The 144,179-nt window shown below is 41.1% G+C and overlaps 6 protein-coding genes across 8 annotated transcripts; 2 read left to right on the forward strand and 4 right to left on the reverse strand.

Annotated features, from left to right (window-relative positions):
• Nucleotides 1–28,923: 28,923 nt before the first annotated feature.
• On the reverse strand, nucleotides 28,924–30,286 carry LOC122004333 (probable serine/threonine-protein kinase PBL15). Its single transcript, XM_042559241.1, has 5 exons — nucleotides 30,272–30,286; nucleotides 29,950–30,155; nucleotides 29,240–29,352; nucleotides 29,115–29,143; nucleotides 28,924–28,989 (listed from the first exon to the last, which is right to left on the reverse strand). Exons 1-5 carry the CDS (start codon nucleotides 30,284–30,286, stop codon nucleotides 28,924–28,926), a joined length of 429 nt encoding a protein of 142 aa, XP_042415175.1.
• Nucleotides 30,287–50,518: 20,232 nt separating this feature from the next.
• LOC122010623 (auxin-responsive protein IAA27-like) lies at nucleotides 50,519–51,189 on the reverse strand. The gene is made up of 2 exons (XM_042567141.1): nucleotides 51,115–51,189; nucleotides 50,519–51,011 (listed from the first exon to the last, which is right to left on the reverse strand). The coding sequence occupies exon 2, from the start codon at nucleotides 51,003–51,005 to the stop codon at nucleotides 50,541–50,543; it is 465 nt and encodes a 154-aa protein (XP_042423075.1). The 5' UTR covers nucleotides 51,006–51,011; nucleotides 51,115–51,189; the 3' UTR covers nucleotides 50,519–50,540.
• A 16,397-nt stretch (nucleotides 51,190–67,586) lies between these two features.
• On the forward strand, nucleotides 67,587–68,453 carry LOC122010644 (36.4 kDa proline-rich protein-like). 2 transcript variants are annotated; one of them, XM_042567162.1, is made up of 2 exons: nucleotides 67,587–68,116; nucleotides 68,231–68,453. In XM_042567162.1, the coding sequence occupies exon 1, from the start codon at nucleotides 67,632–67,634 to the stop codon at nucleotides 68,103–68,105; it is 474 nt and encodes a 157-aa protein (XP_042423096.1). In that variant the 5' UTR covers nucleotides 67,587–67,631; the 3' UTR covers nucleotides 68,106–68,116; nucleotides 68,231–68,453. The 2 variants fall into 2 exon arrangements, with proteins under 2 accessions (XP_042423096.1, XP_042423092.1); XM_042567158.1 differs by having other exon boundaries at nucleotides 67,588–68,134.
• Nucleotides 68,454–68,697: 244 nt separating this feature from the next.
• On the reverse strand, nucleotides 68,698–69,837 carry LOC122010633 (NADPH-dependent aldehyde reductase 1, chloroplastic-like). Its single transcript, XM_042567149.1, has 4 exons — nucleotides 69,709–69,837; nucleotides 69,243–69,619; nucleotides 68,793–69,151; nucleotides 68,698–68,720 (listed from the first exon to the last, which is right to left on the reverse strand). The coding sequence occupies exons 1-4, from the start codon at nucleotides 69,835–69,837 to the stop codon at nucleotides 68,698–68,700; spliced, it is 888 nt and encodes a 295-aa protein (XP_042423083.1).
• Nucleotides 69,838–70,378: 541 nt separating this feature from the next.
• LOC122036789 (Golgi SNAP receptor complex member 1-2-like) lies at nucleotides 70,379–73,482 on the forward strand. The gene is made up of 6 exons (XM_042596207.1): nucleotides 70,379–70,617; nucleotides 70,703–70,893; nucleotides 71,686–71,775; nucleotides 71,852–71,923; nucleotides 72,037–72,166; nucleotides 73,155–73,482. Exons 1-6 carry the CDS (start codon nucleotides 70,509–70,511, stop codon nucleotides 73,250–73,252), a joined length of 690 nt encoding a protein of 229 aa, XP_042452141.1. The 5' UTR covers nucleotides 70,379–70,508; the 3' UTR covers nucleotides 73,253–73,482.
• Nucleotides 73,483–73,531: 49 nt separating this feature from the next.
• LOC122036777 (kinesin-like protein KIN-7C) lies at nucleotides 73,532–81,687 on the reverse strand. 2 transcript variants are annotated; one of them, XM_042596186.1, is made up of 14 exons: nucleotides 81,532–81,687; nucleotides 80,822–81,072; nucleotides 80,364–80,453; nucleotides 80,184–80,284; nucleotides 79,976–80,089; nucleotides 79,821–79,902; nucleotides 79,680–79,747; nucleotides 79,522–79,587; nucleotides 79,304–79,428; nucleotides 76,680–77,007; nucleotides 76,160–76,261; nucleotides 75,229–76,086; nucleotides 74,120–74,448; nucleotides 73,532–74,023 (listed from the first exon to the last, which is right to left on the reverse strand). In XM_042596186.1, the coding sequence occupies exons 2-14, from the start codon at nucleotides 81,054–81,056 to the stop codon at nucleotides 73,702–73,704; spliced, it is 2,820 nt and encodes a 939-aa protein (XP_042452120.1). In that variant the 5' UTR covers nucleotides 81,057–81,072; nucleotides 81,532–81,687; the 3' UTR covers nucleotides 73,532–73,701. The 2 variants fall into 2 exon arrangements, with proteins under 2 accessions (XP_042452120.1, XP_042452129.1); XM_042596195.1 differs by having other exon boundaries at nucleotides 80,822–81,377.
• Nucleotides 81,688–144,179: the final 62,492 nt, after the last annotated feature.

Below are 144,179 nucleotides of genomic sequence, written 5' to 3' on the forward strand. Positions count from 1 at the left end.
GAAACGTGAATTTGGGGTCGGCTATTCACACCCCCCCTCTCTAGCCATCCGAAGGTCCTAACAGTTACTTGTTAATGAATGTCATTAGTCCTTAGTTATAAGGAAATTAATCGAATGCATAATGATGTTATGACATACATCAAAGATAGATATCTTTCAAAGGAAAATTTTCCTAGAACTACATGATGTATGTATGACATGACATGGTATTTTTGTATTTTTCATATTTAAACCATGAATGCAAAATTTGATGTCATGGCATATGATGGGCAAACAAAGCATGGTAAAATAGCATAAATAAAATATATCTAGATTATCTATCTAAGTATCCTAAAACCTTAGCTAACTTAACTTAAATCCTAGATTGCCTATGATTTCCCAAGAAGATGCCAAAATCCAATTTGACATTTCTTTTACTTTTATAAATTTTGTGACAATTTAAATTAAGCATATTTCTCAAATTTTGGCACAATTTACTCTTTTAATAGTAACCAAAAAATAAGGCTTAGATTTGCCTTTAACTTCCTAAGAACATACCACAATCCCAACTTGGTAGTTCTTATGATTTCCCCAAATGTGCCAATTTTATTTTAAAATCAAACTTCTCACATTATGGCACATCTTACTCTTTCCAAGAGTAAACCAATAATCCTTATCATTTTCAAAGGTTAACAATAACCTTGAAAATGCTCTTAGAGTGCCAACTTTATCATGATTGGGTTAACTACCCTTTCAATTAGAGTTGACACTCTCTAACCAATCTAAGGGGTAGAGAAAATGCTCCTAGGAACCCAAAACCTATTGGTGCTCCTTGGATGCTCTTGGTACTTACTAGGGATAGCCTCCCTAGATACTTTCCTAGTAACCTTATTAGACTTCTTAGAAGCCTTGGTCACATTTCCTAAGTCAACTCTAGGAATTTCTTCCCTTCTGACCTTCTTTGTGACTTTCTTGGATTTCTTAGAAGTCTTAGTCACGTTTGTTACAAAAATACTTTTAGGGATAACCTCCCTAGTATTTTTGACTTAACCATTTGACCTAGGGTTGGTTTCATAATTATATGGAACCATATGGTAAGAAGGCACATCCTTTTTGGTTTTAGGTTTGTATCCCAAACCCCTATGGCCCTTGGATGACCTTTGTTGTGCTAAACCTAGGTTTTGCTCACTTTGCCCTTTTAGGATACTTTCCATCTTTTTTAGGGTCTTTTCAATTTTATCAAGCCTTGACCTCAAGACTTGATTTTCTTCCCATAAATCCCTATATTTTGATTTTCCCTTAAATCCTTGAGCATTTTTATTTCTAGGCTTATAACTATGGTCCTTAGTGTTATTGCCTAAACTTTTACCTACCTTCCTAACCCTAGTGTGATAGTCTTAGCATGGAGTGTCATATATTTTTCTTTAATGCTATCATGCTTCCTATTTTTATGGTAAATAACATTAAAATGATAAAAATTGGAATTATCATGATTTTTACCATTATTTAAAGGGGTAGGCTCAATAAATGATACCTTTCGTTTTACCTTGGAGACTCCCCCTTGACTCATGCTTCCTCCCTTAGGCTTGACAGCCTTCTTCCCCTTAGGACATTGACTTTTATAATGTCCTTTTTGGTTGCACAAGAAGCACGCAATGTGCTCCTTGTTCTTCTTGGTTGTGGAGGCGGTCTCCTTAGGCTTCTCCTTGCCCTTTGGTGCCACTTGGCCCTTCTTCTTGGCCAATTTAGGGCACTTGCTCTTGTAGTGCACATGTTCCCTACACTCAAAATATATAATGTGATTTTTATTTTTAATTGAACTAGTTATACCTTCATGTGTAGGGATGACACTTGATCCTCCTTTTGATCCGAAGGTAGATGCTTCCTCTTGATCTGACAATGATGCTCCTTCAATAGATTTGACTTGACTTGTGGAGGATGCATTTTCTTCTTCTCCATTTGACCCGGATGTAGAAACTCCTCCTTCTTCTTGATCCGATGTCAACAAAGGTCTCTCCCCCTCAAACCTAGAGGTGGAGACTTCATCATCTTCATCTTGTACATGGAACAAAGAGTATGCTCCCTCTTTGCTCTTTTCATTGCATTCCTTTGAAGATGAGGCTTCTTGGACTTCTTCTTCGGAAGTTGAGCATCTCTCAACTTCGGAATCCTCTTCCTCTTGATCTTGACCCACGAAGTCGCCCTCTTTCGATTCTTCTTGAGTTGGTACAGTGGAGGGGATCTCATGAATCGTTGCCAATTTGCTCCAAAGCTCCTTGTCATCTTTGAATTCTCCAACTTGAGCCAAAATATTTCTTGGCAATAAATTGACCAATAGCTTGGTAACTGATCCTGTCCGAACGCTGAATCAATGGACGCTGGGCACGTGGTGCTCTCCGAAATGATGACGTGGATCTCCGACCGGTCGTAGGGATCTCCGGCGAACCTGCAAGGAAGTCAGGCCGAGAAGGGGTTCCCGGCGACGACCCTCCGACACTCAAGTCAGGCAAGAGGAAACTATGAAGTGGCTTCGAATCTCAGAGAATACGTACCTCCGGCGAAGTGTGAGGACCCTTATATAGAGCTGTGAAGAGGCTTATGCACACATATCGAGGTGAATACGTGTCCTCTTACCATACCTCAGTATGAGCTTGTCAGAGGAGCTTGCCTGACACCATACTGCTACAGTCCGAGCACCTCTCTGATGGGACGGCAAAACCTTTTGTCGTAAGGTTCAAGTCAGCGTATGGCTTGGTCGTTGGACATGCCTGTTGTCAGAAGATGTTTCCCTTGTCCTTTTGTCTCTCCTGTTCCCGCGTCGAGCGTCTGGCCGCTCGGCAGTCCCATCACGTCCGACCGGACGTAGGTACTGATCCGCTCGGGAGATTCCAGGTTGTGTGCTCGGATAAAACTGTTCACAACATTACTGCTTTATGCCTCGGCCGAGCGGGCTACCCGCTCGGCCCAGCGACCCTGTTCACCATGAGCGTCGGAGACCCGACTCCCCGTCGGGTTCTTTGCTTCTGCTTAGTCCCCGTTCGGCTGGTCCGCCCCCCTTTTCCGGTCGGCCGTTTGACCTTTGACCTCCACGTGGCGTTGACTTCCCTCAAAGGGGGTCCCCCGTCCTTACTGCCAGATCAGTAACTTTGTCATTTGCCTCGCTCCTTTGAATTTACTCTTGGTTCCACTTACTCCTCTTGAGAGTTTTTCCCTTTGAATTTGTTGGAGTCTCAAAACCTTCCATGAGAGCAAACCATTGCTCTATCTTGATCCGACGGTTAAAACAGGGGACCCCCATTCTGAGGGGTCCATGCCACGCTGGAGTCAAAAGGCCAAGTGGCCGACCGGATAGGCAGACCGACCGGCCTAGGCAGACCGACCGATGAATAGCTGAGGCAATAGGCGCCCCGACTAAAGTTGGGGTTCCGACGCTCAATGGAACAGTAGCAAAGAGCTGAGCGGAAGGCCTAAGAGAAGGTGATGTACTGTTAACAGTTCTTACATAGCACCCTACCGAAATTCTCCCCAGCATATCGCTGCAAACGGCAGTCCGGATGTGAGGAGAGTGCCGCCCGGACTGCGCATGAGATGAGATCCGTCCGGCCAGCGCGTGAACTCCCCATTCAGCCGGACGGACAGACGTCCCAACCTGTGGTGGGTAAAGAAGGAAGAACCTCTTCTGACAGCCGTCAAGTCCTAGGGCTAGGCCATACTCCTAGTCTGACAGCTAGGTGTTCTCTTGTCCCATCGAAGACATACTTGGACTGTAGCAGTATGGTGTCAGGTAAGCTCTCTGACAGGTGCATACCGAGGTATGGGCTGCGGACACGTATGCGCCTCGATGGACGTGCATTAGCTCTTTCATCGCTCTATATAAAGAGCCGCAGACTTCGCCGGAGGTACGCGAAAAATACCTTTGGAGCTACTTTTTCCACCATCTGCTTACCTGACTTGAGCGCCGGAGGGTCGCCGCCGGGAGGCCCTTCTAGGCCCGACTTCTGTGCAGGTTCGCCGGAGGTTCGTGCGACCAGTCGAAAATCCACGCCAGCAGCCGGAAGCGCCACGTGCCCAGCGTCCGTTGATTCGGCATTCGGACAGGATCAATTTGGCGCCGTCTGTGGGAACGTTCCTGTATCCGAGCGGAAACAATGGACGAGGCTAGACGACAACACATGGTGACGCTTTCGAATGAGGAACTCGACGCTCTGATCGAGATAAGGGCCGCCAAGCTTGTGGAGCAAAAACAGAAAGCCATAGCCGAGCGGCCGGAGCAGCAAGCAACGTCAGCATCTGGCGGTCGAGCGGAAGCACCGCCGGCCACCGTTGCATTTCATCGGGCCCTATTCCGCACTCCTGAAGCCGCAGCAGCTCATAGAGATCGGGGATCTTCTTCGGACGAAATGCCTAGACGAGATGACCGAAAAGGGAAAGCCCCCCGAGCGGACGCATCGCCCGAGAGGATTAATCGCCAATTTTCAGAGGCTATTCTACGAGATCCTCTGCCGAAGCACTACGTGCCTCCGACGATCGGCAAGTATAATGGGACAACCGACCCAGATGATTATCTGGGTAAGTTTGATAACACGGCAACCCTGCATCAATACACAGATGGGGTGAAGTGTCGGGTTTTCCTCACCACCCTCTCGGGATCGGCTCAACGGTGGTTTCGGAGGTTGCCGGACGGATCCATCACCAGCTTCAAGGACTTCCGAACGGCCTTCCTCCACCATTTTACGAGCAGTCGACGCTACCAGAAAACGAGCGTGAGCCTGTTCGCCATCAAGCAAGAAGCCTGTGAATCGCTTCGAGCTTACATCCAGCGGTTCAACAAAGTGGCGATGGACATTCCAACGACCACCTCGGAAGCCGTGATGAATGCCTTCACACAAGGGCTAGTGGATGGGGATTTCTTCCGATCGCTCATCCGAAAGCCGCCCCGAGACTATGATCACATGCTACACCGGGCGAACGAATACATCAACGTGGAAGAAGCGCAAGCGGCTAGGAAAAAAGAAACTCCAACCGAGCGGGCTCCTCCTGCCGAGCGGAAACAGCACGCCGCTCATCAGCCGCCCAGAGGACCAAGGGCCGAAGCAATCCGATCCCCCCACGCCAGGTCCCATGTGCAAGAGGTAGCTGCCGCCCGGCCCAAGCCAAGGAAGAAATGGACCCCGATGTTCTGCTCCTTCCACCGGACGGATACACACAATACAAGGGATTGCGGAAGTCTTCCCTTCGTGACTCATCCCGTGCCCCGGAATGCCGGACGACGGTCTCCCTCGATCGGCGACGGAGAACTAATGAAGCCGATCGGACGGTGATAGGCGACCTGAACTCCCAATCGACATCGTTCTCCAAGGCAAGAGAATCGCCGAAGGCGTCCAGAGAACGGTCCCGGCCGTCCGCTCGGGAAAGGAAAATAGAAGCAATACTTTCCGAGGCGAGATCAACATCATAGCGGTGGTCCGACATGAGGAGACTCAACCGAGCTAAAGGTGAGCGTCCGGCAGCCTCGGATCCATGCAATCGGTGTGGCGAGCGAGCGGAAGGACCGAAATCGGTTTGGGCCGGGGACTGGAAGGAGTTGAAGTGCCCCACACGCTCCGCTCATCAAAGCGGTAATAGCCAACTACACTATTCATTGCGTATTTATTGACACGAGGCTCGGTCAACATCATATTTAAAGGCGTTCGATCAACTACAAATTGGAGGCCAATGGCGCGATGACATTCCGGCGGTGAGAGCGGATCGAGACGGCGGCGGAGCGGCGGAGCTAGGATCGGGGAGGAGCCGCTCGGGAGGGCGAGAGAGGGGGAGAGAGCGAAGGGGCCGGAAGAGAAGGGCGCTCAGCGAGTTCCGGGCGGCCGTCTCCACCTTCCACCAGAAGATCAAATTCCCCGTCGAAGACAAAGTGGGAGAGGTACGGGGAGACCAACTGGCAGCTCGGCGATGCTACATTGAAATGGTCCGAGTAGAAGCAAGTTCCGCTCGGAAATCGCCCCGGATCGAGGTAAACGCCATAACTGAAAGGCCTCCCTCTTTAGTTTATGAAGAAAAAGAGGAAGTGCAGATACACCCGACCCGATCGGAGGCCACGACCTTCATCGCGTCCGATCTGGAGGAGAAGCAGAAAGAAGAGCTGATCCAATGCCTCCGAAGAAATCATGATGTCTTCGTCTGGTCGACACATGAGCTGCCCGGAATTTCGCCGAGCATAGCGCAGCACGAGTTACATGTCCGACCGGACGCTCGGCCGGTAAAGCAGAGAAAAAGAGATTTCAGCGCCGAGCAGAATGCCATCATCCGGGCGGAGGTGGAGAAGCTTCTGGAAGCCGGCTATATACGCGAGGTCCATGAGCTGGTCGCGAACGTAGTATTGGTCTCAAGCCGGCAACAAATGGAGTATGCATAGATTTCGGGATCTCAACAAAGCTTGCCGAAAGATCCCCGCCCGGATAGATCAGCTGGTGGACTCTACGGCCGGCTGCGAATTAATATGTATGCTCGACACTTACCAAGGCTATCATCAAGTGCCGCTCGCCCGTGAAGATCAAGAAAAAGTCAGCTTCGTCACGACCGACGGCACCTACTGCTATAATGTGATGCCATTCGGGTTGAAGAATGCGGGAGCCACATATCAGCGCTTGATGAATAAAGTATTCAGAGAGCAGATTGGGCGAAATCTGGAAGTATATGTGGACGACATTCTCATCAAATCCGTCCGAGCGGCCAATCTCTTCAAAGACATGGAAGAAACCTTCCGAACGCTGCGCAAATATGGAGTTAAGCTAAATCCCCAAAAGTGCATGTTCGGAGCAAAAGGAGGGCGTTTTCTGGGGTACATAGTGACCGAACGGGGAATCGAAGCAAATCCCAGCAAGGTGAAAGCTCTACAAGACATGCCGCCTCCAAGAAATACAAGGGAAGTGCAGCGTCTGACCGGTCGGATAACTGCTTTGTCCCGATTCATCTCCAAAACGGCCGACCGGAGCCTCCCTTTCTTCAAAATCTTGCGCAAGGCCACTAAGTTTTACTGGGATGAAGAATGCGATCGGGCGTTCGAAGACTTGAAGGCATATCTGAACTCTCTCCCAGTATTAGCCAAGCCGACTGCGGGTGAGCCACTTTATATGCACTTGTCTTCAACTGAGCATGCAATCGGCTCAGCCTTAGTGAGGGCGAGCGGAGAAGAGCCTGTGTATTTCCTTAGTCACATTTTAAAAGATGCTGAATCTCGCTACACTGGGCTCGAGAAGCTGGCTTTCGCTCTGGTCCTCGCCGCTCGGCGCCTTCGTCCATACTTCCTGGCGCATACGATCATTGTCAAAACCAATAGCCCGCTCGGACGTGTTCTACTAAATCCAGAGGCATCCGAACGGCTCATCAAATGGACGACGGAGTTAAGTGAATTTGATATCCAATACCAGCCCCGCTCGGCGATCAAAGCGCAATCCTTGGCCGATTTTGTGACTGAGGTGCAAAGGCCGGAGCCGGAAGCTATGTGGAGAATATATGTGGATGGGTCGTCCACTCGGCTCGGAAGCGGGATTGGAATATTGTTTCTCTCCCCTCAAGAAGAGAAGATGCACTTATCCGTCCGGCTGGATTATAAAGCTACCAACAATGAAGCAGAGTATGAGGCCCTCATAGCCGGCTTGCAGGCAGCTCGGTATGTGGGAGCCGGTCGGGTAATGCTTCACTCGGATTCGCAGTTGGCAGCTCAGTAGCTCTCTGGTACCTTCGAAATCAATAGTGCTCGGCTCAAGCTCTACGCTGAAGCCTTCGAGAAGCTCAAAGCCGATTTTAGAGAAGTTATTGTCCAGAAGATACCCAGAGCAGAAAATCAAGCAGCCGGTGAGTTAGCCAAACTCGCGAGCTCAATAACGTCGGTCGCCATTCAGCAGCCAATTGAAAAAGTACTGTTGGTGGCGCACGTCGACCGGATGGAAGGCCTCACATTTCCAAGCGACTGGCGGACACCCATTATAGAGTTCCTCCGCTCGGGCGCCACACCATCCAATGAGTATGAAGCCCAGCTGCTAAGGAGGAGAGCCAGTCGGTTCACACTCATCGGCGATCAGCTTTACAAAAATGCTTTCTCACGCCCGCTGTTGAAATGCGTGAGCTCGGAGGACTCAGCTTACATCCTCCAAGAAGTACATCAAGGATCGTGCGGGGGGCATCCGGGCGGACGATCGTTGGCCAAGAAGATCCTCTTGGCCGGGTACTTTTGGCTAACCTTACAAGCAGACACCGCTCGGACAGTATCTACTTGCCTTTCGTGCCAGAAGTATCACAACTTCTCCCACCGATCGGTAGAGGAAATGAAGGCATCAACCGTTTCATGTCCGTTCGATCAATGGGGAATGGATATTGTTGGTCCATTTCCGATGGCGACCGGGCAGAGGAAATTTTTGCTAGTGGCGGTCGACTATTTTTCCAAGTGGGTGGAGGCTCAGCCTCTAGCAAAGATCACCGAACAGATGGTCAAAAAATTCATCTGGCAACACATCATCTGTCGGTTCGGCATCCCCCGTCGACTTATCTCCGATAATGGGCGGCAATTCACGGGAAAGTTGCTCGAAGATTGGTGCAAAAGCTATGGCATCGAGCAACACTTCACGTCCGTAGCATACCCCCAAAGCAATGGTCAAGCTGAAGTAGCTAATCGGGAAATTCTTCATATTCTGCGCGCTCGGCTCGACCATTTGGGAGGAAGTTGGCCGGATGAAGTGCCGGGCGTCTTATGGGCCATCCGAATGACGCCGAAGGAAGGGACGGGCGTCACGCCGTTCCATTTGGTGTATGGCGGCGAGGCGGTCATTCCGGTTGAAGTCGGCGTTGAGTCCGTCCGGATCCAGAGCTATGATGATGGCAACACCGAACGGAGGAACATGGAGCTGGATTTGGTCGACGAGGAGCGAGCCAAGGCGTCCGTTCGGTTGATGGCGTACCGGCAGCGGATGAAGCAAAATTACAACTGCCGCGTAATCCCCAGATCATTCCAGGTTGGCGATCTTGTCTGGAAGAAAGTCAAGCTGGTCGGCGACGTCGGCAAGCTAGAGGCTCCTTGGGCGGGTCCCTTCAAGGTTATTGAAAAGCTCCGCTCGGGCGCTTACTACTTGGAGGATGAAGACGGGCGGTAGCTGGATCGACCGTGGAGTGCAAATCATCTCCAGCCTTATCGAGCTGGATGAAAGGTGCATGAATGTAACTCATTTTTGTGTATATGCTAGTCGCCCGTGTCCTTGTAATGCAGAAAGCAAAATTAATTCAAACGATGGCCAAGGGTTCCGCCGATCGGCAGTGCCGAAGTTAGCCGTAAAGGCCGTCGAGCTCCGACGCTAAATATCGAGAGACGAGCCGGCGTCTATAAACGTCCGAGCGGAAGACCGTCGAGCTCCGACGTTATAATGAACATAATCGGCTCCACTGTTGCAAGCCCCAACAGTAGCTCTCATGCAACCCCCTGAGTAATATCCAGCATTCGACTGACTGAAAGTTCTGGGCACAAACCCTCTGAGGCATTGGCACGAACGGCTAGTGGGCTGACTGCCATCGCACACGCCGTTAGGTCCGCACTGGTTGTAGAACTCGCAGGGCCTGCTCGGGAGGTTGGAGACGGCTCCTTCTATGACCCAGCTACCAGAGCTCGCGTTCCAACTCAAGAGCTGGGAGAAGCCCGATTCCTGTATCACAACTCTGGAGACCGTCGAGCTCGGCGTGGCGGTGAACCACCAGGAGACCCTATCCCCTTCGACGGCGATCGAGTAGACGTACGCGTTGGTGCTTTTCGTGGTGACGATGCGAGTGGAGTTGATCTCCGACCCCGGCGAGCTCCGCAGGTTAGATCTCCAGTAGGGCTCGATCCGCGCCAGATGAACCCATAAGCGTCGGCGGAAGACCGTCGAGCTCCGACGTTAAATATCGAGAGACGAGCCGGCGTCTATAAACGTCCAAGCGGAAGACCGTCGAGCTCCGACGTTAAATATCGAGAGACGAGCCGACGTCTATAAACGTCCGAGCGGCTCGCATTGCGAAAATCTAGCGAAAACCCCTTTGAGGTAAGGCGCGAAGCAAAAGATGGTTAATTAAAAATGAGTGACGTTCGCGCGCCGAGCGACTGCTTAATTGCGTGGCGAAAGACGTTATTGAAGGCAGGCGGCTTGGGTCCATGTTAGAGCGTGAAGCCGAGCGGAGGAGTTTTAAAGAACACTTCACACATGACGAAAGAAAATTTTCTTCCCAAAACAAAGGTGACAAGAATAGAAAGATGGTCTATTTACGCCAAATACTAGGCAAACAAAAGAAGTTACAGCGAAAATCAGTCTTGCCGAACGGCGAAGATACAAAAAAGTGGATAAAATACACTCCTCATGTGTCAAAATCAAAAAGGGCATCAGGAATGGCGGCCATCACATTAGCCAGATCATCTGGGGGGATGGTCAGCTCGGCGGGAAGGTGGCCTTTAGTCTTTAAATAATCTACCGCCGCCTTAATCGCTTCTTCGAAGGTGAGGGAAATCTTGTCGGTGAACTTCTCCCCGAAGTCGTCCGAGCGGACAAATGCCTGCCTCACTTCGTCAGAACGAGCCGACTCCCCATCCTGATATTCTTTAAGCGCGGCTTGGGAAGCATCGTTGGCGGCCTGGAGATCCTTTAAATCCCCTTAAAATTTGAGTAAATCGGCCGAGCGGCCCTCCTTCTCGGTGGCCAGAAGGGCATCCAGATCCTTGATGCGTTGCTCTAGCCCTCTGATCTCCACCTTCATTCGGTCCATGCCATCGATGGCCTGGCGCTTCCGGGTGGTCACCGTCTTGATCTCCTTATCTCGTTGTTTGACCACCGCTTCAAGCCGAGCGACCTCGCTCGCCAGATCGGAAGCTCGTTTCCGTTCGGCTTCCAGTAATTTTTTGGCCTTCTCCAGAGCGGCCGTCGACTGTCGGTTGTCCCCTGCGGCTTTAAGTTTTTTCAATTCATCCTCCAGCTCGGCCAACCGATTGCTAACAGCAATCTGCTCCACCCAGTTCTATGAGCAAAAGTGAACAGGTTAAAAACTTAATTCAAATACACGAACAAAGAAAAAGAGCATACCCCGGTGGCCTGTTGAAGGTTGCTGTCGCCGAGCTGCCCGGGAGTCATCGCTTTTATTCGGCGCCGAGAGTCCTCCCAAGCTTTTGCAAGAGGGCCCGTCAAGGTGATCTGCTGCTCGGGGACCACTGGCCGATCAGACCATGTATTCCTCCGAGGGAGGCGGGACGGTTTAATTAAATTGGCGCTCGGCTCGCTCACGAAGCATCGGCCTTCTGGATGGCCGGTGGACGAGGAGGAAGCTTTAACGGCGCAGAGTTCTTGAAGAAGGGCGTGCACCTCATAGCTTGCCCTCGGAGAGCCATGTGGGGGTACTCTTTAGAGAAATGGTCCCCGATATCATCGGAGCATCCAGCCCGCACTCGGTGGCTCATCCAAGGCGGTTGATCACGGATCTGGCTACGGTTGTCTGCGCAGGGTGGCGGGGAACATCATCGGCCGAACGGCCTTCCACCTCGGCTTGGGTAGAAGGTCCTGTGCCGCCCACTGCCTCGTCGTGGGAGGTAGTAGCTGCTAAGGCTTCAGGGGCATCCTGAGTCCCCTCACCTAATTCGCCGGTCGGATCGGCTGGATCAAGGCCCCGCTCGGCGACCTCCTTGTTCTTCACCGCCTCAATCTGAGCGGCTTTCAATTTGAGCTTCTCGGTCGCCTTAGCGCGCCACATAACTTCAGCTGCAGAAACAAAGATTAAATCAATTAGAACAAAAGAAAAAGGAGGGATGAGAATCGCTTACTCATGCTGCAGGGCAGATCGGCTGGGGTAGAAGATAGGCCAAATATATACATTACTCCCGGAAGGAGCAGCTTGTCAATGTGATACCGCTGACCCACCAACTGCTCGGCCGCATGAAGGTAGGCCGCATCGCCTCTAAATTTGCCGAGCTCCGGTTGCGCCGGCATCGCCGTCTGCCACTTGGTACGAAAAGTTGGCAGCTCGGGAAAACGCACATAGAAAAAGTGCTCCTTCCAATGTTTGTTGGAGCTCGGCATACTATCAAAAAGGACGAAACCTATCCTAGACTGGAAAATAAAGGTACCCCACTCGGCTTGCTTGGGATAAAAAAATTAGTGAAAAATCTTAGGGTCAAGGGGGATGTTGTTTAGTTTAAAAAGGACTATCACTCCGCTCAACAACCTAATGGAGTTAGGGACTACTTGGCCGAGCGGAATGCGAAAATAATTGCAGACTTGTAAGAAGAACTTGTGGGGTGGAAAACGCAGCCCGACCAAAAATTGGTCTCGGAAAAAAAGAACTGTGCCGGACGGCGGTTCATGAGGCCGATCGGCCGGTGTGGCTAATACTATTTGGTGGTCGGAAGGAATGTCGTAAGTCCGAGCGAGACGCAACGCGTCCTCCTCGTCGAACCGGCTTTCCATGGTCGAATACCAAAGACCCGGAGCATCGCCGGTCGGCTGTGAGGTGTTGGTTATGGTATAAGGCTAGGGATGGACGCGCGATGGAAGGAGGGAGAAATAAAAACAGGGAAAGAATGCGAGATGATGAAAGAAATAGCTAATAGAGAGAAAAAAGGAGAGGCAGCAAGGAAAAGGAATCCTTACGGGCAAAGAAGATGATCGAAGGGGGCTGTAGAGTCGTCGGAGAGCTGAAACGCAAGGTCGTCGGAAAAAAAAGGAACAGAGGGATGGCTGGAGACGATAAGGTCGAAATGCGGCGAAGAGCTGGGGTCGGGAGCTTTATAAGGGCGGCCGCGATCAATTTCCACCGTCCGATCCAGGTCATCGATAACGAGGTCATCATCCAGCCGTTCATTTCAAACGGCGGATGTCCCATCGGAAGTGACGTCACTGCCATACTCTGACAAACACACAATCGCCACGTGTCAGCAGAAGACTGGTCGCATTTAATGAGCGCCCCTTACTGTGCGCAGCACACTTGATGGGCAGTAGGGGAGAGCATTGGTCATGGAGTCCAGAAGAATACAAGGCACAGACAAGATACAGCCGAACGGATGAGCACTCCTAAACCTGGCCGAGCAGACTAATGTAGCGGTCGTTACTCAATCAGATCGGCGGTCCAGTCACGCTGAGGGGGAGGCAAGTGATCCGGCGGTTAGAACAGGGGACCCCCATTCTGAGGGGTCCATGCCACGCTAGAGTCAAAAGGCCAAGTGGCCGACCGGATAGGCAGACCGACCGGCCTAGGCAGACCGACCGGTGAATAGCTGAGGCAATAGGCGCCCCGACTAAAGTTGGGGTTCCGACGCTCAATGGAACAGTAGCAAAGAGCCAAGCGGAAGGCCTAAGAGAAGGTGATGTACTGCTAACAGTTCTTACATAGCATCCTACCGAAATTCTCCCCAGCATATCGCTGCAAACGACAGTCCGGACGTGAGGAGAGTGTCGCCCGGACTGCGCATGAGATGAGATCCGTTCGGCCGGCGCGTGAGCTCCCCGTTCAGCCGGACGGATAGACGTCCCGACCTGTGGTGGGTAAAGAAGGAAGAACCTCTTCTGACAGCCGTCAAGTCCTAGGGCTAGGCCATACTCCTAGTCTGACGGCTAGGTGTTCTCTTGTCCCATCGAAGACATGCTTGGACTGTAGCAGTATGGTGTCAGGTAAGCTCTCTGACAGGTGCATACCGAGGTATGGGCTGCGGACACGTATGCGCCTCGGTGGACGTGCATTAGCTCTTTCACCGCTCTATATAAAGAGCCGTAGACTTCGCCGGAGGTACGCGAAAAATACCTTTGGAGCTACTTTTTTCCACCATCTGCTTACCTGACTTGAGCGCCGGAGGGTCGCCGCCAGGAGCCCCTTCCCGGCCCGACTTCTGTGCAGGTTCGCCGGAGGTTCGTGCGACCAGTCGAAAATCCACGCCAGCAGCCGGAAGATCCACGTGCCCAGCGTCCGTTGATTCGGCATTCGGACAGGATCATCCACCATCAAGAAATTATCGATCCTTGATCTCCAAAGATCGAAGCTCATCATTGTGAATGGTAGAGGCACCCTTGTATCGAACCCAAGATCGTCTTGGAATTCCATGTTGAAGTTGAGCCTTTGATGAAGTCTTTGACTTGTAGAATTGCTCCAACTTCTTCACCCTCTAGCTTGTTGCCCCTTCCGGTGATGATTTCGGTGAAGAACAACCTCGCTCTGATACCACTTGTTGGGACCGAAAATGTAGCTAGAGGGGGGAGGTGAATAGCTCGGCGCGATCTCGTGCTCGTCGTTGCTTGTTTCTTCAAGATGATAGCAGTGGAAAATACAAGAAACAACACAACAACGCTAACTCTAGGGATTTACTTGGTATCCACCTCAAGAAGAGGTGACTAGTCCAAGGATCCACACACTCACGCACCCTCCACTATATAAACACTCCTTTTCGGTAACTACCGAAGGCGGAGAAGCCTTACAAGCTCTCAGTACAAGAAGAAAGGAAAGGGAAACAAAATACAATAAGATCTTACAAGTTTGCACAAGAAACCCTTACCCTAACTTCTTCCTCGCCTCTTGACTTGGACGTGCACCAGCACAAGCCTCCAAGAATCTTCAAGAACTAGCGGTGAGAACTTTATTTGTCCTCAACTCAGCATGCTGTCGACTCAGCGCTGGTGCGGCCGAACGGTGAGGAACAACCAATGTACTTCCTGAGCCATATTTTAAAAGATGTTGAATCCCGCTACACTGGTCTCAAGAAACTTGTTTTTGCGCTGGTGCTCGCCGCTTGGAGGCTTCGACCATACTTCCTCGTGTATACAATGATTATAATGACAAACAACCATCTGGGTCGAGTCCTCCTCAATCCAGAAGCATCCGGACGGCTGATCAAATGGACAACAGAACTTAGCGAATTCTATATACAGTATCAACTCCGAACGGCCATCAAGGCACAATCCTTGGCAGACTTTATCACAGAAGTTCAGAATCTCAAGCCAGAAGCCATTTGGAGGATATATGTGGATGAATCATCCACTCGGCAAGGGAGCGGGTCGGTATACTACTGATCTCCCCTTAGGAAGAATGGATGCATCTGTCTGTTCGACTAGAATATCGGGCAAGTAATAACGAGGCTGAATACGAGGCACTCATAGCAGGCCTGCAGGCCGCTCGGCACGTCGGAGCGATTTGGATATTGATTCACTCAGATTCCCAGTTAGCTGCTCAGCAACTCGCTGGAACATTTGAGATAAGCAACACCCAACTCAAGTTCTACGCCGAAGCCTTTGAAAGGTTAAAAGCCAACTTTCGGGAAGTGACTATTCATAAGATACCCCAAGCGGAGAATCAAGCGGTAGACGGGTTGGCCAAGCTAGCTAGCTCCATATCGCCTGTTGTCATATTGCAGCCGATAGAGCAGGTATCTCTGGTGGCATACGTTGATCGGATGGAAGGACTCGCCTTCCCAAACGATTGGAGAACGACGCTGATAGAGTTCCTGCGATCGGGAATTACGCTGTCCGATCGGGAGGAAACCCATATGTTGAGAAGGAGAGTGAGAAGATTCACGCTGATTGGGGATCAACTATACAAGAAAGCTTTCTCCCGACCCCTACTCAAGTGCCTCGGGCCAGAAGACATCGAGTACATTCTACAAGAGGTGCATCAAGGAACTTGTGGAGGACACCCGGGCGGTCGGTTGTTGGCCAGGAAGATACTGCTGGCCGGATATTTTTGGCCAACCCTCCAGGCGGATGCCGCTCGGACAGTGTCTGCATGCCTGTCCTGCCAAAGGTATCACAATCTCTCACACCGACCCACAGAAGAAATGATGACATCCACAGTATCATGCCCGTTCGACCATTTTGGCATGGATATAGTGGGGTCCTTCCCCATGGCGACCGACCAACGGAAGTTCTTGCTCGTCGCGGTAGACTACTTCTCCAAATGGGTCGAAGCTGAGCCGATTACAAGAATAACCGAGCAGATGGTTCAGAAATTCATCTGTCAACACATCATATATCGGTTCAGAATTCCGCATCGACTCGTCTCCGACAATGGGAGACAGTTCCCCGGGCAACGTCTCAAAGAATGGTGCGAAGGCTACAGGATTCAGCAGGCCTTCACTGCCGTGGCGTATCCCCAAAGCAACGGACAAGCTGAAGTAGCTAATCGGGAGATTCTGTGAATTCTTCGAGTTTGGCTCGACCACGTCGGAGGCAGCTGGGTGGATGAGCTTCCAGGCGTGCTATGGGCAATCCACACGACCCCAAAGGAGGGGACGGGAGTGACACCATTCCATTTGGTTTATGGAGGCGAAGCAGTCGTCCCTGTTGAAGTTGGAATTGAGTCTGATCGTCTACAGCAATATAGTGAGGGGAATGCCGAGCGGAGACTCCTGGAGCTGGACCTGGTGGACGAAGCACGCGCCAAAGCAGCCATCCGGTTAATGTCCTACCGATAGAGGATGCGCCAAAACTACAACAGGAGGGTAATACCTAGATCTTTTCAGGTCGGCGACTTCGTATGGAAGAAGGTGAAGCTGGTCGGAGATGTCACCAAGCTGGAGGCTCCTTGGGACGGACCCTTCAAGGTCGTGGGAAAACTCCGATCGAGTGCTTATTACCTAGAGGACGAAGAGGGGCGGAGGCTCGAACGTCCATGGAGCGCAAACCACCTCCAGTTGTACCGAGCTGGATGAAAGGTGCGCTGATGTAATTTATACCATGTAATCTTCGTTTCTTCTACGTCCTTCGGCTGCAGGATTAAAATCAGAATCAAAGGTTTATAAAGTTATCGCCGAGTGGCTGGCCCATCTAGAAGACCATCGAGCGGCGATGTTAAACCCTAGAGTCGGAGCGGCGACTATAAATACCCCGCCTTGAAGACCGTTGAGTGACGACGTTAAACCCTAGAGTCGGAGCGGCGACTATAAATATCCCGCCTTGAAGACCGTCGAGCGACGACGTTAAACCCTAGAGTTGGAGCGGCGACTATAAATACCCTACCTTGAAGACCGTCGAGCGGCGACGTTAAACCTTAGAGTCGGAGCGGCGACTTTAAATACTCCGCCTTGAAGACCGTCGAGCGGCGACGTTAAACCCTAGAGTCGGAGCGGCAACTATAAATACCCCGCCTGGAAGATCGTCGAGCGACGATGTTAAATCCTAGAGTCGGAGTGGTGACTATAAATACCCCGTCTTGAAGATCGTCGAGCGACGCCGTTAAACCCTAGAGTTGGAGCGGCGACTATAAATACCCCACCTTGAAGACCGTCGAGCGGCGACATTAAACTCGAACCTTAGAAAGTCGTCTAACGTGTACGTTGAAATTGAAGTCGAGCAGCGACTCTAAACTCCAAAGGTACAATCCTAAGCGATTATCCTAATGATAGTATGGGCGCCATAGTCGATCGGAATCGCACAACCGAACATTTGGCAAACAGAGGAGGGGTGCCATAGCTGATCAGAAGGGCAAACAAACAGCATATGAGAAAGACGCGAAAAGGGTTCATTGATAAGACACTGCCGAGTGGCAGGAATACAGTTAAAACTTACAAAAAAAACACTACTGGCCTCACTCACTCGATGCAGTCGAAGGCCTCGTCAGGAATACCCTCCAGAAGCTGGACTCGGTCGACATCCTTGTCGAGGAAGACTTCAGGGAGGTGGTCGTTTGCCTTCAGCTGGGCGAGCGTGGCGTCGATGGCCAGCTCGAACGAATGAACGATACGGTTGGTTGCCTTCTCTAAAAATGGCTTCGAGCGGAGGTATTGATGTTTCAGGGCAGCAAATCGACTCGGCTCAGCCTCCTGGTAGGTCTTCAAAGCAGCAAGCGAAGCCTCCAGTTCCTCTTCAAGGCGCTTAACATGGCCTTGAAGCTCAGTCTCCTTTGCCGAACGGCTCTCTCGCTCGGCCGGTAGGGTGTCCTTGGCTTTCTTTAGATCTTCGGCTAACCGGCGGGCTTCTTTGTTCTTGTCCTCCAGATCGGCGACGGCGCGTTGTTTCCTTGTAGTGACCAGATCGAGTTTCCGGTCGTAAGTCTTCAATTGGGCCTCAATCTGACTCAGCCTACTGGCCTTCTCGGCCTATTTCTGCTGCTCCTTCGTCAGAAGTTGTTAGGCCCTCTCCAGCTCGACCTTCAGCTGGGCGGACGATGGTCCCCGGGAGGAAGAGCCTTCTCCAGAAATTTTGAGCTTCTTCAGCTCATCTTCCACCTGTGCCAACCACTGCCACATGGCGATGCTCTCCACCCAGTACTATGAACAAATATTAGTACCAATCGAAGGTAATTTATAAAGTGATAGCTAAGAAAACTAACCCCGGTGGATATTTCCAAATGACTGTCAGCTAGCACACCCGGGGACTTCATGGCTGCTCGCGCCCTCGCCTCCTCCTACACGTGGCCGAACTGACCCCGGATGTAGACTTGATGTTGGGGAGATTTGGCCTGGTCACCCGGGGCACGAAGATCCTCGGTTGGTAGACGAAGGGTGGCAGTGACGAATCGTCTCTCGCCCGCGCCAATTGGGCAGAGGCAAACGGACCGGAGGATCGGGCAGGATGAACGGGATGAATAGTCGAGCGGGTTATCTTCTGCCCGGCCGGAGGAAGGGAGGTGAGTGGCTGAATGACTAGGGGCTCTTGTAGTTCAGCCATGGATGGAGTCTGATCGGAGGAAGTAGCCTCCACTGTTACAGGGGCGGGGGACGGGACGCCTCCCTCTGCAGAGGCTTGAATGGCTGAAGTTGCGGATCGGGATGACACCTCCATTCGGCACCTCTTGCAGGAGAGCGGAACTTCATCGCTCGAGGATCCCGATCCCTCAGCAGGAATGACGGGCAGCACACCGCAAACCGAGCCTGGTTCGATTGCCGCTCCCACGCTGGGCGTCCGTTCGGCGGTCCCATCGCCCGCAGTTGTATTTTCTCCAGCAGTTGTTGTTTCCCCAATCGTGCCCTCTTGCGAGCCGACCGGGGTCAAGCCGAGCCGCTCCATCTCCTTGGCAACAGCCGCCTCAATCTCGACCTGCTTGGCCTTCATTATCCCGACAGCTTGGGCACGCATCATAATGTCAGTTGCAAAAGAAAAACAGAATCAGTTAGACTCAAAGGAAGCAGGTTTAAGGCATTTTATACCTAGGCTGCTCAGGAGCTGCACTCGGCTCAGACTCAGCCTGAGATATACATTGCGCCCTCTGGAAGCAATTTGTGAATATCGAACTGTAGGACCGTTGGGCCGGCTAGGAGGGTTAGTGAATAGCCTGTCAATAAAACACAAAAGCCCTTTCTCGAACGATTAAGCTAACACTTGTAAAATGAATTAAGCAGATAAATAAAGGCATAAAAGAAAAGACGAGGCACCAGATGTTTACTTGGTTACAACCGATGTGGTTGTTAATCCAAGGAAGATTAATCTTAAAAACTCCTTCAGGCGGAGAAGCCTCTTACAGCGTTTAGGCACAGAAAACAGAAGCTTAACTACAACTAAAGCATACAAGTGTTTGGAAATAGAATGATCGTGATTGTTGAAAAGCTTCTGGACCAAGGCTATATTTATAGCCTTGGTCGGGGCGCCTGGATGGGTTCCAGGCGCCCTGGGGGGATAAAATTTATCCCCCAACGGTTGGATCGAGTCAAAGCTCGATCCTGTGAAAAAGTCCCTTCCGGGCGCCTCGGATGGTTCCGGGCGCCTCGGATGGTTTCGGGCGCCCCGGAGCCAAAAGTCAACCCAGTTGACTTTTGGTCCGTGCTCTCTTCTCTGGTTCAGCTCGCCTCTGGTCCGGGTCTTTCTGCTCCGGCTCCGCTTGCTTGGGTGATCTTTGACATCCGAAATAGGGCTCACCCGAACCCATCTTCCGGTCTTCTCGAGCGTGCTTCCCTCCGGCTTCTCGTCCCTCGGAATTACCGCGTGTCCCTTCTCGTCCACCAGCGTACTCATCCGCAGACTTCGTCCCTCAGTCGCACCTCGTGCCGACCTTCGCGCTAGCTGCGTCTCTTGCTCCCCGAGCAATCTTCCGCTCCGGCTTTCGTACCTCGGAACCACCGCGCGCACTTCCTTCTCGTTCGCCGGTGTACTCTTCCGCAGCACCTCGTCCCTCGGACGCACCGCGTGCCGTCCTTCTCGCTAGCTACGTCTTCCGCTTGAGTACCTGTGCTCCTAAGCTCCTGCACACTTAGACACAAGGTTAAATACAATGCAGGACCTAACTTAACTTGTTGATCACACCAAAACAACCTTGGGGTTCCAACACGAACTTCAGCCCGACCAACATGTTAGCAGCATGGAGGTAATCTGGCTGAGTCTTGTATCTCTTCAGCTCAGCCGGATGTGGTAGAGCGGTCTGCCATTGAGTACGGAAGCTTGGTCGCTTGGGGAGTCTGATGTAGAAGAAATACTCCTTCCAGTGCTTGTTGGAGGAGGACATCCTATCGAAGAAAACTAAGCCGATGCGGGACTGGAATAGGTAGGTGCCCAACTTGGACTGTTTGGGGTAGTAGAAGTAATGGAAGACCCGAGGGGTCAGCGGGATGTTGTGCACTTTGAATAGCACGACTACCCCACATAACAAAATCTCGTGGTCGGATGGGAGGTCAAAGGCATTTATAAGATGTGCCGCGTCGCTCGCATCAAACCTAGTCTGCATGGTGGTATACCAGGGACCAGGGGCGAGGTTGACCGGCTAGGAAGAACTAGCCACGGTGGGGAAGCAAAGAGGCTGAGGGGTCGCTAAAGAAAATCGTCGGGAAAGCAAGAAAGCAAGAGGAACAGGGAAAAGCTCACCAAGCGAAATGGTGAAAAGAAACAGAGGACAAGAAACCACAGCAAATGCGGAGACGATAGGTCAAGAAGCTTACTGGACAGGGAAGCGCTGAGGGAGAGGAGAAGCTGGAGATTGGAGCACTAAACGAAGGATCGCCGGAGCGCTAAACGCAAAGTCTCCAGAGCACGCGAACACGAGAGTGGCAGCAATGAAACAAAAGTCAGTGTGGAGACTTTATAAAGACCTAGCTCGGCCGAGCGGAATCGTCCGATCTAGGGCGTAGGAATCGGGGCGCACATCCGACTGTTGAATTTGAACCGCCAAACGTCACATCAGGGGCTGCCACCTCGGACGTGCGGCGACTGCGCCAATGACACATGGCGTCGTCCCACAGGATGACATTTAATGAGCGCGTGCTGGGCCTTAATGGAAAGGATTTGTATGCATCACGAGGAGATGCGGACGACGTCAGCATTAGCTGACCGGCTCGCATCCCTTCGAAATCGGTGGGGAAAAGTATCCAAGATACTAAGTATGAAGACACGAAGCACCGACCGAGGAAGAAAAAGCAATCCTACGGGGACCAAGCGGGATCTAATCCATCTATCAGCCGACCAGCCAACTACTCGCTAGGTTATTCGTCTAGTCAATCAGACTTTTAGCCTCCTTCGACTAGACTTGAAGGGAGGACATGTGATCCGGTGGTAAGGGGGAGGACCCGCCCGGCAGGAGGTCAAAGTGGTCAACACGCGGCAAGCCGTTCAACCGAGCGGATTACCTTCCTGATTAGCAAGAGGAATGGCCGATCCGACATTTTGATAGCTCGGCCTGACGCTGAGTTTATGACGCTCACAAGGCAAAGCAGGAAGAAACGGAAGTCTAGCGGCCATCCCGCTCAGCTAACAGTAGACACGGCATTCGGCCGAGCGAGCATCCGCCTGAAGGCCGTCAGCCGACGGGCCTTCGCTCGACCCGAGAAAGGTACTAGACGAGCGGTTCCCCCGCTTGGCCCAGGAAAGGTGCTAGCCGAGCGGTTCCTCCGCTCGGCCCAGTAAAGGACAAAGGGAGCATGTGGTGAGATCTTCCTGGGAACCAATGTCGCTGACAAGAGGCATGGCCAGTGGCCTGGTCGGACAGAGAATCGTATGGTAGAAGCTTCCACTATCACGTCAGAGATATACTCGTGCTATTAAGGTAGGGTGTCGGACATGTTTTTCTGACACATCCATTCCATGTATGCTTTGAGGAGCGTGCACACCACTGGGAGCATGCACGCGCCTCTGGGGAGCCTTATTAAGGACCCCCAGACTTCGACAGAGGTATGCTCACTTCATTACTGTAGCTACAGTTCTTGCTTCTTTGCTCTACATCTTTCTGCCAGAGATTTGACTTGAGCGTAGGAGGGCCGTCGTCGGGAACCCCTCCCCGGCTCGACGTTGTGTTTGCAGGTTCACGGCGGTAAAGGAGCTATGTCTTGGGAGTCTTCGACCAATCAACAGGAGCACCACATCCCCAGCGTCCATCGACTCAACACTCGGACAGGATCAATGGAGAACCTTATTTACATAAACCAATTGTGTCTTCTGGTGGTTCGTCATCTGACATAACTTTTATTGCGCCTGAATCATCAACTAATGTTATTGTAATATAATCAATGGTTCACGATGCAATGAATACTGCGGTTGATTATTCCAATATAGATGAAATACCAACACCTGAATATCAGTAACTATATGAAATGTTAAAGGCTAGTGAAAGATAAGTGTGGAAAGACACTCCCTCTGGTCATTCCCAACTATCAGCTACTGCAAGGTTATTGAATATGAAAGTGGAACATCATTTTTTAGAAAGATGTTATGATGACATATGTCAATTGATGTTAGAGTTGCATCCTGATGATAATATAATAATTGATAATTTTTACAGTACAAAGAAATTAGTTAAAGGTTTAGGTTTGTGTGTAGAGAAGATTGATTATTGTATAAATAATTGTATGATATTTTGGAACGAAGATAGCGATATGAGTGAATGCAAAATCTATACACACCATTGTTATAAGCATGGTACTCACATACTAGGGAAGAAGAAAAAATTTGCTTGGAAAGTAATGTATCATTTTTCGTTAACTGCTAGACTTCAACGCCTGTATACATCTCCTGCTAAAGCTTGCCACATGATGTGACATCATGAGCATGAGCACGAAGGAGGTATAATGTGTCATCCTTGTGATTCCCTTGCATGGAAACATCTTGATATTGTATTTTCCTCTTTTACAATGGAACCATGTAATATGAGATTGAGACTTACCACAGATGGATTTCAACCATTTGATCAGCCGGGGCAACAATATTCATCTTGGCTAGTTATGTTAACATTGTATAATTTACCGCCATGGATATGGATGAAAGATAAATTTATATTCCTTATTGTGCTAATTCCTGGCCCAACTAATCCTAAAGAGAAGATAGATATTTTCTTGTAACCTCTGATTGTTGAGTTGAATGAATTATAGAATATAGGGTCGGTGACTTATGATGTTACAAGTAAAACTAATTTTAGATTGCATGCTGCATTATTATGGACGATCAGTAATTTTCCAGCATACTTAATATTGTTGAGATGGAGCACGACTGATAAATTAGCATGCCCACACTGCATAACAGATTCTGATGCATTTGCATTACCTTAAAGTGGGAAAGTATCTTAGTTTGATAATCACTGTAAAATTTTACCAATTGATCACCCTTTTAGGTGAAATAAAAGAAATTTTCTAAAAAATATTGTAGTTAGAAAACTTCCTCGCCAATTCATGCTTTAGGTGAACAAATCATTGAGAAAATAAACAGTTATAGATTTCTACTAGTATCTCAATTTGACTTTAATGAGATAAATAAATATATTGCTAGGATGTGCAAATGTGGTTGGAAGAAAATGAGTTTTTTTTTAGAGTTGCCATATTGAAAGTATTTACTTATTGGACATAATTTAGATGTCATACATATTGAGAAAAATTTCTTCAATAATATCTTCAATACTGTGATGAACGTGTCTGGAAGAACTAAAGACATTACAAAATCATATGAGGAATTAAAAGAACTAGTTAACAGACCAGAGTTGCATCAGGATGAAACAACAAATAGATTTTCAAAGGCTTGTTATACATTGGACAAAGATAGTAAGCAAACTTTATGTAATTAGTTGAAAGAAATCAAATTTCCAGATGGGTATGCCTCAAATATGGCTCGATGCATGAATATGAACAAGTTAAAGATGTTTGGAATGAAAAGTCATGACTTTCATGTATTCATGCAAAGACTTATTCCAGTAGCTTTCCATAACTTACTTCTTTAAAATGTTTGACAAACACTCACAGAATTGAGTTTATTTTTAAAAATTTGACAACGAAGTGTATTATGATGGATTATATGCTTCAGCTAGAAATATACATTCCTCTTATATCATGTAAGTTGGAGAGCATATTTCCATCCAGTTTCTTTGATTTAATGGAAATCTATCAGTACATTTACCATATGAGGCATAAATAATAGGTCCTATCCAGTACAGATGAATGTATCGATTCAAACAGTTTTTGAGAAAATCAAAGAATAATGTTTGTAACAAAGCAAGAGATGAGGGGTCAATATGTAATGCTTATTTTGTTGAAGAAGCATCTGTTAGGACCTTCGGATGGCTAGAGAGAGGGGTGTGAATAGCCTCCTTTAAAAACTTAAACAATCTTCTCACAAAAGTTTGTTAGCACAGCGGAAATAAGCAAAAGAACAACTAATACAAGGAGAAGAAACAACCCACAACTAACACAAGTATGTATGAGGTTCGGGGATAACTTGTCAAACCTCTCTTCTTCCTTCTTCTTATTCTGTTTTCTCACTGTCTTCAGCCAGAGCTGAATCACTGTCACCTGTATCGAATCACTGCGACCAACTCAGGCATCGCCAATCACTCTTCCTCCTCATCTGGTTCTCTGAACTCACACCAATACCATCCATGGTCTTCACTGGTGTCTCTGAGCTCGAACCAATAAGCAAGAGTCAAGCTGTTGCCAACTGATCGCAGCCAATGAACGTTGATGCTCCAATTGCATCATTTGCAGCGAAACACAGCAGAAAGAGCACTTGGTCTTATTCTTCTGATGGAGCTTAATTTGAAATTGAGCATTGGCACGACACCTGCAACCTGCAACTCAAAAATCTCACAGCAGATGATTTGAACAGGTGAATCAGAAATCGCAGAGAAACAGTAGAAGACAAACGACATCATTGTGGATCGGTCATCAGACCGATCCATAGCCCTCTGGACCGATCAGGACATCTCCTGATCGGTCTGGGATGATTCTGATTGGTCTGTGGACCGATCAGCCTATAGGTGGATCGGTCCACAAACCGATCCCCCCTATCGCTCTGAATCCCATCGCATCCCATCTCTTCTTACTGATCGGTCATCAGACCGATCAGATAACCTCACAGATTGCTTCTGTGTGGTTACTGATCGGTCACGAGACCGATCAAATAATCCACAGATTGCTCCTGTGTGGTTACTGATCGGTCACGAGACCAATCAGATGACTAATGTATCACTGGATCGGTCTACAGACCGATCCAGACAACCAAAGTATCACTGGATCGGTCAACAGACCGATCCAATGCTTCTGTTGGTTTTAGAGCTTCCCAGCCCTAAACCCTAACGTCTTCCTGGTTCAGAAAACGAGCTACCGAGCCCTCTCTGACTTCCACATCCGGTCCAGAGAACGAACTACCGAGCCCTCTCTGATCTAGTCCGGAGAACGAGTTGCCGAGTCCTCTCCGACTTCCTCTGGTTCAGAGAACGAGCTACCGAGCCCTCTCTGACCTAGTCCAGAGAACGAGCTACCGAGCCCTCTCCGACTTTGTCCGATCCAGAGAACGAGCTACCGAGCCCTCTCTAACCTAGTCCGGAGAACGAGCTGCCGAGCCCTCTCCGACTTCGCGTGCCAAGTATCCGTACTTGGACTTTTCCTCTCCACATGATCAACCTTGATCATTAATCAGTCTGAGTTTAATTAATATCTGATACAAACTTAAATCAGTGTCAACATCAAAACAACAGCCAGGTCAGACTGTATTAACAATCTCCCCCTTTTTGTTATTTGACAACACGATTTATGTTTAGATAAGAAATGTTCATATTTCCCTAATTTTAGGGGAATCAAGATTCTCCCCTTAAGACAGATACAACACCATATAAGGATGGGGAAATCAAGATACTCTCCCTAAAGCCAAACTTTCATTTATCTCTAAACTTAGTTATCTTCTCCCCCTTTGTCAAACACCGAAAAGGTGCAAATTAGGTAAGAAAACGATAAAGGACTCCCCCTTAACTCATACTGTCTTTTTCTTAATCCACTTAGAATGCCCTCTAAGTGTAAAGTAATAAAGAAATAAGAGACATACAAGACATGACATATGAATAGCAAATTAATAGCCAATAGGAAGTGAAACATAAAGAAAAACAAGAAAATGAGCAGCATAAATATATGAAATTAGCAAGTATCCAGGTCAGACATAAGTATCCAACAAACAGCATCCAAAACATAGATAATCAAAATGACATCATAGAGCAATGTGTATCAATCAGCCTCCTCATCATGAGGAGCATCAACATCATCAATGGGAGGAGTGGGTCCCTGAGGTGGCATGCCACTGCTCGAGAATGGATAGCCCGGGAAATCCTGCGGAGGTGGGTATCTGGCCATCCATCCCATAATCGCCTGATGTGTCGCCAACTGCTGACTGCGTAGATCATCGTAGCGCTGGTCAATCCGAACGCGCAGCCCGTGGAGCTCAGCAACCAGCAGCTCATCGTACCGATCAATGCGACTCTCCAGCTCGGCGATCTGCCAGCGCAGATCAGGATCTGGCTCTCCATCGTCAACAGTAGCAGCAGGAGGAGCATCAACAGGCGCAGCAGCAACCTGTCGTGGAGGTCCCCGTGGTAACTCACCTAGAGCTCTCCCATCCTTCCACCGAACATCCCCATCCTGTCCTATGATGCCAGACTTGGAAAATGGCCATTTCCCAAGTCTGCAGTCCTGTCTGACCATCTTGACTATTCTACCCTTGGAGATATCAATCTGAAGGGTCTCGAGCCAATCTGTAATGATATGCCCATAAGGCATATAAACAGTGAAGCTGTTTGGCTCACTATAGGAGATGATCGAAGAGTAGATGTTGGACATGATGTCAAAGTCGAGACGCCGACGCAATCCATAAAGCATCAGGCAATGATATGGTCGGATTTCAGACAAGGGTTTAGATGTGATTGGCAGAAGGCAGTTTGTGACAATCTTAAAGAGGATGTAATCTTGGGCAGATAATCTCAAGGCTGCAAAAGGAGCAAAATCAACATCTAATTCATCTAGCCCACCCGGTCTAGGATGTCTGTAGAAATACTCATAAATAGAGTCAGATGTGACATCAAAAGGTGAAGGTAAGGGGTCTGGTAAGTCAGGATATATCAAAAAAATATTTCCGGAACACCTCCGACAACCTAGATAGTCAAAGAAGGCTGAGAAACTGAAATCAAGAGTCTGCTTAGCAACTTTTGTTTTATAACTTACATCATTAGTTTGATGAAGATTGTTATAAAACTCAGAAACTAAGTCATAATTGATATCTCGTTTTAAATAGACAAGTGAATCAAGTTTGTAGTAGGCAATGATTTCTGACACAGTTGGAAAAAATTCGTCCATGAATTTACGATCCACAGACCTACAAGGGAGTAATTTAAAGGTTCTTTGTTTAAAGGCTTCCTCAAAATGATGGTTTGGAAATCTCTCGGAGACAGATGGTTGAGGTCGGGAGGGAGCCTTAGACTTCGACTTCTCAGGTGACTTAGACTTAGAGGTTCCTTCACCCACTAGTTTCTTCCTAAGGGTTAACAATGTGATACAATGGGGCAAGTAAGTGAGCACCGGAGCCACCAACACCCGAAACAAAAAGCACAGATACGGTGAGAAATGAAACCGAAATGCAAAGTGAGTAGTTCTAGGGAAGTATGGAGTTACCTTGGTGCCATTGAAGTGTCTTTTGGCTAGGGCTTTGGCTAGGGCTTTAGCGGGCAAAGAGAAGAGAAGAGTGGAGATGTAGGAAAGAGTCGGCTAGGGCTTCCGCGTGACAGGAGAAAAGAAAGGATCGGGAAGATTTAAGGGAGATGGGTGTTAGGTGTTGAAATGATCGGACGGCTGTCCGATCAGGAGATATCAGGAGCCTCCTGATCGGTCCCTGGACCGATCCAGGAACATTTTGATCGGTCCGTAGACCGATCAGGGAACGATCAGTAGCCTGCTGATCGGTCCCTGGACCGATCAGTGAACCTTCTGATCGGTCTGTAGACCGATCCACTACAACAAAAATCCTCATAGACATCGGTTTTCCACCGGTGTCTATTTCATTTTCGACCGATGTCTATGAAGCCGATGTTAAAAGTCTGCCATTTTAGACATCGGGTTAAAATCGGTGTAGTATCACTTAACAACACCGGTCTTCGAATCGGTTATTAACCGGTGTAGTATCACTTAACAACACCGTTTCATCAATGGTGTAAAACCGATGTAATATTGTATGTTAATAACACCAGTTTTGGCAGCGGTAAATGACCGATGTAATATTAGTTAATAACATCGGTTTTGCAGCGGTGGAAAACCGATGTAATATGTATATTTTTAACAGCACAAATTTGATTTCCGAAACAATGAAAAACCGACAATAATAAAAAAAATACACAAATATTCACAAATTATACAAATATTCTTCATTCAACAATATCCATAAAATACACAAATATACACAAATTATATAAATAATCTTCTTACAACAGTATCCATAAAATACTCAAACATTCTTTTTACATCAAAAGCTAGCTAATAGATATCAAAATCAAGGTAGAACATTCCTTTAACACATCAAGGTAGAACCACACTTCAAATGTAATCTAGCATGCATTCAACCCACTCGAACCGCACTTCATCAATTTCAACTCTAGAGTACTTGAGATTTGTAAACTGTAAAAACACATAAATAATATATTAGTAAACCAAGACCAAAGATCATAGTTGAAAATGCAATAAGAGCACCAGGTAACAAGATGACTAATTGGAATGCTTAAAAAGATAAACATTCATCAATTATCTCAACCACATCATATAGTGATAGATCTATGAATAACAAGTTCAAATCTAACCCTTGCATCCTTTTGGGAGGCAATCTAATTTGATAAACGAGCAAAAAGATGATTAACTCAAAATTAGTTTGCATTTGTAAAAAACAATATCACTTCTGATACTTTATTTTATACATTTTATCAGTTAAAAGGAAAAAAAATACACTTACCACATTGAACACAACAGGGGCCTCTTTACCTGGAGACAAATTCATGTTCAGAAATAGATACTGAGACAAATCAAATTAATAGATGTGTAAATATTAGTGGAACTGTTTCTTTCGTTTTCGGTTACCTATCTCAAGATCATGCCAAGGATGGGCAGCCACTGATCTCTTGGACAATGACGACAATATCCTTTCATTCAACTTTGGAGCTGCAACGTTCTCCTGTTGTCCGCTCATATTTCTACATACATAACAACATAATAAGGAGTATTTGAGGAGATTGCAAGAGTTTATTGATAACAAAAGTCCAAGGTAACTCATGATCCATGAAAAAAATATATAGAGAGAAAACAAAAAACTAGCAATCTGGAAGTTTTGTGCCTTGGCATTATCAGAATGAAAATTTAGTAATATGATAGCTGACGTCAAATAGAATTGCAAATCCAAAAGATGGCCATTTGTTCCCCTATTATGGAAGTTAATTAACAATTGAACTTGTATCCAACAAATTAAAGAATGAAAAATTACTGGACAAGTTGGAAAATATGTTATTGTTTCATTTTTATGCTCGCATAATCATTGTGGTACTAATGAACCGTATACAAATTACAGGGCACTAATTGGATAATCAACCAACTGCTTGCATTTAAAGCAATGTAGAAGGTTTCATCACTTAAAAAGACCTCATAAAAACAAGTCCTTCATCAAGTTCACCAGCATTACTACAGCAGATCGATAATTCACGAATAGTTTAATGATTTTAATGCAAGTAAATGATCAAAATCAAGACTAAAAGAGATTAAAGCAGGAACCGGAACCGAGAGTGCGATGCTTTTACCTTGACGAAGGAATCGGAAGCGATGAGACAAAACCAACAATTGAGTTATTGGAGATGGATACCAGCCATTCCCTATGACCTTGATGACTGTTATCACCATCATGGACTTTCACTGCTACTTGAAGGGGTTGCAGCCCATCCCTGAGATCTTCACTGATCAAACCTTTGTAAACTCTACCAAATCCTCCAACACCCAAAACATGATCCTGCCTAAAATTCCCAACTTATTACTGAAAATGCCATACTAATTAACTCATGCCATACTAATTAATATCTATAACATGCCATACTAATTAACTCATGTATCTTGACATCTACATACTGAAAATGGCTCCATATCATATCTATAAATGGGATGTCCCTTGCTGTCAGATTCTAATTGCTTTCTCTCATAATTCCTTGGTCGAATTACTTCTTCTTCAAGTAGTTTCCACCTTTCAGAAAACGACAACTACACCACCCAGAAAAAGCAACATGAGATAACTCTTGACACACTTAGCATATACAGTGGAAATTCATGACACAGACATGTATTGAAATTGTAATCACTAGAAAAGAATAGGATTTGAGCTGGTAGAGAAGGATAAAAATGAAAACTGTATGGCACGAGACTAGATGATAACTAAATAGGTCATAGGCTAGAACAGTAAGGTCATAGCGAAATATAGTAATACATAAAGTTACAGACATTTGGAGATGTTTTAAAATACATCTTTTACATCAATGTTTCAAAGGGAAGGAATGATAAAAGCTTTTGGTTGCTCATTCTAAAATGCAAACCAGTCAAAACATGGTTACATGGGAATTTAAGATGGAAACACAATATTAGATGGAAACACAATATATGTAAACCAATAGATTGTTTGTTCCAAAAATCCAAATATACATTCATAATTTTGCAGATTTGAACATTGAAACACAATGAACTACTAGCTGTCTTTCACGTCAGGCTAAAGATGTTAAATAAATAAGGTATGTATATACACACACACACACACACACACACACACACACACACACACACACACACACACACACACACATATATATATGTATTGACAAGGATAAAGACACACCTGTTAAGAGAAATTGGATGTGAACCAGGAAATTGTGGGTTTGTTCTTCCCTAATAACCTAGAATAAGAAACATAGAACTAATAAGAAATAAAATATAAATGAGTTAATACGATCAAATAAAACCACAGCAAATAAGACCAAATTGCATTGTGAAAATGTGACTGTTAATTGAAAATTTTAGTAGGGCTGGATCTAAAGTATAACTATATTAGTTACCAAAATAACAGGTACTTGTGAATCAATAAATAACAGAGGCTCCCTGACTGATTATGTATAACAGATTCATAAAGGTTTGAAAAATAAAATTCATAAAGAAAGACCATAAAAGAAAAGTGGCAAACTGAGAAAAAACTGAATCATAAATCAAGAGGTGCTAGAAGAAGGAAAAAAAAGTAGAGCTTATGATCTAAAATTCCAGTGTAATTGCAGCAACTTCCTATTACAGATGTAGTATTATTTAATGACCATTTAATGTGGATAATATAATTGAAAGAAATAACAACTATTACAAGGTGAAGTATCCATACCGTAGGCGGCATTAAATCAAGGAATTGGTAATAGAGGTGGCGCATTGCATCTTGCTGATCATAAGGTATTGCATCACCTAGAACATCATCATTTGTTAAAATTTTAATATCCACATTCTCCTGAAAAAGAAAGCAGGTGTAAACTTCAACATTCACCAAAATTGAAAAGATTATTGATAGTACAGTGCCTCTACTGACTGCTAAACCCACACAAAGAATAATAAAAATAGAGTCTTGTGTAAAGGATATCCATGACATATATACATACATTTTATAGCTGACACGATATGATGTCAATACCTCATCAAAGGTCTAATTATCCATGTAACAATTAACATTATAGAGTAGATAACAAATACTAAAACCATATAAAATGTGAAATAAATCTTCAAGAAGAATGAGACCTTTTGAGAAAAAAAAACAGAAAGGCATATTTTCTGATACCATTAAAGAATTTTGTCATTTACCGTCAAAGAAATCATCTAATATCAAATTATCAATTAATGGTGATAATGAACTTTAATTGTTCTTGTATTCCAATACACTACTGTACTTCCAGCAGAATCAAATTGCTTATTTCCAGATGAATAGGCGCAAACATAAAAATTAGTAAAATTAAAATTAAAAAATGGACTTACCTTAGCTGTAACGCCCGAAAATTCTCAAAACTATTTTAGAAATATTCTATGATTTTTCTGGAATTTTAGAATATTTTTATTGAATTTTTAGAGTAGCGGAAGTAGCAAAAATAAATAGGACCGTAAAATAGCCTACGCGGGAATTGAACCCGAGACCTATGGGTCCTATGACTTATAGATAACTTTAGTAACCGGATGAACCCAGTAGGGCCGTGCTAAAAGGAAAGGGAATCAATAATATTTATATTAGAGTTGGGCCGAAATACCCACTTAATATAAATAGAAAACTTGAGTGGGTTTGGTTTATTTCTTTGGTTCGGGAATTCTCCACCGAGACCACACCTTACACGCCGCCCCCTCTCCTTCTCCTTCTTCTTCTCGGCGCCAACCCTAGGGTTCTCTCCCTAGGGCCCTAAGAGCACCTTCCGGCAGCGATTCCAGCACAAGGACGTTCCCCTCCGCGAGAAGAACGCGTTGGAGCTAGGAGATTGTCGAAAGGATCGTCTCCACCGGAATTCTAACGAATAGGGTTGTAAGAAAATTAGCGTACGAAGTAAGAAACCCCTCACCTGCAGTATAAGTAGCTTTTCGTACGATTGAATGCTTTTAATTTAGCCATATGTAGATTTTTCGACGCATAGGGTGTATTTAACCCTCCTCGCAGATTTAGGGATCTAGTTGAGCACCTCTAGATGGGCCAGACATGTTTTCTCCTTTCAGTTGGAGATTCTAGATGATGTCGGGTGCCTAGAGGTGATCTCCCTAATAGAGAGGAGAGTTGGAGCACACTAAATGTTCGATAAAATGCTTAGCTCAGTAAAGTGCTACAGTAGGCATTTTTAATAGCTCAGTAAATGCAATAGAAGCATTTAAAATAGCTTAGTTAGTCTTGCTACAACATATATGGGACTACGGTCCAATGGGTGGGCACCCATAGTCACCTCTAGGTTCAGATAACCTAGTAAAAGCAAGATAAATTAGTTAGCTATGATCCAGTATTTTACTTTCAGTAGGGGCACTGTACAGGATTAGATATCCATTGGGCTGGGCTCCCATAGTCGGTCCCTAGGTTTAGATAACCTAGTAAACCTTACTAAATTCGGGACTTGCAACCCCGGGTCTAGTTAAGGATGCGCGCATAGCATGTACAGTTGCCGGGCCCATTAGCAGTATGATTATGTATTTTGATCTATTATGGTAATAGCTTTCCAAACTCACAATCAGTTATATGATTATGTTTTGAAATCAGTTTTAGTTCAGCTTTAGTTAACTCAGTTATGTTTTAGTTTAGTTCTTCTTGTTGATACTTCAGTTATTGCCATGAGTAGCTCTTGGTTTTTATGTCTTGTATGATAGTATGTCATGCCTAGCACTCTCCATCATGTTTTCATTCAGCATCTTTCAAAGCATGAATTTATCATATGCATGTTTTTGTGAGTAGATGGTTTCTTACTAAGCGAAAGCTTATAGATACTTTCTTTTCCTTATACTGCAGATAAAGGTAAAGAAAAGATGGATTAGCGGAGGCTGGAGGGCAATGCTACGAAGATGTGTGTGGGCAGGAACTTGGAATAGAGATCTTAGGGAACCTTAACAAGCTTTGTTTCAAACATTAGAACTTTTCAGTGTTTTTATCATTTGCACTTTAGTATGTTAGTTGTCATGAATTAGGTAACTATGCACTCTATTATGCTTAGAACACTTCCTTTATGATGTTAGGATGTTATTTGTTATTGGTAGAGTGTTTCCTAGTCATTTTAGAACTGGTAATGTGGTTGAGGCACGAAACAGTGCTGAAATCAGACATTTGGCACGAAATCAGTAACTCGAATCGATCAGTTGATCGATTCGAGGGTTCCCAATCGATAAGCTGATCGATTGAGCAATCTGTTCCACGAACAGTAGGCCTCTAGATCGATCAGCCGATCGATCTAGCCATTTCCGTCGCGAACAGAGAGCTCTGGGATCGATCACTGGATCGATTGACCAGCCTGGATCGATCAGCCGATCGATCCAAATTATTGCCCCGAGCACAGTAGTGTGCTGGATCGATCGCTGGATCGATCCAACCTATGTCCTGCCTACAGTAGCCTTCTGAATCGATCACTGGATCGATCCGACGTTCCAATCGATCAATGGATCGATTGGGAGGTCTGATATCAGCGGGAAAATGTCTAAGTTCAGTTCCTTGACCATGGGAAAGGTAGAACATGTCATGAATAATTAGTTTACCTACCTTAGCATGTATAGAACCAAGAAATGATAACAGCTTAGCAAAATTTTAATTAGTACAGCTTCCGCATCTAGATTTAGTGATGGTCAGGGAATAGTTAGTACAGATTAATGTGACGATCAGCCTTACAGCCTAGTTAGTAGAAGGCGGGTCGTTACATTAGCTAATGAGATGCTAAACGACACAAAAAAAAGTTATGCTTAAATGTCTTGCTTTAGTAATGTCATACCTTTAAGAGTCTGGTTCAATAATAGTTTACAAGTAGGAACAAGAAAAAAAGTAAGCATTCATATACATCTGACTATTAAATGAATGCTTTAGTTTAAAGTAATTGATTAAATTACTTTATGATTTCAGTATCAAAACACTCAAGTCTAGAAACCCAGAAGTAGACAAAACTTGAATACATATGTTAACGTCCAAGGGAAGATCTTAGTCTCTCAAAAGCATACATAATATTTTACATAAAGTAATTGATTAAATTCCTTGCTTAGTAATGTCATTTCATGGAAACAAAGATCTTGGCGCCGAGAAAAAAATCGATTCTTCCTATTAAATGAATGGCAGAGTTTATACCATTGCAAACCCTTGTTGAACCACAAACCACCAAACGGATGTCACCCAGATTCTACGTTTGTGCACCCAAAAAAGACCCTATTTTCACCGAACGTAAGGAAGAAGGGGAAAAACAGCGAAGAGCAAACAAGAAAAAGAAAAAAATCAGTGAAACGGCGAGGGAAATTATAACAAATTCGATTAAAAGATCCAAGCTATGCCAAAAGGGGGAAAAAAAGAAACAAAAAATAGAAACCAGAACGCATGAAGATTTATGAATCTATGAAAGAAAAATCTAGGATCATTTTTATCACACTTACTTCGCTGCAGGAGCTACCGGACTATCATTCCCAACAGAACCACAGCCCTTCGGGGTGACCTTCCGCTCCTGCCCAGCCGCTTTCACCGCTAGGTCCTTCCCCACATTCCCTTGCCCAGAAAGCTGCTCTGCACTGCCACCGGACGCAACCTCCCCTCTCCCCGAAAACAAGCCGCCACCTTTTACCGAGTTCACTTCAGATCCGCCACCTTCGGAGGCAAATTCCCACGTCCCGCCCCCATCGTTGGCGTCGGAGAACCCCCTCTTGGCACCGGAGACGAAGCTCTTGGGGAGCAAATCCAGGGTGAGCCCGATCTTCTCCACGCGGTGGGGCGACTCCGACCCAGGCAGCCCCAACCTGAGTTCCGTGGCCTTGAGGTTCAGAACCCCTCCCTCGACTCCGTCGCCGGAGGAGTTCCGCTCCGACAGACCTATGTAATCATGCTCCACCGTCGACGACATCAACCTCTGCATAGAGAACAGGAGATCATCAAACTACTGAAGATTCAAAGGAAGTCGAACAAACAATCGCAAAGGGCAGAGGAGTAAAAACAAAAAAAAATGGAGACACCTTTGCGTCTGGTTTTGCTGATCGTTAGCAGCTTCCTCTTCCTCCTACATTAGACACTTTGGGCTTATCGTTAGCCCATATCTGTCGAAGAGGGAGGCGACGACGACCGACAAGAGATCAAGGGACGACGCCTTCTCGGAACCTATCTGCATCTTGGCGGATCGAGCGGTGAATTGGAAGCACAGATCTCCGATCTCTATTTCTGTCTGCTTCGAATTGGGAGAATAAAGGAGGTCGAGATTGGGTCGGCGATGGGAGGGGAGGAGAAGATAGAGGCGGAGAAGGTGAGTCGCCTGAAGACGGCTCTCTCTCTCTGCCTCCCGTGGACGACATCATATAGGGTTAGGTTAGAGGGAAGAGTTGAAAATTTTAGCTAAGTATTGGTGGGAAAATTATCATAGACATCAGATTTTAAAAATCGATGTTAAAATCGGTGTCTATTAACAAAAAAACGGACGCTTATAGACATCGCCTAAAAAACCGATGTCTATGAGCGAAAATCTGTGCTCATAGACATCGGTTTTTGGAAAAACCGGTGTAAAATACTCAAAGACATCGGCTTTTGCTTAAAACCGTTGTTGTTCCACTGATGTCTATGAGGGTTTTTGTTGTAGTGATCAGAAGACGATCAGTGGCCTTCCCTTACCAGACTGACCTGATCGGTCCCCGAACCGATCAGGGATCCTTCTGATCGGTCTGTAGACCGATCAGTGTCTGATACTGAAGTTTCTCCAGGAATTTCAGTAACTGAAATTCGTAGAGGTGTTCGATAGAAGTTTTTCCAGTAAAACTTCCAAGTCCAGTACCTAGACCCTGAAGAATCTACAAGCAAAACTATTTCCTAAAGATTATGGTCTAAGATTGTTTATAGCCCGAGAGTTTCAGACATTTCGAAAAACAGACAACTCAAGCCTTGAGAATTGAAATTTTCCGACTTTGTTATGTACAGTTTCAAATTTATCAAAATATATTCAAATTACTATCATTACATCAATAGCTTGTCTTATTTTCAATCAGAATCATGAACGGTATCGATCAAAAATATCAATCAACTCATTAACCAAGGTTAGATAAAATCTAGGTAAAAGCCCAACCAAGTTTCCTTGGTTGGAATATATGAGTAAGATCTAGGAACCAAATATACATGAATTATGTAATGGTCTTCCCCATACTCAATTTATGTCTCTTCAACCTAATTATTCAAGGGATGCATGATACATTTTGAATAATTCGGCTGATCCTAGCATCTCATCCCATTTCTAGCAAACAAAAATCATTTGTTAACCTTATAGTTTGTGTGAGATGTTCTCAAGTTGCCCAAATTAATTTCCCCTTTTTTTCTTACCGTTTTAATTGTCCTTATTGATCATAATGGGGTCCTAATGGCCTATTGAGCCAAACACATTCCCAATTCTCTCCTCAAATGACTAAATTCATTTTCCGGAAGAGGTTTGGTAAAAATATCGGCTAGGTTTGACTTTGACTCAACATATGTGAGTGCAATGTGTCCCCTAGCTACGTGATCTCTAATGAAGTGATGACGCACTTCAATATGTTTGGTCCTTGAATGATGGACTAGATTTTTTATTAGGTTTATTGTGCTAATGTTGTCACACAACACTTGCACTCCCTTATACGAAAGCCCATAATCTTCTAGGGTGTGGATCATCCACAACAATTGTGATACACTCTCTCCCATAGCAATGTATTCAGCCTCGGTTGTGGAGAGAGCAACGCAATGTTGCTTCCGACTTGACCAACTAACCAATGATGAACCTAAAAATTGGCAACCCCCACTGGTGCTTTTCCGATCCAATTTGCACCCAGCATAATCAGAGTCGGTATAACCTATCAAGTCAAAAGATTCCGTACGAGGGTACCATAGACCTACTCTAATTGTGCCCTTAAGGTATCTTAGAATTCTCTTAACTGTAATTAAATGAGATTCCTTGGCACATACTTGATATCTAGCGCACATGCCCACAGCAAAAAGTATGTCCGGTCGACTAGCTGTGAGATATAGAAGACTACCGATCATGCTTCTATATTGCGTTAGATCAACTGGTTTTCCATTCTCATCATTGTCAAGGCGAGTGTTCGTCGTCATTGGAGTGGATACTTCCTTAGAGTCACTCATTTTGAATTTCTTGAGCATCTCTTGAGTGTACTTCGTCTGATGGACATAAATGTCATCTCGAGTTTGTTTGATTTCAAGTCCAAGGAAGAATGTCAATTCTCCCACCAGACTCATCTCAAACTCACTTTCCATGTGAGTGATAAATTCATTCAAGTAGCCCTTGTTATTTGAGCCACAAATTATGTCATCGACATACACCTGGGCTACAAATATGTTTTCACCATCTCTACACAGAAATAGTGTTGGATCTATTTGACCTCTTACAAAGTCCTTTTCTAGTAAGTAAGTTGACAACCTTTCGTACCAAGCTCGAGGTGCTTGTTTAAGCCCATAAAGAGCTTTCTTGAGCTTGTACACATGGTTTGGAGCTTCGGTATTCACAAACCCCGGTGGTTGTTCAACATAGACCTCTTCTTTAATGAAACCATTTAAGAAGGCCGATTTAACGTCCATTTGATAGAGCTTGAAGCCTCTATGTGCAGCAAAAGCTAACATTAAACAAATGGACTCTAATCGAGCCACGGGAGCATAAGTCTCATCATAATCGAGGCCTTCGACTTGACTATAGCCTTTGGCTACAAGTCTTGCCTTGTTTCTTACGACTTCTCCCTTTTGGTTCAACTTATTTTTGAAGACCCATTTGGTTCCAATAATGGTGGTCTTCTTAGGTCTAGGAACTAAGTCCCACACTTGACTCCTTTCAAATTGACCTAACTCATCTTGCATAGCTATGATCCAATCAGGATCGTGCAATGCCTCATCAACTAATTTTGGTTCGATTTCTGAGATCAAGGCGACCTCATTAGACTCATTTCTAAAGAATGACCTAGTCCTAACCCCTTGTTGAATGTCTCCCACAATCTGGTCTTGGGGATGACTAGAGGCTATCCTAGACTGCCTTGGTGTTAGCGGTGCCTCATGAATGGTCTCACTAGACACAGGCAAGGGCTCAGTATCAGGAAAAGGATCAGACTGAGCCCTCTCTTGCCTTTGCTCATCATCATCGAAGTCAATTTCGACTCTTCCTATGTTTTGATCATTTAAACTTAGATTTCTAAGTTCAAATTGAATTTCTCCTACATCCCTTGATTGATCATTTGATTTAGGAATTTCCTCAAATGCTACATCCGAGGACTCTTCAATCAATTTAGTCCTATTGTTGTAGACTCGATAGGCCTTGCTGGTGAGAGAGTACCCGACCAGTATCCCTTCATTAGCCTTAGCTGTGAACTTTCCAAGACGATCCTTGGTGTTCAAGATAAACACCTTACAACCAAACACCCTAAGATGTTTAATTGTAGAGAGTCTCCCAAACCAAAGTTCATGGGGAGTCTTTCCTAAAAACCTATGTATCAAGACTCGATTTTGCACGTAGCAAGCGGTATTTACAGCTTCAGCCCATAAGTAGCTCTGTAGTGAGTACTCATTGAGCATGCTTCGTGCAGCCTCTTGCAAGACTCGGTTCTTTCTCTCCACAACCCCATTTTGTTGTGGGGTCCTTGGAGTAGAGAACTCATGCCTATATCCTTTTTCTTGACAAAATTCTAAAAATCTATGGTTTTGAAATTCTCCACCATGATCACTTCTAATTGTTTTAATTATTGTTGATTTTTCATTTTCAGTTCTTCTACAAAAAGAAATAAAAATATCTATGGTTTGATCCTTATTTTTCAAAAAGAAAGTCCATATATATCTAGTAAAATCATCAATGATCACTAAGCAGTATCTACTTCCATTCAATGAAATAACATTACTGCAATCAAACAAATCCATATGCAATAAATCTAAAGCAGTAGATGTACTTACAGCACTTTTACCTTTATGAGACGCTTTTGTTTGCTTACCCTTTTGACATGCATCACATAATTTTGTCTTTTGGTACTTGATGCTTGGTAAGTGTCGCACTAATCCTTTGTTGGTCAGCTTTCGAATATTCTTCATGTTCACATGGGCCAACCTCCTATGCCACAGCCATGATTCTTCTTCTTTTGACATGAAACACTTAGCAGAGGCATTAGTAGCACTTTTAAAAGATACTTGATAAATGTTGTCTACCCTTGTGCCTACTAGTACCGTGTCAAGTGTGTCAATGTGTTTGACCAGACATTGACTTGAATGAAACTCAATTGTGTAACCCGTATCACACAATTGGCTGACACTTAGGAGATTAAAGGTCATCCCCTTGACTAGAAGGACATTTTTGATTTGGAGACATTCGGATATATGAATATCTCCAACTCCTATCACCTTAAGACTACCATTATTACCAAAGGATACATTACCTCTATTTTTGTTTTGAAGGGTAGTAAAGAGTGACTTGTCCCCGGTCATGTGCTTGGAGCATCCACTATCAACAAACCAAGTTGATAGATGCTCCCCCTTGACAAATGCCTACAAGACACGAAAGATAGATGTTTTAGGTACCCAAATCTTGGGACCTAATGCATCTACAATGAAAGACCTAGGAACCCACGCCTTGGTCACACCCTTCCTAGTCTCATGAACCCTAGAAGCATGTGATCTATGAAATTGGGTTCTAGACACTAGGGAAATGAAACTAGACTCCTTAGGTTGATATCCTAACCCAGCCTTGTTGTAGACCGTCCTTTGGGCATTTAGAATCATATCTAAGGTCTTAGAGCTAGTTGAGAATTTCTCAAGCATTTTCTTGAGTTTCTCAACTTCACTCTTTAGGGCTTTGTTTTCATCCTCAAGAAGCTCTTGATGTAGGTCATCAACCTCATCTTCCCTAAGAGTCTTCAAGTGTTCTACTTCATCTTTTAATGATTTAATTTCTGTTTTTGATTTCTTAAGCAAAGTAGATAAATGTGCAATAGTTTTATAGCATTTTTCTAAGTGAGGAGAAGTTACCTCTTCATCATCCGAAGATGATGAAGCCGCGGCTGATGTATCACTTCCGGAATCTGATTCCTCCCTTGCCATGAGTGCTAATTGACGAGTGCTTTTCTCCTTCTTCTCTTCCTCCGATGAGCTTGAGGAGGATTCATCCCAAGTAGCTTTTAGAGCTTTCTTCTTCTTGGCCCTTTCCTCCTTCTTGAGTTTTGGACACTCGCTCCGATAGTGTCCTTTCTTGCTACACTCATAACACGTAACATTAGTCTTATCAACATTTTGATCAATAGACTTACCTTTCCCTTTGTATCTCCGGCTCCTTCTCATGATTCTTCTCACGAAGTTGGCCATCTCGCTTGATGATGATCCACCTTCATCATCGAACTCGGAGGAGGATGAGGATGTAGGACTTTCTTTCTCCTTCTTCTTTTCTTTCTTCCTTCTTCCATCCTTGCTCTTTTCTCCTGTAACTAAGGCAATACCTTTCTCTTTTTGACCCTTGTTAGCAAGTTCATGAAGTTCCATTTCACAAAAGAATTCATCTAATTTAACAATTGAAAGGTCCTTGGAGACCTTGTAGGCATCTACCATAGATGACCACAAGGCATTCCTCGGAAAGGCTTTGAGAGCGTACCTTATAAGATCGCGATTCTCTACACGTTCATCTTCGGAATGAAGACCATTGATGATCTCTTTGAACCTTCCATGTAGTTCACTTACCGTTTCATTCTCCTTCATGGTGAGATTTTGTAGTTGGTTTAGGAACAAGTCTCTCTTGGCGATCCGAGAGTCTCGGGTTCCTTCTTGGAGCTCGATGAGCTTGTTCCACAAATCTTTTGCACTCACAAATGGACCTACCTTGACAAGTTGATCTTTGGCTATCCCACATTGTAGAGTGACCACTGCCTTGGCATCGGCTTGTCCTTTGCGAGTTTGCTCGGCGGACCACCTTGACGATTCTAGTTCATTACCTTCTTCGTCCTTCGGAGGTGTGAACCCTTCCTTGACCGAGAACCACATGGAGATGTCGGTCTTGAGATAGTACTCCATACGGCTCTTCCAATATTGGAAGTCCGCTCCGTCGAAGTAGGGTGGACGATTGGTGCTAAAACCTTCCTTCATAGCCATCTTCTTGCTCTTTAGGGTGTTAGTCCGAATGAAGAGCGCCTTGCTCTGATACCACTTGTTAGGACCTTCGGATGGCTAGAGAGGGGGGTGTGAATAGCCTCCTTTAAAAACTTAAACAATCTTCTCACAAAAGTTTGTTAGCACAGCGAAAATAAGCAAAAGAACAACTAATACAAGGAGAAGAAACAACCCACAACTAACACAAGTATGTACGAGGTTCGGGGATAACTTGCCAAACCTCTCTTCTTCCTTCTTCTTATTCTGCTTTCTCACTGTCTTCAGCCTGAGCTGAATCACTGTCACCTGAATCGAATCACTGCGACCAACTCAGGCGTTGCCAATCACTCTTCCTCCTCATATGGTTCTATAAACTCACACCAATACCATCCATAGTCTTCACTGGTGTCTCTGAGCTTGAACCAATAAGCAAGAGTCAAGATGTTGCCAACTGATCGCAGCCAGTGAGCGTTGACGCTCCAATTGCACCATTTGCAGCGAAACACAGCAGAAAGAGCACTTGGTCTTATTCTTCTGATGGAGCTTAATTTGAAATTGAGCATTGGCACGACACCTGCAACCTGCAACCCAAAAATCTCACAGCAGATGATTTGATCAGGTGAATCAGAAATCGCAGAGAAACAGCAGAAGACAAACGACATCGTTGTGGATCGGTCATCAGACCGGTCCATAGCCCTCTGGACCGATCAGGACATCTCCTGATCGGTCTGGGATGATTCTAATCGGTCTGTGGACCGATCAGCCTATAGGTGGATCGGTCCACAGACCGATCCCCCCTATCGCTCTGAATCCCATCGCATCCCATCTCTTCTTACTGATCGGTCATCAGACCGATCAGATAACCTCACAGATTGCTTCTGTGTGGTTACTGATCGGTCACGAGACCGATCAGATAATCCACAGATTGCTCCTGTGTGGTTACTGATCGATTACGAGACCGATCAGATGACTAATGTATCACTGGATCAGTCTACAGACCGATCCAGACAACTAAAGTATCACTGGATCGGTCAACAGACCGATCCAATGCTTCTGTTGGTTTTAGAGCTTCCCAGCCCTAAACCCTAACGTCTTCCTAGTCCAGAAAACGAGCTACCGATCCCTCTCTGACTTCCACATCCGGTCCAGAGAACGAGCTACCGAGCCCTCTCTGACCTAGTCCGGAGAACGAGCTGCCGAGCCCTCTCCGACTTCGTCCGGTCCAGAGAACGAGCTACCGAGCCCTCTCTGACCTAGTCTGGAGAACGAGCTACCGAGCCCTCTCCGACTTCGTCCGATCCAGAGAACGAGCTACCGAGCCCTCTCTGACCTAGTCCGGAGAACGAGCTACCGAGCCCTCTCCGACTTCACGTGCCAAGTATCCGTACTTGGACTTTTCCTCTCCACATGATCAACCTTGGTCATTAATCAGTCTGAGTTTAATTAATATCTGATACAAACTTAAATCAGTGTCAACATCAAAACAACAGCCAGGTCAGACTGTATTAACAATCTCCCCCTTTTTATTGTTTGACAACACGATTTAAGTTTAGATCAGAAATGTTCATATTTCCCTAATTTTAGGGGAATCAAGATTCTCCCCTTAAGACAGATACAACACCATGTAAGGATGGGGAAATCAAGATCCTCTCCCTAATGCCAAACTTTCATTTATCTCTAAACTTAGTTATCTTCTCCCCCTTTGTCAAACACCGAAAAGGTGCAAATTAGGTAAGAAAACGATAAAGGACTCCCCCTTAACCCATACTGTCTTTTTCTTAATCCACCTAGAATGCCCTCTAAGTGTACAGTAATAAAGAAATAAGAGACATACAAGACATGACATATGAATAGCAAATTAATAGCCAATAGGAAGTGAAACATAAAGAAAAACAAGAAAATGAGCAGCATAAATATATGAAATTAGCAAGTATCCAGGTCAGACATAAGTATCCAACAAACAGTATCCAAAACATAGATAATCAAAATGACATCATAGAGCAATGTGTATCAATCAGCCTCGTCATCATGAGGAGCATCAGCATCATCAATGGGAGGAGTGGGTCCTTGAGGTGGCATGCCGCTGCTCGAGAATGGATAGCCCGGGAAATCCTGCGGAGGTGGGTATCTGGCCATCCATCCCATAATCGCCTGATGTGTCGCCAACTGCTGACTGCGTAGATCATCGTAGCGCTGGTCAATCCGAATGCGCAGCCCGTGGAGCTCAGCAACCAGCAGCTCATCGTGTTGATCAATGCGACTCTCCAGCTCGACGATCTGCCAGCGCAGATCAGGATCTGGCTCTCCATCGTCAACAGTAGCAGCAGGAGGAGCATCAACAGGCGCAGCAGCAACCTGTCGTGGAGGTCCCCGTGGTAACTCACCTAGAGCTCTCCCATCCTTCCACCGAACGTCCCCATCCTGTCCTATGATGCCAGACTTGGAAAATGGTCATTTCCCAAGTCTGCAGTCCTGCCTGACCATCTTGACTATTCTACCCTTGGAGACATCAATCTGAAGGGTCTCGAGCCAATCTGTAATGATATGCCCATAAGACATATAAACAGTGAAGCTGTTTGGCTCACTATAGGAGATGATCGAAGAGTAGATGTTGGACATGATGTCAAAGTCGAGACGCCGACGCAATCCATAAAGCATCAGGCAATGATATGGTCGGATTTCAGACAAGGGTTTAGATGTGATTGGCAGAAGGCAGTTTGTGACAATCTTAAAGAGGATGTAATCTTGGGCAGATAATCTCAAGGCTGCAAAAGTAGAAAAATCAACATCTAATTCATCTAGCCCACCCGGTCTAGGATGTCTGAAGAAATACTCATAAATAGAGTCAGATGTGACATCAAAAGGTGAAGGTAAGGGGTCTGGTAAGTCAGGATATATCGAAAAAACATTTCCGGAACACCTCCGACAACCTAGATAGTCAAAGAAGGCTAAGAAACTGAAATCAAGAGTCTGCTTAGCAACTTTTGTTTTATAACTTACATCATTAGTTTGATGAAGATTGTTATAAAACTCAGAAACTAAGTCATAATTGATATCTCGTTCTAAATAGACAAGTGAATCAAGTTTGTAGTAGGCAATGATTTCTGACACAGTTGGACAAAATTCGTCCATGAATTTACGATCCACAGACCTACAAGAGAGTAATTTAAAGGTTCTTTGTTTAAAGGCTTTCTCAAAATGATGGTTTGGAAATCTCCCGGAGACAGATGGTTGAGGTCGGGAGGGAGCCTTAGACTTCGACTTCTCAGGTGACTTAGACTTAGAGGTTCCTTCACCCACTAGTTTCTTCCTAAGGGTTAACAATGTGATACAATGGGGCAAGTAAGTGAACACCGGAGCCACCAACACCCGAAACAAAAAGCACAGATACGGTGAGAAATGAAACTGAAATGCAAGGTGAGTAGTTCTAGGGAAGTATGGAGTTACCTTGGTGCCATTGAAGTGTCTTTTGGCTAGGGCTTCAGCGGGCAAAGAGAAGAGAAGAGTGGAGATGTAGGAAAGAGTCGGCTAGGGCTTCCGCGTGACAAGAGAAAAGAAAGGATCGGGAAGATTTAAGGGAGATGAGTGTTAGGTGTTGAAATGATCGGACGGCTGTCCGATCAGGAGATATCAGGAGCCTCCTGATCGGTCCCTGGACCGATCCGGGAACATTCTGATCGGTCCGTAGACCGATCAGGGAACGATCAGTAGCCTGCTGATCGGTCCCTGGACCGATCAGTGAACCTTCTGATCGGTCTGTAGACCGATCCACTACAACAAAAATCCTCATAGACATCGGTTTTCCACCGGTGTCTATTTCATTTTCGACCGATGTCTATGAAGCCGATGTTAAAAGTCTGCCATTTTAGACATCGGGTTAAAACCGGTGTAGTATCACTTAACCACACCGGTCTTCGAATCGGTTATTAACCGGTGTAGTATCACTTAACCACACCGTTTCATCAATGGTGTAAAACCGATGTAATATTGTATGTTAATAATACCAGTTTTGGCAGCGGTAAATGACCGATGTAATATTAGTTAATAACATCAGTTTTGCAGCGGTGGAAAACCGATGTAATATGTATATTTTTAACAGCACAAATTTGATTTCCGAAACAATGAAAAACCGACAATAATAGAAAAAATACACAAATATTCACAAATTATACAAATATTCTTCATTCAACAATATCCATAAAATACACAAATATTCACAAATTATATAAATAATCTTCTTACAACAGTATCCATAAAATACTCAAACATTCTTTTTACATCAAAAGCTAGCTAATAGATATCAAAATCAAGGTAGAACATTCCTTTAACACATCAAGGTAGAACCGCACTTCAAATGTAATCTAGCATGCATTCAACCCACTCGAACCGCACTTCATCAATTTCAACTCTAGAGTACTTGAGATTTGTAAACTGTAAAAACACATAAATAATATATTAGTAAACCAAGACCAAAGATCATAGTTGAAAATGCAATAAGAGCACCAGGTAACAAGATGACTAATTGGAATGCTTAAAAAGATAAACATTCATCAATTATCTCAACCACATCATATAGTGATAGATCTATGAATAACAAGTTCAAATCTAACCCTTGCATCCTTTTGGGAGGCAATCTAATTTGATAAACGAGCAAAAAGATGATTTACTCAAAATTAGTTTGCATTTGTAAAAAACAATATCACTTCTGATACTTTATTTTATACATTTTATCAGTTAAAAGGAAAAAAATACACTTACCACATTGAACACAACAGGGACCTCTTTACCTGGAGACAAATTCATGTTCAGAAATAGATACTGAGACAAATCAAATTAATAGATCTGTAAATATTAGTGGAACTGTTTCTTTCGTTTTCGGTTACTTGTTTCAAGATCATGCCAAGGATGGGCAGCCACTGATCTCTTGGACAATGACGACAATATCCTTTCATTCAACTTTGGAGCTGCAACGTTCTCCTGTTGTCCGCTCATATTTCTACATACATAACAACATAATAAGGAGTATTTGAGGAGATTGCAAGAGTTTATTGATAACAAAAGTCCAAGGTAACTCATGATCCATGAAAAAAATATATAGAGAGAAAACAAAAAACTAGCAATCTGGAAGTTTTGTGCCTTGGCATTATCAGAATGAAAGTTTAGTAATATGATAGCTGACGTCAAATAGAATTGCAAATCCAAAAGATGGTCATTTGCTCCCCTATTATGGAAGTTAATTAACAATTGAACTTGTATCCAACAAATTAAAGAATGAAAAATTACTGGACAAGTTGGAAAATATGTTATTGTTTCATTTTTATGCTCGCATAATCATTGTGGTACTAATGAACCGTATACAAATTACAGGGCACTAATTGGATAATCAACCAACTGCTTGCATTTAAAGCAATGTAGAAGGTTTCATCACTTAAAAAGACCTCATAAAAACAAGTCCTTCATCAAGTTCACCAGCATTACTACAGCAGATCGATAATTCACGAATAGTTTAATGATTTTAATGCAAGTAAATGATCAAAATCAAGACTAAAAGAGATTAAAGCAAGAACCGGAACCGAGAGTACAATGCTTTTACCTTGACGAAGGAATTGGAAGCGATGAGATAGAACCAACAATTGAGTTATTGGAGATGGATACCAGCCATTCCCTATGACCTTGATGACTATTATCACCATCATGGACTTTCATTGCTACTTGAAGGGGTTGCAGCCCATCCTTGAGATCTTCACTGATCAAACCTTTGTAAACTCTACCAAATCCTCCAACACCCAAAACATGATCCTGCCTAAAATTCCCAACTTATTACTGAAAATGCCATACTAATTAACTCATGCCATACTAATTAATATCTATAACATGCCATACTAATTAACTCATGTATCTTGACATCTACATACTGAAAATGGCTCCATATCATATCTATAAATGGGATGTCCCTTGCTGTCAGATTCTAATTGCTTTCTCTCATAATTCCTTGGTCGAATTACTTCTTCTTCAAGTAGTTTCCACCTTTCAGAAAACGGCAACTACACCACCCAGAAAAAGCAACATGAGATAACTCTTGACACACTTAGCATATACAGTGGAAATTCATGACACAGACATGTATTGAAATTGTAATCACTAGAAAAGAATAGGATTTGAGTTGGTAGAGAAGGATAAAAATGAAAACTGTATGGCACGAGACTAGATGATAACTAAATAGGTCATAGGCTAGAACAGTAAGGTCATAGCAAAATATAGTAATACACAAAGTTACAGACATCTGGAGATGTTTTAAAATACATCTTTTACATCAATGTTTCAAAGGGAAGGAATGATAAAAGCTTTTGGTTGCTCATTCTAAAATGCAAACCAGCCAAAACATGGTTACATGGGAATTTAAGATGGAAACACAATATTAGATGGAAACACAATATATGTAAACCAATAGATTGTTTGTTCCAAAAATCCAAATATACATTCATAATTTTGCAGATTTGAACATTGAAACACAATGAACTACTAGCTGTCTTTCACATCAGGCTAAAGATGTTAAATAAATAAGGTATGTATACACACACACACACACACACACACACACACACACACACACACACACACACACACACACACACACACACACACACATATATATATATATATATATATATTGACAAGGATAAAGACACACCTGTTAAGAGAAATTGGATGTGAACCAGGAAATTGTGGGTTTGTTCTTCCCTAATAACCAAGAATAAGAAACATAGAACTAATAAGAAATAAAATATAAATGAGTTAATACGATCAAATAAAACCACAGCAAATAAGACCAAATCGCATTGTGAAAATGTGACTGTTAATTGAAAATTTTAGTAGGGTTGGATCTAAAGTATAACTATATTAGTTACCAAAATAACAGGTACTTGTGAATCAATAAATAACAGAGGCTCCCTGACTGATTATGTATAACAGATTCATAAAGGTTTGAAAAATAAAATTCATAAAGAAAGACCATAAAAGAAAAGTGGCAAACTGAGAAAAAACTGAATCATAAATCAAGAGGTGCTAGAAGAAGGAAAAAAAAGTAGAGCTTATGATCTAAAATTCCAGTGTAATTGCAGCAACTTCCTATTACAGATGTAGTATTATTTAATGACCATTTAATGTGGATAATATAATTGAAAGAAATAACAACTATTACAAGGTGAAGTATCCATACCGTAGGCGGCATTAAATCAAGGAATTGGTAATAGAGGTGGCGCATTGCATCTTGCTGATCATAAGGTATTGCATCACCTAGAACATCATCATTTGTTAAAATTTTAATATCCACATTCTCCTGAAAAAGAAAGCAGGTGTAAACTTCAACATTCACCAAAATTGAAAAGATTATTGATAGTACAGTGCCTCTACTGACTGCTAAACCCACACAAAGAATAATAAAAATAGAGTCTTGTGTAAAGGATATCCATGACATATATACATACATTTTATAACTGACACGATATGATGTCAATACCTCATCAAAGGTCTAATTATCCATGTAACAATTAACATTCTAGAGTAGATAACAAATACTAAAACCATATAAAATGTGAAATAAATCTTCAAGAAGAATGAGACCTTTTGAGAAAAAAAACAGAAAGGCATATTTTCTGATACCATTAAAGAATTTTGTCATTTATCGTCAAAGAAATCATCTAATATCAAATTATCAATTAATGGTGATAATGAACTTTAATTTTTCTTGTATTCCAATACACTACTGTACTTCCAGCAGAATCAAATTGCTTATTTCCAGATGAATAGGCGCAAACATAAAAATTAGTAAATTAAAATTAAAAAAACTAATGAGATGCTAAACGACACAAAAAAAAGTTATGCTTAAATGTCTTGCTTTAGTAATGTCATACCTTTAAGAGTCTGGTTCAGTAATAGTTTACAAGTAGGAACAAGAAAAAAAGTAAGCATTCATATACATCTGACTATTAAATGAATGCTTTAGTTTAAAGTAATTGATTAAATTACTTTATGATTTCAGTATCAAAACACTCAAGTCTAGAAACCCAGAAGTAGACAAAACTTGAATACATATGTTAACGTCCAAGGGAAGATCTTAGTCTCTCAAAAGCATACATAATATTTTACATAAAGTAATTGATTAAATTCCTTGCTTAGTAATGTCATTTCATGGATACAAAGATCCTGGCGCCGAGAAAAAAATCGATTCTTCCTATTAAATGAATGGCAGAGTTTATACCATTGCAAACCCTTGTTGAACCACAAACCACCAAACGGATGTCACCCAGATTCTACGTTTGTGCACCCAAAAAAGACTCTATTTTCACCGAACGTAAGGAAGAAGGAGAAAAACAGCGAAGAGCAAACAAGAAAAAGAAAAAAATCAGTGAAATGGCGAGGGAAATTATAACAAATTCGATTAAAAGATCCAAGCTATGCCAAAAGGGGGAAAAAAAAGAAACAAAAAACAGAAACCAGAACGCATGAAGATTTATGAATCTATGAAAGAAAAATCTAGGATCATTTTTATCACACTTACTTCGCTGCAGGAGCTACCGGACTATCATTCCCAACAGAACCACAGCCCTTCGGGGTGACCTTCCGCTCCTGCCCAGCCGCTTTCACCGCTAGGTCCTTCCCCACATTCCCTTGCCCAGAAAGCTGCCCTGCACTGCCACCGGACGCAACCTCCCCTCTCCCCGAAAACAAGCCGCCACCTTTTACCGAGTTCACTTCAGATCCGCCACCTTCGGCGGCAAATCCCCACGTCCCGCCCCCATCGTTGGCGTCGGAGAACCCCCTCTTAGCACCGAAGACGAAGCTCTTGGGGAGCAAATCCAGGGTGAGCCCGATCTTCTCCACGCGGTGGGGCGACTCTGACCCAGGCAGCCCCAACCTGAGTTCCGTGGCCTTGAGGTTCAGAACCCCTCCCTCGACTCCGCCGGCAGAGGAGTTCCGCTCCGACAGACCTATGTAATCATGCTCCACCGTCGACGACATCAACCTCTGCATAGAGAACAGGAGATCATCAAACTGCTGAAGATTCAAAGGTAGTCGAACAAACAATCGCAAAGGGCAGAGGAGTAAAAACAAAAAAAAACGAAGACACCTTTGCGTCTGGTTTTGCTGATCGTTAGCAGCTTCCTCTTCCTCCTACATTAGACACTTTGGGCTTATCGTTAGCCCATATCCGTCGGAGAGGGAGGCGACGACGACCGACAAGAGATCAAGGGACGACGCCTTCTCGGAACCTATCTGCATCTTGACGGATCGAGCGGTGAATCGGAAGCACAGATCTCCGATCTCTGTTTCTGTCTGCTTCGAATTGGGAGAATAAAGGAGGTCGAGATTGGGTCGGCGATGGGAGGGGAGGAGAAGATAGAGGCGGAGAAGGTGAGTCGCCCGAAGACGGCTCTCTCTCTCTACCTCCCGTGGACGACATCATATAGGGTTAGGTTAGAGGGAAGAGTTGAAAATTTTAGCTAAGTATTGGTGGGAAAATTATCATAGACATCAGATTTTAAAAACCGATATTAAAATCGGTGACTATTAACGAAAAAACGGACGCTTATAGACATCGCCTAAAAAATCGATGTCTATGAGCGAAAATCTGCGCTCATAGACACCGATTTTTGGAAAAACCGGTGTAAAATACTCAAAGACATCGGTTTTTGCTTAAAACCGTTGTTGTTCCACTGATGTCTATGAGGATTTTTGTTGTAGTGATCAGAAGGCGATCAGTGGCCTTCCCTTACCAGACTGACCTGATCGGTCCCCGAACCGATCAGGGATCCTTCTGATCGGTCTGTAGACCGATCAGTGTCTGATACTGAAGTTTCTCCAGGAATTTCAGTAACTGAAATTCGTAGAGGTGTTCGATAGAAGTTTTTCCAGTAAAACTTCCAAGTCCAGTACCTAGACCCTGAAGAATCTACAAGCAAATCTATTTCCTAAAGATTATGGTCTGAGATTGTTTATAGCCCGAGAGTTTCAGACATTTCGAAAAACAGACAACTCAAGGCTTGAGAATTGAAATTTCCCGACTTTGTTATGTACAGTTTCAAATTTGTCAAAATATATTCAAATTGCTATCATTACTTCAATAGCTTGTCTTATTTTCAATCAGAATCATGAACGGTATCGATCAAAAATATCAATCAACTCATTAACCAAGGTTAGATAAAATCTAGGTAAAATCACAACCAAGTTTCCTTGGTTGGAATATATGAGTAAGATCTAGGAACCAAATACACATGAATTATGTAATGGTCTTCCCCATACTCAATTTATGTCTCTTTAACCTAATTATTCAAGGGATGCATGATACATTTTGAATAATTCGGCTGATCCTAGCATCTCACCCCATTTCTAGCAAACAAAAATCATTTGTTAACCTTATAGTTTGTGTGAGATGTTCCCAAGTTGCCCAAATTAATTTCCCCTTTTTTTTCTTACCGTTTTAATTGTCCTTATTGATCATAATGGGGTCCTAATGGCCTATTGAGCCAAACACATTCCCAATTCTCTCCTCAAATGACTAAATTCATTTTCCGGAAGAGGTTTGGTGAAAATATCGGCTAGGTTTGACTTTGACTCAACATATGTGAGTGCAATGTGTCCCCTAACTACGTGATCTCTAATGAAGTGATGACGCACTTCAATATGTTTGGTCCTTGAATGATGGACTGGATTTTTTGTTAGGTTTATTGTGCTGATGTTGTCACACAACACTTGCACTCCCTTATACGAAAGCCCATAATCTTCTAGGGTGTGGATCATCCACAACAATTGTGATACACTCTCTCCCATGACAATGTATTCAGCCTCGGTTGTGGAGAGAGCAACGCAATGTTGCTTCTGACTTGACCAACTAACCAATGATGAACCTAAAAATTGGCAACCCCCACTGGTGCTTTTCCGATCCAATTTGCACCCAGCATAATCAGAGTCGGTATAACCTATCAAGTCAAAAGATTCCGTACGAGGGTACCATAGACCTACTCTAATTGTGCCCTTAAGGTATCCCAGAATTTTATTAACTGTAATTAAATGAGATTCCTTGGCACATACTTGATATCTAGCGCACATGCCCACAGCAAAAAGTATGTCCGGTCGACTAGCTGTGAGATATAGAAGACTACCAATCATGCTTCTATATTGCGTTAGATCAACTGGTTTTCCATTCTCATCATTGTCAAGGCGAATGTTCGTCGCTATTGGAGTGGATACTTCCTTAGAGTCACTCATTTTGAATTTCTTGAGCATCTCTTGAGTGTACTTCGTCTGATGGACATAAATGTCATCTCGAGTTTGTTTAATTTCAAGTCCAAGGAAGAATGTCAATTCTCCCACCAGACTCATCTCAAACTCACTTTCCATGTGAGTGATAAATTCATTCAAGTAGCCCTTGTTATTTGAGCCACAAATTATGTCATCGACATACACCTGGGCTACAAATATGTTTTCACCATCTCTACGCAGAAATAGTGTTGGATCTATTTGACCTCTTACAAAGTCCTTTTCTAGTAAGTAAGTTGACAACCTTTCGTACCAAGCTCGAGGTGCTTGTTTAAGCCCATAAAGAGCTTTCTTGAGCTTGTACACGTGGTTTGGAGCTTCGGTATTCACAAACCCCGGTGGTTGTTCAACATAGACCTCTTCTTTAATGAAACCATTTAAGAAGGCCGATTTAACGTCCATTTGATAGAGCTTGAAGCCTCTATGTGCAGCAAAAGCTAACATTAAACAAATGGACTCTAATCGAGCCACGGGAGCATAGGTCTCATCATAATCGAGGCCTTCGACTTGACTATAGCCTTTGGCTACAAGTCTTGCCTTGTTTCTTACGACTTCTCCCTTTTGGTTCAACTTATTTTTGAAGACCCATTTGGTTCCAATAATGGTGGTCTTCTTAGGTCTAGGAACTAAGTCCCACACTTGGCTCCTTTCAAATTGACCTAACTCATCTTGCATAGCTATGATCCAATCAGGATCGTGCAATGCCTCATCAACTAATTTTGGTTCGATTTCTGAGATCAAGGCGACCTCATTAGACTCATTTCTAAAGAATGACCAAGTCCTAACCCCTTGTTGAATGTCTCCCATAATCTGGTCTTGGGGATGACTAGAGACTATCTTAGACTGCCTTGGTGTTGGCGGTGCCTCATGAATGGTCTCACTAGACACAGGCAAGGGCTCAGTATCAGATAAAGGATCAGACTGAGCCCTCTCTTGCCTTTGCTCATCATCATCGAAGTCAATTTCGACTCTTCCTATGTCTTGATTATTTAAACTTAGATTTCTAAGTTCAAATTGAATTTCTCCTACATCCCTTGATTGATCATTTGATTTAGGAATTTCTTCAAATGCTACATCCGAGGACTCTTCAATCAATTTAGTCCTATTGTTGTAGACTCGATAGGCCTTGCTGGTGAGAGAGTACTCAACCAGTATCCCTTCATCAACCTTAGCTGTGAACTTTCCAAGACGATCCTTGGTGTTCAAGATAAACACCTTACAACCAAACACCCTAAGATGTTTAATTGTAGAGGGTCTCCCAAACCAAAGTTCATGGGGAGTCTTTCCTAAAAACCTATGTATCAAGACTCGATTTTGCACGTAGCAAGCGGTATTTACAGCTTCAGCCCATAAGTAGCTCGGTAGTGAGTATTCATTGAGCATGCTTCGTGCAGCCTCTTGCAAGACTCGGTTCTTTCTCTCCACAACTCCATTTTGTTGTGGGGTCCTTGGAGTAGAGAACTCATGCCTATATCCTTTTTCTTGACAAAATTCTAAAAATCTATGGTTTTGAAATTCTCCACCATGATCACTTCTAATTGTTTTAATTGTTGTTGATTTTTCATTTTCAGTTCTTCTACAAAAAGAAACAAAAACATCTATGGTTTGATCCTTATTTTTCAAAAAGAAAATCCATGTATATCTAGTAAAATCATCAATGATCACTAAGCAGTATCTACTTCCATTCAATGAAATAACATTACTGCAATCAAACAAATTCATATGCAATAAATCTAAAGCAGTAGATGTACTTACAGCGCTTTTACCTTTATGAGACGCTTTTGTTTGCTTACCCTTTTGACATGCATCACATAATTTTGTCTTTTGGTACTTGATGCTTGGTAAGTGTCGCACTAATCCTTTGTTGGCTAGCTTTCGAATATTCTTCATGTTCACATGGGTCAACCTCCTATGCCACAGCCATGATTCTTCTTCTTTTGACATGAAACACTTAGCAGAGGCATTAGTAGCACTTTTAAAAGATATTTGGTAAATGTTGTCTACCCTTGTGCCTACTAGTACCGTGTCAAGTGTGTCAATGTGTTTGACCAGACATTGACTTGAATGAAACTCAATTGTGTAACCCGTATCACACAATTGGCTGACACTTAGGAGATTAAAGGTCATCCCCTTGACTAGAAGGACATTTTTGATTTGGAGACATTCGGATATATGAATATCTCCAACTCCTATCACCTTAAGACTACCATTATTACCAAAGGATACATTACCTCTATTTTTGTTTTGAAGGGTAGTAAAGAGTGACTTGTCCCCGGTCATGTGCTTGGAGCATCCACTATCAACAAACCAAGTTGATAGATGCTCCCCCTTGACAAATGCCTACAAGACACGAAAGATAGATGTTTTAGGTACCCAAATCTTGGGACCTAATGCATCTACAATGAAAGACCTAGGAACCCATGCCTTGGTCACACCCTTCCTAGTCTCATGAACCCTAGAAGCATGTGATCTATGAAATTGGGTTCTAGACACTAAGGAAATGAAACTAGACTCCTTAGGTTGATATCCTAATCCAGCCTTGTTGTAGACCGCCCTTTGGGCATTTAGAATCATATCTAAGGTCTTAGAGCTAGTTGAGAATTTCTCAAGCATTTTCTTGAGTTTCTCAACTTCACTCTTTAGGGCTTTGTTTTCATCCTCAAGAAGCTCTTGATGTAGGTCATCAACCTCATCTTCCCTAAGAGTCTTCAAGTGTTCTACTTCATCTTTTAATGATTTGATTTCAGTTTTGATTTCTTAAGCAAAGTAGATAAATGTGCAATAGTTTTATAGCATTTTTCTAAGTGAGGAGAAGTTACCTCTTCATCATCCGAAGATGATGAAGCCGCGGCTGATGTATCACTTCCGGAATCCGATTCCTCCCTTGCCATGAGTGCTAATTGACGAGTGCTTTTCTCCTTCTTCGCTTCCTCCTATGAGCTTGAGGAGGATTCATCCCAAGTAGCTTTTAGAGCTTTCTTCTTCTTGGCCCTTTCCTCCTTCTTCTTGAGTTTTGGACACTCGCTCCGATAGTGTCCTTTCTTGCTACAGTCATAACACGTAACATTAGTCTTATCAACATTTTGATCAATAGACTTACCTTTCCCTTTGTATCTCCGGCTCCTTCTCATGATTCTTCTCACGAAGTTGGCCATCTCGCTTGATGATGATCCACCTTCATCATCGAACTCGGAGGAGGATGAGGATGTAGGACTTTCTTTCTCCTTCTTCTTTTCTTTCTTCCTTCTTCCATCCTTTCTCTTTTCTCCTGTAACTAAGGCAATACCTTTCTCTTTTTGACCCTTGTTAGCAAGTTCATGAAGTTCTATTTCACAAAAGAATTCATCTAATTTAACAATTGAAAGGTCCTTGGAGACCTTGTAGGCATCTACCATAGATGACCACAAGGTATTCCTCGAAAAGGCTTTGAGAGCGTACCTTACAAGATCGTGATTCTCTACGCGTTCATCTACGGAATGAAGACCATTGATGATCTCTTTGAACCTTCCATGTAGTTCACTTACCGTTTCATTCTCCTTCATGGTGAGATTTTGTAGTTGGTTTAGGAACAAGTCTCTCTTGGCGATCCGAGAGTCTCGGGTTCCTTCTTGGAGCTCGATGAGCTTGTTCCATAAATATTTTGCACTCACAAATGGGTCTACCTTGACAAGTTGATCTTTGGCTATCCCACATTATAGAGTGACCACCGCCTTGGCATCGGCTTGTCCTTTGCGAGTTTGCTCGGCGGACCACCTTGACGATTCTAGTTCCTTACCTTCTTCGTCCTTCGGAGGTGTGAACCCTTCCTTGACCGAGAACCACATGGAGATGTCGGTCTTGAGATAGTACTCCATACGGCTCTTCCAATATTGGAAGTCCGCTCCGTCGAAGTAGGGTGGACGATTGGTGCTAAAACCTTCCTTCATAGCCATCTTCTTGCTCTTTAGGGTGTTAGTCCGAATGAAGAGCACCTTGCTCTGATACCACTTGTTAGGACCTTCGGATGGCTAGAGAGGGGGGTGTGAATAGCCTCCTTTAAAAACTTAAACAATCTTCTCACAAAAGTTTGTTAGCACAGCGGAAATAAGCAAAAGAACAACTAATACAAGGAGAAGAAACAACCCACAACTAACACAAGTATGTACGAGGTTCGGGGATAACTTGCCAAACCTCTCTTCTTCCTTCTTCTTATTCTGCTTTCTCACTGTCTTCAGCCAGAGCTGAATCACTGTCACCTGTATCGAATCACTGCGACCAACTCAGGCATCGCCAATCACTCTTCCTCCTCATCTGGTTCTCTGAACTCACACCAATACCATCCATAGTCTTCACTGGTGTCTCTGAGCTCGAACCAATAAGCAAGAGTCAAGCTGTTGCCAACTGATCGCAGCCAGTGAGTGTTGACGCTCCAATTGCACCATTTGCAGCGAAACACAGCAGAAAGAGCACTTGGTCTTATTCTTCTGATGGAGCTTAATTTGAAATTGAGCATTGGCACGACACCTGCAACCTGCAACTCAAAAATCTCACAGCAGATGATTTGATCAGGTGAATCAGAAATCGCAGAGAAACAGCAGAAGACAAACGACATCATTGTGGATCGGTCATCAGACCGATCCATAGCCCTCTGGACCGATCAGGACATCTCCTGATCAGTCTAGGATGATTCTGATCGGTCTGTGGACCGATCAGCCTATAGGTGGATCGGTCCACAGACCGATCCCCCCTATCACTCTGAACCCCATCGCATCCCATCTCTTCTTACTGATCGGTCACCAGACCGATCAGATAACCTCACAGATTGCTTCTGTGTGGTTACTGATCGGTCACGAGACCGATAAGATAATCCACAGATTGCTCCTGTGTGGTTACTGATCGGTCACGAGACCGATTAGATGACTAATGTATCACTGGATCGGTGTACAGACCAATCCAGACAACCAAAGTATCACTGGATCGGTCAACAGACCGATCCAATGCTTCTGTTGGTTTTAGAGCTTCCCAGCCCTAAACCCTAACGTCTTCCTGGTCCAGAAAATGAGCTACCGAGCCCTCTCTGACTTCCACATCCGGTCCAGAGAACGAGCTACCGAGCCCTCTCTGACCTAGTCCGGAGAACGAGCTGCCGAGCCCTCTCCGACTTCGTCCGATCCAGAGAACGAGCTACCGAGCCCTCTCTGACCTAGTCTAGAGAACGAGCTACCGAGCCCTCTCCGACTTCGTCCGGTCCAGAGAACGAGCTACCGAGCCCTCTCTGACCTAGTCCGGAGAATGAGCTGCCGAGCCCTCTCTGACCTAGTCCGGAGAATGAGCTGCCGAGCCCTCTCCGACTTCGCGTGCCAAGTATCCGTACTTGGACTTTTCCTCTCCACATGATCAACCTTGATCATTAATCAGTCTGAGTTTAATTAATATCTGATACAAACTTAAATCAGTGTCAACATCAAAACAACAGCCAGGTCAGACTGTATTAACAGCATCTTCTTTCTACTCCTATTATTTTACTGATACTATGCAAATAAGACATTGCAAGTGTCCTAAAAATTCTAATGATGCTTCTCAGTTGACAGACCCATCAATATTTTCTATTTTCAAGTTTTCTGGTAAGCCAATGGGTGCATTGCTTTCTAGATGGTTAATCCAAGAAGAATACCATGCTATAAGAACATAAATACTCTTAAACTGTAAAGAGGTTAAACCATACATAAAATAAGTTAACTTTTCTAGTTAAACATATATCATCCGTTTAATTATTTTGCTTGATATCCTAATTTTTATATAATTACCTACTTTCACAACTTGTATGAACAACAACTATATCTACAAAATCTATCAATTGGTGTAAGTGATGTAGCTTCAAAGTTAGAGACTGAATTTGCATTATGATTTCAAATATATGTAAGTTAGAGAATATGTAAAAATTTTTAGTTCATATCTATTAAGAAGTATCTTAATTTATATCATAACTATTTTTATAGGTGAAAGACCGTAGAATATCAAATGTACAAGATGATATAACAATGAATATTACATCAGGACCGCTCCATAAAATAAAGGTATACTCTGGTTACTATGTTAATGACCTCAAATTCTACGTGACATAATGAGATTCACGGAGATTAACCTATAATTCTGGTATTTGCGTTCAAGGATCTATGGGCAATAATAATACTGAGTTTGATTACTATGGTATACTTGATGAAATCATAAAGATTGAATACCTTACATTACCTATAAAGAGGTATGTATTGTTCAAATGTTCACATTATGATCCGACCCTAAGAATAGGTACCAAAATACATCTAAATTATAATTTAGTTGAGGTTAATGCAAATAAAAGATTCAACAAGTTTTAACCTTTTATTTTCGGGATATAAGCGGATCAAGTTTTCTATTTTGAATATCCTACGAAGAGAAGAAGATCTAGTGAATGATTGTCTATTTATCAAATCAAGCCTCGCTCAACCATAAAGATGTCAAACACAATCATTGCTCAAAACCATGATACATTTCAGAATGATAGAGTGGAGAGACATTCAGTTGATTCACAACTTCAATCCACTTTTAAATTACTTATAGATTTTAATGTTGCTTATGAGGAGATAGATGATGGAGAGATGTCCAGCAGTGAAGATTTTGCTGAACTAATATATTCTAGTGATTAGCACTTAGAAACTGTTAATGTTGATTAGTCAAATGTTAATAATAATTATTGAATATTAGCATTATCGTTCATCAAGTTATGCTTCCATATTATTTTATATTTATATTATCAAGTCAATCAACTTTATTATGATGTATTGTAATATAATTTAGTAGACAATATTATAGTTGAGCAGCAGATAGTAGCACTCCGTAGCTACAAGGTTCTACGAGTTGTTGGAGACTTGTAAATATTTTTTGTTATTAACAATTCAAGTTCATATATCACTTACTTTATAATATTTCTTATACCCTAATTATTTTTCTTACATGTTTACGCCTGATGGTCATAGAGTTACCACATATATCACAAACAAATTCAAGGAACAAGTCTACCCTTTTGGTACTGCATGGAGGCATGTAGACCAAAAGACAAAGCTATTTTATTATAACGAATTTGTCATAAATATACATAATATGCTTTGTATTCTGTAATACATTGATCCTTTAATATACTAAAGGTTTAATTCAACTTATAATTGTAAAAAAGATATATATGGGAGGAAGGTTAAGAGCAATAATTTAAAGATACTTGGAATAGTTATTATTCTAAATTTTATAGAAACCTTCTTTATTATATAAGAAAGAAGGGCACCAAGCCAGTGTATGTGCATTTATTATATGTGAAAGAAGGGCACCAAGCCAGTGTATGTGCCAGTCGAGATATGGAGTGCATGGACAATCACCTGGATTGTAGAAAGGTATCAAGCAAATGCTGAAAAGGCTAGAGAAAATAAAAATAAAGAGTCAGGTGATCCGAGCACCAAAATGGCTATGCATACGTCAGGTTCCAAATCTATTATTGAGCATGTCATGGATCTGATAAGTTTAATTTAAAGTTAAATAAGTAATTTTGTATTTATTATTAAATTTATGTAATTTTGTCCTAAATTACTTATATATCTAGGAATGTGAACTAGCCCGCCAACTTATTTGTATGAAGGTCTTTTTTAAAACTCACAAGAATAAGGATGGCACATTTGTCGATACTAGATCGAAGACTATATACGTAAGATTATTACTTTATTATATTTAATTGTATCTATCTTGATTAACTTTAATAATTATGATCAAATTGAATAATATTCATATTATATTTTTCTAAACAGGATCAAATGCTAGATAAAGTAACTCAGACATCTCAGCCACCAGCAGAGGGAGGGAGAGATTCATAGTCTCTATCCATTGAGGCACTGAATGAGATTTATTATGATGTTATTGGTGGATAAACAAAAAACTCCAACCTCTACGATCTTGGCTCTTAGACCAAAGTTGCATTTGATCATTTGAGGACTCTTAGGGATCATGATGGTTCCTCTTCCTCTTCTTCTTATGAGGTACATTTTTTAAGATAAAAAAATTAAGAACTACACACTCAAATTACTTCAATGGATAAGAAGATGGGACAATGGATGACTACTAAGACACAAAGGAGAGCTAAGGAGGATCGGAAGCGACGTGAGGATGATGATGCTCTCATGGCTCATATGTGACAATTCATAACTAATGTATCCCCACTAACAGTTCCATTTGATTTTGATTCAAAATCCATTAAATCATGTTGATTAGTTTTTTCTGAGGTTTGTTAAACTAAAACTCATTTTTTTTATTATACATAAATTATGCAAAATATATTTATCATACAAAAATTAGCTAATTTATAAATATTATATTACTATATGTTTCAAGAGTCCAAGCCTATATATTGACATTAATAATCATCATTTCCTCATTTCTTTTATCCAGATATCAAAATTAGTTATACATATATGATATCAATCATTGTATTGGACTTTCTACTAGAGATTTTTATATTATTATTTTATATATGAATGTACTATTCGAATTATGGATTATGGATTATGGATCATGGGTAATGTAGTTTTTTTCTATTACTTTGTTTTTATGAATATTTTATTATTAGATTATGTTTAGATTTTTTTTGTTTTAATGATTATGATTGTTTCTATTATGGATTGTGAAATATGTTTGTATTGTGAAAATGTGTTTATATGTGTCGATTGTGAAATGTGATTGCATGAATGAATGTAAATGTGATTCTATGGATTGTGAATGTTATCGATTATGATGGTTCCTTTATATATGAAAATTATAAACAAGACATGGCCTTATTCAAGTTTACTGATTTATTTTTTTTTTAAATCCCGACGGAATACTGACAGATTCATCGATTTTGTCAGTAAATATCAAAATGATTTACCGACAGAATCGGTGATTTCGTCGGTAAAATTCTAAAGGGATTATCGACAAAATCGTGTATTCCGTCGGTAATTCCTTTATAAATACACCGATGGAATATATTATTCCGTTGGTGATATTTACTACGGAAATAAATTTCTATCGAAAAACACCGACGGAGTTTATTTTCCATCGATAAATTATTTTTCGACAAATTATCTCTCAATAAAATATTTTTTGCATAAAGCATGCATTAGTTGTGTATTCATTGCATTATTGAAACTGAATAAAATCTGAAATATGCACAATTCCATTCATAAGCTTAACTTGCATTTGTTAATTGTTAGTTTTAGTTTAGTTTCAATTAATGAAATCAGCAACCCTTGGTTTTATGCATTTGATGTTTTGTGAATGTGTTCATTGTTGAATGTTGAATGTACCTCATGAGCTTTGCATTGTTAACCTATGTGAGATGTGGTTGAATATGAAGTGATTGGATAATTTGTTAGTGGAATAATTCGATTCAATGATACTAAATTGATCCTAATGAGTTGAGAAGAAGTGGAAAATGTTGGGATAAGAAACACATTCCTTAGAGCCATTTTAAATTGTTCTAGTGCACTTTTGAGGATTAGATGTATGCAAGATAAATTAGATTTTTGATTTGAATCAATTCTAGAATACTCACACAGTTACTAGTTATCCTTGGAAAAATACGACTTGGGACTCGTTGCTACAACACTTATCTTAAGTTTAATGAGTTTCAATTTTAATTAATTTGGAGCACCTCGTGACATGCAAAATGGCTTACACCAGTATACTTGACGAAATCATAAAGATTGAATATCTTACATTATCTATAAAGAGGTGTGTATTGTTCAAATATTCACATTATGATCCGACCCTAAGAATAGGTACCAAAATACATCTAAATTATAATTTAGTTGAGGTTAATGCAAATAAAAGATTCAACAAGTTTTAACCTTTTATTTTCGGGATATAAGCGGATCAAGTTTTCTATTTTGAATATCCTACGAAGAGAAGAATATCTAGTGAATGATTGTCTATTTATCAAATCAAGCCTCGCTCAACCATAAAGATGTCAAACACAATCATTGCTCAAAACCATGATACATTTCAGAATGATAGAGTGGAGAGACATTCAGTTGATTCACAACTTCAATTCACTTTTAAATTACTTATAGATTTTAATGTTGCTTATGAGGAGATAGATGATGGAGAGATGTCCAGCAGTGAAGATTTTGCTGAACTAATATATTCTAGTGATTAGCACTTAGAAACTGTTAATGTTGATTAGTCAAATGTTAATAATAATTATTGAATATTAGCATTATCGTTCATCAAGTTATGCTTCCATATTATTTTATATTTATATTATCAAGTCAATCAACTTTATTATGATGTGTTGTAATATAATTTAGTAGACAATATTATAGTTGAGCAGCAGATAGTAGCACTCCGTAGCTACAAGGTTCTACGAGTTGTTGGAGACTTGTAAATATTTTTTGTTATTAACAATTCAAGTTCATATATCACTTACTTTATAATATTTCTTATACCCTAATTATTTTTCTTACATGTTTACGCCTGATGGTCATAGAGTTACCACATATATCACGAGCAAATTCAAGGAATGAGTTTACCCTTTTGGTACTACATGGAGGCATGTAGACCAGAAGACGAAGTTATTTTATTATAACGAATTTGTCATAAAAATACATAATATGCTTTGTATTCTATAATACATTGATCCTTTAATATACTAAAGGTTTAATTCAACTTATAATTGTAGAAAAGATATATATGGGAGGAAGGTCAAGAGCAATAATTTAAAGATACTTGGAATAGTTATTATTCTAAACTTTACAGAAACCTTCTTTATTATATGAGAAAGAAGGGCACCAAGCCAGTGTATGTGCCAGTCAAGATATGGAGTGCATGGACAACCACCTGGATTGTAGAAAGGTATCAAGCAAATTCTGAAAAGGCTAGAGAAAATAGAAATAAAGAGTCAGGTGATCCGAGCACCGAAACGGCTAGGCATACGTCAGGTTCCAAATCTATTATTGAGCATGTCATGGATCTGATAAGTTTAATTTAAAGTTAAATAAGTAATTTTGTATTTATTATTAAATTTATATAATTTTGCCCTAAATTACTTATATATCTAGGAATGTGAACTAGCCCGCCAACTTACTTGTATGAAGGTTTTTTTTAAAACTCATAAGAATAAGGATGACACACTTGTCGATACTAGATCGAAGGCTATATACGTAAGATTATTACTTTATTATATTTAATTGTATCTATCTTGATTAACTTTAATAATTATGATCAAATTGAATAATATTCATATTATATTTTTCTAAACAGGATCAAATGCTAGATAAAGTAACTCAGACATCTCAGCCACCAGCAGAAGGAGGGGGAGATTCATAGTTTCTATCCATTGAGGCACTAAATGAGATTTATTATGATGTTATTGGTGGATGAACAAAAAACTCCAACCTCTACGATCTTGGCTCTTAGACCAAAGTTGCATTTGATCGTTTGAGGACTCTTAGGGATCATGATGGTTCCTCTTCCTCTTCTTCTTATGAGGTACATTTTTTAAGATAAAAAAAATCAAGAACTACACACTCAAATTACTTCAATGGATAAGAAGATGGGACAATTAATGGATGACTACTGAGACGCAAAGGAGAGCTAAGGAGGATCGGAAGCGACGTGAGGATGATGATGCTCTCATGGCTCATATGTGACAGTTCATAACTAATGTATCCCCACTAACAGTTCCATTTGATTTTGATTCAAAATCCATTAAATCATGTTGATTAATTTTTTCTGAGGTTTGTTAAACTAAAACTCATTTTTTTTATTATACATAAATTATGCAAAATATATTTATCATACAAAAATTAGCTAATTTATAAATATTATATTACTATATGTTTCAAGAGTCCAAGCCTATATATTGACATTAATAATCATCATTTCCTCATTTCTTTTATCCAGATATCAAAATTAGTTATACATATATGATATCAATCATTGAATTGGACTTTCTACTAGAGATTTTTATATTATTATTTTATATATGAATGTACTATTCGGATTATGGATTATGGATTATGGATTATGGATTATGGATCATGGGTAATGTAGTTTTTTTCTATTACTTTGTTTTTATGAATATTTTATTATTAGATTATGTTTAGATTTTTTTTTGTTTTAATGATTATGATTGTTTCTATTATGGATTGTGAAATATGTTTGTATTGTGAAAATGTGTTTATATGTGTCGATTGTGAAATGTGATTGCATGAATGAATGTAAATGTGATTCTATGGATTGTGAATGTTATCGATTATGATGGTTCCTTTATATATGAAAATTATAAACAAGACATGGCCTTATTCAAGTTTGCTGATTTATTTTTTTTTAAATCCCGACGGAATACTGACAGATTCATCGATTTTGTCAGTAAATATCAAAATGATTTACCGACAGAATCGGTGATTTCGTCGGTAAAATTCTAAAGGGATTATCGACAAAATTGTGTATTCCGTCCGTAATTCCTTTCTAAATACACCGATGGAATATATTATTCCGTTGGTGATATTTACTACGGAAATAAATTTCTGTCGAAAAACACCGACGGAGTTTATTTTCCATCGATAAATTATTTTTCGATAAATTATCTCTCAATAAAATATTTTTTGTCGTAATTCCATCACTAAACTCCTATACCGGCAGAATTACGATGGAAATTTTCGTCTATAAAACTATTTATTTTTATAGTGAAAGACGATTTCGGTGGAATTACGATGAAAATTTTCGTCTATAGAATTGTTTATTTTTATAGTGAAAGACGATTCATTTATCCCAACACATCCGTTAGCCCGTCGCCACCAACAAACTCTAGTTGTCCAAAAAAAAATGATAAAGCTAGTTAACCTATTGACTATCCCTAGGATGACCGATCTAGCCCACGGAAGTTTCCCACCAACCATCAGGATAAATCGGGAAGTATGCACGGTGGTCAGCCTAGAAATCTAACATCCTTTGATTGCGCTCTCTATTTAGAAGAAAATTTTCTATAAATATATTATAACTAGGGATCGAACTATGAATATCAGTGTAACAATACGAGGAGCATATCTCTTGGTCCACTTTTTTTGGACCAGGGGATAACCACTTGTAATTGTGGCTGGATTGTGACCACGATCCGACTGCAATTGGTTGTTATCCCTCCCTGAGTTCATCGTCCCTACCAGATTATAGTTTAGATCGGAGTGGTCGCTTAACGCCCAGCAACCTAGACACTTGTCCACATTCAGTAGCGAGGCCGTTCGCTTCGACTCAAACTATAATCTGGTGGGAAAGATGAACCTAGGGAAGGATTGTAACTAATTATAGTCAGAATTGTGACTACGATTCAATCATAATATGAGTGGTTCATCCCCTATCTATTTATTTATTTTTTACCAAGAGATCTGGAGAGGACAGTATAAATAAAACAAATGAAAATGATAATTCCAATTAGTTTCATTGATTATTCCTGAGATGACTAGCTCAACTTCACGGAAATTTTCCATCGGTCATCAGGTAAATCGAAAAGCGCACGCAGCGGTCAGCCAAAAGTCCAGCATCCTTTAATTACACCCTCGTTTGAAGAAAAAATTTCTATAAATATATTATAATTGAAGTTTAAACTACAAATACCTCAATGATAATCTAAATATCTTATCACAACACCGTAACTCCGGGGACAATATAAACCAAGCTTCATCAGGTGGCTCGTACGTAGCTTTCGGGAAGAAGCCATCTCGAGCTTTGATTAAAAAAGCAATTTATTTATTACTGTTTTTAAATTCCTTCAGCATCTGCTTCGTAAAGTGGGTTCATGTAAATTTTATTAAGGATACTTCTGCATTCTGCTCTTAAAAAAAAACAGCTGTAACTTGTGCAACGACAAAAGTTGCAGAATCACGTGTTTCCTTCGAAAGCTGCACCATCACGAACTCACTTTTAATTTTTATTCCTTTTTATTTCCCAACTTATAAATTGATATCCATTCTGCCAATCGGAACTAAAATCCTGTTTGCACTTGCTGCACTTTCCTGGATCCACCACTTTTATTGCTGCTCTACATTTTTTCATCATTTTGTTTTTTTCTTTCTGCTGAACACAAAATTGTTTTGCCCAATTAGCTGAGCTTCATATGTTCCAGCAGTAAAAATCCTACAATTCAGCAGATAATTTCTGAAAAATTACCATTCTCTTCACAATTCACAGTAATAAACACGTTCATCTAGAGACTTCGAATGATAACTGAGCTTATTGTTGTATATATACACTGATACACAAACAGCAAGCAAAGCAGAGTCGTTCCCAGCTTCTCCAATGGCGCCGCCGGCCAAGTCACGAGCGGCATCCCTCCTCCTCATGTCCCTCCTACTCACTTCCGCCGCATTCCCACCGCCGGCATCGGCCTGCGACACGTGTACGACCACACGCCCCAAGAAGCACCATCCCAAGCAGCGCTCGCCCCCGGAGGCCACTAGTCCGCCTGCCGTCGTCCCTCCACCAGCGGACGACGGCGACCCGGCGGCGAAGTGCTCGGTGGAGTACATTCTGAAGCTGGGGCTGTGCCTGGACGCGCTGGGGGGTCTGGTGCACGTGGGGCTGGGCCGGCCCTCGGAGAACGCCTGCTGCCCGGTGCTGGAGGGTCTGCTGGAGGCGGAGGCGGCAGCGTGCCTCTGCACCGCCATCAAGCTCAGGGTGCTCAACCTCGATATCTACATCCCCTTGGCTCTCCAGTTGCTGGTTACCTGCAGCAAGGATCCTGCCCCCGGTTACCTCTGCCCTCTCAACTGAAAGCTTACGGTGTAATTCCCAAGATTATGGCAAGAATTTTCATGGTTTAGAAGATTGATTAATTAGGTGCTGCTGGTTCTTGTTGTATTAGCTCGTGAACAATTCTTGTTTCCTGTTTTTTCTAGGTAGAGCACTCCATTACCCGTGTCATCTCAGTGCTCTTGCATCTGACGATGAATGGATTATGCGGTGTGGCAGACGCATTTTAGCTCGATTCCACTGTGTTTTCTTCTGCAAGTGAAAGATCTTATTTATCAAGCAAACTTTCCTCTTGCAGCATGTCTGATCTACAGTCATGTTGGATTTGATTAAAACAAGCTAAAATGTGTTAATCCTGTATTTTCGTCAGAGTTACTTCTGTCTTAGATAGTATCTGTTATGGTTTCAGTGTTTTTACATCTGATAGATCCTGCAAATCGAGCTAAAAATATTCCAAACTCTCGATTTCACTTTATTCATTTCCCTCCATACATGAAAGTGTCTATTTATTAACTGACTTAACCAAAAGTCCAAACTCCGGCCTTCGCTTTACATTCTTGATACACCACCCATACAACACCAAAAGCAGCAGCCAGCAAGTCGCATTTTGACTTTAACCGTTGACTATGACGCCTCCTGTATTCACAATTTTGAAGTCTATAGAACAAATATAATTCAGACATATTATTAGTAATATTATGAACGTACCGTTGGGGTGGATGACTTGTCCGGTGATGTAGGCAGCATCCGGCGTCGACGCGAGGAAGACATACGACGGCGCAACCTCGATCGGCTGCGCCGCTCGGCCCATCGGCACTGCCTTCCCGAAATTGGCCACCTCCTCCTCCTTCATGGACGAGGGTATGAGCGGCGTCCATATCGGACCCGGTGCCACTCCGTTCACCCGAATCCCCTTTTCCGCAAGGTGCAGCGCCAGCGCGCGGGTGAACGCCACGATCGCCCCCTTCGTCGCCGTGTAGTCCAGCAGCTGCTTGTGTCCCTTGTACGCGTTCACTGACGTCGTGTTGATGATACAGCTCCCTTCCTTCATGTGTTTCAACGCGAACCTTGATTCGCCAAATCAAGAACAATAATTGATCAGCCCAAATCAAATTATTAATTAGGCCGCATGATTGATCATAGTCGACGAGGGCTAACTTTGTGACGAGGAAGAAAGATATGATGTTGGTGCGGAACATCCGATCGAGCTGCTCCTCGGTGATCTCCGTGATGCAGGGGCGCTCGTACTGCTCCGCAGCGTTGTTGACCAGGATGTCGATGCGGCCGTAGGCGTTGACCACTTCCTCCACCACCTTTCGGCAGTTTTCCTCGTAGCCGAGGTCGGCCGGCACAGCGATTGGATCCTTGGCGCCGCCCCTCTTGCTCTTCCGCAGCAACTCCAGCGTGTCGTTCGCGTCCTTGTCCTCCTCCGACTTCAGGTACGTGAACGCCACCGTGGCGCCCTCCTGCACGAAGCAATGGCACACCGCACGTCCGATGCCGGAGTCGCCTCCGGTCACCAGCGCCACCTTCCCCTGCGAGTCGCATCAGTATTGATGCATCAACAATTACAAAGTAATAATTCATATAATTTTTAGTAGAGGGAGATGGAGTCCGAGAGAACTTGAAGCTTGTTAGCGGGTTTGTAGTCGTCGCTGGTGGCCTGAGGAAGGGGATCCATGATATGCTCCTTGCCGGGTTGTTTGTCTTGCTTCTGAGCGGGGAAGGTGAAGGTCTGACCTCCGGAGGCCATTCTGGAAAACAGAGAAGGAGTGGCCGGCGGCGATGAGAAGGATGGTCTGGCTTTCAGGTACTGTACGGAGGAGAGGTGGAGCAGAAGCTTGAGAGGGGAGCGTGAGGAGAATGAGATCGTAGCCCTGAGCGGGAAGGGCATATACAAGAGAGAAGAACATGGGAGTGATCGAGAGAGTGGAGGTTTGCTATGTAAAGGGAAGGGAGTTTGAGAGGTGGATGCCAAGTGTTATGTGAGGGAGACGTGGCGTGACGCTACGTTTACGTGGCAATTTATCAAATTCGCGAAGCAGCCACGCGTCAACTGTTCTCGAGTCAAGTCAAAGTGACCGTGGCTGGATCAGAGATGTTAACAATATTTGACATCTCTATAGTTTGCAAATTAATTGACACAATTTATTTTACTAAGTATATATTTTTTAAAAAAAAAAATCGTGGTGTGTTGTACTGTGTTGCCTCATATTAAAGGCCGAAGACTAGAGGCCGCCTGGCCCGCCTCATGTTTTGCACATACACCCTCTTTAAAATTTGAATTCGCAAATTACCGTCCGTCGGATTTTTTTTTTTCTTTGTGCAAGATCGAGAAAAAAATGTGAATCTGGAGGAAGGAGCGAACTCCAATCGCCATTGGAAATTCTAGGCGAGAGCTAGCGGAGTCGCGATCTGAGAATCATGGCGGTCGCAGCCTCGCCGGCCGGCGACTGGGACGAGCTGCGGAGAGAAGCACGGCGGATCGAAGGCGACCTCGACGTCCGCCTCTCCTCTTACGCTAAACTCGGAGGTGGAATTGAACACCCCCCTCCCCTTCTTGCTCTTCTATTCCCTTTCCTCTTGTTGGTTTTTATTACTGTTGTCATCGGTCGTAGGTTATTCGGATCCGAAGAGCCCTGCGAGCGATTCGCAGTGGAAGTCGATGGAGATGGAAATCGAGACTCTGCTGGCGAGGCTGACGGACGTCAACGAGGCGATGAGCAGGTGCGCCGCTGCCGCCTCGTCGACGACTTCTGTGGCCCAAAAGCTCACCAGGCACAGAGACATCCTTCACGAGTTTGCCCAGGTCGGATTCTATGTTATAGAGCTCTAATTACTCTTGTTCCTTCTTGGATTCCTTGCTTATTAATATAAATCGAACTTTCTAAGAAATGTACCTCCCTTCTCCCCCTTGTTTGTGAGTAGTGTACTAGAAGAAAAAAAAGATAAACAAACCCAATGCTTTTTCCTGGGAGCGAGGATAGATATGCATTTATTCCTTTACAAGAAAAATGGTCAACATGGGAGTGTAGCTAACTATCATGGCATGCGCGCCATAGGGAAGTTGCAAACAAGAAAAGTTCTATGTTTGGCTTAATACATAATGGCACTCAAAGCAAATAAGAAAAGTTATATGTTTAGCTTAAGCAATGTTCTATGTTGCAAATAAGAAAAAGGATCAACATGGGAGTGTAGCTAACTATAACGACACTTAATACATGAAAATTATGTAGAAGCCCTTTTCTAGTAAGACATTGACTCTGTATGAGAAATACTTGGATGACTGGATTCTCATTTGTTCAGCTTGTGGATTTCTTTGAGAAAGTTGCTCAGTCAGTGACTTAATGTACTTTCTTATAATCATAATTTTTATTTATTCAACCTGCTTTCCATGGAAATCATGCTATCATATTGAAATATTAGTGTCTAAGAATAATTTTGTCTCAAAATGAAATTTGATATTTGTATAGAATATGAATCTTGTACAAGAATATACATTATTACTGACCAGAACGGTAACTGTCCTTCAGTCAGTTTCATCTGTCCAAAAGGATTAAAGTTTACACTGAACTTCACATATGACTTTTTGCATTAACAGGAGTTCAAGCGAACAAGGAGTAACATACTGTCAAAAAGGGAGCATGCTGAGCTACTTACATCAGTTCGCAATGATATAAGTGAATACAAGGTTTCCTTCTAGTTTAAACTAACTGGATTCATGATTCTACTTGTGCTCTTAGCTAACCAATCAGTTTAATGAGCAGGCTGCAAGCAGCACACAATCAGCACCAAGTTTACTGAGAGAGCGTGCTGCTATACATGGAAGTATTTCTCACGTAAGTGATTTTATGTGATATTCAAAATGGTAGTAGCAAAAACGTGTTAAATGCTTGTATCCATTTTCTGTATTGGTGTCGTAAGTATTCAAAATGTTGTTCTTCATTTTTAGATTGATGAGGTGACCAATCAAGCGGAGGCAATAAGGGGTGTATTGGCAACTCAAAGAAGTACTTTCAGTGATATTCAAGGAAAAGTAAAACAATTGAGTGACAGATTCCCCATGATCCGCAATATACTAGGTCTTTCTCTTCTCTCAACCACTTTATATATATACATTTAGCTAAATTTGAAGAACACTTTGAACTATTATGCTTGTTCTGGAAATGACCAATATGGTTAAGAATTACGCAACGCATAAATATGCAGTAAGTGGTACTGATTTCCAATATATTTTTTTATTATCCCGACACTATATGGGCTATAAATTATAGAAAACTCTATGCTAAAAAAATAATTTGTGTACATCAGCTGATAAAACTACATTATTCAAGAACTAGATAAAATTATATGTAAAATGAGATCTTTTAGATTTTAATTGATTACAAACCTAAATTAATGGGATTAAGCACATAGATGTCAGGTAAGATTGTATTGTATGTATGTATTGCCATCAATATCAATCTTTTGTATTCTATTTATGACTTTAGGAGAATTCTGAATATAGGATATTGCAGATGATGAGATGAAAGATTTCATGTTTTAAATTCTTGACAATTTAGTGCCGATCCAAAAACAAATTATTTTGTGTTAGATAATTGCAAAATATTAAATGGAACTTACACAAACCTAGTATTTGATTCTTAATTCTAAAATGGATAATTTACCTTTACATCAGATTTACAAGTTAAACCAAAAGAACGAAATATCCCTGACCACTTCTTTTTTCTTAATCATGAGCTATTTGAATATCTATTCTTTATTTGTTTGTCTCTTATTTATCATCCATTCGACGTGTTTCTTTTTTTAGTTTTAGTACTAAAGAATAAATTCGTGAAAGATATATGACTTAGTTTACTTGGGTGTAAAAATAGGAGGGAGGAGTGTGAACAAATCACGTAGGTATCATGGATTGCTTGCATACATTCCTGTGTTACTTTTCCTCTTCCCCCATTTCCCTTCCTAGTTATCTATTTAAGCAAACCAAGCCTAAGTGTGATACGTAGGCATTGATTACTAATTTTTCTTTAGACGAGTTAATGATATTTCTGTTCATCTTATGTTTTTCAGGAATGATAAAGAGGAAGAAATCCAAAGACACCATAATTCTCTCCGCTGTTATTGCAGGATGTACATTATTTCTTATCCTTTACTGGTTCTCCAAGTGACTTCCTATAATTGTGGCTTGCAATCAATTCAAAATGTTAGCCTCTAAATCTATTGTGACGATTTAGTGGTCTCTGAATTATGGCCTCGAGGAGCAATCTTCCACAGGTGTCCATTTGCAAGTTTAAGCATATATATTAGTTCCCAAGGGGGGGATATGTATAATTTTGGAATTTGATTGATCGACAAATACATTTTTAGTAATGGAGTAAAGATTTTCGTGGACAGTAAAGTGAACTTCATTGGCCAGTTTTATTCAATTTGTTGATGTTGATTTACATGTATCTATCTCAAGGTTTCGCTTATAAGAGTTGAACACTTCATATTGAAATTTGGTTCAAACTTCAATCATTATTACAAACTCTATCAGGAAAAAGAAAATTTGAGGTATATTGAGGAGGGAACAAATGATACTCAACTCTAAACTGGCAACCGGAGTACATTATTCTGCTTACTTTAGATAAGACAGCCCATTTCTCCAACTGTTGAATCTTCGATTAGATTTTTGAGGTGAGAATGTAAGGCCAAACATTTCTTTGAGGGCATGCCCTTGGTCTAGAAGTCCAATTATGCTTGCCACAACAGATGCACTCGCCCTGACATGTTCGAGGTCCTTGGGTTCTGACCATAGGCGCCAAGCAAGCTGCATTCTTCTCTGCTTTGAGTCTAATGCAATTCCCCATTTGACATAGAGGCTGTCCCTTTCTGCAGTAGACAAACTCTTTTGCATCTGCCTGCAAAGCATGTCTCTTTCGCGTCGAAGCAACCTTAAGCTGTCAAAGTGGAATCGAACCTTACTTCAGTAACAATCACAATCAGGGCTATGTTTTCACAGAAACGAGTGAAAAATGCAACATTTCGAATGTAACCTTGGTGGGGAAGTGGAACTTTGACCAGATGATGAAGCTTTATCAATGTTTTTCCGAGATAGAGTGCTCTTTAAAAAGGATAATCTCCTTGATTCCACTTCCATGTAAATAGAGTCTGTTGGATCACCTGTGAATAGCATGTAAAAGCAAGTCCTATGAACTAAGGACACATTACACTCATGCCAAAGCTCAATTATCTCTCGCTGGTGCTTCTCAAATTCCCTGGGCCATTCAGAAGGGCATTGCAATGAATCTAAAGACGGTGCCAAATTGAGAGCCTTGCCCGTGTCCTCAGCTCCAAAATCTAGAACCTCATTCCTTTTCGTTTTCTGACATCAAGCAAGATATTAATGGGAATGAAGAATATTAAGGATACTTGCTCCACCAATTGTTTAAACTTGAAGTTCAAATGCATGGCTATTTATGAATATTTCAATATTAACAGCATCCGTATTTAAGTTCCTTTAGCGTCAAAACAAAAACAAAACAAAAAAAAAAACAGTATGAAGTGAAAATTTGATGTAAAAGGAAATTCATGAGAAAATTATATGATAACCATCAAGGAAAAATCTGACCCAATATTACTCAGACAAGGGTACGAGCATCTATACAAATCTGAACATCTGACAAACCTTCCTTAGAAGTGAGGACACAAGCACACGACAAAAAAGTCTGAATTTTAGGTGCGGGTACAAGAACACGGCAAAGCTTAAATATTACAATTATTAATTATGATATTACGTTATTAAAAGAGTAGAATATTAACAAATTATGATATAATCTAATATAAAACTAAGTGTTAGTACTATTAAATTAATATTTCCTTATATTTAATAGTATTAAGATCCTATTAATAGTATCATACTAAAAAACCAATAAAACAACAAATAATAGCAAAATAATAATTGTGTTGTATTTACAATATCATATTATAAAATTGATATTAATTCATCCGTAACACAGTATGCTATTTTATTACCTAGCGTATTAGTTGATGCATAACGGCAATGGTCTGAGTGACGTATTCTATGGAGGACTGTTTTGTTGATAGACAAAATCAGCGGCGAGAAAGAATAAGATTAGATACTTATTCAGTATGGATAGCATACCTGATCATTGGAATCTTTTCGAAAATAAACTTCATTCATTTCATTGACTTGTGTATGGCCAACCGCCAATCTGTCTGCCTTGACACTGGAAGCATCTTCTGAGTTCAGTTTCTGTGAACTAAAACGTGCTGTATCTATGGAAATTTGAGATACTGTTGCTGACAGGTTTTTGGTATTATCTCCAACGTCCAACGCAAGCCATTTCTTTTGTAATCCCTGAGGTCTTCCAGGGAATTCTTTCAGAGATATATCAGGTGGTGTATTAGCTTCTTGGAGCCAAATTGAAGAGCTCATCACTGTTGATCTACAACTTTTACTTCTACTTAATGGAACACCTCTAAAGCTTTGTTCTTGCCGTGTTGAACACGGAGAGGATCCATCTGGATATGCTTTCACAAGGTTGATAAGTGTCTTCTTTACATTCTGAAGATGCTGCTCTAATGTGACAGGATCATCATTTGTTAATCCCTGATCTCGTTGTCCTTCAGGCTTATGATTAAAATCTTCATGCTCAGGAGTTCTGATATTAATTCGTTGGAGACTGTTGCTTCCTTCTGCCAACATGGACTCTGATTCTTGGTGCACAAGTTCACCATTCACTTCAATGCAGTGGACATCCTGACAAAGTTCCTCAAATTCTTCATCACCTTGACTCTTGGGTGACTCAATGAAGTCAAGATTTTTAACTGTGTGTCTTAGTGATGATGTTACATGGGTTCCTGTTTGGTTATACTGATTTTGTGAATTTACACATTTCAACGAGGCAGAATCAATACTGAGATTATCAGAAAGCTCAGATGTTGAAATTAAATCATCACACGCATATGTTTCATTGACTGCTGGGGTTTGGCTTGACTCCTGGAAGAAAAACCAAAAATAAATCTAGAACGTAGTTTTAAGTTTCAATTTTCAGATATAAGAATATAGTTACCCATTTTTTTGAAGGATCCTTTTGGATAATTTGCAGCAAGTCTACCATGCGAAACTGGGCTATATCGCGTTGCTGGATCAATTTCTTTATCTCACACTCCAGCTATAAAATATGGATTATAATGTCAGTTGATTTCTAAACTTGTAGAGAACTGAGAATATCATAATTATTCTACTACGTAATACCAAATTGAAATATAGATGGTTTGTTCACAAGTCAATAGAAAGTTACAAAATGGTACCATTTCCAGTCCACCTGTTCATGATTGATAAATTAGGCAAAAGTGACTGCGACCATATTTTATATATTATTCATCTAAGATTGACTAATATAATCTCTATGGGGTTCCATGGAAGGAAAAAAACATCCATGCAACTGATTCTAAGCAGTTCAGAGAGAATATAGTGACTTACTCTTATGCCGAATAAGAATTACAGATATGAGATATAGTGAAGTATAAAAAGTATAGATGCAAGAACAGTGAATTTTTAGGTCAAGTGAAAAGAAGACCATTTCTTGCCTTTTTAATATGAAGATCCTTCTCCCTCAGCAATGTTTCAACACTTGGAGCTATTCCTGAATATTTCATTTCACTCTCCAATCTTGCAAGTTCTTTTTGCAAATGTTTAACTAATGCCTTATCTGACATAACTATATTCACTTGTGCACTGGTAGCAACCTCTTTCGCACAACTAGCAAATAAAAGAGTGTTTCTGGATTGCTCAATATGGCTTCTTGCAGGACTCATTGTGCAAATAATGGCAGTTCTTGAATTACCCCCCAATGATGGTTGCAATATCCGTGTGAGCTTTGAATCTCGATATGGAATGTGCCCATTTCTTCCCTTACTGTGCAAACCAATTGCAGTGGTATGAACAATTATAAATTAATAAAAGAAGAATTGTCAATCTTCAAATCACCTTACATCATCAACTTAACAGGAAAAAAACTCCAGACTATTTCTAAGTGCTGAAAATAATTTAGGTATGACCAAATTATGGATCATAGATCATTTAACCTCTAGAAATCATTGAGTGTGCAAAAACAGATTGTCAGCTTCCATGCAAGTAGTGGTGCCTTCAATCCCAACATATTTTAGTATACCCAAAGAATCATATACATCATCTACATGCACTTTGAGAATAATGATAATGCACAAAAATACAAAGTTATTGAACACCAAAATTATTGTCACATGGCTGTTGACTTGTGCCTTTTGGATTATTTATCTTTATTTTTGAATAAGGAAGAGAATGCTTGAAATAATTGTAATTTCACTGATCTGATTCACTATGGTTCTTGCTATCCACATAAATCTACTAGTGGGAAAGACTGACTGCTAATTTTTGTTCCACTGCATGTCTGCATCAATATGACACATCTCCTGGTCCACTGAATAAACCAACCAGGTCATAAAGGAGCTTTGTTCAACACTTTTAGCTCCAACCAATCTCTTTATAGTCTATTGTATTACTTGAAATGAATAGATCATAATAGTTCAGTTACTTTGGATTCCAAGGTCCAGAAAATTTGCTGGATAGTTTAGAAAGGAAACATGCAACTCCATAATCCAGGAAAAAAAATTGCTGTCTATCCTCTCATCCACAGTGGAGTTATGTTTTTTCCACATGCAACTCCATAATTCCTACCTACTTGTTTGGATGTTTGCTCATTTCATACTATTTTATCCCTTCCAATGTTTGCATATGAGAGTATAGACCTTTTGTCACATGAGATTCTGTACCACGAACCCAACAAAAGGATATTTTTGTCTTTAGTGAACTAGAGACCAATCATTATAAACTAGGACAAGGCATATTATGACATCGATTTATCTAACTATTCTATGATATGGTCGAGCAAATGTATTGTCTATTTTGACTAGTATACACCTATTTAGTCACAGATGCCTCTTTTACTACCATGTAGCATTTTCAGGGGTGCTGCAACTATTTCACCACCATGATTCAAATGTGTTTTCTATGGAGGGCCCCTTCTGTACAGCTGTCAGATTGGTCTGGATCAGTCTCAGCCACTATAATTTAAACTGAATTTGACAGCTTAATCGATTTGCACCAGATCCAATGACTGTACAAGGTCCCTCCTCCATAAGGATTTATATGGAGGGCCCCTCTTAAGAAAATACCTTCACCTCCATAATTCCTCTGTCACCTCACCATTAATAATAACTTAAGCCTAGAAGAATCCTAGATATATCAGATTTTGTCCATTCACAAAAAAAAATCAATAGATACTAAATCTATGAACGAAATTTAGGTTTCGTCACAAGTCAAACATGCTGGTAACACAAAAAGAAAGCTATACATATTAACTAAGGTGCTTAGGTGCAGCCATCTCTATACCTTAGTATAGTAGATGATACAAACATTATTTTGCAGCTAAAAAATTTGCAAAGCCTAACAAGCCAGGCTACTGATAATTGTTATCACAGCTAATAAGTAGGAGTAACTAAGGTGTAGTGCATGTAGTGGTCAGGAGGATACAAACTTAGTTTTGTTATATTGTCAATTGATTTTATCTAGTTCTTTGGCCATCATTGGATCATTTGTCACTGCAATGTAACAGAGATAATCTTTTAATACTACAGATAGATATTGCTAAATGGTAGTGCCAAATAAATGAGGTTAGACCTTGAAATCATTGATCTGTATAATCTTTTGGGTTTGGATCCATATGTTTATAATAGTTCTGTTTGAGAGCAGATTCCTAGCAAATAGGTTCACAATCAAGAAATAGTTTAACAAAATTGGTAGTACTAAAATGCCCGGGGAAAAAGATAAAAATGTGTTTTTCAATAACCTAATTTCAGGTGATAACTTGTAAGTAGTAGAAAATGCATGAAAGAAAAAAGATTCCATAATTAGTAATTGTTATAAGGCAACCGTTTTCCACATTAATCTATCTAACAGAGATCTGCTCCCTATTAGAACAGACAATATCAATAAAGGAAAACTATTTTTTCTCATCAGCTCAGAAAATACATGAAAAGTGAGTCAATAAGCACAAAAAGGCATACAAATTAACATGATAAATCTCAAGCAATTCAAAAAAGATAGCTTCGATGAATAGGCACACACAAAAGTACAAAGCAAGGAAAAGGCTGAAAAGAGAAGGTCAGACAACCTCAATTTGCGGATAACAGATCCAAGTGTCAGCAAGCTTCGATTTATGTGGCAACCCTCTTTAAGCCTGGTACCAACTGATAGTGCCTGAGATGCACGTTCACTTCCAGCTAGATCAACAAAATTCTGCATGCAACAAATAGATAAAACTTACCACGAATCTCCCTTTAACACACATAACAATAACAATATAAACAGAAATAAAAAATATCAGCCTACCACACTAGCTACAAGCATGGCCGAGTTGTGTTTTCCCAAAAACTCCTGTGCACAACTTTCAATAGTCTGCAGTGATAATGCATCACAGGAAATACAATATGACCTTCCAAACCAGAAAGTGATTCCGTTTAACATAATTATAGAATAAGAAAACAGACCAGTCGGAGAATTTGATGAGATCTGGAGCTTGTTTCATTTAGAGAGGTTTCCCCTATCTTTCTCTGAGCTAAAGAAAAATGAATCTTGAAGAGTTAAGTACATCTAATAAGAATATCCTTAACAAACTTTATATTGATTACCTTCACACACAGAAATTAGTGCTTTAAGGTGGTTCCAGTCCTTTAATATTTCCTCTGTAAGTTTCTCAATTACTGTTCCTTTCTGCTAAAAACATTTTCTTTTCACTTTCAAGTCTATCAAAAGTGAAACAAAATATACAGATACAAAATTTCACCTCTGGATCATCTAAAAGCCTAAGGGGATAAGAATCTGTACTTAGTAGATCTTTAACAGCCTCATTGTAAATCTCTATAGCTGAAAACTTCAGCACAAATGCTCTCTCATTATGCTGCAAAATTCAAACAAAATATGAAGGGCTACTTTTTGCACAGTAGAGGAATTCAACTAGAATATCAGTTGAATCATAGCAAAATTGGTATTACCTTATGTATATATTCATATATATCTAGTGCAGTGCACTCAGTTATGCCAGTCATTGTGTATGTTTTTCCACTGCTTGTTTGACCATAAGCAAAAATAGTAGCTGGAAAGGATTACATGCACTTATTTTAAATATGCTTTAGCATATGTGGGAAAACAGAATGATACAACTGTATACTTACCATTAATCCCACTAACTACAGAAAGAGCAACTTCTTTAGCCCCTTCCTCATACACTTGTTTGGTGGTGCAAGCACTTCGAAATACTCTGTCTATTAGCAAGAAGTATAAGGTGGAAATGGAAGTTAATATAAAAGTACTTTATTATTGACTGTTCCAGCAAAAAGGGTGTCCTCTGAAAAGAAAAAAAAGGCATGACTTGTACCCAATATACTATACGGATTCGGATTCTCACAAGTTTGAGAAATTACGTAGCCAAAAAAAGTAATGCATTAGTAATTGAAATTGGGAGATCATGTTGCATAACTAAAGACTTTTCACAATTGAAAATCTACAAGGCTTGTGGCCTTTGGGAATACCCATATACTACTTCAGTGTAATACAAAACTACATCAAGTTCACCTGGAAAATATATGAGATCTAAAATAAATGAATAAAAGAAGAAACGTTTTCATCTCACCAAATGTGTAAGCTGTGGGACTAATTGACCGCTCAGATAGATTGTTCCTGAATATAATTGTTGTGTCATTGATGCACTCCCAATCACAAGGATCATTCATCGCCACCTCCTTCTTGCTCAGAGGCCTCAATCGCACCGAAACAAAAATCCTCTCCACCTTCTCACCACCTCTTTCTCCAGCAGTAGCCTCCATCTTCTCCCACCGAGCCAGCTCCTCTCCGCTAACTGACCCCATTCCTGGCCTCTAACTCCTACACCAATTGCAACAAGCCACAAATGTATATATGCATATAAAAACAAGTGGTCGCAGAACAAACAATAATATATTGCCCTATCATGATTCACTCTCAGCTCAAGTTGAAGTATCCTGCGAGAGAGGCAACAGATCAAGGCTGTCGAACTGCACAGATTCCATTTTCGGTTCAGATCATCAAAGTCTGAGATCATTATGCTCGAACAAATGCCGGCTTAAAGAATATAAACAAGTTTTTTGAAAAAAAAAAATGTTTGGATAGGGTTTTGTGCCAGTTAGATCTGGACTGCCAGCTGATGGAAGCTATCGCACAAGAACAACAAGAGGCATTTGACATAAATGGCGCAGCCGGGGAGCATATAGAGCAGGCATTTGCAGGCACCCAAATAGAAAATAATCAAATACATTTTCCTCCTAATGCAGCTTTCAATTGAAAGAAGAGCTTAGCCGAACGCACCGAAGAAGAGGTTCTAGGGAACCGGCGGCGAGAACTAGCGACTGGAGTCGCCTCCGCGGCTCCGCCTCCTCCTCTCCCCTGCGATCTGAAGCAGCAGCAGCGGCCGCCGACGCTGCCTCGCCTTTTAAAAAAGTGAGTTTACTCCCAGGCTTGTTTAGAGCCGTTTGATGTTACATCCATCCAAAAATATATTAAGGAATTGTTTCCAAATCCGTCCGATTTGATCGATATCGTATTTATTTAGTTGACCGTTGTTTTCTTAATAATAGAAATAATTATAATAATATAATTGATAATCAACAATTTAATAAAAAAAAAAACACTAAGGAACCACTACTCCACAAATATAAAGGAAGGTTCATACAGAATAATCAATCATTTAATAGTTACTAGAAGTTGTGGAGTAAACGCAAAGAATAGATTATTAAAGGTATAAATCTGACGGGTATGATGCCTCTGCCGTAAAATGTTTGGTGGATTGAGTATTGCTGTTTGAAATTCAACTAGAGTTTGGACAAATTTTACCTTAGATTTTCGACTATAAAGTTCCGCTGTTAAATGAATTATCCTGCGCACTTTCGAATTCAGTCTACTTCCGGGATTAATTAGGTTGGTAAAGATATATTTAGATTATAAAAAATATATAAATATATATAGGAGGGATATCTGGTGTATCCTTGGACGCTCATGCTAATCGTAGGGTCAGCTCTAGATTTTAAAAGGTCAGTAAAAAAAAAATCATTTGTATTTATATAAAAAAATAATAAAATTGATATTATAAAAATAACTTTATTAACTAAAAATATAAATTAAATTTATATTTAAAAATTTTATGGTTTAGGAAGATGAAATAGAAAAAAGATCATATTCAACTTTTTTTTATTGAACACTTTTTTTAAAAATTTATATTTAGATCGTGTATAATTTAATTTTTTTTTTTTGAAAACGGTAATTCTTTCATTAACATTTATTTTTTAAAAAATATAAAAATTATAAAAACAAAAGTGACCCTATCTTTTTATTTAATTTTTTTTTCACTGACCACATCCTTATTAGTATTTACATAAAAAAGTGGACCCCTCCGGAGGTGGGGCCTGGGCGCCGGCCCCACCTTACCATCTAGGACCGGCTCTGGCGTATGGAGCGCACAGATCCCTATTATGTTGCACACTACATATCAATTTTTTTTTTTTTTTTTTGAGTTTAAGGTTTAATAAGGAGTATTTAATTGGGAGTTATCATTGATAACTTTAATAGGTTGTCAATAAATTTTTTATTTGATTTAGATAATAAATAATACTCTTCACATCAGCAATATGGTAATACCATCTGAAATCAAAAAAACCTTTTAAGTGTAGTTTTTTTCATGATTTCAAGGTTAACAAATGTTTTTTTTTTCAAATTTACTCTTCGTTTGGCCGTCTTCGTCCTCCCTCTTTCGGATGAGGTGGCAAATCAAGAGGAGCAGCGAGGAGGAAGTTGTAGGTGAAGCTAGCGAGGAAGCAGGAAGCGACAAGGAGGAGCAGGAGCCCGACACAAGAAGCTGCTGTTGTTGGTGAGAACCGACACGAGGAGCTGGAAGATGAGCAGAGTGCCGATGAGCAGGAGATTGGCGAGGTGGGTGGTGGTCGCTAGCGCTTGAGATATGGCTTGCAAGGACGATGACGAGGAAGATGGCGAAGCAACCGCCGGCGGCGGCTAGAACGGTGGTGGCTGCTCTTGGATTTGGTCTTCGTCTTTTTTCCTTTAAATTTCCTAAACTTGGTTTGAAGGGACATGGTGGCCTGGTTAGCTCCTCTGATCTCGATCTGCCTCCTATTGCAAATCTTCCCTCCCTCCCTCGGTAGAACATGATCAAGGGCGCTACCTGCTATGACATACATATTATTGTTCTAATTCATATTTTGATGAATAATAAGTGAGTTAAGTTAAGTGTTATTGTGAAATAATATATTTACCAAGCATGCAGAGATTGACGGATCTAGAGAATCTAACACTGGAATGACACACTAACTAGATCTGAGGACCCGATAGTTGATGTGAAGTACAGATAGATCAAAGGGCCTACCTAATATCTGGCAGGAAGTCTGACTTGGTCCATGGGGCTTGACAGCTGCCCGAAGCTCAATTGGATCTACGAACCTGATATCTGACAAGAAGACCTAGTGGGTCGAGAGACTACAAGTTAGTAAGTGAAGGTAAGTCACTGGAGGAGAATGACTTAATGAGGACGCGCCCTAGTTGATGGGACAGTAGGCATCGGTCCAATTTAGGTCCATTTTGGATTCCTAAACTAAGACCTTGACTAGTTCCTGGTCCCGAAAGGACATGAACTAATTATTACTACTTATTATATTTGTGCTAATTTTGTTTTACACGTTAGATGTTTTAGTGTTGGACTAATGAATTTTACAGAGCAAATAGAGTACAAAGTGTCTCGAGTGAACAGTACCCGAGATGTCTTTGAAGAGACGGAAGGCGCCTTAAGTATTGTTCATGGAAGGCGCCTTCGAAGGCTTGGAAGACACCTTCCATCAGATAAAATCAGACTTCGTCGACAATATGAGTCGAACTATTGGGGATCAAATTTTACGCATTGAAGGCACCTTCAATGTTATAGAAGGCACCTTCCATGCTCAATGAAAGAACATCTTGACCAAGGCTTTTTACACATCACTTCTTGTAACGACCCAATTTTCCCTATTCTGAGTTTCAAATGTCCATAAAGATATTTGAAAATGCTTTTAAAATATTCTAGAGATTTTTAGAAATTTTTAGAGTATTTTTGCGTAATTTTTGGAGGTCGTTTAGCATTTTTACAAAACCAAAGAAGTTTAGGCAAAAAGCGTTGGAAGCGAGGCTTGAACCCGGGACCTCGGGTCAGACTGACCCAAGCCAAAACCGGCCTGACCAACTAAGCTAGGAGATTTCTGTTAACCTTATATAGATAGAATTAAGGATATAGTATAGTTTGGAATAAAACCCTTATATATAAAAGGGAATTAGGTTTTGGATTTTCCAAAAACCCAACATTTTCTCCCGAAATCTTTCTTCTCCTTCTCCCTCGCGACGGCACCTTGTCTCTCGGCAGAAACCAAGAGGAAGCTAGGTCTTGGGTCTCCGGCGCCGGCGAAGCCTTATTCCAGTCATCCTTCACCGTGGGTGGTTATCCCGACGGAGAGGAGCTCGCGGGTACAAGAGGAAGCCAAAATTTTGCAAGCCGCCGAGCCCTAAAAGTCTTCCCCTTTCTTCTTCTCGGTTGTAAGCGCAAGAACGAGGTAAGTACTACTCACCTGTGGTAGGAGTTGCTCCGAATTTTCAGGTTTCGTTTCCTTGCTTCCGGATCTTGTTGTGCCGAGTAGAAGAATATGCTAGGGTTTTCTTCCTTGCTTGTTGAGACGCCATTCTCGGATTTAAGCCTGAGCAGTATTGAATTTTATTGTTATTTCTTTGCTATAGATTTAAGCATGAGCAGTAGTTGAATTTGTTTCACTTTCATAGCTCGAACTTCACAGTATGCTTAGTTTTGCTATCACAGCATGTTTAAGTTGTTTTATTCCTTGCAGCATAGCCTAAGGAGCATGGTTGTGCTATGAAACCTTAGAATTTGTAGGTAGATGGAATGGTAAAATGCCCCATTTAATCTGTTTAGGGGTTTATGAGAATGTTAGTACTATTATTATGTTGATTCGTTCCTTTAGTACAAATTAAAAATGTTAGTTGTAAGTGTTAGCAATATCATTGAGTTGCCTTAGGGTGCTTTGGTAATACAACATGCTTTAAAATTAGAAATGCATGCTATATTTACATACGTGATGTATGATTAGTAAGATTAGATTTGCTTCTTTTGCTTTTATCACAGCATGTTTAGATAGTTCAAATTAGTTCTCTTCTGCTCTATTTTGTAGCATGATTAGTAAGATTAGATTTGCTTCTTTTGCTCTTATCACAGCATGTTTAGAAGGTCCAAGTTAGCTTTCCTTTGCTCTATTTTACAGCATGTTTAGAAAATTTGAATTAGCTTTCTTTCGCTCTATTTTACAGCATGTTTAGAAAGTTTGAATTAGCTTTCTTTTGCTCTATTTTACAGCATGTTTAGAAAGTCCAAGTTAGCTTTCTTTTGCTCTATTTTACAGCATGTTTAGAAAGTCCAAGTTAGCTTTCTTTTGCTCTATTTTATAGCATGTTTAGAAAGTCCGAATTAGCTCTCTTTTGCTCTATTTTATAGCATGATTAGTAAGTTCAAAGTTGCTTTCCTTTGCTTTGTTTAATAACATGCTTAGAGAGTTCAGATCTGTTTCCCTTGTGTATTTTCATATAGCATGCTTGGTTATTTGTAATCCTACACTTGTTAGATATATCTACAAGATTCTAATAAACTCTAATAAAGGATTATGAGAAGTGTGAGTAAAGAAAAAGACTAAAGTCTAGTTAAAAAAGAGATAACAAGTAAATTAAAGTAAGAGGCTAGTACCCGACTTCCGAGGTTGTCGTTAAACAAATCCAGGTGACCAATTCCGAGGTCTTGGCCCTGGTAAGACCGAGGTCTTTATCCTCATAGGCCTGGAGGCTCGCTACCCCAGTCACTATTAGAGAGCGCGCAAAACAAAGATGGTACTAGCCTGGGCCCAAAGAAGAAGAAGAAAAGAAAGAAGGAAAGAAGAAGAAAGTAAAAGAGAAATTAAAAGATTAATTTCTAGTATAAGAAAAGTAAGAAGAAAAAAAAGAAGAAAGTGAAAGAGAAATTAAAAGATTAATTTCTGGTATAAAGATATAAGAAAATGAAACAAGTTTATGCTTAGAATCAATAAAAGTTTAGTTCTTTAATTCTAAGCCTACAGTAGTAGTTTCATTACTTTCCTGTCAGTTAGTGAGCATGTTTAGTATTCAGTTTTATTTCTGTATACCATGAGTACATGCAGATTTGCTTTTAGCATTCCAGTTTTAGTATTGTTGCATTCTTTTTATGCACTTCGAGTTTTTGTGAGATAGATTAGTACTTACTAAGCGTTTCGCTTATAGATCTATTTTCTTTCCTCTTACTGCAGATAAAGGAAAAGCTAAGATATGAAGGGAGGCAACAGGGTGGTGGTGATGATGAATGTGTGTGGTGATTGGACTATGGAGAGATCCAGAGAGTGCTAGCAAACTTGCAGGACCTAATGATTAGAGTTTATGCTTTAGTTCTTTTCTTTAAATACTGTTATGAAGTTTATGTGATTGTGATTGAGTTTGATTCGTATTGTAGCTTATTTATGTCCTATTCTGGGAGTTGTGTTTAGTTCTTGTTGCTAGTCTAGTCTTTTGGTTATAGTATGAATTTATTACTGCGTGGTTGTGAATAAAATGTGTTCTAGCCGCATGTGGCTGCGTATATATCTTGTGTATTATAGATTTGGTCACCGGTACAGGGGAGACTCTGTCGAAATTTTTCTGTAGGAATTCCTCTGAACCGTGATAAATCTAACTGACTCTAATAATAGCGTCAGTAACACTAGATAGAGAGTTGTAGTTAGGTAACATTCGCCCTTAGAGAGTAGAAGTAAGAAGGGTGGGTTGTTACACTTCTATGATCTATTGCGCACCCGTTTGAAGTTCTGACTGCTCTGGCTTTCTGGTACTGCTTCAAAGAAGTATATACTCTAAATTGTTGGTTACACATCACTGAGCTACTTTTCCAAGTCATTCAATCATCTCCGACAGACCGACAACAACACACGAGAGTGCTCTAAATTGTTGGTTACTTTTAATTATGCTGCATTTTTCATACTACCACTTTAAAAGGAAAGTATAGGTTATTACATCGTCCCTATCTTTTGTATTCGATTACCTCTTTCGGTAGTTCCGAAAAAGATATTTAGTAGACTACCCATCGATAGATCCGCGGAACTTGGGTCTTATAGTAGAAGTCGCTGAAGGCTCCAAACCAAATAAATTAACTGAGTTTTTCTTGTAGTTTAATCTTTCCACTGTAATTTTATTTTAAAATTTAAAATTACTTTATTTTCAAAATACATGTGATCCACCTCTCTCTCATATGCTCATGATCCAACAAGTGGTATCTGTTGTTGCGGTTAGCACTAACGGTCTAACTCAGGTTTTGATGAATAAGAAAGTAGGTTAAGTTAGTTTCGTTATGATATAACATTTTGACTAAGTGCGCAGGAGAAGTCTAGCTAGGTCGACGGGCCGACCGGATAGCTGACACGAAGTTCAACTTGGTTGACGGGCCGACCTGATAGCTGGCACAAAGTCCAACTTGGTCGATGGGCCGACCTGATAGCTGGTATGAAGTCTAGACAAATCGACGGGCTGACAGGATATTTGGCACGAAGTCTAGCTAGGTCGACGGGCTGACCGGATAGCTGACACGAAGTCCAGACAGGTCGACGGGTTGACCGAACGTCTGACAAGTAAATTAAGGTAAGTCATTTGAGGAGAGTGACTTTGTGAGGGCGTGTTCCCCGTTCGAGGGAATAGTAGACATCGATCCAATTAGAATCATTTCAGGAATCAGAGTTGAGATCGTGACTAGATTTCGGTGTCGATGAGATGGAATCTAATTATTACTCTGTTTTATTATATTTGTACTAACTTTTGCTTTGTAAGGTAGTATAACTTTTATTTTGCCTCGGACTAATATTTTCTGTGCATGAAAAGGAATTTCTGGAAAATGATGGTTTGGGTGCCCGGAAGGGATTTGGGCGCCCGGAGTTGGTCTGGACGCTCGGAAGGTAAAAACTTATCTCGTCACAACGTGGAGCGCGTTGATTGGCCGAGCCGATGTCACGGTTTGGGCACCTAGAAGGGATCCAGACACTTGGAGCACTCCTATATAAGGAGCCTACTTCTAGAGTTGAGGATACAACTACTTCCTACGATTGCTCTATTGCGCTCTGCTCCTGCAACACGACGACGCTTCTCCGACAACTTGTGGCTCAAGTTATTTTTAATTGTTGTCGGTATATTTTCTTTTTAAACGAGTTCTTGTACTTTCATTTGTAAACACTTTTCGAACTGCTAGTGAATTGCTTAACGAAAGCACTCGACGAGTGCGGGCCTTGGAGTAAGAGTCGACGAAGACTCCGAACCAAGTAAAATTGGTTCGTGTTAGTGTTGTGATTTTTATTTTCTGTTGCATACTGGTAACGAATTTACGATCGCTATTCATCCCTCCTCTAGCGACTTCTACGATCCAACAAGTGGTATCAGAGTAGGTACCGCTCTGATTTGGTGTAACCACCAATCAGACAAAGGGGATGAAATTCTTTTTCCTTTCTTTTTGATTTTAAGTTTTACGATATAATCCAAACTGGTATCATTACCTTTTTGGAAATATTTTTTTTGTAGCAATTAAGCTGAATTGGGGCAACACCAATTTAGTTTTAGATTTTTTATTTAATCTCGCACTACTAATCGAAGACCAAGTCTTGGGATTTTTTTCCTTGTTTTCTTGTGTGCAAGATCAATGTCTTAACTTGAAGGTTTCAGCATAGTTCGTCCCCCTCTGTTCAATGGTGACGACTTCCTCTACTGGAAGAAACGAATGGAGGTATACTTAAAGACCGAGTTTGACTAGTGGTTCAGCGTCACTCGTGGCTACAAGGCGCCTATCGAACCCGGAATAGTGGAATTTGGACATGAAAAAGAAATCCCAGACGGACTTCAAAGTGCTCAACACACTGCAATGTGACGAAGGAAAAACTGAACCGAGTGGGGCCACACCAAAACGCAAAAGAACTATAAGACAAGCTCGTTGAACTACACGAGGGAACCAGCGACGCCAAGGTAACCAAACGAGACATTCTTTTAAATAAATTATTTAATATTAAAATATAGGAAGAAGAAACGGCAAGTCAGCTCCATGCGAAGATCAAAGACATCCTCAACGGATTTTACGCTATCAGACACCAAATGGAGAGCCGTGATTTAATCAAGTACGCTCTAAACACGTTTCCTCGAAATGCATTGTGGGCATCCATCGTGGATGCCTACAAGATTTCGAAGAACCTTTCTAAGTTAAAGTTAGATGAACTATTTTGTGAACTTGAGCTACACGAGCAAACTAACGGCAGAACCGAGAAAGGTATCGCTTTGTTTGTAGGTTCCTCCAAGAAAAAGACAAAGACCAAGCCTGAACCTGAAGATGAGTCTGGCCAAGATTCAGAAGATGAAGAGTACTTTGTGAACTTGGTAAGAAAGATGTTCACCAGGAGAAAGAAGAACTTCAGCAGAAAAGACCTGCAAAAGATCAACTCCACAACTGAACTAAGAAACGTGACCTATTTCAGATGTAACAAGAAGGGTCACTATAAGAACGAGTGCCCAAAATTAAAGAATGACAAGTCAAATACTATAATACCCTGGTTCTGAGATTCTGGTTAAGTATGACTTAAAAGGTTAGATGGTACTATCCATATCACCAAGAAGCACCTTCCTTTTCGGAAGCCCAAACTTAAGAACTCCAAAGTTAAGCATGCTTAGCTTGAAGAAATCTGAGGATGGGTGACCTCCTTGGAAGTTTTCCAGGGTGTGTGCGAGTGAGGACAAAGCATGCTGAAAGGACCCCCGGTGGTTTGTGGAGCTAGTCACCAACCCGATGGACAATTCTGGTGGCGTTTTCGGTTCGGTCTGGGTGGAGCCTGCCCGAGCCGGGGCGTTACAGATGGTATCAGAGCGCCTCTGCGATCGTGAGTGAGCCTGTGGCAGGAGCACCCAGGGCACCACTTAGCGAGGAAGATTCTGGGATTTGTGGGTGACCTCCTGGGAAGTTTTCCAGGATGCGTGTGAGTGAGGACAAAGCACACTGAAAGGACCCCCGGTGGTTTGTGGAGCTAGTCGCCAACCCGATGGGCAATTCTGGTGGCGTTCCCGGTTCGGTCTGGGTGGAGCCCGCCCGAGCCGGGGCGTTACAGATGGTATCAGAGCGACCTTGCGATCGTGAGTGAGCCTGTGGCAGGAGCACCCAGGGCACCACCTAGCGAGGAAGATTCTGGGATTTGTCTGTGGTGTGATTCGTGGTTACACAACGAGGACGCTGTATCTTTAAATGAGGGTGATTATAATACCCCGGTTCTGAGATTCTAGTTAAGTATGGCTTAAAAGGTTAGATGATACTATCCATATCACCAAGGTGCACCTTCTTTTTTGGAAGCCTAAACTTAAGAACTCTAAAGTTAAGCGTGCTTGGCTTGGAGAAATCTAAGGATGAGTGACCTCCTGGAAAGTTTTTCAGGATGTGTGCGAGTGAGGGCAAAGCACGCTGAAAGGACCTCCGGTGGTCTGTGGAGCTAGTCGTCAACCCGATGGCCAATTCTAGTAGCGTTCCCGGTTCGGTCCGGGTGGGGTCTGCCCGGGCCGGGGCATTACAAATACAACCAAAAAGAAGGCATTCAAAGCGACCTAAGACGATTCTTCTTCAGAGGAATTAGAAGCTGAAGAGCAGAAGCACCAAAGCCACCTGACGCTGATGACCCGTGAATCAGAATCAGAGGATGAATAAGAAGACGGGTCTGAACCTGAATCGAGCCACGAGTCCGTACTCATTTCCGAAGGTCCCATGAGGTAAACTTTTACTTAAGCAAAAAGTTTTTAAAGGTTATTTCATGTTTGAATAGAAAATTAACCGAACAAGAAAATCAAAATAAAATACTCCTTGAGGAAAACCAACAATTCAAGGAATAAATTGAAAAATCAAATCCAAATCAAGTTCTAACACTTGAGGAGGAAAATTCAACACTAAAAGCTGAAATTAAAAGACTAAAAGAGTTTTTTTGAATAATTTACAACTAGATCTAAAAATTTAGATCTTATCTTAAACAGTCAAAAGGATGTTTAAAATAAATATGGATTTGGATACAAGTCAAATTCAAATAAATCATTTATATCACTAATAATACAACACAAACAACAAACTAAAGCTTGGATTCCGAAAGCGTATTTAACCACGCAAGTAGGAATTAATAAATATTATATACCTAAAAATGAAATATATTATGTAAAATCCAAAAACCCAATTCAGAATTCTAAAATTAAATCAACTAAACCAAAATCAAATAACAGAAATAACTATAGAATCAAAATAAAACCAAACTATCATCAAGTTGATTACAATTATAAAAGTAATCGACATAAATCTAAAACTAAAACTTAAAATTATAGATAAATAATTCAAGGGAGGCTCCAGAATAGCTGACATCTCCAAAACTAACCTACCCGGTAGGGTAATTAAGACTAGTTAAGAAGGGACAAAAGTTTAACTTGAACTATGGTACTGGTGAAGTTTTTTGGATGATAGTACATTAGGAAAACATTGTCAATGCATGTCTAGGAAGATATGACTTCGACTTGGTGCATTTGACTTAGTGGAACTAACCGAAGCTACCCCTTACAGATCCTAACTAGTTAAACCAAGGTTTTATACTAAGTTCAGCGGATGAGACTATTTGGAAAACCTTGAAGGTATGGTTACTCTAATGATGTCCAGGTGACTGACCATAGCCGAGAAATTTATTCAAAAAATGCTTGTTTGTTGAGCCCAAAGCTAAATCTGAATCTAACACAAAGTTAAATCAATCCTGAAACTGAATCTAACTTATCTCATAAAAATTATATGATTCCCTGATTGAAAATTTAGATCGGGTGAGATAACTAAGGAACAAATTAAATTAAATTTAAATTAATTAAATTAAATCAAATCAAATCAAATCAAATCAAATTAAATTAAAATGAATTTAATTAAAATTAAATTAAATTTAATTAAACTAAAGTTAAATTAAATTTAATTTAAATTTAAATTTAAATTAAATCAAATTAAATTTAATTTAATTCAAAATTTATTTTAAAAAATTATTTTAACTTTAAAAATTATTTTAAAAAATCTTTTTAACTTAAAATTTAAAAATTATTTTAAAAATTATTTTTAACTTAAATTATTATAAAAATTATTTTTACTTTAAAAATTATTTTAAAAATCTTTTTAACTTTAAAAAATTATTTTAACTTTAAAAATTATTAAAAAAAACTTTTTAACTTAAATTATTTTAACTTTAAAAATTATTTTAAAAAATATTTTTAACTTAAATTATTAAAAAGATTATTTTAACTTTAAAAATTTTATTTTAACTTTAAAAAATTATTTTAACTAAAAAAATTTTAGTTTTATTTTAAAAAACTTATTTGAACTTTAAAATTTCATTTTAACTTTAAAAATTATTTTAAATCTTTTTAACTTAAAAATTTAGTTTAAAAATTATTTTACTTTAAAAAATTGTTTTTAACTTTAAAAATTTAATTTACCTTTAAAAAAATTATTTAAATTTTAAAATTTTTATTTTAACTTTAAAAAATTATTTTAACGTTAAATAAAATTATATATAAAAAAATATTTTTAACTTAAAAATAATTTTTAAAATTATTTTAACTTAAATATTTTCTTAAAAATTATTTTAAAAAGTCTTTTTGTCTTAAAAAAATATTTTAAAAATATTTTAACTTAAAAATTATTATTTTAACTTTTAAAAAAATATTTTTAACTTAATACATTATTTTTTAAAAAATATTTTGACTTTAAAAAATTAATTATTTTAAAAATTATTTTTACTTAAAAATTATTTTAAATCATTTCAACTTGAAAATAAATTATTTTTAAAATTATTTTAACTTAAAAATTATTTTTAAAATTATTTAAACTTAAAAATTATTTTCAAAATTTTAACTATAATTTTTTTTAAAAAAAATTATGTTAACTTAATAATTTCTTTAAAAAATCATTTTAACTTAAAAACTATTTTAAAATTTTTCTTTCACTTATAAATTAATTTAAATAAAAAAATAAATAATAAAAAAAAATTCGATCAGAAACCAGGGGTGCCTGCCCCTGGTATTGCCTTTCGGGCGCCTGGAAGGCAGTCCGTGCACCCCGCCTTGACACTCTGCTCTAGGCTCTCACCGAGCTTTAACATAAGAGGGATTAAATTTAAAATTTTTACTTCCTTATTCGGTTATTACGTCACTGCGAATCAACCAAGGTCGTCATTTCAAGTATTTTTTCACGATGCGTCGGTAAATTTTCTTTCCTTTTCTAAATTTCATTAAATAAGTATTTTCTATAATTTATTGCTTAGTCTAGCTTTTCATTGATAAAGTAGGAAATGTTTTAATACTGGTGCTGGGCCTCTACTGCTAGTACCGATCCTATGTTTCCTACTGAAGAACTTAAGATTAGGTTTAACTCTACCATTTACATGCCTATATGGACTAGGTGTATAGATAGACCATTTTTTATGCACTCTTGCATCCCAGCTGTAGAGGTCATTGACTACTATAACTTGCAGCGTCTTGTTTACTGTACTAGTTCAGTTAACATAGGTTTATGTGCTGAATTGTACAACAACTTAGTTAGAGTAGATGACCTTCTATACACTACTAGGGTAGCTGGTATTGATATCACGCTATCCCTAGCTGTCATCCAGACCTTTTTAGGTCTAGGGCCATCTACATGCACTTTTCAGTGCTGCCCTCCTAGGGATCTACCATTTGGTGATCCTTACTCACATATTACTCTTAATATGATTTATTCGTATTTTTTTTGGGGAGAGCGAGTACCCACTGTTACCTAGTTTAGGTCTGTCTCCCTTCGAGTCCAGGACTATGTCCTCAATAGGGTTTTAGTCTCTTGTATTTTACCGTTGACCACTCGCGACATCACGATGATGCGTCCATTTCACTCTTTTCTCCTTTATGCCTTTTGCCATAGATTAGATATAGATATTAGGCTACATATCTTTCATGTCATTATCTACACAGTCAAAGTCATCACCAGCGGACGAGTTCATATACCGTACTACCACATTTTGATAGCATATATTGCCTCCTTAGATATTGACATCACCAGAGGTGATGTCCGAGTTTTGACTGAGTTTGACGTTGTAGGATCTAAGAACTTCTGTTTAGGTGGTATCCATACCGATGATGATGATGTCTTGTCCTGGCGGAGGGGGTACAACACCAGTCTGACACAGTTGTAGAGCCAGATGCCCAGGAGGAAGAGGCAGGGCAGGATGAGTTTATGATCACACTATTCGGCGAGGCCACTCCTGCCCCAGCACCGCCTCCATCCCGAGCACCACGTCCCTCTCCTCACACTCTAGGCAATCGAGTTATCGGACTAGAGCTATCTATGACGAGTCTCCGCCAGGAGGTCTCCGATTTTCACCAAGGTATGCGTCAGGAGGTCTCTGACCTACGACGGGATATGTAACAGGAGGTCTCTGACTTGCGACGGGATATGCGGCAGGAGATCTCCGACCTTCGACGTGACCTATCTAGCTCTCGAGAGGATGACCGAACTCGTCACTCTCAGTTGATAGCGTTGTTACGCTCCTTGGACTCCGGACCACCTCCTTCATCATCCCAGTAGACTAGGCGTTATTGTATTTTCATCATGACTATAGTATATTGACTGTAGTATATCTTGAGTTATTGACTTTTACTTCATATATTGCCTTGTGATGAATATATAGACTAGGATTCTTAAATTGCAAAATTATTTTCAAAAATTATCTTTAAAATTCTAGGGTAAAACTTTTTATATTTCTCAAAATTCCCTATTTTTAGAATTTTAAAATTAGTTTTAGCCTTAGACTAGCTCAATCCCTTAGAAAACATGCTTATATAGGTCTAGAACTTGAGCATCTCACGAACACACTAGGACTATCTTGTTTGTGAATTGCTAAACTTAAAAAAGAGTGAGATGTATAGGCAGATTGTCTGGACTTAAGATGCTTATATCAGTGCATCGACATAAGTCTGAGCGTTAAAAACTAAACAAATATTAATCATGTTAAGTATTTCAGCTTAGTCAAACACTAACTAAATACAATTAACCTGACTAACCAATTGAAAGCTGCTATCCTCTGATAATTAGTAAGTAACTAATGGTTAGATAGTTGGACTTTTTTAATGTCAGGTTTAAGGGGGAGGATTAATTCAAATTATTTTCATACTTAGTAAAACTATTTGTAACAAAATTATTTTCTCTTTTGAAAATATTTTTGAAAAATATTTTTGAAAAGTGTTTGTCATTTCCTTAACAATACTTTAAATTTGCTTTAATTTTATTTTTGAAAATTGACTTTCATAAACTTATTTTGAAAATTGACTTTCACAAACTTATTTTTAAAAATTGGCTTTCATAAACTTATTTTTGAAAATGACTTTCATAAACTTATTTTTGAAAATTGGCGTTCATAAACTTATTTTTGAAAATTAGCTTTTATAAACTTGTGTTTGAAAATTGTTTTTAAAAAAATTGCCTTAATTTTGCAAGCTTATGTTTAAAAATTGATTTAATTTTGCAAAACTTGTTTTTGAAAAGTACTCTGAAAATTGCTTTAATTTTGCAAATTTATTTAAACTTACAAAGTTAGTAGGTTTTTGCCTTAATATATCTGATAAAAAGTTAGCTATTTTCAAAAAGTTAAAGGATGTTGAAAATTATTTCTGATCTCAAAGCTTATATTTTTTCCTTCAACGATTTCTTCAAAATTTTTCTTTAACTTATTTTCTACATTAACCCCCAAGTAACTCTGACTTCAGTTAGCATTCTCTATTGCATTTTTTTACTTAGCCACTTATTCCTATTTATTCTATGTTTTTTTTTATGAATGTCAAAGGGAGAGGGTTAGATGGTTTAAGTTAGTTAGCAACAAATATCAAACATAAAACAAGACTAACTTAAAAACCATGTTGTTGATTATAATTACTTACTTTTTGCATTTTTTTTTCACTAACTTAACCCAAGTTGTCATTATATCAAAAAGGGAGAGATTATTGGTGCAATTAGCACTAACGATCTAACTCAGGTTTTGATGAATGACAAAGTAGGTTAAGTTAGTTTCGTTGTGATCTAACATTTTGACTAAGTGTGCAGGAGAAGCTCAACTAGGTTGACAGCTAGGTTGACGGGTTGTCCTGATAGCTGGCATGAAGTCCAGCTAGGTCGATGGGCTGATCGGATAGCTAGCACGAAGTCCAGACAAATCGACGGGCTGACTGGATGTCTGGCATGAAGTCCAGCTAGGTTGACGGGCTGACCGGATAGCTGGCACGAAGTCCAGACAGGTCGACGGGTTGATCGGACGTCTAAGGTAAGTCACTGGAGGGGAGTGACTTGGTGAGGACGCGCTCCCCGTTCAAGGGAACTATAGGCGTCGATCCAACTTAGAACCATTTCAGGAATCTAAGTTGAGATCGTCACTAGATTTCGGTCTCAGTGAGACAGAATCTAATTATTACTTTGTTTTATTATATTTGTGCTAACTTTTATTTTACAGAGTAGTATAACTTTTATTTTACCTCGGACTAACATTTTCTATGCAGGAAAAGGAATTTCTGGAAAATGGTAGTCTGGGTGCCCGGAAGGCAAAAACTTATCTCGTCACAACGTAAAGCGCACTGATTGGTCTGGCCGATGTCACGGTCTGGGCACCCGGAGCACTCCTATATAAGGAGCCTACTTCCAGAGCTGAGGATACAACTACTTCCTACGACTGCTCTATTGCGCTCTGCTCCTACGACGTGACATCGCTTCTCCGACAACTTGCGGCTCAAGTTATTTTTAATTGTTGTTAATATATTTTCTTTTTAAATGAGTTCTTGTACTTTCATTTGTAAACACTTGTCGAACCGTTAGTGAATTGCCCAACGAAAGTATTCGACGAGTATGGGCCTTAGAGTAGGAGTCGACGAAGGCTTCGAACCAAATAAAACTGGTTTGTGTTAGCGTTGTGATTTTTATTTTCCGCTACATACTCGCAACGAATTTTTGATCGCTATTCACCCCCCCCCCTCCTCCTCTAGTGACTTCTACAATCCAAAAGTATCAGAGCTTAGTTAGCTCTGAATTAATGCAACCACCGATCGAGCAGGGGGATCATTGCTTTTTTTATTTTTTCCAATTTCTATTGCTTAATTATAAATGCAATAACAATTTTTTTCCCACACTACTTACCACAAGATCCAGTCTTGGTATCCATTTTAAGTTTTCTTTTTCGGTATATTAATGGCCCAAACCGAGGGATCAAACATCGTTCGTCCCTTGCTATTCAAAGGAGATGACTTCCCCTACTGGATGTGTAACGCCCCAATTTTTTTATCCATAACTTTTAAGAAAATACATAAATTGTGGACATCACTCGCTCATACTTCCATAACGGGTTCTCAATTCAAATAAAATTACATACACCACTTAAAGAAAGTAAACATAGCTAAATGTGGAAATTAAACTGGAAGGTCTTCGGGTTGTACTAACATTGTTCTGAACTGGCTCATTGGTCAATGCCTCCTGTCTTATTAGTTTCATTGTCTAAAAAAAAGTTAAAGTTTGTGTTGGGGTTGCAAGGTTGTAAACATAGTCCCACATTGAAAACACATGAGAAAGATCATGGGTTTATAAGAGGAAATATATCTCCATTAGAATGAGGTCTTTTGGGTAGAGTCCAAGAGTAAAATCATGAGGGATTAGGCCCAAAGTGGACAATATCATACCATTGTGGAGATATCTAAATTCTTTTTGATCCTACAGTTTGTGAGTCGAGAGACTCAGCACGTTCAAAACTGTGTTATGCAATAGTTAGCATCTACGACCTAGTGTACTAAGGAAAAACATATGCTAGGTAACTTAGAACCTGATCACTGGCATATCCTAGACGTGAACACAAATATATAAGTATAAGAACATATAATATGTTAGGCTCGAAATGTGCTAGAGGGGGAGTGAATAGCTCGTCGTACTCATCGTTGCTTGCTTCTTGGTGATGATATACAGCGGAATATACAAGAAACAGAATACAACGCTAACACAAGGATTTACTTGGTATCCACCTCAAGAAGAGGTGACTAATCTAAGGATCCACACACACGAGCACTCTCCACTATGTAAACACTCCTTTACGGTAACTACTAAAGGTGGAGAAGACCTACAACACTCTCAGTACAAGAAGAAAGAAAGGGAAGCAAATACAATTGAAATCTTACAAGATTTACACTTGAACCCCTAGCCCTAGCTTCTTCTTCTTGTCGTAGATCACCTATTGACTTGGGCGTACACAAACTCTAGCTTTGTGTACTGTGGATGCATGCAAGTTCAATGGTATTGAAACTGTCCAAATTCTGAAACTGGAATCCTTCAATTACTGATCAATCCAAGGATTTTAAATCTGTTGCTGCTGAAAACTTCAATTACTGATTTCTCAACAGTGCCAAATCTATGTGCCAAGTTCCTTATGGGGCTTCGTGATTAATGAAAAGACCAAGTAAAGCTCATTTTTACTCATTGACAAATGGTAATTCTAATTGTCCAAATGTTTAACAGATTAAAACTTGAATCAACTTGTAGTTTTAAATCTGGATACTGCAATAACTGGAATTACAGCAGCTAGATTTCAATGTTATAAATCTGTTTCTCTGAGCAATTCAAATCGGATGAAGCATTTAAGGATTACATAACATCTATAGAGACATGGCTGCAGGAATCAACTGCTAAATCCTTGAATTCATTTTCTAAACTTTATTGTTAAGCTGTTGGAATGAAAACAGAAATTTTATCAGAGGAAGCCCTTTTGAGTGCCAAGTCTATTTGCTGCTCTTGTTCAGTAATATCCTAAATTAGACTTCTGTTATTCTAGTGCAAACTCCTAGTAGCTTCATTCATCATGACTTGAGCTAGAGTTTCCTTGAAGTCCACAGATTGAAAATGAATTCAGAAATCAGAATCAGTTCATTTCTGTTCTTGATTCTGATTTTGATTCTGCAGATATGGAACTCCATTAAGTTGAAACTTAATTTGGATTGTTGGAATGGTGATGCACATTAAGAGCTATATCAGTATTTGTTCCTTAAAATTGAGCTTGAATATGAAATATAAACACCTGAACCATTTGGAATCCTTAATTCTTTGAGCTAGAGACTAAATTTGATGTGCAGGGGCTGATGCTGAGTGCCTTACTGGAATTTCCCAGCTTTACTTCAAAAGCAATGAATCTGAGATGATTTGCTAGCTGATTTCTTGATCTTGAATCACTGAAGATTGAACCACAAGTTTAAGTAGTAATTCAAATGAGGAATTTAATTTGATAAGGACTGAAAAGGAAAAGATCTAGTAAAGATTTCAAGAATGAAGGAAGTTACAAAAACTGCTGAAATGCAGGAATCAAAATGGAATTTGAAGTCAATGGTGAAGCTATTTGAATAGATGAAGGAATAATGGGCTCATTAGTGATAAGTTTGGAAATGGATGTTGAAATGTTGTTATCTGATAATTTCTGAAACTGGAATCTGAAACAGCAGTTTTCAAAAGGCTAATCCCAGATTCGAGTTCCTGAAAACGGATTTCCAGGAGGCTGAAGATCTGCTGCAGTTCTTGCTGCGACATTAGAGTTTTGTTGAATGCTGAAGCTGATTACATTGTATCAAAGTTGTATCACAACTCATGAGTAGAATTCAAATCAAACTAGAAGTTTTAAAAAATGTTACTGGATTTAAGGATTCTGAAACTTTATTCATGAAGGGCTTGAGGAATGAGTTCAAACCATGAATTCCTACAAATCTAAAATTCTGAAATTACACTTAACCTTTTGATTGTTGTTATTAAGCTGAAATAAGATGAAGTCATTAAAATTCAGCAACCTAAGGGAATGTTGAAGAGCACTGATATTTGAAAATGCAGTATTTGAATTGTCTTTGCTGTTGTGAAGAAGTCTGAAAATGTGAACTTTTGTATCAGAATTCAGTTCTAGAATTGGAATCAGAGAAGGCATTTCTGAAATGCATAATCAGGTGTTGTTTTGCTTGGTATAAAATTCAGAATTTTTGAAACTCATTTGACACAAGTGCTTTTGATTCAGATGTGCCAATTTGGGATTGTCTGGTTAGAGGATATGCAGGAATTGTGCAAATCTGTAAAAGCTGAGAGCTGGCCAGTATACTTGAAATGTATTCCTTTTTACATGAAGATTAAGTGTTAAGGAAATAGAATGGGATAAGTGATATCAAACTGGAAATAGCTTGAATTGTACAGAATGCATGGATAGAATTGTGAGAGCAGAGTGCAGAAATTCAGAATTGCAGAATTGAAGTGCTGGTATTTGGAACTGTTCTGCAGGGAATTTGATTAGTTAAATCTGTTGCTGGAAATGTGGAATTTGAGCTCTAAAATTTGTGAATGCAGAACAGTAATGAAATCAGATTCTGTACAGCCTAAATTCTTTGAAAATTGATATGTTTCTTCACCAATACAAAGGGAATGCAAATTTCAAGATTCAAATATCTATGTGATGAATTCTAAAATTGGAAAGGCTAGAATTTTCAGAAAAGAGCTTATCTCTAAAATTGATGTACATCAGTAGAAATGAATTGAAATTATGAGCCTTTGTGTCAACTTTATTGTGAATTGGTTTAGGAAATTGTTTCTCCAAATTTAAACCCGTGGAGTGCCATTTCTCTGTACAGATTTCGGAACATGAAATTAAACACATTAAATAGAGAAATGAAGAAAAAGGAATTCTGCAGAAAGGAAAATCAGTGCCATCTAGAGTGTTAATACATTGGAAAGCATGGTGTTTCTATTGTCCGAGACAGACAATGCTTTAAGTGTGGGGGAAGGGAATTCTTCTTGGCAAGTTGATTTAAGATTATTTGAGCTTTCAAAGTGATGGAATGAAGTGGAAAAACAGTAAAAACAATGAAGAAAGAAAAAATTTGGAAAAATGACACATCGAAAGAGTATCAAGTGTGAAGATGGAGTATCAAGATTTTATGTTTGCATTCAAATTGAAGGAGAGGTTAGCTTGATATTTTGAATTGGTAATGACAAATGATATTCATCTCTTTTCACATCAAAATGATCAACTCATCAAGTATATTCCTCCAATATTCTCATCTTTTCAATTTTTCATTGAATTCTTTTCTTTTGCCATTTCATTCACTTTAATTGTTCTTTTTGATTCCACTTCAATTCTTGTTGATTAAATCCTTTTGATTCATGTATGCTATGTTTTATAGTGGTGGAGAATTAGAAAATAAGCAAGCTTATGGTAGTGAAATGTTGTGAGTGATATTGAGTGAGCTCTACTTATATGCATTTTTGAGTGTGAGCTAGAATAGGTGAATACCTTGTAAGATTGTAACTTGCTTAATTTTTCAATTGGATTGAAACCACCATACCTACTGATTATTGTTTGAATTGTATTCATGATTGTTTGTAATTTTTTAAGATGATCTTAGTTAAATTCTTTTTACTATCTTCTAGGTATTGCTAGGGAATTGTTGTGGAGATGATTTTTAATTTTCTTGACTTGAATGGGACGTCCAAGATTAAGTGTGGGGGATTTGATAACCATGATTTTGCTATATTGTTTTAATTCATAATGCATATTTTTCATGATCATTTCATAGCTTAATATCACATATTATATCATATTTCATAATTACATTTGAATTTGGACCTAATTGCAAATTAGCCTATTTTCATAGTATTTGATGCTAATATTTGATTATGATTTTCTAGGCATCAAAAGGGTCATCGACCCGATCAGATCAGGCCACACTTGGGCTCAAATCTAGGGCAAAATGAGACGATCAAACTTTGGATCGATTTGGATCATTCGTTGAAGATCGAAGGGACCTGGGTCATCCGTTGAGAATCTGGTCCATCCAACCTAATGAGGAGTAGATCTAGTCCATTGATGAAGATCCGAAAGTTTTGAAGCAGATTCGAGATGATCCAACCGTTAATCCAGCCCAAATCAATCTGGACCGTCCGATCAGATTTGAAAGGGATATAAATTGCGTGAGAAGCTACAGTGAAGCTTGAGCTCGGCGATCTCACGATTCTAGCCACTGTTCATCCTTCTTCTCTGCGACGCCGCAGCCACCCATTCCATACTTCCAGATCCAGGATTCAATCTCTTCGTCGCCGGCGAGTTTTCTATGATCTAGCAACCAGCAAACGAAGCGCAGAGCAGCGATTTAGGGGTGTTCTCCGATCGTTGACTTGTGTCCGCGAGCTTCATCCAGGTGATGATTTAGGGGCGTTCTCCGATCTGAGCTTCTGCCATTCTCTCTGTGGGATTTAGGGGCGTTCTCCGGTTCTCCAGAGATCAATCCATCTTCACTTCCACCTCGCACTCTAGTTGCAGCAAGAGTGCTCTGTTTTCTTCGTCGGTTGGTGATTTCAGGTGAATCCGAGCTAACTAGGGTGTTATCTATAGTTCTGGACTTCTCCTGAATGTGCTGGTTATTTAGTGGATTGCTGGTGATTGCCACAAGGGAGTTCCCTGAGGCAGATCTGTGCCATGGCAGAGATGAAGGATGTGGAGCTTGGGTTTGGTTGTGGAATGTTTAGGATTTTATTTTCATTGATTTTGTCTTTGAATTATGCTTGATCTTGCTCAGATCTGATGATCTGATTACTTAGTTTTGCAATTCAGATTTTGTTTCAGTTTTAATACTTGTTCTCTTTGATTGTTTGCAATTCAACACATGTTTAGCTACTAACCTAGTTCACAATTACAGTCATGTTTTCTGCAATTCCTTTAGATTTAAGTTTTTAATTCAGATCTTTGTTCTATGCATCAGATTTGTTGTGACTGTGATGAAGTTTAAATGAGAATGTTTCATTAGAGATTTTCCTTGTATACTTCTATTAAACATTGTTGAATGAGGTTGAGACTAAAGATTTGTTGGTTTAGATTGATTGTTCAAGTTGATTACAATTATGAGTTGGATGCTTCATCTGTTCAATATTATTGTGTTGAAGCTTTTGAGATTGATTGTTGATTGTAATTGAGAATGGAGGATGTGGTGATTGAGTTTAGGTTGGAACTTGATTGTGATGGTGATAAAATGTTAGACTCGGTTATTGAAATTGTGATGAGATTTTGAATGTAATGATTACTGTATTGTGAATTGTAGAGATAGAAAATGAGTCATTTGGATCAATGATGCATTAGAGGTATAGTTCAATGTAAGAATTTAATTTGCATCGAATCTAGAGTATTCGCACACTCGCTAGTTATCCTTGGAGAAAAATACGACTTGGGACTCCTTACTACGACACGTGTCTTAATTTTAGTGAGTTTCCAATCTTTATTAATTTGATGTGCCTCGTGACATGCAAAAAGGTCGACACCAAATTTTGTTAATAACCATGATTTTGCTATATTGTTTTTATTCATAATGCATATTTTTCATGATCATTTCATAGCTTAATATCACATATTATATCATATTTCATAATTGCATTTGAATTTGGACCTAATTGCAAATTAGCCTATTTTCATAGTATTTGATGCTAATATTTGATTATGATTTTCTAGGCATCAAAAGGGTCATCGACCCGATCAGATCAGGCCACACTTGGGCTCAAATCTAGGGCAAAATGAGACGATCAAACTTTGGATCGATTTGGATCATTCGTTGAAGATCGAAGGGACCTGGGTCATCCGTTGAGAATCTGGTCCATCCAACCTAATGAGGAGTAGATCTAGTCCATTGATGAAGATCCGGAAGTTTTGAAGCAGATTCGAGATGATCCAACCGTTAATCCAGCCCAAATCAATCTGGACCGTCCGATCAGATTTGAAAGGGATATAAATTGCGTGAGAAGCTACAGTGAAGCTTGAGCTCGGCGATCTCACGATTCTAGCCACTGTTCATCCTTCTTCTCTGCGACGCCGCAGCCACCCATTCCATACTTCCAGATCCAGGATTCAATCTCTTCGTCGCCGGCGAGTTTTCTATGATCTAGCAACCAGCAAACGAAGCGCAGAGCAGCGATTTAGGGGTGTTCTCCGATCGTTGACTTGTGTCCGCGAGCTTCATCCAGGTGATGATTTAGGGGCGTTCTCCGATCTGAGCTTCTGCCATTCTCTCTGTGGGATTTAGGGGCGTTCTCCGGTTCTCCAGAGATCAATCCATCTTCACTTCCACCTCGCGCTCTAGTTGCAGCAAGAGTGCTATGTTTTCTTCGTCGGTTGGTGATTTCAGGTGAATCCGAGCTAACTAGGGCGTTATCTATAGTTCTGGACTTCTCCCGAATGTGCTGGTTATTTAGTGGATTGCTGGTGATTGCCACAAGGGAGTTCCCTGAGGCAGATCTGTGCCATGGCAGAGATGAAGGATGTGGAGCTTGGGTTTGGTTGTGGAATGTTTAGGATTTTATTTTCATTGATTTTGTCTTTGAATTATGCTTGATCTTGCTCAGATCTGATGATCTAATTACTTAGTTTTGCAATTCAGATTTTGTTTCAGTTTTGATACTTGTTCTCTTTGATTGTTTGCAATTCAACACATGTTTAGCTACTAACCTAGTTCACAATTACAGTCATGTTTTCTGCAATTCCTTTAGATTTAAGTTTTTAATTCAGATCTTTGTTCTATGCATCAGATTTGTTGTGACTGTGATGAAGTTTAAATGAGAATGTTTCATTAGAGATTTTCCTTGTATACTTCTATTAAACATTGTTGAATGAGGTTGAGACTAAAGATTTGTTGGTTTAGATTGATTGTTCAAGTTGATTACAATTATGAGTTGGATGCTTCATCTGTTCAATATTATTGTGTTGAAGCTTTTGAGATTGATTGTTGATTGTAATTGAGAATGGAGGATGTGGTGATTGAGTTTAGGTTGGAACTTGATTGTGATGGTGATAAAATGTTAGACTCGGTTATTGAAATTGTGATGAGATTTTGAATGTAATGATTACTGTATTGTGAATTGTAGAGATAGAAAATGAGTCATTTGGATCAATAATGCATTAGAGGTATAGTTCAATGTAAGAATTTAATTTGCATCGAATCTAGAGTATTCGCACACTCGCTAGTTATCCTTGGAGAAAAATACGACTTGGGACTCCTTACTACGACACGTGTCTTAATTTTAGTGAGTTTCCAATCTTTATTAATTTGATGTGCCTCGTGACATGCAAAAAGGCCGACACCAAATTTTGTTAATAACCATGATTTTGCTATATTGTTTTTATTCATAATGCATATTTTTCATGATCTTTTCATAGCTTAATATCACATATTACATCATATTTCATAATTGCATTTAAATTTGAACCTAATTACAAATTAGCCTATTTTCATGGTATTTGATGCTAATATTTGATTATGATTTTGTAGGCATCAAAAGGGTCATGGACCCGATCAGATCAGGCCACACTTGGGCTCAAATCTAAGGCAAAATGAGGCGATCAAGTTTTGGATCGATTTGGACCATTCGTTGAAGATCGAAGAGATCTGGGCCATCCGTTGAGAATCTGGTCCATCCAACCTAATGAGGAGCAGATCTAGTCCATTGATGAAGATCCGGAAGTTTTGAAGCAGATCCGAGATGATCCAACCATTGATCCAGCCCAAATCAATCTGGGGCATCCGATCAGATTTGAAAGGGATATAAATTGTGTGAGAAGCTACAATGAAGCTTGAGCTCGGCGATCTCGCGATTCTGGCCACTGTTCATCCTTCTTCTCCGCGACGCCGCAGCCTCCCATTCCATACTTCCAGATCCAGGATTCAATCTCTTCGTCGCCGGCGAGTTTTCTATGATCCGGCAACTAGCAAACGAAGCGCAGAGCAGCGATTTAGGAGCATTCTCCGATCGTTGACTTGTGCCCGCGAGCTTCATCCAGGCGAAGATTTAGGGGCGCTCTCCGATCTGAGCTTCTGCCATTCTCTCTGTGGGATTTAGGGGCATTCTCCGGTTCTCCAGAGATCAATCCATCTTCACTTCCACCTCGCGCTCCGGTTGCAGCAAGAGCGCTCTGTTTTCTTCGTCGGCTGGTGATTTCAGGTGAATCCGAGCTAACTAGGGCGTTCTCTATAGTTCTGGACTTCTCCTGAATGTGCTGGTTATTTAGTGGATTGCTGGTGATTGCCACAAGGGCGTTCCTTGAGGCAGATCTGTGCCATGGCAGAGATGAAGGATGTGGAGCTTGGGTTTGGTTGTGGAATATTTAGGATTTTGTTTTCATTGATTTTGTCTTTGAATTATGCTTGATCTTGCTCAGATCTGATGATCTGATTAGTTAGTTTTGCAATTCAGATTTTGTTTCGGTTTTGATACTTGTTCTCTTTGATTGTTTGCAATTCAACCCATGTTTAGCTACTAACCTAGTTCACAATTGCAGTCATGTTTTCTGCAATTCCCTTAGATTTAAGTCTTTAATTAAGATCTTTGTTCTATGCATCAGATTTGTTGTGACTGTGATGAAGTTTGAATGAGAATGTTTCATTAGAGATTTTCCTTGTATACTTCTATTAAACATTGTTGAATGAGGTTGAGACTAAAGATTTGTTGGTTTAGATTGATTGTTCAAGTTGATTACAATTATGAGTTGGATGCTTCATCTGTTCAATATTATTGTGTTTAAGCTTTTGAGATTAATTGTTGATTGTAATTGAGAATGGAGGATGTGGTGATTGAGTTTAGGTTGGAACTTGATTGTGATGGTGATAAAATGTTAGACTCGGTTATTGAAATTGTGATGAGATTTTGAATGTAATGGTTACTGTATTGTGAATTGTAGAGATAGAAAATGAGTCATTTGGATCAATGATGCATTAGAGGTATAATTCAATGTAAGAATTTAATTTGCATCGAATCTAGAGTATTCACACACTCGCTAGTTATCCTTGGAGAAAAATACGACTTGGGACTCCTTACTACGACACGTGTCTTAATTTTAGTGAGTTTCCAATCTTTATTAATTTGATGCGCCTCGTGACATGCAAAAAGGCCGACACCAAGGTCTCATACCCTTCACTGTATAAAATGTTCACCCTGGAGCATTATTCCACGTTATGATGCTCATCCTAGATCATCCATAATCCTACAATGAAGATATCCACTCTCCATTGTTCTTCAACGCTCAACTTTGAGCATTGTTTTTCAAAATGAAGGTTTAACCACCTTCAATGGTGTTGGAAAATAAATTTCGTGTCCTTAAAGAGTAACTTCTCCTAAAGATATGCTTCAAACTTCTGTTATTGCACAACAATGACTTGGAATCCCTAAATCTTTAGGAAACCCAAAATTTAGAAGTTTTGAGGTTCAAAAATTCAATAATGAAACCAAAACTCAACCTAAACTTCTACTTAGTCTTCCTTAACCTATGCATCCTTGTTTTCATCATGAAAATTCCCCCTAAATGTAAACAAATGTGTTTCAAAGGGTTAGGAATGATTACCTAGACTAAAAATGGTCTAAAATGCTGAAAACATACTTTCCCAGCCAAATTCAGCACTTTAATCGATCAATGGATCGATTGAAGCAGTGTGGATCGATCGGTGAATCGATCTAGCGAGTTTCTGCTCGCGAGAAAACGCCTCTCAATCGATCACCCGATCGATTGAGGCACTTCAATCGATCGGGTGATCGATTGTAGCACTGAAATTCTCAAATTTCATTTTAGTGAATTTCAGAAACTCTCCAAAAATTCTACAAAATTCTAAAAATCGTAACAATTTGTGTAGACATTACTTAGGGTATACACTATCAAGGAAAATAGTTTTCTATGAAAATACTTCCTATTTTCAAATATTGATACAAAATTAGAAACTTGCAAAAACTTTAGTGTTTTCTTCAAGTTTGTGTCTAACTTTTCAATGATGATTACTGTCAAAAGATAGCCTTCACCAAGGTTTTCCAAAAGCATTTTAAAATGATTTTCAAAAATAATATCCAACCATATTCTTTGGGCTCAATGCACATGACTTGTACATTAGCTTTCTCAATGATTGGAAAACACATAACTATGTGTTTTGATGAACCTTAAACTCAACTAGATGCACTAAATCAACATCTTGAGTTTTGTTCATCATCCTAGCATCTCACCTGTATCTAATATGCACTTAAACACATACAAGTTACCTTATAAGTCTTTGTGAGATGTAAAGTTTGGTTTTGCTCTAAACTAGGGATCATGCATTTCTATCTAGGCATTTTAAGAATTTTGAACATCCATCAAGGATGTTTCTTGTAAGTAAATGTCATTTGTCCTTAATTACAAGGAATTAAAAATAATGCATGATGTGCTATGACATACATCAAAATTAAATGATTTTTCAAAAGAAAAGATGCTATAACTACATGATGTATGTATGACATGACATGGTATTTTTGTGTTTTTCATAATAAAGCATGAATGCAAAAATGATGTCATGGCATGTCATGGGCAAACAAAGCATGGTAGTTTAGCTTAAATAAAGTACCTAGATTATCTATCTAAGTGTCCTTAAATTCTTAGCTAAACCTAAAATTAACCTAGATTGGCCCTTATCTATTCATGAAAATGCCAAAATCCAAATTGGCATTTCTTTAACCCATGATTAAATTGTGCCAACTAAAATTAAGTATATTCCTCAATGTTTGGCACGTTTTACTCTTCCAAAGAGTAAACACTTTAAATTAAGGCTTAGATATGCCTTTAAATCCCTAAGAAAATACCAAAATCCTAACTTGGTATTTCTTATGTTTTTCCAATTTGTGCCAATTTAAAATAAAATAAAAAATTTCAAATTATGGCACATTTTACTCTTTTAAAGAGTAAATGAGTAATCTATTTCATTTTCAAAGGTTAATAATAACCTTGAAAATTCTCTCCGAGTGTCAACTTCATCAAAATTAGATTAACTACCATTCCAATTCGAGTTGACACTCTCTAACCCATCTAAGGGGTAGAGAAAATGCTCCTAGGAACCCAAAACCTATTGGTACTCCTTGGATGCTCTAGGTACTCACTAGGGATAACTTCCCTAGATACCTTCCTAATGACCTTGTTAGGCTTCTTAGAAGCCTTGGTCACCTTTTCTAGGTCAACTCTAGGGATTTCTTCCCTTGTGGCCTTCTTAGTGACTATCTTAGACCTTTTAGAAGTCTTAGTCACATTTGTTATTGCAAAAATACTCTTAGAGATAACTTTCCTAGTATTTTTGACTTGACCACTGGACCTAGATTTGGTTCCATAGCTATATGAAATCCTATGGTAAGAAGGTGCATCCTTCTTGGTTTTAGGTTTATATCTCAAACCCCTATGACCATTGGATGACCCTTGTTGTTTTCCTAGACCTAGTTTATGATTCTTGGATCCTTGTATTTCATTTGGAATTCTTCTAACGGTCCTCTCCAATTTATCAAGTCTTGACCTCAAGACTTGATTTTCTCTCCATAATACCTCAACCTTAGATTTTTCATTAACACCTTGATTTTTCTTTTTCTTAGGCAAATACATAGAATCCTTAGAGTTATTGCCTACATTATTTTCTACCCTTCTAACCTTAGGTTGAGTGGTTTTAGCATGATAGGCTACATAATTCTCCTTAATTATATCATGCTTCCTATTTTTATGGTAAATAGCATTAAAATGATATAAACTAGAATTAGCATATTTTTTATCATAATTCAAAGGGGTAGGCTCAATAAATGATACCTTGGGTTTTACCTTGGAAGCTCTCCCTTGACTTATGATTCCTCCCTTGACTTTGATCGCCTTCTTCCCCTTTGGACATTGGCTCTGATAATGTCCTTTTTGTTGACATAAGAAATACACAATGTGTTCCTTGCTCTTTTTTGTTGTGGGGGCGGTCTCCTTAGGCTTCTCCTTGCCCTTTGGTGCCACTTGACCCTTCTTCTTGACCAATTTAGGGCACTTACTCTTGTAGTGCCCATGTTCCCTACACTCAAAACATATAATATGATTTTTATTTTTAATTGAAATACTTTTACCTTCACATGTAGGGATGACACTTGATCCTCCATTTGACTTCTCTTGATTTTTGGAGGATGCATCATCTTCTTCTCTATTTGACCCGGATGAAGATGTAGAAACTTCTGCTTCTTCTTGATCCGGTGTTAATGAAGGTCTCTCCCCCTCAATCCTAGAGGTGGAGGCTTCTTCATCTTCATCTTGTACATGGAACAAGGAATATGCTCCTTCCTTGCTCTTTTGGTTGCATTCCTTTGAAGATGAGGCTTCTTGGACTTTTTCTTTGGAAGTTGAACATCTCTCAACTAAGAAGTCCTCTTGCTCTTTTTCTTGATCCACTGAGTCACCCTCTTTGGATCCTTCTTGATTTTGTACAGTGGAGGGGATCTCATGAATCTTCGCCAATTTGCTCCAAAGCTCTTTGGCGTCTTCGAATTCTCCAATTTGAGCTAAAATATTGCTTGGCACTAAATTGACCAATAGCTTGGTCACTTTGTCATTTGCCTCGCTCCTTTGAATTTGCTCTTGGCTCCATTTGCTCCTCTTGAGGATCTTACCTTTTGAATTTCTTGGAGCTTCGAAACATTCCATTAGAGCAAACCATTGCTCTATCTCCATCATCAAGAAATTTTTGATTCTTGACTTCCAAGAATCAAATCTCGTCATAGTGAATGGTGGAGGCACCCTTGTGTCGAATCCGAGTCCATCTCGGAATTCCATCTTGAAGTTGAGCCTTTTGATGAAGTCTTTGACTTGATGAATTTTACTCCAACTTCTTCACCCTCTAGCCTTGTTGCCCCTTCCGGTGATGATTCCAGTTAAGAGCGACCTCACTCTTATACCACTTGTTAGACTCGAAATGTGCTAGAGGGGGGGGGGTGAATAGCTCGTCGTTGCTTGCTTCTTGGTGATGATATGCAGCAAAATGGATAAGAAACAAAAATACAATGCTAACACAAGGATTTACTTAGTATCCACTTCAAGAAGAGGTGACTAATCCAAGGATCCACACACACAAACACTCTCCACTATGAAAACACTTCTTTACGGTAACTACCGAAGGTGGAGAAGCCCTACAACACTCTCAATATAAGAAGAAAGAAAGGGAAGCAAATACAATTGAAATATTACAAGATTTACACTTGAAACCCTAACCCTAGCTTCTTCTTCTTGTCGTAGATCGCCTCTTGACTTGGACGTGCACAAAAACTTGCCTCCAAGAACCTTCAAGACCTAGCGGTGAGAGCTCGGAGAAGCTGTTGTGAAGATCAGAGATGAATCGAGTTGTAGCCGTGTGAGCTATGCAAAGAAGAACGCTCGCCAACAAATATAATCTGTGCCAACGGTCGGATCCCAATCGATTGGATTGCTCCCAATCGATTGGGGAGGCTTTGGATCGATCGGTTGATCGATATAGAGCGCCTCTGTGCTCTCTAGAAATCACCTAAATCGATCAACCGATTGATTCAAGGATCTCGGGCGATTTCCTGCCTCTCAATCAATCACTCGATCGATTGGAGGCTCCCAATCGATCGGGTGATCGATTGGGAGAAGCTTTTGTCGCGGCACAAGTCCAATCAATTAGCTAATCGATTGGACATGATCAATCAATCAGCCGATCGATTGGACATGATCAATCAATCAGCTGATCGATTGAATCAACTTGATTTGCCCTAATCAAGTCCCAAGCCCCTAAAACCCAACATCTGGTCAACCATGACCTGTTGGGACATCATGTCTAGCATCCGGTCACACTCGACCTTCTAGGACTTCCTCACCAAGTGTCCGGTCAATCCCTTTGACCCACTTGGACTTTTCTTCTCGTGCCAAGTGTTCGGTCAAACCTTTGACCTTCTTGGACTTCTCAATACCAGGTGTCCGATCAACCATGACCCATCTGAATTTCCATGTGCCTGACTTCACTCACCAGGACTTCCCTTCTGCCTAGCTTCACTCACTAGGACTTCCCATCTACCTTGTTTCACTCATCAGAACTTTCACCTAGCATCACTTACTAGGATTTTCCATATGCCTGGCTTCACTCACCAGGACTTTCACCTAGCTTCACTCACTAGGATTTTCATACTGCCTAGCTTCACTCACTAGGTCTTTCACCTGGCTTCACTGACCAGGATTTTCATACTGCCTAACTTCACTCACTAGGTCTTTCACCTGGCTTCACTCACCAAGATTTTCTAACTGTCCGGCTTCTCCTCTGCCTAGCTTTACTCACTAGGTCTTTCACCTGACTTCACTCACCAGGATTTTCCAACTACCTGGCTTCACTCACCAGGGCTTTCCATCTGCCTGGCTTCACTCACCAAGACTTTCCATCAGCCTGGCTTCACTCACCAAGACTTTTCAGTCAAGTATCCAGTCAGACTTGACCTACTTGACTCTTCTTCACATCTAACTGGCCAACCTTGACCAACGGAGAATTGTACCAACAATCTCCCCAAATGAACGATTGCACTTGCAATCTCCATATATTTTCAGTCTCCATGTATTGTCAAACATCGAAACCCAAACATCAAGACTCAAGTTTGAGCCATCTCAAGCTTAGTCAAACATGTCAACTTTGACCTAGGGAATATTACACCAACAATCTCCCCCTTTTTGATATTTGACAATACACTTAAGTTAGGCTAATACCATAACCTCAACTTCCTTCATGCCAAGGCATGAATGAGAGTTTCCTTCATTCTTCCCCTTTCTTAGAGGGCAAACTCCCTCTTTAGGTAATGAAGGTCTAACTTAAACCCTACATTCTCCCCCTATTGGCATACATCAAAAAGAACTTTCCCCCTGAAGAGTTACTCACTGTTGTTTACAACTTTACTCGTTGTTCACAACACTACAATGAAGGTCACATACCCTTCATTGTATCCAGTGCTCACCCTTGAGCATTAACTATTCCAACAATGAAGGTATCATACCCTTCACTGTATAAAATGCTCACCCTGGAGCATTATTCCACGTTATGATGCTCATCCTAGAGCATCCATAATCCTACAATGAAGATATCCACTCTCCATTGTTCTTCAACGTTCAACCTTATGCATTGTTTTTCAAAATGAAGGTTTAACCACCTTCAATGGTGTTGGAAAATAAATTCCATGTCCTTAAAGAGTAACTCCCCCTAAAGACATGCTTCAAACTTCTGTCATTGCACCAACAATGACTTGGAATCCCTAAATCTTTAGGAAACACAAAATTTAGAAGTTTTGAGGTTTAAAAATTCAATAATGAAATCAAAACTCAATCTAAACTTCTACTTAGTCTTCCTTAACCAATCCATCCTTGTTTTTATCATGAAAATTATCCCTAAATGTATACAAATGTGTTTCAAGGGGTTAGGAATGGTTACCTAGACTAAAAATGGTCTAAAATACTGAAAACAGGCTTTCCCAGCCAAATTCAGCACTTCAATCGATCAATGGATCGATTGAAGCAGTGTGGATCGATCGCTGAATCGATCCAACGAGTTTCTGCTTGTGAGAAAACCCCTCTCAATCGATCACCTGATCGATTGAGGCACTTCAATCGATCGGGTGATCGATTGAAGCACTGAAATTCTGAAATTTCATTTCAGTGAATTTCAGAAACTCTCCAAAAATTTTACAAAATTCTAAAAATCATGAAAATTCGTGTAGACATTACATAGGGTATACACTATCAAGGGAAAATAGTTTTCTATGAAAATACTTCCTATTTTCAAATATTGACACAAAATTAGAAACTTACAAAATCTTTAGTGTTTTTATCAAGTTTATGTCTAATTTTCAATGATGACTACTATCAAAAGATAACCTTCACCAAGGTTTTCCAAAAGTATTTTAAAATAATTTTAAAAACCAATATCCAACCATATTCTTTGGGCTCAATGCACATGACTTGTACATTAGCTTTCCCAATGATTGGAAAACACATAACTATGTGTTTTGATAAACCTTAAACTCAACTAGATGTACTAAATCAATATCTTGAGTTTTGCTCATCATCATAACATCTCACTTGTATCTAATGTGCACTAAAACACATACAAGTCGCCTTATAAGTCTTTGTGAGATGTAAAGTTAAGTTTTGCCCTAAACTAGGGATCATGCATTTCTATCTAGGCATTTTAAGAATTTTGAACATCCCCCAAGGATGTTTCTTGTTAGTAAATGACATTTGTCCTTAATTGCAAGGAATTAAAAATAATACATGATGTGTTATGGCATACATCAAAATTAAATGATTTTTCAAAAGAAAAACTGCTATAACTACATGATGTATGTATGACATTACATGGTATTTTTATGTTTTTCATAATAAAGCATTAATGAAAAAATGATGTCATGGCATGTGATGGACAAACAAAGCATGGTAGTTTAGCTTAAATAAAGTACTTAGATTATAAATCTAAGTGTCCTTAAATCCTTAGCTAAACCTAAAATTAACCTAGATTGCCCCTTATCTACTCATGAAAATGTCAAAATCTAAATTGACATTTTTTAACCCATGATTAAATTGTGCCAACTAAAATTAAGTATATTCCTTAATGTTTGGCACGCTTTACTCTTCCAAAGAGTAAACACTTTAAATTAAGGCTTAGATTTGTCTTTAAATCCCTAAGAAAATACCAAAATCCCAACTTGGTATTTCTTATGTTTTCCCAATTTGTGCCAATTTAAAATAAAATAAAAAATTTCAAATTATGGCACATTTTAATCTTTTAAAGAGTAAATGAGTAATCTATTTCATTTTCAAAGGTTAATAATAACCTTGAAAATTCTCTCCGAGTGTCAACTTCATCAAAATTGGGTTAACTACCCTTCCAATTAGAGTTGACACTCTCTAACCCATCTAAGGGGTAGAGAAAATGCTCCTAGGAACCCAAAACCTATTGGTACTCCTTGGATGCTCTAGGTACTCACTAGGGATAACTTCCCTAGATACCTTCCTAATGACCTTGTTAGGCTTCTTAGAAGCCTTGGTCACCTTTTCTAGGTCAACTTTAGGGATTTCTTCCCTTGTGACCTTCTTATTGACTATCTTAGACCTCTTAGAAGTCTTAGTCACATTTTTTGTTGCAAAAATACTCTTAGGGATAACTTCCCTAGTATTTTTGACTTGACCACTAGACCTAGACTTTGTTCCATAGCTATATGAAACTCTATGGTAAGAAGGCACATCCTTCTTGGTTTTAGGTTTGTATCCCAAACCCCTATGACCATTGGATGACCCTTGTTGTTTTCCTAGACCTAGTTTATGATTCTTGGACCCTTGTGTTTCATTTGTAATTCTTCTAAGGGTTCTCTCCAATTTATCAAGTCTTGACCTCAAGACTTGATTTTCTCTCCATAATACCTCAACCTTAGATTTTTCACTAACACATTGATTTTTATTTTTCTTAGGCAAATACATAGAATCCTTAGAGTTATTTCCTAAATTATTTTCTACCCTTCTAACCTTAGGTTGAGTGGTTTTAGCATGATAGGCTACATAATTATCCTTAATTCTATCATGTTTCCTATTTTTATGGTAAATAGTATTAAAATGATATAAACTAGAATTAGCATATTTTTTACCATAATTCAAAGGGGTAAGCTCAATAAATGATAACTTAGGATTTACCTTGGAAGTTCCCCCTTGACTTGTGCTTCCTCCCTTGACTTCAACCGCCTTCTTCCCCTTTGGACATTGGCTCCGATAATGTCCTTTTTGTTGACAGAAGAAATACATAATGTGTTCCTTGCTCTTCTTTGTTGTGGGGGTGGTCTCCTGAGGCTTCTCCTTGCCCTTTGGTGCCACTTGACCTTTCTTCTTGGCCAATTTAGGGCACTTACTTTTGTAGTGCCCATGTTCCCTACACTCAAAACATATAATATGATTTTTATTTTTAATTGAAATATTTTTACCTTCACATGTAGGGATGACACTTGATCCTCCATTTGACTTCTCTTGATTTTTGGAGGATGCATCATCTTCTTCTCTATTTGACCCGGATGAAGATGTAGAAACTTCTGCTTCTTCTTGATCCAGTGTTAATGAAGGTCTCTCCCCCTCAATCCTAGAGGTGGAGGCTTCTTCATCTTCATCTTGTACATGGAACAAGGAATATGCTCCTTCCTTGCTCTTTTGGTTGCATTCCCTTGAAGATGAGGCTTCTTGGACTTCTTCTTTAGAAGTTGAACATCTCTCAACTTCAGAGTCCTCTTGCTCTTTTCCTTGATCCACTGAGTCACCCTCTTTGGATCCTTCTTGATTTTGTACAGTGGAGGGGATCTCATGAATCTTCGCCAATTTGCTCCAAAGCTCTTTGGCATCTTCGAATTCTCCAATTTGAGCCAAAATATTGCTTGGCAATAAATTGACCAATATCTTGGTCACTTTATCATTTGCCTCGCTCCTTTGAATTTGCTCTTGGCTCCATTTGCTCCTCTTGAGGATCTTACCTTTTGAATTTCTTGGAGCTTCGAAACCTTCTATTAGAGCAAACCATTGTTCTATCTCCATCATCAAGAAATTTTTGATTCTTGATTTCCAAGAATCGAAGCTCGTCATAGTGAATGGTGGAGGCACCCTTGTGTCGAATCCGAGTCCATCTCAGAATTCCATCTTGAAGTTGAGCCTTTTGATGAAGTCTTTGACTTGATGAATTTTACTCCAACTTCTTCACCCTCTAGCCTTATTGCCCCTTCCGGTGATGATTCCGGCGAAGAGCGAGCTCGATCTGATACCACTTGTTAGACTTGAAATGTGCTAGAGGGGGGGGGGTGAATAGCTCGTCGTGCTCGTCGTTGCTTGCTTCTTGGTGATGATATGCAGCGGAATGTACAAGAAACAAAAATACAACGCTAACACAAGGATTTACTTAGTATCCACCTCAAGAAGAGGTGACTAATCCAAGGATCCACACACACGAGCACTCTCCACTATGAAAACACTTCTTTACGATAACTACCGAAGGCGGAGAAGCCCTACAACACTCTCTGTACAAGAAGAAAGAAAGGGAAGCAAATACAATTGAAATCTTACAAGATTTACACTTAAAACCCTAGACCTAGCTTCTTCTTCTTGTCGTAGATCACCTATTGACTTGGGCGTACACAAAAACTTGCCTCCAAGAACCTTCAAGACCTGGCGGTGAGAGCTCAGAGAAGCTGCTGTGAAGATCGAAGATGAATCGGGCTGTAGCCATGTGAGATATGCGAAGAAGAACGCTCGTCAACGGATATAATCTGCACCAACGGTCGGATCCCAATCGATTGGATTGCTCTCAATTGATTGGGGAGGCTTTGGATCGATCGGTTGATCGATCCAGAGCACCTCTGTGCTCTCTAGAAATTGTCTGAATCGATCAACCGATCGATTCAAGGTTCTCACGTGATTTCTTGTCTCTCAATCGATCACTCGATCGATTGGAGGCTCCCAATCGATCACCCACTCCCAATCGATCGGGTGATCAATTGGGAGGGCCTTGATGAGTGAAGCCAGATGGAGAAAATCCTAGGGGGAGATAACCTTAAGTAACGAGAAGTCTTGGAGGAGTGAACTCCAAGTAAGGTTGATTGGACCAGCGAATTTTGTTGATTCTAAGTTAGTTTTACCATAGCATTCTATATTACTATTATTGCTGCTGGCTAATGTAGTATTGCAGGAAAGGCCTTAGTGGATCAGGTGATCAGTCACTGAACAGAGAAAGTCCAAACAAGTCTGGAGAACCAATGTTTGGCAGGTATGTTGAGGTAAACAACTGGAGGAGCGACAGTGAAGTCGTGTTCCTGAAGGGAACAACCTAAGGTTGCTGATCCAACTGAAGAAACCGGGAAGGTTTCCAAGTTGAGATCAAGACAGTTGAACTGTCAATTATCATTACTCATGCATTTTATATATATTACTATGTTAATCTCTGTTTTGTAGGAAAATACTATTTAATGTTGTTTTGCAGGTTTGACCTGATCGATCGACCGAACATGAGGATTGGTCGACTGAACCAGACTAACTCAAAACAAACACAAGTTCAGACCAAATCAGAGTGAATTCGATCAGAGCTTGATCGGTCGACCAAACCAAAGGATCGGTTGATCAAACCTTGACGATATGGCACAGATCAGCTCGGTCAAAAGCAGAGAAGGAAGCTAAGCTAATCAGTTGACCGAGCTAGCAGATCGATCGGCCGAACGATACCTCATCAATACAACATTAAGTGCGAATCTCGGTGAATAGGAAAATTATTTGTTCGATCGACCGAAAAGGTGATCGGTCGACTGAACACTTCAATGATAGTAAATGCCGAAGATCGAATCAGCATCAGACCTCAACGAAGATGGAAGGGAGTTGGTTCGGTCGACCGAAGCTGGGGATCGGTCGACCGATCATCGATGATTCTTATAAAAGGGAGCTCAAGGTCCGAGGCTGAGATACGGATTCTGATCGATTTGAAGTTCATCTCTGCATAAGCTACTTGTGCTACAAGTCTTCTGCACATCTTCAAGCAAGCAACTCCATCCGGCCGACCGAGCTTCATCTTCTACTCTTGTCGGTATAATTATTTAAAGCTTGCATTGTATTTGATTTAAAAGAAGATAGTAGTCTGTTACTATCTTCTATTTGCATTTATACGATCTGCTTCTTTCTGAGGATTTCGGAAAGAAGGGTTTTAGTGGATTGCCCATCGGTGCGGTCAAGGATCACGAGCCTTGGAGTAGGAGTCGACCTAGGCTTCGAACCAAGTAACTGAACTGAGTTTTTTTACTTTTCGTTACATATTCTGATTGCCTTTAAAACACGAAAAAAAAAGTTTTTAGAGCGCAATATTCACCCCCTCTATCACACTCGTTCGATCCTACAGTCATGTGGTTCTCATTCTCTTAACTTAGTTGTTTGTGACATGGAAAATTCTTGTGCTAAAGCAAAATTATTTTTTTGAGCATGTCAATGTATGTACACAGTGTTCTCTAATTCAACAAAAAGATGGAATGTTTTGCTTAAATATATTGATGGATTAACTTTAAAATCATTGTCAACTACAAGATGGAAAGCCATATTGAAATAATCAAACCAATATTATCTCAAGCTTCCCAAATTAGAGAAGCTTTGTTCAAATAAGAAAAAATAAGTTAAGACAATAAATTAAGTAGGGATGCTGAAACTTTAGCATCTGGTGAACTTTCAAGTTTTGAATTTATATTAAGTCTTGTTATTTGGCATGATATTTTGCATAAAATTAACTTAGTTAGTAAAAAATTATAGTCAGAGGATATGCATCTTGATGTTGCTATAAAACAATTGTTTGGTTTTGTTTCATTTTTAAAAAAATATAGAGAAAATGTGTTTGCTTCTGCTATGATTGATGCAAAAAAAAAATCTGATATGGAAATTGAGCCTGTATTTCCTATAAAAATATAAAATTTATAAAAAGAGTTATTTTGATGAGATTGCTAACATTGAAAGGAAAAAAATCAATCAATGAAAGAAACTTTTTACGAATAAATTATTTTATCTTAGTGGTTGATATTGCTCTTGGGCAATTGAAGAGCAGGTTTGAACAGTTTCAATATTTGAAATTTATATTTGGATTCTTATATGATGTTGCAAAATTATTTTCATTGGATGATGATGAATTGAAGAGTTCTTATGTGAATTTTGAAAATACTTTAAGAAATGGTGACACTTCTGATATTGATGTAAAATATATATTTTCAAAACTACAAGTTTTCCAAATAATGTTACTAAGTGAATATTATGAAACAAATAAAAAATAATCTTCCATTCAAATATTAGAGTTTTAAAAAACAATGGATATGTTTCCAAATGTGATGATTGCTTATAGGATATTATTGACAATATTCATGACAGTGACATATGCTGAAAGAAGTTTTTCAAAATTAAAATTAATAAAATTTTATTTGCGGACCACAATGACTCAAGATAGGCTAAATGGATTAGTAATTTTATACATTGAAAAGAATATTTTGAAAAACATTGAATACGATAATATTATTGATGATTTTGTCTTTAAAAGTGCATCACGAAGACACTTTAAATGAGTTACCTCGATACTTTTTTAGGTGTATTATAGTTGACAATTTAACTATATCCTTTGGATTCACTCTCATTTTTTCATCTGATTTAGTGAAGAGGAAGCGAAGAAGAAGGTTTACAACGTCTCATGTGAGCGATACTTTTGATTTTGATGTGAAATTGATGAGGAGACATCCAACAAGCTAGAATATTTGTGTTAATTCTGAGAACTAATATTTTTTTAAAAAAAATCTTTATTTTTTCCTTTACTTAAAAAGGAAAAAAATAGTGTTGTTTTGTTTCTATGATGTTTAAGTTTTTATAAAATAAAATTTGTTTTGCTTTATGGATTGAGTAACCAAGTAGGTCATTCTTCATGAAAAGTTTTTAGTCACCACATGTTGCCTTAATCAATTTGAAATTTTTAAAAATTTGCATCGTTTTTAATTCTGTTACTTCTAGGATTCCTATACATAAAATTTATTTCATTTATACTGAGTTTAAAAATTTTTTTATTAAGTTAAGTATATAAGTAATATCACTTTTTTGGGATAAAAAGATTTTAATTCTTAACTACTCTTTTGAATATATTGTTTAAGTTGCTCAAATTCAAATTGAATATATTTATGACAGTTCTTTCTAGTATTCTCTTCATTCTTCCATATTCCTATGTTGATGTTGAAAATAAATATTATGGAGGTAAACTGATTAGGTTGCACTTCTTTCTTATTTCTCAGTTTGATGTCAGGATTTTGTGTTACATTACTATGCTTATCTCTTTCAGTCTTGAGCTAAAATTTTCTTCACTCTCAGTGTTCTTTTGCTAAGAATTCAAGTGATTATTCTTTGAAAATACCTCTTGCTTTCTGAATGAAATTGATTATAAATAAAATTATTATTCTTGGATAATTTAATAGTGTAAGAATATAAAAAGAATTTATATTCATAGTTTTAGAATTCATAGTTCATTCTTATTTCTATGTTAGAATGGTAGAAATTTATGCATAAATAAAAAATAAATAGTCATCTTAAGATAAAAAAACTTCTTACAACTAAAAAGTTTTCTTATCCCATTTTTGGAAATAAAATTTTATAGATTAAAATAATTATTACTTAGGTTGATGGAAGGATAAAATTAGGATATAATTAATGATTTCTCTCAGGGTCTTTAAACAACGAAGAAGCTAAAGAAGACAGGGAAGAGAGGGGAAGGACTCGGCAGATTAATTTTGCATCAAGGAAGGAGAATCCGTCGGTAGGTAGAGGTGATGGTGACAATGCCACGTCGACACCAAAGTAACAGTAAATAAGAAGAAGAGGAGGAAGTGAAGTGATCCGGCGGATAGAACAGGGGCCCCCGTTCTGAAGGGTCGACGCCACGTGGAAATCAAAAGGCCAGGTGGACCGGGTGGTTGACCGGAGAAGGTTGGGTCGACCTCCCGGCCAGCCGGATAGGAGTCGGGATACCGGCGCTCGAACGAACAATAATGAGGGGCCGAGCGGAAGTCATGCTTGGCCGAAGATATAAAGTAACATAGCGCTAACAGTCCTTGCCTAACACCCTACCGAAATCTCCCCAGCGTATCGATACCAACGGCAGGTCGGACGTGCCGTCCGGCCGGTGCGTAAGACGAGGGCCGTCCGGACAGCACTCCCCGTCCAGCCTGCTGGACGGACCCACCAGCCTGTGGCAGGTAGAGAAAGACAAGAATATCTTATGACAGCTGTCAAGCCCTAGGGCTAGGCCATACTCCTAGTCTGACAGCTAGGTGTTCTCCTGTCCCATCGAAGACGTGCTTGGACTGTAGCAGTATGGCGTCAGGTAAGCTTTCTGACAGACACATACCGAGGTGTGGGCTGCGGATACGTATGTGCCTCGGTGGACGTGCAGGAGCTCCTTCACCACTCTATATAAAGAGCCTCATATTTCGCCGGAGGTACGCGTTCAAGACCTTTGGAGCTACTTTTTCCACCACCTGCTTACTTGACTTGAGCGTCGGAGGGTCGCCACCGGGAACCCCTTCCCGGCCCAACTTCTGTGCAGATTCGCCGGAGCTTCGTGCCACCAGTCAAAGATCCACGTTAGCAGTCGGAGAGCGCCCCGTGCCCAGCGTCCGCTGATTCAGCATTCGGACAGGATCAATTTGGCGCCGTCTGTGGGAACGCTCCTGCATCCGAACGGAAACAATGGACGAGGCTGGACGACAACACACGGTGACGCTTTCGACGGAGGAACTCGACGCCCTGATTGAGATAAGAGCCGCAAAGCTTGTGGAGCAAAAACAGAAAGCCACAGCTGAGCGGCCGAAGCAGCAAGCAACGTCAGCGTCTGGTGGTCGAGCGGAAGCACCGCCGGCCACCGTTGCATTTCATCGAGCCCTATTCCGCACCCCTGAAGCCGCAGCAGCTCATAGAGATCGTGGATCTTCTTCGGACGAAATGCCTAGACGAGATGACAGAAAAGGGAAAGCCCCCCGAGCGGACGCATCGCCCGAGAGGATTAATCGCCAATTTTCAGAGGCTATTCTACGAGATCCTCTGCCGAAGCACTACGTGCCTCCGACGATTGGCCAGTATAATGGGACAACCGACCCAGATGATCATCTGGGTAAGTTTGATAACACAGCTACGCTCCATCAATACACAGATGGAGTAAAATGCCGAGTTTTTCTTACCACTCTCGCGGGATCGGCTCAACGGTGGTTTCGGAGGCTGCCGGACGGATCCATCACAAGCTTCAAGGATTTCCGGACGACCTTCCTCCACCACTTCCCAAGCAGTCGGCGCTATCAGAAAACCAGTGTTAGTCTGTTTGTCATCAAATAGGAGCTGAGGGAGCCGCTCAGAGCTTATATCCAGCGGTTTAATCAGGTAGCCATGGATATTCCAACGGCCACCTTAGAGACAATGATGAACGCATTTACACAAGGCCTCGTGGACGGGGACTTCTTCCGCTCGCTCGTTCGGAAGCCGCCTCGAGACTATGACCATATGCTACACCGAGCCAACGAGTACATCAACGTGGAGGAGGCCCAAGCGGCTCGAAGAAAGGAAGCTCCGACTGATCGGGCTCCACCTGCCGAGCGGAAGCCTCCCACCGCTCATCAACCGCCAAGAGGACCGAGGGCCGAAGCAATCCGCTCCCCTCATGTGAGGTCCCACGTGCAAGAGGTAGCGGCCGCCTGTCCCAAGCCAAAGAAGAAATGGACCCCGATGTTCTGCTCCTTCCACCGGACGGATACGCACGACACAAGGGATTGTCGAAGTCTTCCCTTCGTGGCTCACCCCGTGCCTCGGAATGGCGGCTGACGGTCTCCCTCAGTCGACAGGCGACAAAGAACTCATGAAGCCGATCGGACGCGAGCTGATAGGCGACAGCAACAGACTCCCGATCGGCATCGCTCCCCAAGGCAGGAGAATCGCCGAACGTCCAGAGAACGGTCTCGACCATCCGCTCGGGAGGAAGAAAATAGAAGTAATACTTCCCGGGGCGAGATCAACATTATCACTGGCGGGCCGACCGGAGGAGACTCCAATCGAGCAAGAAAGGCGAGCGTCTGGCAGCTCCAGATCCATGCAGTCGACTGCAGCCTAGAGCGGGCGAGTGGACCCGAAATCAGTTTTGGGCCTGGGGACTTGGAAGGAATTGAAGTGCCCCACGACGACGCTCTGCTCATCAAAGCGGTAATAGCCAACTACACTATTCACCGCGTTTTTATTGACACAGGAAGCTCGGTCAACATCATATTTAAAAAGGCGTTCGATCAACTACAAATTGACCGAGCCGAGCTGCTGCCCATGACAACCCCGCTCTACGGGTTTACGGGCAATGAAGTCTTGCCGGTCGGGCAAATCCGGCTAGCCATCTCACTGGGAGAAGAGTCGCTTAGGAGGACGCGGACAGCGAACTTCGTGGTGGTGGACTCTCCCTCATCCTACAACGTCATTTTGGGACGACCGGCGCTCAGCGAGTTCCGGGCGGCCGTCTCCACCTTCCACCAGAAGATCAAGTTCCCCGTCGACGACAAAGTAGGAGAAGTACGGGGAGACCAATTGGCAGCTCGGCGATGCTACATTGAAATGGTCCGAGCAGAAGCAAGTTCCGCTCGAAAATCACCACGGATCGAGGTGAATGCTATAACTGAAAAGCCTCCCTCTTTAGTTTACGAAGAAAAGGAGGAAGTACAGATACACCCTACCCGATCGGAGGCTACAACATTCATCGCGTCCGATCTGGAGGCCAACCAGAAGGAGGGGGTGATCCAATGCCTCCGAAGAAACCATGATGTCTTCGTCTGGTCGATACATGAGCTGCCCGGAATTTCGCCAAGTATTGTGCAGCATGAGCTCCACGTCCGACCGGACGCTCGGCCAGTCAAGCAGAGAAAAAGAGATTTCAGCGCCGAGTAGAACGCTATCATCCGGGCGGAGGTGGAGAAGCTTCTGGAAGCCGGCCATATACGCGAGGTGCAGTTCCCGAGCTGGCTGGCGAACGTAGTATTAGTCTCCAAGCCGGGCAACAAGTGGAGAGTATGCATAGATTTTCGGGATCTCAACAAAGCCTGCCCGAAAGACTTTTATCCTCTGCCCCGGATAGATCAGCTAGTGGACTCTACGGCCGGCTGTGAATTAATATGCATGCTCGACGCTTACCAAGGCTATCATCAAGTGCCGCTCGCCCGTGAAGATCAAGAAAAAGTCAGTTTCGTGACGGCCGACGGCACATATTGCTATAATGTGATGCCGTTCGGATTGAAGAATGCGGGAGCCACATATCAGCGCTTGATGAATAAAGTATTTAGAGAGCAGATCGGGCGGAATCTGGAAGTTTATGTGGATGACATTCTCATCAAGTCCGGCCGAGCGGTCGATCTCTTCAAAGACATGGAGGAAACCTTCCGAACGCTACGCAAGTATGGAGTCAAGCTAAATCCCCAGAAGTGCTTGTTCGGAGCAAAAGGAGGGCGTTTTCTGGGGTACATAGTGACTGAGCGGGGAATCGAAGCAAATCCCATCAAGGTGAAAGCTCTACAAGACATGCTGCCTCCAAGAAATACAAGGGAAGTGCAACATTTGACCGGTCGGATAACCGCTCTGTCCCGATTCATCTCCAAAACTGCCGACCGGAGCCTCCCTTTCTTCAAAATCTTGCGCAAGGCCACTAAATTTCACTGGGACGAAGAATGCGATCGGGCGTTTGAAGATTTGAAGGCATATCTGAATTCCCTCCCGGTATTAGCCAAGCCGGCTGCGGGTGAGCCACTTTGTATCTATTTGTCTTCCACCGAGCAAGCAATTGGCTCAGCACTAGTAAGGGCGAGCGGAGAAGAGCCTATGTATTTCCTTAGTCATATTTTAAAAGATGCTGAATCTCGCTACACTGGACTCGAAAAGTTGGCTTTTGCTCTGGTCCTCGCCGCTCGGCGCCTTCGCCCATACTTCCTGGCGCATACCATCATTGTCAAAACCAATAGCCCGCTCGGGCGTGTATTATTGAATCCAGAAGCGTCCGGGCGGCTCATCAAATGGACGACGGAGTTAAGTGAATTTGACATCCAATACCAGCTCCGCTCAGCAATCAAAGCTCAATCCTTGGCCGATTTTGTGACTGAGGTGCAAAGGCCGGAGCCGGAAGCTATGTGGAGAATATATGTGGATGAGTCGTCCACTCGGCTCGGAAGCGGGATTGGAATATTGTTGCTCTCCCCTCAAGAAGAAAAGATGCACTTATCCGTCCGGCTGGATTATAAAGCTACCAACAATGAAGCAGAGTATGAGGCCCTCATAGCCGGCTTGCAGGCAGCACGGCGCGCAGCAGCTCTCTGGCACTTTTGAAATTAACAGCGCCCGGCTCAAGCTCTATGCTGAAGCGTTTGAGAAACTTAAAGCCAATTTTAGAGAAGTTATTGTCCAGAAGATACCCAGAGCAGAAAATCAAGCAGCCGATGAGTTAGCCAAACTCGCGAGCTCAATAACGCCGGTCGTCATTCAGCAGCCAATTGAAAAAGTACTGTTGGTGACGCACGTCGACCGGATGGAAGGCCTCACATTTCCAAGCGACTGGCGGACACCCGTCATAGAGTTCCTCCGCTCGGGCACCACACCATCCAATGAGAATGAAGCCCAGCTGCTAAGGAGGAGAGCTGGTCGGTTCACACTCATCGGCGATCAGCTTTACAAAAAGGCTTTCTCACGCCCGCTGTTGAAATGCGTGAGCTCGGAGGACTCGGCTTACATCCTCCAAGAAGTACATCAAGGATCGTGCGGAGGGCATCCGGGCGGACGATCACTAGCTAAGAAGATCCTGCTAGCTGGATACTTTTGGCCGACTTTACAAGCGGACGCCGCTCGGACCGTGTCGACGTGCCTTTCGTGCCAGAAGTACCATAACTTCTACCACCGACCGGCAGAGGAAATGAAGGTCGCCACTGTGTCTTGCCCGTTCGACCAATGTGTTAGGACCAAAAGTAGCTAGAGGGGGGGGGGGTGAATAGCTCGTCGCGCTTCGCTCGTTGCTCGGCGTTGCTTGTTCCTTCAAAGATGTGCAGCGGAAAATACAGAAACAAACACACAACGCTAACACGGTTGGTTTTACTTGGTATCCACCTCACAAGAGGTGACTAATCCAAGGATCCACACCAACACACACACCCTCCACTAAATAAAACTCTCCTTTGTGGTAACTACCAAGGGCGGAGAAGCCCTACAATACTCAATACAAGAAGAGAGGGAAAGGATACAAGAAATACAAGCTTACAAGCTTACAATGAGTACAAAACCCTAACCCTAGCTTCTCTTCTTGGCTTTGATCAGCCTCTTGACTTGGAGAGCTTCCAAGATCCTTCAAGAACCGCGATCGAGCTTACTGTAGGAGTTGGCGAGAGCTCAGAGTGAATTGGAGAAGCGTCAGCCCATCGAACGCTGCGCAGCCTATAAACGACGCTAACGGTCGGATCCCGATCGATTTGAATGTTCCCAATCGATCGGGAGGCTTTGGATCGATCCACGGATCGATCCGGCGCTTATCGACCCGCTGGATCGATCCACGGATCGATCCGGCGCTTATCAAGCCCCAATCGATCCATCGATCGATTGGACCTCTGGATCGATCACCGATCGATTGGGAAGCCCCGTCGGATCGATCCACCGATCGATCCAGAGCTGAATCGATCCATCGATCGATCCAAAGCCTTGGTTTTTATCCAAAACCAAGTCCTAAACCTCCCAAACCAACATCCGGCAACCTTGACTGTTGGTATGTCATGCCTAGCATCTAGTCACTCCCTTGACCTGCTAGGACTCCCTTACCAAGTGTCCGGTCAATCCCTTTGACTCACTTGGACTTTTCTCTGTGCCAAGTATCCGGTCAATCCCTTTGACCTACTTGGACTTTTCTTTCATGCCAAGTATCCAGTCAATCCTTTGACCTACTTGGACTTCCCAGCACCAGATGTCCGATCATCCTTGATCCATCTGGATTTTCCCTTGCCTGGCTTCACTCACCAGGACTTTCACCTAGCTTCACTCACTAGGGTTTTCCATCTGCCTAGCTTCACTCACTAGGACTTTCACCTGGCTTCACTCACCAGGATTTCCATCTGCCTAGCTTCACTCACTAGGACTTTCACCTGGCTTCACTCACCAGGATTTCCATCTGCCTAGCTTCACTCACTAGGACTTCCTTCTGCCTGGCTTCACTCACCAGGACTTCCTTCTGCCTGTCTTCACTCACCAGGACTTCCTTCTGCCTGGCTTCACTCACCAGGACTTCCCAGTCAAGTATCCGGTCAACCTTGACCTTCTTGACTCTTCTTCAATTAACATCTTATTGTCAAACATCTAAACCCAAACCAAGACTCAGCTTGGTCAACCTTGACCTGAGGGATGTTGCACCAACAATCTCCTCCTTTTTGATGTTTGACAATACCAACACTATCACTTACAATACCACATGTAAGTTAGGCTAATCCCATAGTCTCCTTCTTCATGCCACTAGGTAATGAAAGCATAAATTAAGCTCTTCATTCTCCCCCTAAGAGGGCAAACTCCCTCTAGGTAATGAAAGCCTAACTTACTCCCTTTCATGAGTCCTTTCATTCTCCCCCTATGACCTTCCCATAGGTAATGAAGGACTAAGCTTAACCATACATTCTCCCCCTATTGGCACACATCAACCCATCGTTGGACACACATCAACCTATGCTCCAATTCTGGGCACACTTCCAACAAATCCATTTGTTGAAGACTCTCCCCCTGAAGAGTTGCTCATCGTTGTTCACAACATCACTCGTTGTGATTAACACGATAATGAAGGTCCCATACTCTTCATTTATCCTTAACTTCTCCCTCAATGTAGACAACTACCCAACCTTAAGCATTATCTATCACATGAGTGTCCACTTGAAATAATGAGGATATCCACTCCCCATTTCTCCTCATTTCAAGTTTAAATGCTCAACCTTGAGCAAGTTCACAACAGAAGGTTAACCACCTTCCAAGGTTCATGAAAAATAATTTTCATGTCTTTAAAGGAGTCCCTCCCCCTAAAGACATGGTGGTAACTTCTGTCATTGCACCAACAATGACTTGGAATCCCTAAACCTTTAGGAAACCCAAATTTAGAAGTTTTGAGGTTCAAATATTCAAAATTTGAAACAACCTCAACCTAAACTTCTACTTAGTCTTCGTTAACCAATCCATCCTTGTTTTCAACATGAAAACACCCTTTGTATGTATACAAATGTATTTAAGGGGTTTGGAATGGTTACCTAGACTCAAAGAGGTTCAAAGATGCTGAAATCAGGCCTTCCCAGCCAAAATCAGCAACTTGGATCGATTGGAGTTGGGTTCCAATCGATTGAACCTTTCTGAATCGATCCACTGATCGATTCAGACTCCCTGGATCGATCGGCTGATCGATCCAGCGAGCTTCTGCTCGCGGGAATTGCCGTTTGAATCGATCCATGGATCGATTCAGGAACTCCAATCGATCCATGGATCGATCGGAGCTCTGATAGTTGCTGAAATTCTATTTCAGTCAACTTCAGAAACCCCTAGAAAATTCTACAAAAATCTAAAAATTATGAAATTTCGTGTAGACATTATTTAGGGCATACTTAATCATGGAAAAATAGCTTTCTATGAAAATACATCATATTTTCAAAGATTGACACAAACTTGAAAACTTGCAAAAACTTTAGTGTTTTTCTTCAAGTTTGTGTCTAACTATTCAATGGTGATTACTATCAAAAGATAGCCTTCACCAAGGTTTTCCAAAAACATTTTCAAAACCAATATCCCATCATGTTCCTTGGGCATAATGCACATGACTTGTACATTAGCTTTCCCAATGATGGGAAAACACATAACTATGTGTTTTGATGAATTTAAAACTCAAAGGAATGCACTAAATCAACATCTTGAGCTTTGTTCATCATCCTAACATCTCACTTGTATATAATATGCACAAAACACATACAAGTCACCTTATAGTCTTTGTGAGATGTAGATTTTGGTTTTTGCCCTAATCTAGGGATCATGCATATTTATCTAGGCATTTTAGAAATGTTAGACATCCACCTAGGATGTCACTTGTCAATAAGTGTTGTTAGATGCCATTTGTCCTTAATTACAAGGAATTAAACTTAATGCATGATTATGTTATGGCATACATCAAAAGAAAATAATTTTCAAAAGAAAATATCCTATTACTACATGATGTATGAAATGTCATGACATGGTATTTTTGGATTTTTCATAATAAACCATGAATGCAAAAACTAGATATAATGTCATGGCATATGATGGGCAAACAATCATGGCAAGGTTTAGCATAAATAAAATATACCTAGATTAACTATCTAAGTATCCTTAAAGTCTTAGCTAAACTTACAACTTAAACCTAGATTGCCCTAAAGTGCTTCAAGAAAATGCCAAAGCCTAAGTTTGCATTTCTTATTCCCTTGATTAATTTATGCCAATTAAAATTAACATGTCCTCAAATGTTGGCATATTCCATGTTTCCTCAAGAGTAGCACTTTTAAATTTAAGGCTTAGTTTGCCTTTAATTTCCTAAGAACATACCAAAATCCCAACTTGGTAGTTCTTGTGTTTTCTCAAATTTGTGCCACTTTAAAATAAAATCAATACTTCTCCAATTTGGCACATTTACTCTTTCAAGGAGTAATCAATAATTCCATTTCATTTTCAAAGGTTAACTAAAACCTTGAAAATGCTCCTTGAGTGTCAATTTCCTCAAAGTTGGGTTAACTACCCTTCAAATCGGAGTTGACACTCTCTAACCCATCTATGGGGTAGAGAAGATGCTCCTAGGAACCCAACACCTATTGGTGCTCCTTGGATGCTCTAGATACTCACTAGGGATAACTTCCCTAGATACCTTCCTAGTGACCTTGTTGGGCTTCTTAGAAGCCTTGGTCACATTTTCTAGGTCAACTCTAGGGATAACCTCCCTTGTGATCTTGTTTGTGACTTTCTTAGACTTCTTAGAAGTCTTAGTCACATTTATTGCAAAAATACTCTTAGGGATGACTTCCCTAGTATTCTTGGCTTGACCACTAGACCTAGGGTTTGTTCCATAACTATATGGAACTCTATGGTAAGAGGGCACATCCTTCTTAGCCTTTGGTTTGTATCCCAAACCTCTATAGCCATTGGATGACTTTTGTACCCTTAAACCTAGGTTATGCTCATTTTGCCCTAATAGGATATTTTCCATCCTTTTTAGGGTCTTTTCCATTTTATCAAGCCTTGATCTCAAGACTTGATTTTCTATCACTAAGTCCTTAGTTTTTGGTTTTTCATTTGATCCATGAGCATTTTTATTCTTGGGCTTGTATCTTACATCCTTAGAGTTATCGCCTAGGTTTTTACCTACATTCCTAGCCTTAGGGATAGTAGTTTTGGCATGTAGGGCCACATGCTTTTCCTTAAAGCCCTCATGCTTCCTATTCTTATGGTAAATCGCATTAAAATGATAAAAATTTGACCTAGCATGCTTTTTACCATTTTGCAAAGGAATAGGCTCAATGAAAGTTACCTTCCTTTTTACCTTGGAGGCTCCCCCTTGACTAGTGCCTCCTTGAGCCTTGACCACCTTCTTCCCCTTAGGGCATTGACTTCGGTAATGCCCCTTTAGATTGCAAGAGAAGCACACGATGTGCTCCTTGCTCTTCTTTGTTCCGGGGATGGTCTCCTTGGGCTTCTCCTTACCCTTTTGTGCCACTTGGCCCTTCTTCTTGGCCAATTTAGGGCATTTGCTCTTGTAGTGCCCACTTTCCCTACACTCAAAACATATTATATGATTTTTATTTTTAATTGAAACATTTATACCTTCTTGTGTAGGGGTGGTGCTTTCTCCTCCATGTGATGTGGATGTAGGGGCTTCCTCTTGATCCGATAGTGATGCTCCTCCATTTGATTTTTCTTGACTTGTGGAGGTGGAAGCTTCTTCATCCTCTTCATCTCTTGACCCGGATGTAGAAGCTTCTCCTTCTTCTTGATCCGGTGTCACCAAGGATTGCTCCCCCTCAATCCTAGAGGTGGAGGCTTCATCATCTTGAATATGAAACAAGGAGTATGCTCCCTCCTTGTTCCCTTCGTTGCATTCCCTTGAGGATGAAGCATCTTGGATTTCCTCTTCTTTGGAGGTTGAGCATCTCTCAACCTCGGAGTCCTCCTCTTGGTCTTGATCCAATGAGTCGCCCTCTTTGGATTCTCCTTGATTTGATACAGTGGAGGGGATCTCATGAATTCTTGCCAATTTGCTCCAAAGCTCCTTGGCATCTTCAAACTCTCCAATTTGTTCCAAGATGTTGCTTGGCAATAAATTGACCAAAAGCTTGGTCACTTTGTCATTGGCCTCACATCTTTGGATTTGATCTTTGCTCCACTTGCTCCTTTTGAGTACTTTGCCCTTGGAGTTCGTTGGAGCTTTGAAGCCTTCCATTAGAGCAAACCATTGCTCTATCTCCATCATAAGAAAGTTTTCGATTCTTAATCTCCAAGAATCGAAGCTTGCCGATGTGTATGGTGGAGCCACCCTTGTGTCAAATCCAAGTCCATCTTGGAATTGCATCTTGAAGTTGAGCTTGATAGAATCTTGAACTTGAAGAATTTGCTCCAACTTCTTCACCCTCTAGCTTTTCTTGATATGTTTGCCCCTTCCGGCGGTGATTCCGGTGAAGAGCAACCTGCTCTGATACCACTTGTTAGGACCAAAAGTAGCTAGAGGGGGGGTGAATAGCTCGTCGCGCTTCGCTCGTTGCTCGGCGTTGCTTGTTCCTTCAAAGATGTGCAGCGGAAAATACAGAAACAAACACACAACGCTAACACGGTTGGTTTTACTTGGTATCCACCTCACAAGAGGTGACTAATCCAAGGATCCACACCAACACACACACCCTCCACTAAATAAAACTCTCCTTTGTGGTAACTACCAAGGGCGGAGAAGCCCTACAATACTCAATACAAGAAGAGAGGGAAAGGATACAAGAAATTCAAGCTTACAATGAGTACAAAACCCTAACCCTAGCTTCTCTTCTTGGCTTTGATCCGCCTCTTGACTTGGAGAGCTTCCAAGATCCTTCAAGAACTGGCGATCTGAGCTTTGAGGAGTTGGCGAGAGCTCTGGAGTGAATCGGAGAAGCGATACCGCAGCCATCAAATGCCTGCAGCTATAAACGACGCCAACGGTCGGATCCCGATCGATTCGAATGTTCCCAATCGATCGGGGAGGCTTTGGATCGATCCAGAGCGCCTCTGTGCTCTGGAAACGCGCCTGGATCGATCCACGGATCGATCCAGCGCTTATCGCGCGAAGCAGCCGCGTCCCAATCGATCCACTGATCGATTGGGACCTCTGGATCGATCAGCCGATCGATCCAGAAGCTCTCTGTTCGCTGGGACAGGTCTGGATCGATCCACTGATCGATCCAGAGCCTGGATCGATCCACTGATCGATCCAGCACTTGGTTTTTATCCAAAACCAAGTCCTAAACCTCCCAAACCAACATCCGGTCAACCTTGACCTGTTGGTATGTCATGCCTAGCATCTAGTCACTCCCTTGACCTGCTAGGACTCCCTTACCAAGTGTCCGGTCAATCCCTTTGACTCACTTGGACTTTTCTCTGTGCCAAGTATCCGGTCAATCCCTTTGACCTACTTGGACTTTTCTTTCATGCCAAGTATCCAGTCAATCCTTTGACCTACTTGGACTTCCCAGCACCAGATGTCCGATCATCCTTGATCCATCTGGATTTTCCTGCACGGCTTCACTCACCAGGACTTTCACCTAGCTTCACTCACTAGGGTTTTCCATCTGCCTAGCTTCACTCACTAGGACTTTCACCTGGCTTCACTCACCAGGATTTCCATCTGCCTAGCTTCACTCACTAGGACTTTCACCTGGCTTCACTCACCAGGATTTCCATCTGCCTAGCTTCACTCACTAGGACTTTCACCTGGCTTCACTCACCAGGATTTCCATCTGCCTAGCTTCACTCACTAGGACTTCCTTCTGCCTGGCTTCACTCACCAGGACTTCCTTCTGCCTGGCTTCACTCACCAGGACTTCCTTCTGCCTGGCTTCACTCACCAGGACTTCCCAGTCAAGTATCCGGTCAACCTTGACCTTCTTGACTCTTCTTCAATTAACATCTTATTGTCAAACATCTAAACCCAAACCAAGACTCAGCTTGGTCAACCAGGTCAACCTTGACCTGAGGGATGTTGCACCAACACAATGGGGAATGGATATTGTGGGTCCGTTTCCTATGGCGACCGGACAGCGAAAATTCTTACTGGTGGCGGTTGATTATTTTTCCAAGTGGGTGGAGGCTGAGCTGCTAGCCAAGATCACCGAGCAGATGGTCAAGAAATTTATTTGGCAGAACATCATCTGTCGGTACGGCATCCCCCGTCGACTTATCTCCGATAATGGGCGGCAATTCACGGGAAAGTTGCTCGAAGATTGGTGCAAAAGCTATGGCATCGAGCAACACTTCACGTCCGTGGCCTATCCCCAAAGTAACGGTCAAGCCAAGGTAGCCAATCGGGAAATTCTTCGCATTCTGCGCGCTCGGCTCGATCACTTGGGAGGAAGCTGGGTAGATGAAGTGTCGGGCGTGGCTCCAAAGGAAGGGACGGGCGTCACGCCTTTCCACTTGGTGTATGGCGGCGAAGCGGTCATTCCTGTTGATGTCGGCGTCGAGTCCACTCAGATCCAAAATTACGATGAGGACAACGCCGAGCGGAGGAACATGGAGCTGGATTTGGTCGAAGAAGAAAGAGCCAAGGCGTCCGCTCGGCTGATGGCGTACCGGCAGCGGATGAAGCAAAACTACAACCACCGCGTAATCCCCAGATCATTCCAGGTCGGCGATCTTGTCTGGAAGAAAGTCAAGCCGGTCGGCGACGTTGGCAAGTTAGAAGCACCGTGGGCGGGCCCCTTCAAGGTTATTGAAAAGCTCCGCTCGGGCGCTTATTATTTGGAGGATGAAGACGGGCGGCAGCGCGAATCATCTCCAGCCTTATCGGGCTGGGTGAAAGGTGCACTAATGTAACTTATTTTTGCATATATTTTGGTCGCCCGTACCCTTGTAATGCAGGAAGCAAAATTAATGCAAAGGATGGCCAATGGGTTTGCCGAGCGGCTGTATTGAAGTTAGCCTTAAAGAAGGTCGTCGAGCTCCGACGTTAAATATCGAGAGACGAGCCGGCGTCTATAAACGTCCGAGCGGAAGACCGTCGAGCTCCGACGTTAAATATCGAGAGACGAGCCGGTGTCTATAAACGTCCGAGCGGAAGACCGTTGAGCTCCGACGTTAAATATCGAGAGACGAGCCGACGTCTATAAACGTCCGAGCGGAAGACCGTCGAGCTCCGACGTTAAATATCGAGAGACGAGCCGGCGTCTATAAACGTCCGAGCGGGTAGCCATCCACGTGATACATTCTGGCGGTAAGAGCCGACCGATGACAGAGCCTGTTTTTGAAGGCCAACATACGGCCGAGCGGCTCGCTTAACGAAAATATATGAAAAACTCTATGAGGTAAGGTGCAAAGCAATAGATGGTTAATAGGAATTAAAGATGTGAGCACGTGAACGAGTGACGTTCGCGCGCCGAGCGGCTGCGAAGTTGCATGGCGAAAGACTTTTTGAAGACAATCGGCTTGAGTCCATGTTAAAGTATGAAGCCGAGCGGAGGAGTTTTAAAGAACACTTTAGACATGACGAGAGGAAAATTTCTTGCCAAAACAAAAGTTGAAGGAACGGAAAAGATAATCTATTTATGCCGAGCACTGGGCAAACCAAAAAAGTTACAGCAAAAAATAAGTTTGGCCGAACGGCAAAGGTACAAAAAAGTTGATGAAAAACACTCCTCACGCGTCAAAATCAAAAAGGGCATCAGGGATAGCGCCCATCACGGTAGCCAGATCCTCTGGGGGGATGGTCAGCTCGGCGGGAAGGTGGCCTTTGGTCTTCAAGTGATCCACAGCCGCCTTGATCGCCTCTTCAAAGGTGAGAGAGATCTTGTCAGTAAATTTCTCCCCAAAGGCATCCGAGCGGACGAATGCCTTCCTCACTTCCTCAGAGCGAGCCGACTCCCCCTCCTGATACTCTTTGAGCGCGGCCTGGGAAGCATCGTTGGCAGCATGGAGAGCCTTTAAGTCTTCATCAAATTTTAGCAGATCGGCCGAGCGGCCCTCCTTCTCTGTGGCCAGAAGGGCATCCAGATCCTTGATGTGTTGTTCTAGCCCTCTGATCTCCACCTTCATTCGGTCCATGTCGTCGATGGCCTTGCGCTTCCGAGTGGTCGCCGTCTGGATCTCTTTATCCCGTTTTTTGACCACAGCTTCAAGCCGAGCAACCTCGGCCGCCAGATCGGAAGCGCGTTTCCGTTCGGCTTCTAAGAGATTTTTGCTCTTCTCTAGAGCAGCCGTGGATTGCCCTTGGTTCGCCTCCGAGAGCTTGAGTTTTTTCATTTCTTCCTCCAACTCGGCCAGTCGATTGCTCACTGCAATCTGCTCTACCCAACTCTGCGAACGAAGGCAGTTAAGCTAAAAGCTAAAAGCTAAAACAAAAAATATCAGTAAAGCAGAAAGGCATACCCCAGTCGCCTGCTGCAGGTTACTGTCCCCTAGCTGACTGGGGGACATAAGCGCGACGCGTACGCGCGCGTCCTCCCAAACTTTGGCGAGCGGACCGGTGAGGGTGATCTGCTGTTCGGGAGCCGATGGCCGATCGGCGACCAGTAGATATTCCTCCGATGGAAATCTTAGTACGATTTTAATCACCCTCGGGCCGCTCGAATCATCTTGAGATGCAGCAGCCGGGCCAGAAGACTCGCCGATCGGACCCGGGTGGTCGCCCAGTCGCCTAAGGCGACGTAAAGTTCGAGAGGTGGAAGGTTGAGCCTCAACGATGGTTGGCGGCAAGTCAAGTTGAGTTGGAGTATGCTCTGAGGAGACCGCCTCAAAAATCGCAGGAGCATCAACGCTCCGTTCGGAAAGCTGCTCCCTTTGTGAAGGCTGTGGAGCAGCTTGCTCTAGCCGACGGCGCTTTCGAGTCACCAAAGGTGTCTCGTCGGCCGAACGGCCTTCCTCCTCGCCCTGGGCTGATGTTGTGATATTGATCGCGGCCTCGTCAGTGAAGGCACGGGCAGCCGATGCCTCGGGAGCAACTTGAGTTCCCTCGCTCCCTTCAGTTGCAGAGCCGGTCGGAACCAAACCCCGTTCGGCAACCTCTTTGTCCTTTACCGCCTCAATATTGGCGGCTTTCAACTTAAGCTTTTCGGTTGCCTTAGCGCGCCACATAACTTCAGCTGCAGAAACAAACAATAAATCAGTTAGCACAAAAGAAAAAGGGGGATAAGAATCGCTTACTCATGCTACAAGGCAGATCGGCTTGGATGGGAGACAAGCCAAATATGTACATTACTCCAGGAAGGAGCAACTTGTCGATGTCGTATCGTTGGCCGACCAGCTCGTTAGCCGCATGAAGATACGCCGGATGGCTCTTGAATTTGCCAAGACCCGGTTGATTTGGCACCGCCGTCTGCCACTTCGTTCGGAAGGTCGGCCGCTCGGGTAGACGCATAAAAAAGAAATGCTCCTTCCAATGCTTATTGGTGCTCGACATGTTGGTAAATAGGACGAAACCCGACCTAGATTGAAATATGAAGGTCCCCCACTCGGATTGTTTTGGGTAGAAGAAATAGTGGAAGATTTGGGGGTCCAAGGGGATATCGTTCAACTTGAAAAGGACTATCACCCCGCTCAGCAACCTAATCGAGTTCGGGACTAATTGGCCGAGCGGGAGTCGAAAGTGGTTACATATTTGGATGATGAACGGATGTGGAGGAAAGTGCAGCCCGGCCAAAAATTGATCACGGAAGAAGCATATGGTGCCAGGCGACGGATCATTAGGCCGATCGGAAGGAGTGGCTACAACTATTTCGTGGTCGGTCGGAATTTCATAAGTTCGAATAAGACGCAGTTCGTCTTCTTCATCGAATCGGCTCTCCATAGTCGTATACCAGAGACCAGGAGCGCCGACTGTAGGCGTAGAAGTACTCGCCATGGCCGAAACAGAAACGATAATTGACAGAAAAACTAAAAGAAAATGCCGACAGAATGCAAAAGGAAGCAATACAGGAGGCGGGTAGCTGGAAAGGAAGGCTTACGGGTACAAGGAAGATCGAGGAAAGGGAGAAGATGGCGAGCGCACCAAACAGGCGGTGAGTAAGGATCGCCGGAGCAGAAAGAGCAGCGTGAAGACGAAGGAGGATGAAGCAATAGTGCGGCGGAAAATGAGTCGCGAGCTTTATATCGCTGCCCGGGAGCCACCTCCACCGTCCGATCCAGGTCGTGAAAAACGAGGCCATCATCCAGCCGTTCATTTCAAACGGCGGCTGTCCCATCGGAAGTGACGTCACCGCCATACGCTGACAAACGCACGATCGCCACGTGTCAGTTGGATACTGGTCACATTTAATGGGCGCCCCTTACCATGCGCAGCACACGTGATGGGCAGTAGAGGAGAAGGTTCGGCGTAAATTCCAGGCAATACAAGGCACGGGCAAGGTACAGCCGAACGGATGAGCATCCCTAAGCCTGGCCGAGCGGATTAATGTAGCGGTCGTTACTCAGTCAGATCGGCAGTCCAGTCAGTCGCCTCCTTCGACTAGACTTGAAGGGGAGGCAAGTGATCCGGCGGATAGAACAGGGGGCCCCCGTTCTGAAGGGTCGACGCCACGTGGAAATCAAAAGGCCAGGTGGACCGGGTGGTTGACCGGAGAAGGTTGGGTCGACCTCCCGGCCAGCCGGATAGGAGTCGGGATACCGGCGCTCGAACGAACAATAATGAGGGGCCGAGCGGAAGTCATGCTTGGCCGAAGATATAAAGTAACATAGCGCTAACAGTCCTTGCCTAGCACCCTACCGAAATCTCCCCAGCGTATCGATACCAACGGCAGGTCGGACGTGCCGTCCGGTCGGCGCGTAAGACGAGGGCCGTCCGGACAGCACTCCTCGTCCAGCCTGCTGGACGGACCCACCGACCTGTGGCAGGTAGAGAAAGACAAGAATATCTTATGACAGCTGTCAAGCCCTAGGGCTAGGCTATACTTCTAGTCTGACAGTTAGGTGTTCTCCTGTCCCATCGAAGACGTGCTTGGACTGTAGCAGTATGGCGTCAGGTAAGCTTTCTGATAGACACATACCGAGGTGTGGGCTGCGGATACGTATGTACCTCGGTGGACGTGCAGGAGCTCCTTCACCACTCTATATAAAGAGCCTCATACTTCGCCGGAGGTACGCGTTCAAGACCTTTGGAGCTACTTTTTCCACCACCTGCTTACCTGACTTGAGCGTCGGAGGGTCGCCGCCGGGAACCCCTTCCCGGCCCGACTTCTGTGCAGGTTCGCCGGAGCTTCGTGCCACTAGTCGAAGATCCACGTCAGCAGTCGGAGAGCGCCCCGTGCCCAGCGTCCGCTGATTCAGCATTCGGACAGGATCATGAGGGTAAATCGGTAAAATGTTAAACTAGTAAGTAACATAACCAAAGTTCAATCAAACAACATTAAGGTTATGTTTTATTTTCATAACCTTTTTTATGTGATTACCTGGTAATTACATAATCAAGGCTATATACAATAATAACTTGAACCAAATTCAACCTTAGGGTTTTGACTTTAGGATTTAGTGTTTAGGCTCTAGGTATAAAAATTTTTCAAAAAAAAAAAATACATCAAGAGTTCACAGAGTGTGCAACATAAGGTGTGTGACATAACATATATATATAATATGCTGTTCAACGTTTCATGAGCGACCGTGAGCGATACGCATACATGACGTTGCCAGCTCAATTTCTTTGAAAAAAAATATTTCTTTTATTCTCTCTCCCCTTCCGTCCTCTATTCAAAATGGAAGGCGAAGGAAATTTTCCAAATTTAAATTTCCCTCACTCTCTTTCTCGCTCCTTCCTTCGTCGTCGTCTTCCGTCGTAGCTCACTCCTGTTGGGCAAGCAAAAGCAAAGGTAAGCTAAGCACAACTTATATATAGTCGCATGCTTGTTCTCGAACTAGCTGGAAGCTCTCTAAAATGTCACCGAACACATAGCCGACGTTGGTTTACTTAGCGCTTCTTTCCATTCTCAATCGTAAGTCTTGCCACTCCATTGTTTATTTTTTAATTTTGTATAATATTTTTTAGCTTTGATATTTCCTATAACGCATAAGCCTAGATACTTTCTTACCGGTTTTTGTTTATATATATATATATAAAATATTTTTTTATGAGATAAAAAAAAGATGATAAATACTTTTGGTAATATAAATCTAACTTTTTTTTTTTTAATTTTCACTTTCTCCTGTTTAAATATTGGTAATATAAGTCTAACTTATTTTAATTTTTGCTTTCTCTTGTTTAAATATTATATGTTTGGTAGGGTATAATTTACCTTATAATTGAATCAAGATTACATTATAAGGTTGATTATTTTATTTGATTTAATTTTAAATTTGAAATGTAATGTAATCTGGATTATAAAATGTAGTGAAGTTTTGTAATCTGAATTACAAAGTAAATATTATGTAATCCGATTATATTACGAGGTCACCGTTTAACCAAAATTTAAATGTCAAATATACCCTTAGTCCATCGCGGTCGCTGCCTATCGTCACCGTCGCCGGCCATCGCCGGCTACCGACCGCCGTCGCCGTCACTGCCGGCTACCGGCCGCCGTCGCCGTCACCGCCGCCGGTCGTCGTCGCCGTCACCGCCGCCGGTCGTCGCCGTCGTTGGTTGTCGGCGGCCAATGGTGACCGATGGTTGCTAGTAGCGGCAATCGATGATTGCCGGTAGCGGCGGCCGGTGAAGGAGGCCAACGGCGGTGGCTGTTGGTTGTTGCAAGCTCCGACAAAGGTGCGACGACCGTCGATATAGGTCGCAGAATATTTTTATCATTTTATAATAATACAAATTACATTACTTATAAAAAATAATAGACACCAAACAAAATAATATAATCATTCTTGTAATCAAATATTATATATATTACATTATCGTAATAATATAATCAAGACTACATCATATTATATTACAAATTTGATTACATTATAAATTAAAATATATTACATTCAATCAAACGTAACCTTAAATAATTTTTTTTTTTTAAATTAATACTAGAAGCTCACATGAGTGTATGAACGGATGTATTTGGATAACATCCTCTAACAAACGTACGCTGAATTCATTTTTTATCAAGTCAGTCTTAGGGGCAATGTCGTTTCAACTTATTATTATTATTATTATTATTATTTAAAATACCATTTCCAATTTTTAAAATCATACTGAAAATTGAAATATAAATTATTAATTTACCTACGTTTTTTATTTGGATGTTCGATTTTGTTTAGGATTTTTTTTAAACCACATAAATTAAGTTTTCAATTTGGTGGTATGACATTGAACCACCCAAATTAAAGACTTGGCCATCAGTTAGTTAATGCGCCAATTATTTTCAAGGGGTTAATGCATGGCCTACCTCTAGACCATGATGAACTAACTTTTAGGTTGATAAACTCGCATTTATAATGCGAATTTGATAAAGATGTGTCGTGGATCAGGTTGATCCTTTATTGATTAAGTTCGATAGAAAAGGATTTTTTATTTTTTATTCAAATATATAAAGATTATAATTTTTTATAATCTAAAATTATTCACAATACGTTATTATATACGAAAAATTAAACTCGATAAAAAGCACTCAAACTCAATAAAAAATTTAATAAATAAATTTAACAAGTAAATAAATAAGATAAAACATAGTTAAATGTAGCTCCTTTACACCCTACCAAAGCCTCATAACCTCTAAGCCTCCACTGTCTCCATTTATAGAAAATAAGCTAAGTCACACATCTCCATCTCCCACGTAACATGGCAAAATCCCATTTTAACTATTAAATATTGCAAAACAAACACAAAAAACGTTGATTAGTGAGAATCTAGTTTAGCTAATTAAAAAGTGTTGATTTAATGTCGAGCCATTGTTAATTATTCTAGTAATTTAATTTGATCATTTGCAAGGCTCCATCAATCATTATAACAATCACTATCGTGGGTCATGGAAGATATAAGTTAGGAGCCAAGCAATGATAGACTTCCCTTCCTCCATTCTTGTCTTTGGCAATGAGATATCTTATTCAAATCCAATTGACTTTTGTTGCACGCTATATTTTAAGTTTAGCATGCATCAGTTATTAGTATTTCATAATAATCTTGTGTATTTTTTTTTAATAGGACGAATACTTTAATTTGATTAGTTTTGAACAGGAGATTATGTGTGTCTTTTGTGTAAAAAAAAAAAGAAGAAAAGACTAGAATACAAATATTGTTCTCTGACAAGTATAGAAAATGTCATAATAATATCAAATTACAGTGTTAGGACATTTAAATAGTGTGTCTCAACTGCATTTATATTGTCTATGGTTATAAATAAAAAAAACATAATTAAATAATAGTATTAGACTTGCCGATTGATATTTATTTAGATAAAAGAGAATATTAGTTAATTCAAGTTAATTTATTAATCATCATCATCATCATGGTGAGATAACAAAAGCAATCTTATATTAGCTAACTAAGTCATTCTTCTAGAAGTAACTAAGTCATTCTTCTCCTTCTAGAGGTGTCCAGAGTACATATGAGTGGTTGTAGGTGATATTAAACATAGGTAATTTAACGTGGCTAAAATCTATTTTTTAACCTCTCTTTTAATTGTATGTAATAACTCTCTTCTCTCTCCTTTTGTGTGATAAAAAAGATGATTCGTTCGTCCTCAACGTCGCGACCAACCCGTTCCTAGAATAACATGGAGGAAGTAAACCACGAGTAACTATTAACTATTAGTGCAAGTGACCAAGCTCTCTTCTCTCTCCTTTAATTACATGCAAGGTGGCGCTAATTTTTACAAACAAGCACCAAGATGATGCTAGTGGTGCCGGCACTACCAAACCAGTACCATCCACTTTAGTATTGATTTATAAAAATTAACACCACATTGCATGCAATTAAAAGAGAGAGTCCACACATAGGGGTCTGGAGGGCATACACTTCTTCATTACATTGTATAGAATTAAGGATGTTACTTAGGGCTAGCACCATGTTAGCCCCAAGTAACTACCGTCGGTAAAAAAAAAATCAAAAAATAAAAAATAAAATAGATTATTACTTGATTTGGAGGATTGCGAGACATGGATTCATATGGAGGAGCAGACTACAAACTGATACTACGATAATGCAGACTGGGCAACGATCGATGAGAGAGTTCCCCTCGTGGATACTTGCAAGCCCATTAGATACTTGCAAACTATATGGATGGAGCATTCTTCTAGGAGCATCTCATCAGCATGGATAGAGGTTCATCATTTTGGGAGTCATACAAACACTTGGGTGAGTGAGAGTATATGAGAGTTTGTACCTCTTGAGATAGTGAATGAGAACATCCACCCTGAGTGAGAGTGTATATGAGAGCATATATATCTTGAGTTGCCAAGTGAGAGATCATGTACCTTGAGATGGTGAGAAGTGAGTGAAAGCATCCACCTTAAGGGAGAGTGTATATATTGTTGGTGAGGATACATAGGTGAATAGATCTAACGGGATGATCTCTTTAGCCCGCAACAAACGACTCGTGATAAAGATATTCTAAATTCGTTTATGGTTGAGGTTTTGTCAAAAAGCCTATGAGGGTGGATAGATTCATTAGAATGATTTATCTAGCCCACACCAAATAATTCGTGGTAAAGATATTATAAATCTGTTTATAGCTAGCCACTTGTTAAAAGTGATGAGGGGATGATGATGACGACTTATGTGCAAGTTGATGCTGAGAGTAAGGACCCACTTGAGTCATGGGCAAAGGAGATACACACTTATCACACATCATTTGGCCTCATCTTGGCTAGCACTGATGACCGGAGGAGCTAGATTTCTCAAGGACGGAGTGTTGGGACCTTGACGTCCGCTAGAGGGGGGTGAATAGCGTCTCACCTAAAACGTCGCTTCCTACAATGGTTAGTACGCACAGCGGAATACAAAAATAAATACTGACAATAGAAAGTAAACCTAACACGTTGATTTAACGTGGTTCAAAGATGAAGCTCCTACTCCACGGTTGTCCGTAAGGTGGACGATCCTGATCCGTCGGTGGATGACTCCTCAGAAAACCTCCGACTAGCTCAAGTAGCTCCTTGTGGGTGGAGAAACCTCACCACAAACTGGCACAAGATCTTGATAACTCAATAAGACCTTGGAGACTCTAATAGGGGTTAACCCCATCTATT

Source organism: Zingiber officinale, chromosome 1A (genome assembly GCF_018446385.1).
Source record: "Zingiber officinale cultivar Zhangliang chromosome 1A, Zo_v1.1, whole genome shotgun sequence".
Classification (NCBI taxonomy): Eukaryota; Viridiplantae; Streptophyta; class Magnoliopsida; order Zingiberales; family Zingiberaceae; genus Zingiber; species Zingiber officinale.

Bases quoted from the DNA above. Each gene is read 5' to 3' on its own strand.
- LOC122004333 (XM_042559241.1), bottom strand. The intron at 29,353-29,949 runs GTAAAAGCATCG...TTATGTATGTAG, and splicing joins CTTCCGATTCCTTCGTCAAG to AAATATGAGCGGACAACAGG. The intron at 29,144-29,239 runs GTAACCGAAAAC...ATTTGTCTCCAG, and splicing joins TTGGCATGATCTTGAGATAG to GTAAAGAGGCCCCTGTTGTG.
- LOC122010623 (XM_042567141.1), bottom strand. From the start codon at position 51,005: ATGTCGTCGACGGTGGAGCATGATTACATAGGTCTGTCGGAGCGGAAC.
- LOC122010644 (XM_042567162.1), top strand. From the start codon at position 67,632: ATGGCGCCGCCGGCCAAGTCACGAGCGGCATCCCTCCTCCTCATGTCC.
- LOC122010633 (XM_042567149.1), bottom strand. From the start codon at position 69,837: ATGGCCTCCGGAGGTCAGACCTTCACCTTCCCCGCTCAGAAGCAAGAC. The intron at 69,620-69,708 runs GTTCTCTCGGAC...TGCGACTCGCAG, and splicing joins AACCCGCTAACAAGCTTCAA to GGGAAGGTGGCGCTGGTGAC. The intron at 69,152-69,242 runs GTTAGCCCTCGT...TGGCGAATCAAG, and splicing joins TCTTTCTTCCTCGTCACAAA to GTTCGCGTTGAAACACATGA.
- LOC122036789 (XM_042596207.1), top strand. From the start codon at position 70,509: ATGGCGGTCGCAGCCTCGCCGGCCGGCGACTGGGACGAGCTGCGGAGA. The intron at 71,776-71,851 runs GTTTCCTTCTAG...TTTAATGAGCAG, and splicing joins ATGATATAAGTGAATACAAG to GCTGCAAGCAGCACACAATC. The intron at 71,924-72,036 runs GTAAGTGATTTT...CTTCATTTTTAG, and splicing joins TACATGGAAGTATTTCTCAC to ATTGATGAGGTGACCAATCA.
- LOC122036777 (XM_042596186.1), bottom strand. From the start codon at position 81,056: ATGGGGTCAGTTAGCGGAGAGGAGCTGGCTCGGTGGGAGAAGATGGAG. The intron at 79,429-79,521 runs GTAGGCTGATAT...TGTTGCATGCAG, and splicing joins CCATGCTTGTAGCTAGTGTG to AATTTTGTTGATCTAGCTGG. The intron at 74,024-74,119 runs GTTACATTCGAA...CCACTTTGACAG, and splicing joins AGTTCCACTTCCCCACCAAG to CTTAAGGTTGCTTCGACGCG.